The sequence below is a fragment of the Cnephaeus nilssonii genome (assembly GCF_951640355.1).
Source record: "Cnephaeus nilssonii genome assembly, chromosome: 9".
Taxonomy (NCBI): domain Eukaryota; kingdom Metazoa; phylum Chordata; class Mammalia; order Chiroptera; family Vespertilionidae; genus Cnephaeus; species Cnephaeus nilssonii.
In genome coordinates this window covers 9,728,568-9,847,661 of record NC_137080.1, presented here as the reverse complement: position 1 = coordinate 9,847,661, position 119,094 = coordinate 9,728,568, and the positions used below count along the sequence as shown (strand labels likewise).

General features: G+C 45.4%; 1 protein-coding gene across 2 annotated transcripts; it reads left to right on the top strand.

The window, feature by feature from the left end:
- Positions 1-45,321: 45,321 nt before the first annotated feature.
- PPP1R14C (protein phosphatase 1 regulatory inhibitor subunit 14C) lies at positions 45,322-117,391 on the top strand. 2 transcript variants are annotated; one of them, XM_079781593.1, is made up of 5 exons: positions 45,322-46,672; positions 99,028-99,111; positions 100,594-100,626; positions 101,501-101,602; positions 116,875-117,391. In XM_079781593.1, exons 1-5 carry the CDS (start codon positions 46,340-46,342, stop codon positions 116,947-116,949), a joined length of 627 nt encoding a protein of 208 aa, XP_079637719.1. In that variant the 5' UTR covers positions 45,322-46,339; the 3' UTR covers positions 116,950-117,391. The 2 variants fall into 2 exon arrangements, with proteins under 2 accessions (XP_079637719.1, XP_079637720.1); XM_079781594.1 differs by lacking the exon at positions 101,501-101,602.
- Positions 117,392-119,094: the final 1,703 nt, after the last annotated feature.

The window sequence follows — 119,094 nt, the reverse complement described above, 5'->3', positions numbered from 1 at the left end:
AGCTTCTCTCTTTTATTCTCCATTGATTTTTGATGTTCCTTGTAGTTTTGAGTTGCTGCTTTTGCACAGGAAGTGTTAGACACGTCCTGAAATCTTTGCTAGTTACCTTCAGATGGGGTGTTCTGTTAGATGGTGGTGCTATTATTGGAGGTTTTCTGTGTTTCTATATGGTACACTGCTTCATTCTTCTTGTTCTTTTAATGGCAGAATTCGTAAGCATTTTTTTTTTTTTTTACATCTCATCAGCCTGGCTAATAGAAACTCCTCTTTAGTTTTCCAGAAGATGGTGCTGTAATTCCAGTTTGTGGTTTCTCCCTTGCTCTTGCACCAAGGCATGCTTTCAGAGTGATTTCCTGATTCCTAGAGTTCTCACACACACAGAAGCTCACACAAGGAGCCAGCTGAAGAGTTGGGGAAGGTGTGGCTTTAGCACTTGCAGTGTTGGGGTGCTCACAGACCTGGAAGGGATCCTGGGGTGTGGCACTTCCTGTTTGTGGTGAAGTACAGTCACCAGGAATTACCTTCTTGACCTCTTTCCCAGTCTCCTCCTGCTCCTCATTCATGCAGGTACCGCCTCTGAAGTCTGGTGTTGCTAGAGAGAAAGGGGTGTTCTCCGGCCACATCTCTCACAACTGAGGTAGCCAGGACACTAACTTACACCACTATCCCCCGTCCCCCCAACTCTCCCAACCCACAATTATATCAGAAGTCCCAACTCACAATTATATCAGCCTTGGCAGTGATTCCTTTGGTGGGAGGGGGCAGCTGTGTGACCAAAGTCGTATATTTTCCCTCCAACGGCGTGCTGGAATCTGCCCTAGAGAATCCTGGGCTTCTGCACCTTCTCTCATCTGTGGGCATCTGCTCAAATTCAGCACTCTCTAGGTTTCCCCCTGACTGCGAGAGAGAGGCCTTGGCGGGTTCCTCAGCCTGAGCTGTGGTCTGTCTCCCTATTACCAGGTGCTCAGCTGGATGAGGCTTCTTGGTCCCTTAGCATATGGTGCTAGATCCAACAACACCCACGAAGGTGCTTTTGTCACAGATAAACATCTAGTCCATTGTTAACAAAGAGGGATACAAAGGAAGAATGTCTTACGCCACCATGATATCACTCTTTGTAAATGACTCAATTTTTTAATTTCCCAGTACACTGCGTCTTAATCAAACTGTTTTACTGAGTCTCAAGAGATGTGGGGTGGAGAGGATGGTTGTGTTAGTGGGAATAGGATGTGCCAATCTCACAGAATAGATTTCTAGAGATTTCCAGCCCTCAATGTCGTCCTTGATTTTTACGAGCAGAGTTCTTGCTGACCCACACTGGACATACGACATGAGGAAGATATTAATGGCTGGTGAAAAAATAATGTAAAGATGTAAATTGTGATCAAAATACATAAAATGTATCATCTTAACCATTTTTTGGTGTACAATCTAAAAAGTGTACAATCTAAAAACTACCTTGTTTAAGTGTTGCTGGGAAGGGCTTTGCAGACATAATTAAAGTTACTAATCATTGGCTTAAAAATAAAGAGATTATTTTAAAAAATAAAAATAAAAATAAAGAGATTACCTGGGGTTTTCTGTGTGGGCCCAGTGTAATCACACAAACCCTCAAAAGAAAAGCACTTTATCAGCCCAGAAGCAAGACAGATGCTGTAGAAGAAGTCAGAGAGAGTTCACGCCCCGTTGCTGGCTCTGAGATATAGGAGACTATGTGCAAAGACAGGAGAGAGGCCCCTAGGAGACAAGGAGGGCCTCCAGCTGGCAGCCAGCAAGTCAGCGGGGACTTCATTCCTGAAACCCCCAAGGAACTGTATTCTACCTGCACCTTGCATGAGCTTGCTAATAGATTTCTCTCAGGGACTCTGGCTAAGAGCCAGGCTGGTCTACACCTTGATTTTGGCCTTGTGAGACCCAAAGCAGAGAAACCAACTGAGCCAACTCAGACTTCTGACCTTCAGAACCATGAGGTCATAAGTAAGTGTTGATTCTGTGGGTGAAAGGGGCCACATGCTGACCTGACAAGCTCAGGGGAGGCCTGCATGGCGGTCTTGCAAACTCAGAGACCTAAAGTAACCAAATTTATTACAGGTGTGACAAGTTCCTTGTTTTTCTTTTGTTCAGCACTACTGGTCTTCTCTCTCTCCACCTTGTGTAAAAATCAAGTGTATTGAGATATCATTTACATTCAATATTCTTTTTGAATCCAAGCACTTACAGTCCTCATCTTGGGGAGTCCATGAGAAACCCAGAAGCGTTTGGCCAAATCCTAAGGCATGTTTCAGGCTGTGGAAGCCGATGAACGATATTACCTCAGCTAAGAATCATCTTACCAACCTGTAGATTCTACAGGGAATCGTATTTCCAAGCAGTGCTATCTTCAGGTTTGCAGAGGGAAACAAAAGAATGGTATTTTCACCGAACATGCTTTAGTTTTGAGACAAAGTCAATGCTGGGACTAGAAGAAGTCACTTTTGCTTACTCTCATTTTTGAATTTTATAAATTTCATAAAATCAGTCCACATAATCCTAGACTTGTTGTGAGTAGGATAGATACTTTAATAAAATACCCAACCCCTGTTAGTCATTGGAAGCACATGTTGATTCTAGACTTTTAACAATAAACAGCCGCCTTATAGAACCACGCACTCTTTAAAAACGGAACTCAGCTGAATTAATCAGATGTTCATAGATAGTTTTAGGACTCCAACAGAAGCTTAATAAATAATTTTAAAGAGTTTAAAATGCATTTTTAGAATATACCTAAACTGTGTGATTTATAGTAACACTGCGCCTTTGAAGAGAAACTATTAATTTTGGATTTAACAAACAGAGTGGCACTTTAGGGAAATATGTCAAGTCTGGAGACTTGTACCTTTAAGAGTACAAAGGAGTGACGAAAATACACATTACTAGAGTTACCGCATGGGATGCTTAGACATTTCCTTGCAATGTGAGCATTTTTCTGCCTAGAAACTGCATAATTGACTGTTCAGCTCTAGCTGGCAGACACCACATGGCATAGCAACAGCAAAGCAAGAAAACCAGGACATTTTCTGCTAGAAATTATTTGATTTCAGCTCTCCTTTTGAAAAGCATTTTGGCTAAGGTACCTCTTCTTCCCAACAAACTAACAAACAAGGAGCAACAGCAATGATATGAACAACAGTTAAGCTGTTCATTTCTGCAATAATGGTTTAAACTGTCAATAGAGGGAGTTAATATTTACCTTCGAAAAAAGATCTATGGATATAAAAAAAGCTAATAATACACATTTTTCATGAAAAATTTTGCTTTATTAGCAGCTATATACTAAACATTTAATTACACATGCATTTAACAAATCAGATAATTTTGTTTTCTAATTTTTCTGATTTTTTTGGTGTATTTCAAGACATTTCCTCTTCCTTTTTCTTCCACAATATTGAAAAATGTTGAAAATTTTGCTCTTGTCAGGAAATGCCACCCATTTTAATTACTGTCAAAATATGCCTTATGTCTTCATAAAAGTAAACCTTGCCTCAAAGGAGTGTGTTTTTCTGTTTGATTTTTGCTTGCAGTACATTCTTACCTGATGTTATTGGAAGTCTCTCTACCCCCCTCTCTCTCTTTTTTTTTTGTTTTTTAAAGGACTCTTCCTGGTCTCCATTCTGAGCCAAAAAGGTTCATCTTTGTGATTATTATGTTTAGTATCTCTGTTTTCCCACCTGGATAGCATTAAGTCAGTCACTGATACTGTACAGCTGAGTCTAAGTTTACTGCAAGCAATGTTCATTTTCTCACAAAGCCAGGTCTAATTGTTTGGTAGCCATTGGTGGGGAAGAGAATGGATTGGGCCTTAGGGTGAGCAGTCAAGGACATGCCCTGGGAAAGAAGGAGAAAGAGGAGAATGGGAAGAAACCCGAGACAGAATTGTATGAATTCTGAACAGAGGGATTATGAAGTGTTTAGAACATTGCAGTTGTTCATGTGCTGAACATTTGCCCAGGAATTCTTTAAAAAAAAAAATGTATTAGAGTGACATTGGTTAATAAAATTATATAGGTTTCAAGTGTACAATTTTATGATACATCATGTGTATATTGCATTGTGTGCTGACCACCCAAAGTCAAATAATCTTCCGTCACCATATATTTAACCCCCTTTACCTGTTACTATCTGTCCCCCCACCCTCCCTTCCCTCTGGTAACCACCATGAATTTTTGTTTGTTTGCCTTGTTTGTTCATTTGTTACTTTCAGTTTCATATCCCATGTATGAGTGAAATATAGTTTTTTGACTTTTCCTGGCTTATTTCACTTAGCATGATATTCTGAAGATCCATCCATGCTGTCACCAATGGCAATATTTCATCTTTCCTTATAGCTGAGTAGTATTCTATTCTATGTATGTATCATGTCTTTACCCAATCAGCTATAGAAGAACACTTTGGTTGTTTTCATGTCTCGGCCACAGTGAAAATGCTGCAATGAACATAGGGGTACAACTCTTCAACTGATTTATCACTGTCTCCTTGGGCTCTCTAGTGTAGGGAAATCTTTTCTTGATGTTTCTTGAAAACACTATCTACATATTTCTCTCAGACCTTACAATTTTGGAAAAAAGAAAAAGACTTCTTTTTTCTCCCCCAGCCTCCCCCACCCCCACTCCCTGCCATGAATCTCCCCTGAGGGTACAGACCCAGAGAGCTGGTAGCTTACCTGGAGAGAAGGGGAGTTGGAAACACATGGAGAAACATCTAGTTATCCTTTATATTGCTACAATCAAGTCCACTCAGTTGGACTTTATTCTCTGAAAGTTAAGTTGGTTAAGGACATCTGAGAATCATTTACTGCTGTTCTTCCTGTGTGTTCTAACTGGTTAAGATTCAAGATGAATCTGTCTTTAACTGAGAAATATGACGTTTGAGGTGTAGAGTTTCAGCTCTCTGTCTCCAAAGTGAGAGGGACCTGTAACTCCCTTTTTAAAAACTCAGCTCAGTTTACATGAGAGGGAAATGTATATGGGCTGAAGGTGGAATAGGAGCAGGAAAGCAGAGTGGTGAACCAAGGGTGGACATTGTGGCTTTCCAGAGGTTGGTCGAAGGGCAGGGAAGGGAAGTGGAGGTTCTTGGCCTCAGTATGCTGGGGGTTTAGATTTCACTCCTATTCAGGGACCAGAGATTAGGTTATGGGTTTTATCCAGGTGGCCAATTGGACTGAGGCACCATATAAAGATGAGATATAGGGAAAGAGTGTATTAGAAAAAAGTCTGCTAGAGGGCACAGGGAGACAAGGCAAAAAGAGATGGAAGGCCTGCCTTGGCCTGGGTTCTGTGTATAAAAACAAAATAAGCCAACAAATAACTGCAGGTTGTCCTCTTTTTATGATATGGTGCAGAGGGTCACTGGTTATATCACCTTGGCAAGTCCCTTTCCTTCTCTGGGTCTTGGTTTCTTTGCCTTGCAGATGAGGGAGTTGTCTTTGCCGCTCTGTAGGCTGAGTCCTGAGCTAACAATCTCCAAGTTTCTTACTGTAGAAAGCGAGGCTCTGGAAGAAGTGACTTACTTAGCATTTTAGTAAGAAAGCAGTTGCAGATTGTGGCTTCTAAGCATTGACTTATTTATTTATTTTACAAAGTCATAATTCTAACTTATCTCCAGATGCTACTTAAAAGAAACAGATGACAAAATCACCACCGTGAAACACTTTGAAACAGGAGGCAAAGGCCATTGACTTCGGTTCCTTAAACCAAGAAAAATAGCAGAGGGCTCTTCAGTGAGAGTGAGGTAGGAGGAAGTACAAGCCGAATGTGGCCAATCTTTTCAGAGGGTGAGAAAAAGTGTGAGCAGAGGCCTGGTGGTGAACGTAGTAGGCCAGTAGTCTCCCATCGAGGACGAGTGAAAGCATGCCTGACTTTAGCCGCCAGCTCCCTGGGCGTGCATGCCTTGGAAGAGTGGTTGTGCATAGCTTTGTTACCCTCGTCTGGATTGCTGCTATGAAGACTTAAAGGTTGGCATTGATAAAGTGAAAACAAGTAACAAGAACAAAACACTTTATCTTGTGCTGCAGGTTCACATGCAGGGGAAGGGCTTCCAGGGTTCCAGTATTTGGTGATTGAGAAAACATTCTTGTTTACAGTGTCTGTCAACAAACAGGCTCCCGCGATACTTGGGGGAGAGGACCCCAGAAGTAAATGAACTTTGTGGCAGTTTACACACAGTGACTCCAGTCCTCAAGGAAACCAAATTTGAAGTGCTGTAAAAAGAGACGGAACCCGCTTTTCAACCAGGATACTGGGAAGCTGGATGTCCACATGCAAAATGAATGAAGCGGGACCCTTACCTAACACCATATACAAAATTTAACTCAAAGTGAGACAAGGACCTAAGTGTTAGGCCTAAACCAATAAAACTCCTAGAGGAAATCATAGGACAAAAGCTTCAAGTCATTGGATTTGCAATAATTTTTTGGATACGACACCAATGGTACAGATAACAAAACACAGACAGATTGAACTTCAGGAAAATAAAAAATTTTGTGCATCAAAAAACACTATCCACAGCCCAGCCTGTGTGGTTCAGTGGCTGAGCATTGACCTATGAGCCAGGAGGTCATGACTGGATTCCAGTTAGGGCACATGCCTGGGTTTCAGGCTTGATCTCTAGTAGGGGGCATGCAGGAAGGAGCTTATCAGTGATTCTTTCATCATTGATATTTCTCTCTCTCTCTCCCTTCCCCTTCCTCTCTGAAATCAATAAAAATATATTAAAAAAACACACACCACTATTCATAGAGTGAAAAGACAACCCACAGGATAGGAGAAAATATTTTCAAATTATGTGTGTAATATGAGATTAATATTCAGAATATAAAGAGAACTAGAATTCAACAAAAACACACATGCAACCTGATTCAAACATGGGCAAAGAACTTGAATAGACATTTTCTCCAAAGAAAGTATACAACTGTCCAATAAGCACATAAAAAGATGCTCAACATCACTAATCACTGAGGGAAATGCAAATCAAAACTGTGTGTGAGCCCTAACTGGTTTGGGTCAGTGGATAGAGCATCAGCCTGCAGACTGAAGCGTTTTAGGTTCGATTCCAGTCAAGGGCATGTACCTTGGTTGCAGGCACATCCCCAGTGGGGGAGTGTGCAGGAGGCAGCTGATTGATGTTTCTCTCTCATCGATGTTTATAACTCTCTATTCCTCTCCCTTCCTCTCTGTAAAAAATCAATAAAATATATTTAAAGAAAACCTGTGTGTGATACCACCTCACACCCATTAGAATGGCTACTATCAAAAAAATCAGAACACAGCAAACATTGGTGAGGATGTGGAGAAATGAGCACTTGTGCACTGTTGGTGGGAATGTACTAGCAAAACGGTGCAGTTGCTCTGGAAAATAGTATGATGGTTCTTAAAACAAACAAACAGGATTTACCATATGATCCAGTAATCTCCACTGCTCGGTATGTACCCCAAAGAACTTACAGCAGCGTCTCAAAGAGACACGTGCACCTCATACTTGGAGCAGCATTATTCACAGTAGATAAAATGAGGAAGCAACTCTGATGTTCATCAACAGATACATGGATAACGAAACGTGCTATATAAATACCATGGGATGTTATTCAGCCTGAAAAAGGAAAGGAAATTCTGCAATGTGCTTCAACATGGATGGGCCTTGAGGACATTATGCTCTGTGAAATAAGCCAGTCACAAAAAGTCAAATTCTGCATGGTTCCACTTAAATGAGGTACTTTTAAAGTAGTCAAAGCCTTGAAGACAGAAAATATAATGGTGGTTTCCAGGAGCTGGGGGCAGGGGAGAATGGGGAGTGATATTATTTAAAAGGCATAGAATTTCAGTTTTACAAGATAATAAAGAGAGTTATGGGGATGATGGGGGTGATGGTTGCACAGCAGTGTGAATGTATTCAATACCATCAAGCTACACACTTAAAAATAAACAAGATGGCAACTTTTATATTATGTGTATTTGAGAGAGAGAGAGAGATGGAGCACAAGGCTTTAACTCCAGCACTTGAAGGCACTTTGATAAGGGACAGAAGTGGGTTTACCGGGAACAATGCTAATTTCAAGCTACCGTACTTGATTGCTGCTCTGTCCGCACAGCTGTGGTCAGTGATTCATTCGTTGGCCTCTATTGCTAAGCTTTGCTTTATTGCTTGGCTCCAGGCTCTCCTAATTCTGGCCCGTGGATTCTAGAAACCACACCCAGGCCATCAGTGGTCAGGAAGGAATCTGCATCAATCCACCCCCTACTGTGGGGAAGCCAGGTCCACCAGGGTGTAAGCCCTAGAGTGCCGTGTGATTGTCAGGCACTGCGCTCACCCTGGCTCCAATCCTCCCAGGAATGTCCTTAGGTTGAGCCTAGGCCTTCCCTGATTTTAGAGACAAAGAAATGGAAGATTCCAGAGGTAAGTGCTTTACTCCTGTATCCTTCTATCTGCAATGCCTACCTACGCCCCTCCTGCCTGAGGAATGAACTCCTGGCCCCCATTTACCCCCCAACTCCTTGTCACCTCCCCCAGGAGCCCTCCGGGTGCTCCTGTGATGTGATACACGTAGTTTCCCCACTTTTCCCCTGAGAGGGATTGAGATTGCCTGGGCAGCAGGTGCTGTGCATACATGACTTCATGTCCCTGCCCCCTAGTGCAGCTGGCCTAGGGAAAGTTGTGAAATCCACGAATAAATGAGTGAATGGATGCACAAATGAATAAATAAACAATATTTTAAGGTAGTAAATCCCCAAATGAGGAATTCATCCTGGCTTATGATTTCTTTGCATTTCTTATCAAGTCTCCCTCTTCCAGCTATTAACAGCCCTGGCCTGATCCCAGCCGGTAGGGGTTCAACTATCACGGAGACAATATTTAGAAGTTTTGTAGATCCTGCTGGCTCCATCCCAGTCAATGCTTTTGAGCCTCATGCCAAAAAGTTCTTCAATGGCGCAGCGTCTTGAGTCGGAACAGGCCCGTTTAAAGCATCTCGCCTGTTGGCAATTGTTTTCAGCCCTTCCGTAATTAACTTCAGACTCATTAACTCTGTGTGCTCTTTAGGAAGACAGCAAATCCTCTGCAGGTTGTCCTGGTTTCAGAAAAGGTTTTCTTTTTCTTTCTTTCTTTTTTTTTTTAATAGTAAAAAAGGTTTTGATGGTCCCCAAGAGTTCTCTCCTTTTGTGGGTAAATAACTGGGGCTGGAAGGAGTGCCCTGTAGAAAGGCTGATAAAGACCTTGCACCTGGGGCTTGGTTTGCGAGGTTCACTAGACAGTAACTGACTTCCCACCCACTGTAGTCACTCCAGGGAGGAGCACAGCTATGCCTCTGAGACCTTAGCTGCTAGCCATGACCTGGAGGGGGACAGGCTGGGAGGAGAGTCACTTGAAAGCTTTTGAGCTGTAGCTCCTTCTCATCTCAAACTTGGCCCTTTCTACTTGAAGGTGTTATGTCACTACCCGTGTCACGGCTGCACCTATGTCAGGACAAGAGGCTGCTGACCCGACAGCTAAAGTAACTGGGATGCAAGTTCACTTTCGCTGCTGGAAGGCTTACAGAGCCATTTTAAAGGGCTCACCGTGGTGTTTCTTTAATTTGGCGCTGATGTTGTCCTTCCCAAGTGACCGTTGCCCACTCTATGGAGCAGGGCTGGGCCACAGAGCTGGTTCACTGGCTTCACTTGGGCATGGCCTGTGCCAGGCTCTGTGGCCAGTGTGCTATTGGCATGAGTCCCTGTCTCTGACACATGCAGGCAGATTGGGCTTCCGGTCCTAAATCTCTGTGATTATTGCTGGATCAGGCAAGGGCAGTACAGAGGGGAACAGGGCAAACAGCACTACTTTCCAGCTGCAGAAAGAATGAAATCCTGGTGCTGTGAGGTGTTTCGTTTTAAGTTAATGTCAGTGCTTTTTCTTCTGTAAACATGGTACTTCATTCCAGACTGGGGAGGGCATAAATTCACTCTTTCCACAAAGGTGATCCCTCTGTTGACGTGAGAATGGGTAAGTGGTTATCTGGGATGAAGAACAATTTCTCTTATAGTGTGTTAGCCACACCCACTGCTCCCCAGTGAGACCCTGTATGATATACCCTGAGCAAAAGAGAAATACCAGAAGAATAAGAAAATTTAAAGCTTATGCATTGGGACAAGTCTTGGAAAGCTACCTGGGGAGAGTGAACACAGTTTTAAGGAGGCAGGATTGAGAGAGAGGAAGGGAGAGAGACCTGCACAGTTAGACCAGCTGGGGCGTGTGGCTTTGGAAACCTGTATCAGACCTGCCACTGGGCTGAGCAGAGAAGGGCCAGTGGCAGCTTCCACGCCTCTGCCTTTCTGTCCACCCTTAGACAACCATCTCGCTCATTCTCAAAGCCGAACCCCTGTGTGGCCAGATCTTTCCATGGTACCCACTGGACTCACGTTGCAAATTGCTCAGGAAATGTTATTTACTCCATTTCGTAGGTGAGGAAACAGATGTGGCAAGGTGAACCAGCAGGCCCGAGGACACCCCCGTTAGTAAGGGTCGTTGAATTCAAACCCAAAGCACTTGATGTCAAATGGCACGCTTTCTCTGCATTCTGGTTCTGGGAGAGATTCTAGGAACTCTTCCTGCGCTGATCTGCTGCCTTGCCATTATCCAGCTTCCAGCAGAGAGTTAATACCATCCTCTGTGACCCAGCGGTTTGGAACTATTCACGACTCTATGAACATCGTACATCCCATGGCCATGGGAAAGCCAGCTGCCACTCTCCCAAAGAGCGGGGAGGTGTCAAGATGGGATGGCTGTGTTGGGCCGGCTTGTGCTTCTCCGGGGCTGGCCTGTGGCCGGGTAGTTGCAGGAGTCTGGTAGTCTTAGCTCTGTTTACTGGTGGTGGTAGTGGTGGTGGTGGGGAGCTAGGGGATGTGAGTTGACAGGTATGGGGGATCTGCCACATTCACGCATGGCACTCCCTTATGCTGCATGGTGGGAGGATCTAGGAGGGCATATTCTCTCTTCCAGCTCCTGGCAGCCAAGCAGCAAGCCTGTGGCCTAAGTGTGCTGACTGGATGCTTCTGCCTGGGATTCTGACGTGACTGGAGTGGCCCATGGTGCAGAGGGGGCCGGGGGTGACACAGCAGCAGCATGGAGCCAGTGCCTGGTGGGGCAAGCGTGGTGGCCAAGCAGAATGCCCCTGTGGGTGATCCTGGCTGGGCTGGCCTGGCTCCTGTGGTTTGCAAGCCCGGATCCCCAGCCCTCCCTGAGAGGCTCTCTTTCAATAGACCCTTTCTTCAGTGATGGCCTCTGCCGTTTGCATCTGAAAACCCAACTCTGCAGCCAGAAAGGTAGAATCAGGGTTCAAATTGGGTTTCTCCAGATACTATAAGCCCATTATGTATTCTTCTATACCCCCCAAGAAACCTATGAGAACCTCAGTGACTGCCAGATCCTGTCCAGTTTAAGCCTTCATGGGAAATAGATTTATGAGCAGATCAATGATTAAATAGATCAATGGTGATCATATGCATACATATGTATATTCACACACACACACACACACACACACGCACACACACGTTTAAATTGATTGGAAAGTTTCCATGAAAGAAATGAGTTAAGCTTTATGTTGCTGGCATTTCCAAAAGAGGGAAGTGGACAGAACATTTTCTGAGTGGCTGTGGGCACAAGAGGCATGGGTAGGCGATAGAAGTGATGTGCTGATTAAGAACAGATTGGGGCGTCAGGCAGATTGACTTCCATTCTAGGTCTACTATTTATTATTCCCTGTGGCCTTGGATCAATTATTCATCTTCTTTGGGCCTCAGTTTTCTTATCTGCGGCATGGGGATAGTAATACCTATTTTGTAGAGATTCAAAGCAGCATACAGTGCTGGCCCATGGTAAGTGCTTAGTAAATGGGAGCTATTATTTTTATTTAAGGGTATTGCCTAGTTCTCACAGCAGTGCTAGTAGTAGATGTTTATCCTTTCCTGAATAAGTTTAGGAATCTTAACTTGTTGGCATGGCCTCTTACCTCCTTCTAGAACGGGAATGTGGGAGTGGGCGAGGAGCAGAAGAGATGGGGGAAAAAGATCAAACACACTTTATATAGTTCTGTTTGAGCCTAAAGTGTCTTCTGTTTATCTGTTTTCGGGTTCATTATTGAACTGTTAGTCCATAATGAACTTAACCTATTTATTTTACTTGCCATTATACCCGAGACAAACTTAGATTTAAAAGAGGCTGCTATAAAGGAGGGGTCCTCAGCATTTTATGATAAATCATGATACAATTCCCCTGACTGGGGTTCGCCATGTTATCCCTGGCCTCCTGACAGTCAGATGCGGATGCACCAGGCAAGGCCCACAGCTCTGAGCATCCCTACAGAGCTAGCTCCTCATCCTGGGGATGCTGCTCACCCCGTGTCCCAGGCACCACGGGCAGGTTCTGAGTGGCACCAGTCCCCAAGCAGCCCCTTTACCAAGGAAGTGACGATGGTTTGGAGGAAGCAACTGAATCCACTTAGAAAACAAGTCAGTCGACACATATTCGTTAATGAATATTTAGTAGTAACTCATGTTGTATTCTGTCACACGAAGTAACAAATACAAAGTCTTCGCCAGGATGCTTCGCAAATAGCAGGCACTACGGGAATTTTCAGATCCTTTCTCCCTTTCCCATGCAAACTCTGTTTGTAGCTTGTAAAAAATTTTCATCGGAATTAACATGTAACTCTCACAATGATTTTATGAGATGTGTATTGTTTTTCATCTCTGCTTAACAGAGGTGGAAATCTAGAATTTGGAAACAGAATTTTTATAGGATTGTGCTGTCTGAAATGGTAGAATAGGGGCTTAACCCCAAATCTTTTGACACCAGTTCTATATTCATTCCTTCTCCGTTTGTGGATCAGCTGCCTTGTGCTGGGCTGGGCCCTGCCTGAAAGGAACTCACACTGGTTAGGAGAGTCTTTCCCTTTTGCCATCCTGTCTGAGACAGCACCATTTTTGTTTCTGGCCCTAATTAATGATCCATTCATACCCCCAAGGCCAGAGGATGAATAGCTATATTCAGGTTTCCAATTTATGGTAATTTGCTTTGGAAACCAACCAGTTTCAGGTCTCTGTTTCAATCTGCCCACACAATTCCTAGCTCAACTGTCAAAAATGATATGGAATGTGTAAATATTTTTACAAGGCCCCAAAGAGGGCCATTTCAGGGGTTCATGAAATGAACTCTCTTTAGTTTGGGAAAAGAGGGAGGAAGCTGCCCCAGAGTCAATGCGCGCTCAACGGTTGTGTTTTTGTTTTTAGTTTGTTAGTGTTTGTTTTACAAGACACAGCGGGAGTTTATTGCTTACCCTGGTAAGGGAGACAGCTACTTCAACAGAGGCTTGCTAACATCTCAGAGGTGTGAGGGTAAAGTTGGGTTATTTATTGAGACTTTGAAGTCTGCTCTAATGCAAGTCTTTCAATGTGGTGCTCTATTTTGATTGTGTTATTGTTTTAAAGCTTGAGAATTATCATCTGGAGAAGAAAGGCTTAAAAAGCCCTTCTAAAGTTTGGGGCTATTATCCAGGTCTTCCTTTGGTCGCATTGTAACATAATTAGTCCCAAGACACCGGTGACATATACGTGAGCACATGTGGCCACTTTGATGTTTCTTAGTTCACTATGACTTCCCAATTTAATCCCAGGACAAATCCTCCTTTCCTCTCCATACCTCCAAAGATGGAACTTTCTGGGAGCACCATTTATATATGACACAATAATAATCATAACAATCAAAATAACACTCATGGCCAACATTTATTCGAGCATCATATACATGACAATGGAGTAATCATACCAATCACAGCAATGCGTATTGCTAACATATGCTGCCTCCCACTTTGTTCAGAGAACTGGGCTAAGTGCTTTACATGATTCTTCCTATTAAGCTATTAGGCCCCTCACAATGCTGGGAGGTGGGTATGATTTCTTCTTATTGATAAGTTGGGATAAGGAGACTTACCAAGGTTAAATAACTGGGACAAGGTGTTAAACAGTGCCGGGGCCAGAGGTCAAGCCAAGGCTACCTGAGCCCAAACCCACTTGCTCCTATTATGCTATAGAAGCCCTCTCTCCTTTTAAAATGATGGTTTCTACAACTACCTTCCCTAAAGCAATGTCCAGATGTTTGCTCACCAGGGGAAAGCCTGACTCTCTCACCTCAGAACTCTCTTCTTTCAACCCAGAAGGAACTTTGGCCTTTTATCCGCGGGTAAGTGACCAGGTGGAGGCTGCCTCACTTGGTGCTGTTCCAACCGGTTTCCTGATTTCCCAGGGAAGCTCTCCAGGTAGAAAACGATTTCCTCAGTGACTGATGGCCTGCCTCCTGGCCCCTTCACCAGAGTGAGTCCATAGCTTTGTGACTCTTGGTTTAATTTTTTAAAAATATATTTTTATTGATTTTAGAGAGAGCGGAAGGGAGAGGGAGAGAGAGAGATAGAAACACCAATGAGAGAGAAACATGAATTAGCTGCCTCCTGCATGCCCTGTACTGGGGATTTAGCTGAAACCTGAGCATGTGTACTGATTGGAATCAAACCAATCAAACTTCGTGGTGTCAACCACTGAGCCACACCAGCTGGGCGTGACTCTTGGTTTCTTAAAGGCGTTTCTGTTGGTTCCCAATTGCTTGACTCATGTTATGACAAATTAGTGATGAAGACACTTCCTTGGGCTAGAAGGAGTGAATATTCAAATAAACAAGGTAAAACTGTCAACATAAGAGGTGGCTGCTGTAGAGAGGGAGGACTTTGAGCAACTGGTTCATTTATTTCCCTGGCTTTCGGCAGACATATCTGATTGTTCCTGGCAGATGAAAGTCTACCATTTCCAAAGCTCCATAGAGAAGGAGATTTCACTGTTCCCTGTAACTGTGCAGAACAGTTGGGTAAATATTTTCACAGCTAATCGAATACCTCCACCTGGCAATCTTGATTTTATTTCTAATTGTTTTTCCTAGGGAACAATGAGCAAAGGATTGCCCACCTAATAGAAGGGGTCACACTTGTTCTGCTTTCGTGTCTTAGGAACTGGGCCTGCAGTGGAGGAAAGGATTCGCTGGCCTTCGTGGAAGTATGGAGGGCGAAGGGAGAAGTGAGCCCCAAACTCAAGCTCAAACGTGGAGGCCAAGTCCTGGAGACCAGGAACCATGGCCTTAGGACTTCTGGAGTTTCTGTACGTTCTGTTTGCTTAGCTAGTGCCTGTCTTCCCATTGTGAAAACACTTTATAAAGAAAGGCTTTGTGTACTTGCTTCCAGGGTAGCCAAGAGGAGGATGAGGAGGCAGCAGGGTGCTGGTTGAATGACTTAGGAAATTGGGGGAGAGAATGGCTTTGAGGGGCTTCTCTTTCAGGAGAGGATGCAGGCTGTCTCCGCCACCTGAAGGACAAAGAGATAAGAAGCCTGGGGAGTGACCTGGGGTCTCAGAAAGGATCCTGACAGTGAGCAGTGGAACCCATCAGAGTTGATATGAGTCCTACCATGGTCTTTAACACACTCCGTAAACTGTGAGTAAAGTTCACGGCAGCCTGACAGAGCTCTGGGAAAATCACACCTCCTCCCGAGTTGTGGCTTCTGCACACTTTGTATTTTTATCTGTTCCAGGCAAAGAGTATAATTTTATTTTTATATTTCAATTACAGTTTACATTTAATTTTATTTTGTATTAGTTTTAGGTGTACAGCATAGTGGTTAGACAATAATATACTTTGCAAAGTGATCCCCCTGATATTGCAAGTACCCTCCTGGCACCACACTAGTTATTACAATATTATTGAGTATATTCCTTGTGCTGTACTTTACATCCCCATGACTATTTTGTAATTACTGATTTGTACTTCTTAATCCCTTCACTTTTTTCACCCAGTCCCCTAACCCTACTCCCCTCTAGCTACCATCAGTCTGTTCTCTGTATCTGTGAGTCTGTTTCAAAAAGCTATGGTACATATACACAATAGAATATTTACTTGACCATTAAAAAGAATGAAATATTATTTGTAACAGCATGGATGGATCTAGAAGGTATTCTGCTAAGTGAAATAAGCCAGTCAGAGAAAGACAAATACCAGATGATTTCACTCATATGTAGAATCTAAAGGACAGAATAAATGGAGAAACAAAATTGAATGAAAAATGAGTTATTTTATATAAAGAAAAAATGGAGGAAGAAAAGAAAACATTTCTTGAAACAGGTGGACCTTTGGAAACACAGATTTTCAATTTAGAAGGCAGGTACCAACAAATAAATAAGCAAAACAAAATATTAAATGAGGAAAAAGAAGACAATAAAGAGAGAACACAAATGCGTTATTCCAATATCATGTGTCTTATCACATGCAATGACTTTCCAGTCTTCCATTTATTCCATAAGTGTTTATTAAATACTCTCCCATGTCTAGGAATGGCACTGTTTGCCCTGGACGAAGGCCCTGACGTAAAGGAGGTAGATGGTGATAAGTGAAAGATGGAGGTCCAGACAGTGCCGTGGGGCTCAGCAAAGGCCAGACCCATCTCAGCTGTGACCACACAGGAAAAGCTGGGGAGAAGGAAGCCTGAGAACTAGGACATGAGGAATGGCAGGTGGGATTTGGTCACGTCAGTCTGGTGGGAGGATGTCCTCGGTGGGGAGAATAGCAAGGACCCAGGCACAGAATGAGACAGTGCAGGGCTCAGTACGAGGAGAAAGCTGGGACTAAAGGAGGCCTGAATGGGCTGGAAGGAAATAGTGTTGGAAGGAAATTCAGAACCAAGATGTGGAGGTTCTTGAATTCCTTCATTTGGTGGTCGGTGGGGAGACATTGGAAGCTTTTGGCTTGTCAATGAGTGGCTGGAAGAAGTGGGGTACAGACCGTGGGTAATGCTCTGGTTCTAGGGTGACTGTGAAAGCCCATCTCCTCCTGCCCACTGAAAATGATGAAGTTATCTGGGTAATTACCAGCGAAAGCAGGAACCAATACCCTGCTTCAGGGTACAGGGATGGTGCTTCTGGGAAAAGAACTGTGAGTGAGAAAAATGTTATGAAAGTTGCTAGGCAACTCTGGGTGATGTAAATGATGACTTCTGACCCCATCAACTCCTCTCAGCTACGATTTGCTCTGAATCCTGCTAGTACCAGCTCATGCTTCACTCTCTGATCATTGGGAAGCTGAACAACACCCCCTTTTTTGGAGAGTTTACATATTACGCATTAAGGAATTGCCTGGTAGAGGATATACTGTAAACATACACAAATAGTTACTGGTCATGGGACGGCGGCTTTGTGTTCCCCAATCACACTGACCTTCCACGCTGTGGAATTCTGAAGAACTGAGTGAAGTTATATGAAAAATCCAACCCCAGATAATCATGACCAAATCACTTGTGTTCCTAAGTGTCATTCCTCCCTGCTAAGTTGAACAATCCTGTAGCCACAAGGAAGTATTATCTGGAAGTTGAACACTTGTGTACCTTAATGGCGGTACAACATGCCATCATCACATACTCATTTTGAGGCCAGGTGGGCAACACATGTATTTAAAACTCCATCTGTCTCACTGTTGTGCTCATGTCTGGAACAGCGGGGAACATCCATTTCCCTTCCTTCCACTTGCATGGCCCTCCTTGGGGTCTGACCTCCAGATGTGAACACTCTTCATCAGCGACCCCCCCCAACCGCCCCCCCTCCCCCAGCCCTTCCTCTTACGTTAAGCATTAATTACTGTAGAAGCTAGAAGTAGGGCTTGCTCAAATAGGTGCTCATTAAACTTTGTGGTCGTAGGGAACAGCACCTGCCGTTCACTGACACCCTTCACATCGGTTTATAATATAGAAATCTAACTCTTTAAAGAAGGATCCACGGGTTTATATTGAAATACGTTTCATCTTGTTTTCTGTGTTTATGATACTTCCTCATGACACGGAATGGGAAGGCGGGAAGGCAGGAAGCCGATGACATCACTCTTCAGCCTGAGACCACCAAGGCGCTCAGCTGTGGTTGAGCAGATTGGGTTTGTTACTCATTGTAGTGGGGAGGACACACAGCAAGGGGGTTTTGGGGCGTGTCAGCAAGCGGGTGTGAGACAGGAATTACAGGATTTGGGCTGCATTAGGTGCTTTGGGGGAGGGTTTGAGGAAGGGTTGCTTTGATCTGCATTGGATGCTGTCAGGAAGTAGGGAAAAATCCCATGGCTGGGGATCTTAATAATTCTTATGTAGAAGGCAAAAAGGACAGAGGAGGCTAGAGCTGTGACTGGGAGAGAGCAGCAGCCAAATGATCCTATTTGCCAGGGCAGGGAGATGTTGGTCATTTGTTTCAGCAATGTTCTAATCTTTGCGTTCAGACGGATGGTCTTGTTTTTGTCTTGATCCATCCTGGTCAGAGAATGGCTGTGTGGTGTCGATGTTCTGTGAAAGTGTTTATGTTCCACAGAGGAACGCCAGGGCCTGGCTGTGAGTGTCAGGCCAGCTTCCGTGATGAGAGCTTGTGTCTTTGTCACCGACATAGCAGAGAGAGCTTGGAGCCTCAGCCTTGATTGCATGTAAGTGCCACAGGAAGCAGGTAAACGATAACTGGGCTGCAAACAGAAAAGGCCCACCTTGAAACTCTCAGTCCAAAGCAGGTTCCATTCCTAACACATACACATTCTTTATGAAGGGGAAATTTGCATTTAACATTTTAGTTGGTACTGCCTGTTTGGGAACATGGAAAAGTTTTCTCTAAGTTAAATAAATATGTCTAAGTTTATTTCAATGTGGACAAGAGCCTTGTCTTTTTAAGTTCTCTGTTCCTCCCAACGCTGTCGGCATCTTCACGGGGCACCGTGAGGGGTTTCTTTTCTTGGGATCCAAATACCACAGATATACAGGGTGACCCTTAGGTACACAAGCTGAGGAGCAAGCAGGTTTGAAATGGGATGTGGTTACATGCTCTTCAGAAAGACTGCTTTCTGTTAAAACTTGGTGGGGGACATAGGAGTGTCCTAAGAGAGGCAGAAGGGTTATTGCTTAACCCAGTAGACTGTGTATTCAGGCAGACCTGGGTTTGAGTGATCCCATACCTCCCATTTACCTGCTGTTTTTGTCTTGACCAAGTTACTGAACCTCAGTTACTTCCATTGTAAAGTGGGGATAAATACACCTACCCATAAGTGTGTTGAGAGGAGTACACCCACTGTGACAAAGGGAAGCACATTGCTTGCATATGTGTGTCAAACATGGCGCTTTATTTGTAGTTACCAGGTAATTGCTGCCCACCATTCAGTCCTCTAAGTCCAGGGGGATTGAAGGGCGATGACAGTGAAGGTCTCCTGAGGGTCTTCCTTTCATTCTTGAATGCTGCGGTGATGGCTGACTGTTGTGAAAGGATTATTTATTTGATTTGGAGTCAGGTGACCTGAGTTCTAACTGTCTTGGTCATCAATCAATTGTAAAACTTTGAACAAGTCTCTTAATCTTTTGATCCTCAATTTGTTTATTTATAAAAAAGAAGTAATAATGCCTGATCCTTTGCACTACCCAGAGGTATTGTGAGAATGAAATGAAAACTAGTAACTATCAATAAATACTTATGTGATGGCACCACATGCAAACAAAGCGTGTCTCAGAAGCACACGGCATTATGAGATGTAAGACTCTGTTAAAGAAACTTAGGAATTGGTCATAAATTTGTTCTAAAAAGTTGAGTTTAAAGTATATGTCTATAGAGCATGTTCTTTTTTCTTTCTTTTTTCTCTTTGAGATATAACATACAAAAGTACAAATTTTGACACATTGACCTCCATGTAACTGCCACCCAGATTAAAGTCAATGTTTCTAGAAGTCTTCCAGAAATCTTCATTGTGTCCCTTCCTGGCCAACACCTCTCCCCTCCAGAGGTCACCACTTGTATCACCTTAGATTCGTTTTTGCCTGTTCGTTACCATCATATAAATAGAATCATACAGTAGGTTCTGGCTCTTTTGTTCTCATAATGATTGTGAAAGTCATTTCAGTTGTTTGGACCAGTCGTTTGTTATTTTTGGAAATGATGAGTGGTGTTCCTTTATATGATCACACACACTTCCTCTGTCTACACCAACTATTCTACTGTTGATGGATATTTGGGCTGTTTCTGACTTCTACCTGTTATAAGTAAAGCTGCTAGGAACTTTCTTATCTTGTAATATTGGCTTCCATTCTAAAATTTTAGAAGTGTTTCCCAGAAAACATTTGGACTATCATGAGTAATACGAAGCATCAAACATTTAAACGAAGGCCTCCACACCTCTAGGACAGTGAGAATTTTGAATGCAACTTTCTTGTAAGTAAATGACAGCCTCGTAGAGCAGAGTCTCTGGCATTACTTCTCTCTTTGGCACAGAAGCATAAGCGGCCACAGCGGTGGTTTTCATGCTGAGACTGGTTGTAAAGTGAAAAACAAATTTTTTTTTTTTAAAGAGTAGAAAATAAGAGAAAAACGCAAACTCTTTAGGCCTGGGAAGGGAAGAATTGTTTATCAGGACTTTTGTTTAAGTGATACATGCAAGTATTTTCTGAGTTGCAACTCTAAAGGGAAAATTGTCCCAAACCCCATCTGGGACAGAAGCCTGAGAGTGATGAAATTCATAACCTCCTTCTGGGAAGAAATTAGCATTCCAGGTAAAACACCAAAGTGATTTTCTGATGAACTTTCAAGGTATAAGACTTACCTACCTACCCTTTTGACTGTTAATGAGTATCAGTCACGAATCTAGCAACCTTTAGGCAAACATTTATTTTCTTTAGTTGTTAGTCTAACAATGAACCATCTTCTTCTTTTTATTTTCTTTTTTTAAATAAAGTGTCCCCACCACAAATAGATCTTTGGATGGCCTACCAGAGGCCTTTTCCTTTGCAGCAAGATTGCAGAAATAACCTTAAAATGTAATTCATAAATTAGACTGATGAAAAGTCTCCTTAACACTATGTAAAATGTATTTCTATTATATTTTACTAGTGTTCCCATTGCAGGAAAAATCCTGCAATAGGGTTTCCTGCTGCACTCTACCCCGCCCTGCCTGCTCTCCTCCCTTGTCCTCTGCCCCGCATTCTCCGCCAGTCCCCCTGCTTTTCTCCCCCGGCCTGCCAGCCTGCTTTCCTTCCTTCTCCCCTGGCCCCGCCTCCGCTCCTCCCTTCTCCCCCGCCTCGCCTTCTCCACCAGCCCGCTCTCCTTCCTTCTCCCCCAGCCCCGCCTCCGCTCCTCCCTTCTCCTCCCCCTGACTTGCTTGCTTCTCTGCAGCTTTGCTCCCTTCTGCAGCTCTTGGCTTCTTTCTACGCTGTCTTGATATGCAAATTAGCCACCATCTTTGTTGAGTAATTTGCATATTCATCCTGATTGGTTGGTGGGCGTGATTTGGCTGGTGGGCGTGGTTTGGGCATAGCGAAGGTGCGGTCAATTTGCATATTTGTCTATTATTAGATAGGATGGGGCAGAACATGTGGAATTAAAGAATTTCCTGGATTCAAACACCAGATCTCTGCAGTGGTCAGAAGCAGGGCTCTAGGACTGCTCATCCCCAGATGACACCTTCAAGAGAGGAGACCAGGTGAAGGGCTTGCCAAGGGCACAGAGGCTGCACAACAAGTGAGGCAAACAGGGTTCATGCCAGGACACTGCCTGTGGGCTGAGCCAGGCCCTGGGAGGGAGGGCTCAGTGGCCTCGGAGAGCTGACTAGTGTGGCCAACAGATGGAGGGCAGGGTCTGAGGACCGAGAGCGAGAAGCTGGAGTCTGCAGTCAGCCATAGGGACAATCAGCCCTGGGTCTTGCGTCTTCTTAGAGGTCCTGGCCCTGGCAAGCAGCATCTTCTGGCCTCACTGCATGGTAAGATTCATGAAGGCAGCATGTTGCCTGTCTTGCCCTGTGATATGTACCCTAGCACATAGTGGGTACGGAATAAACATCTGTTGAAAGATTGAACGTGCTCCTTCTGCCACTAGGGTCCTGACGTCTCTCTCCCTGCCCAGAGGTCCTCCCTGTGTTTCTTCAGACAGATCAGGGCCCAGCTCAGGACTGGTTGGCGATTAATCTCCCTGGATCCTGGGTTTCTACATTACCCGCTTCTCTCCCAAAGGGTCAGGGGCTGGAGCCTGACAGGTGGGCTTTGACCGGGGCCCCCCAAATATGTGGTTACCTGGAACCTATTTCCAGGGACTCAGTGGAAGCTGGATCAGAGTATGACCAGTCAGAGAAAGGAGGAAATTAACAGAGGAAGAAAAATAAAGCATAGATGATTACTGTGGACAGCACAGAAGATGAAGGGCAAAGAGAGTGTATTTATGTACCAATAAACAGTGAATGAATATTAAATGAGCAAATTCCTGAAAATGACTCGAGATACCTTACAATTCCATACAGGTTACTATGCATGCAACTGGTGACCTGATATTCTACATCTTGAAATGACAAATTTTAGGATATAAAACCTAAGACAAACCGTGTTGCATATCTCTTCGTTTATTGACTCTGCTGGAAGCAATTGAACCTGAGTTATAAAAAGCAACTTTCAGAATGAGCTGGTACTACATATTCCAGAAAATATGTCATCTACTTTCCTTCCCCCACATAGCTGAGTATTTAAAAGCAGGTTGATGGATTCTTTCTTTACTTGCTTGTTTCCATTGTGTGTTAGCCTGGGTTCTGCAGAAAGCAGAGGCTGAACAAAAGGCTTATGGATGAGGATTTTACTGGGGAGTGTGATCCCAGGGAACGGAGTCACTTAGCTCTTAGCCTGGCCTTGATTTTCTGTCCTTGATTTTCTGTCCCACTTGCTGGTTAAAGGGGAAAAATGATTTTCATCAAAGTCCCTGAGGAGAGGAGGGAAAATTCAATTGAGTGACTGTTGGAAAGCATTGTTGAAATCAGCGGAATAGCCCTGCACTTTATAACATGTAAACTATCTCCTAATATTATAGTAATAAGGATTTTCCATGGGCAAATGATGTGGGAGGCATTGTGAGAGACATAAAACATGTAAGACATACTCCCCTCACAATACAGGGGGAACTTATACACATGCTTCATTAATATGAAGTCAGAGAACCACGTGCTGAGCGGTGTGGAGCAGAGATGGAGGCTGTCAGAGGGGATTTTACTGCATCCAGAGAGCCACCGTGGGAAAATCTAAGAAGGAAGCACCTTAGGCTTAGATTGTACTTCACAACATGGTCAATGTTTTTGTTTGTCTGGTTTTCATAAAGTAGAATGGAGAGAAAATATTTTATCTAATTTGAGTTTCACTGAAAGTTCTTAAGGTACCTTTTCTAGTAATTCTAGTTTCTGGCCATTTTTCTGTGATGCTGAAACATGTGGATGAAGAGAGAAACATTCAATCATCTGTCTGGTTTCTTTTGTTCCTTTGCTTGATTGAATTTTAAACTGTTCTTCCAAATGTTGGCAGCATGCAAGCTGAGACAGGGCAAATGACAGAGATCTAATCCTGGGTTAATGAGAGCTGTAAGGGAATAATCACGGACATGTTGCCTTGCGTCAGTGTTTACTGCATGAGCCTGAGATTAATTTTATTTTAATTAGGATCATCACTGTGCCTTCGATTTCTTTAATAAATGCCAGGTCAAACCCATTACTTACTTCACAGCTGTGAATGAGTTCCATTCTTGGTTAACATTTGCATATTCCGGAGGTCCTTTTTTCTTTATGCAAGAGGAAATCCTCTTTCTGTTTCATGTTTAGGATATTTAACTGGTTGGTTCTGTCAAATACTAACAGAAATAACATTCATGATCACTGCTCCTTAGGTCGAATGGACTCATTTGACTTTGGGTAAAACTTGCCAACATCTAACAAAAATTATCTATTCTTAAGACAAACCTTAGATGACTCTTTCAGTTAGGTCAGCCTCAACACATCCACCATGTACTGAATTGTGTCCTCCTTTCCCCCATTCATATTTTGAAGCCCCAATTCCCAATACCCAAGAGTAAGACTGTATATGGAGATAGGGCTTTGAAAGAGGTGATTAAGTTAAAAATAAGGCTATTAGGGTGGGCCCTAATCCAATCTGACTGATTCCTTGTAAGAAGAGGGAATTTGGACACAGGATGAGACACCAGGGATGGGCACAAATGGCCATCTGTAAGCCCAGGAGAAAGGCCTCAGGAGAAACCAAACCTGCCGATACCTTGATCTTGGACTTCCTACCCCCATAACTATGAGAAAATATATTTCTGTTGTTTAAGCTACCCTATCTATGGTATTTTTTTATGGTAGCCCTAGAAAACTAATACAACATCCCATACCAAATTTATTTCTTTCCCTACCTAAACTCATTCATTCTGCAACAGAGGCATTTACTGAATAGCCATGAAATACCCTTAGAAGCCCTGCCCACCGCTAGTTGGGTGGGGCCATGAACTAGTGCTGGTCTTGGGCAACAACAATCTTATCCCCTGTCACAAGAGGAAGCTACTGTTCCAGAGGCATAGCTACAAGATGGTGGGGTTTCCATCCGGCCCCTGGGAGTCTGAGTGGAGCAAAACCTCCACAGGGTGTGTCTCCCAGAAGAGAAATAATTCATTACTTTGTTAAGCCTGGGATTTGGGAGATTCATTTGTTTCTTCAGCTAACTGTACTTATTATTCCAACCAGTACAATCTCCATCCTCTTCATTCTCCTGGGACTGTAAAGTTAGCCATGTATCTGGACTCCTCTCACTTCATAGTTTCACATATGACTGGTCATTAGTCCTTTCTATTCTACCTTTGCAACATTCCACAGATCTGCCCCTATTTTCCATTCACAGAGCTGCCTTTGTTATCTCCCTGAACAAATGGTGATGACAATGATGATGATGGGACACTGTTCCAGGCACTGTTCTTCGTTCTTATAGAAAGTCTTTTAATCTCATACATAATCTGTGAAGTAAGTACTATTACCTTCTCCTTTTCAAAAAATATATTTTTACTCATTGTAGAGAGGAAGGGAGAGGGAGAGGGAGAGAGATATACAAACTTCAATGATGAGGGAGAATCATTGATTGGCTGTCTCCTGCATACCCCACACTGGGGATGGAGCCTGCAAACTGGTCATGTGCCCTGACTAGGAATTGAATAATGATCTCCTGGTTCATAGGTCGATGCTCAACCACTGAGCCATTCCAGCCAGGCTTACCTTCTCCTTTTTCAGGTGAAGAATTGAGGTGCAGAGGGTTTAAGTAACTTGTTCAAGCTCATGCAGCTGTTAAGTGGCAGAGCTGAGATTTGAACCTTGTCAACATGGTTTCCATTGCTTTCAAATAAACTCATGGCATTAATGACCCTGCATGTCCTAGTCTCAGTGCACCCTTTTAGTCTCTTCTCCCATCAAGGACAACCCTCTACCATTGATCACTTCCAAGCTCTCACTCTAGCTACAGTCTAAATTGTTTCTGTTCTCCAGACAAATCCTGCATTTGCCAACCTCTGTTGCACTGTCTAAGCTCTTCTATTAGAATTGCTCGGCCCCCGCCCCCCTCCCTTGGTCCTATGTATCAGCATCCTGTGCATCCTGCAAAGCCCCACTCAATAGCCACCTCTCTGGGAAGGCTTCCTTGGGTCATCTCCATTCAGTACTCTCATAATCCCTTGCCTGTATTTCCCTGTGGTCACTCATAGTTGACATATCTGTGTGTGTGCCTCTCTTCCCATAAAGTATAAGCTCCCTGAGCAATGGGACCATGTTTTCTTTGTTTTTAAATGTCCCCTCTAAGTAAGGAGCACACTGCACTGCACACAATTTTTGGGTGATAAATGTTGATTGCCATTAATTGAAAGGGAAGTTTCCTTGAATGCCTTGATATTTGACAGAAGATAATAATTGTTATCCCCTCTCACTTTGGCCACCATGGCTTAGATTTCCCAATCTGTGTGAAAGTGACTTTGTTAACATCAGAACATTTCTTTTCTTCACTCCTCTATCGGCTGTCATTTCTCTGAGTTTGATGCTATCACATCTCATCTGTGTCATGTTAGCAAATTGCTTCTTTGGTCTTTATATTAGAACTGATTTTCACTGGATTTCAATTATTGCTTTGCTTTGATTTGTTGATTAAGAGCAGTCTTTTATCTTGGTGCACTTTTCAAGCAAGTGGTAATATACGTTCCAGTGACTTGAAAGACAAGAGGATGGTGTTTCTGCCTCTCTTTTTCCCTGGGAGTCTCACCTTTGAGCATTTCATGAAACCTTAGTCCTTTTCTTTGAAGGGTAAGAAGGTTGATGAAAGGAAAGTGGAGTTTGGTATTTCTGGTAAGAATGCAGGAGGGGTTTGAAACTTGGACACCATTGGATTTCTGAGGATTTCAGTTGATCATTTCTCCTAAGAATGCATTGGTGTTAAATGTGTTCTAACACATGCATTTTCCATGGTATGGCAGCCATCTTCCAGCATGGCCTCCAATGATCCTCTCACCTCCTGGTATTCATGCTTTTGAATTGTCCCTCCCACACTAAGTAGGGTAGCAATCTTGTGTAAACAGTAGGATACTGCAGAAGTGACAGGGTGTGACTTCCAAGACTGGGTTACTAAAGACATTGTGGGGTCCACTTTGCCCTATTGAATCACTTGCTCTGGGGGAAGCCAGCCTCGGGGTTGTGAGGACCTGGAGCAATCCTACAGAGACATGCATGTGATAATGAACTGAGCCCTCCTGCCAACAGCCGGCACCAGCTGGACAACCACGTAAGTGCACCATCTTGAAAGTAGATCCTCCGGCCGCAGCCAAGCCCTCAGATGATTGTAGCCCCAACTTTAATTCATGAGAGACTGAAGCTAGATCAGCCCAGCAAAGCTGCCCCCAAATCCTGACCCTTAGAATCTGTGTGATGATATACGTTTATATTTGTTTTAAGCAGCTAAGTTTTGAGGTAATTTGCTATGCAAGCAATACAGAACTAGTGTACGTGGCACATGAAGTTTAATTTTACTGGTTGATTCTCTATGAATCCATAGTCTAGCATTTTCAGTCCTAACAATATTTTGGGCAGTATATATAGAGATGGCTCTTTGTGTGGTACAAGTACAAATCAATGGTATACAAACAAGATGGTCCAATGCTCAGTATAGAGAGATTGCCTCAGTTTCCTGCTTCTAATTGGGCCTGAATCCCCAGAACAGTTCCAAGTCATGCTCCCCTTACCTGCTCCACCCACCCCCAGACTCCCTTTGCTCTCTCCTCTCAGCCACCCTCATCCTCTCCCATGTGCTCTGCTACCCCTCTCTCAGGACTCAGAGGCACCCCCCTGGGCCACCACGCTCCTTACATCTACCACCATGCCTGGCTGCTCTGATAGGGGTGCCATGACTCTGAGGAATGTTAAATATTTTCTTCATCAGTCCCACAAGGAGAGACAACACACTGAGAAACTGCCACAGCCTCTTTTTTTTGCAACTAAAAGAAAGAACTGAAAGCTGTGACTTCTGTATTTCGCTGGGTGAAATACAGAAGTCGCGAGTGATTCAGCACTTCAGTCGAACAAACAAGCTCCAGACACAGAAGATCCTACGTGAGGGACCTCCTTGACACCCATTATCTGCAGGAGCAGGTGAAGCCACCAGAGCTGACTTACACAAGACGGGGCCCCAGATTCTGACATGGCAGCATCTCCTCCACGAGTACCCCTGGGACACCACTCATCAGGTATGAGCTGCTCCCCTCTGCCTGGGAAAAGGTGGCCTCGCCCACTCCTGTCTGTTTCAGAAGGTGCTGCTGGCTACCTGGGGAGGTTTGCAACACCTTTCCCTCTCCTCCGCCTTTCCTCCCTCTCCCCTCCTCCTTCTTTACACTCCTACACACTGGCACGATTATACTTAGTAAAATCAGTCCTTACATTTCAGCCCAGCTGGTGTGGCTCAATGGTTGAGCATCAACCTATGAAACAGGAGGTTGAGGGCTCGATCCCCTGTGGTGGGGGGGCATCCAGGGGGTAGCCAATCAATGATTCTCTCTCATCATTGATGTTTCTCTCTCTTCCTCTCCCTTCCTCTCTGAAATCAATAAAAATATATAAAAAAAGAAATAATACATTTAAGGCACTTAGTTAATTAGTTGAAAGTTTGCATTGCTTTATAAGCAAGGAGTATGGAGAAAGTTTGTGTAAAATTACTTAAGGATTAATTTTATTACTTTAGGAATTTAAAATTGAAGCAAATATATTAAGTGTATAAGTGTTTCCTGTAAAAATTTTAAAATATAAGTCACTTCTAACTTAAATATTTGCCATGTATTTGCACAATTTAGAGAGAAGTAGAAGTTAAAAATCTGCATGGTTAATGTAGTCAGTGTTCAAAACCATATTGGGTAATTTAGTAAAAAAAAATATACCTCATCTCCTTTGATTAAATCTGTAAGATACAGTAGCTGCCAAATTTGTACTCAGCCCATATTGCACCGATAGATTAGAAAGCTATTGTCAATAGTTCCGGCTATCAGGATACATTCAACACCTGCCACTGCCCACCTCAGATCACTTTGGGTTTTAATCTACTGATGCTCACACCTGTGAATGGGTCAAGCTTGGCTAAGTGTCCATGACAGTGGCCTTAGGTGGTCTGAAGCCATCCTGGTCATTTATCTGAGCCCCACAGTCTCTGGGATGACAGAGGATTCTGGTCCTTTCAGGCCTCCTAGAGCTGTGGTCAATAAACGGCGGCTCGCGAGCCACATGCGGCTCTTTGGCCCCTTGAGTGTGGCTCTTCCACAAAATACCACGGCCTGGGCGAGTCTATTTTGAAGAAGTGGCGTTAGAAGAAGTTTAAGTTTAAAAAGTTTGGCTCTCAAAAGAAATTTCAATCGTTGTACTGTTGATATTTGACTCTGTTGACTAATGAGTTTGACGACCGCTGGCCTAGAGCAGGCATCCTCAAACTACGGCCCGCGGGCCACATGCAGGTGTTTTTGCCATTTTGGTTTTTTACTTCAAAATAAGATATGTGTAGTGTGCATAGGAATTTGTTCATAGTTTTTTAAAAACTATAGTCCGGCCCTCCAACGGTCTGAGGGACAGTGAACTGGCCCCCTGTTTAAAAAGTTTGAGGACCCCTGGCCTAGAGGCTCTGTCTGCCCTGAGGATCATGGTCAAGTCCAGGCCTGCCTATGGGGCAGGGTCAGCTGTTTGCCCCTCAGCTCCTGCCCTGCCTTCCCTGGTCCCCCAGGGCCGGTCCACATAGCCTGGCTCCAGGTAACACTGCTCAGTTCTGGGAAGGAATGGTATCTGGCTGCCTTTTCCTTTTCATGGTGTCAATCAGGTGCTTTACAAAGTTGTCCCTCTCTACCACCACCACCACCACCCCAACAAGAGCTATTGTGTTATTGAAACTGCTGTAGGCACTTCCTGTAATTCATCAAACAGAAACACACAATGAGAAGTATGAGCAAATTCTACAAGTGTTTGTTCCTCTCTGAGCTGCCAGGGGAGGAGAGTACTTTGTGCTTCTTGCCCTTGAAGGGATCTTGAGGGTGCCCAGCTAGCCGACTCTCACTCAGTCACAAGTCATGTTCATGCTGCTCTGAGGGGAAGGTCTGGAAGGGAGCACTGTTCTCCAGGAGTGGACTCCACCACCCAGGGCCAAAGGCCACTTCTGTGGCCAGTTCTCTGATGAGGCCTGGACTCCAAGGGACAGCCTTGGGCAAAACTCTGAAGTGCGTGGGCTTGTCTGATGGGTCTCTCCTTTGAGGCCTCTCTCCTCCAGGACATCCTTTCTGGTTTTCTCATCCTCTATTCTCATCACTCCCAGTCCATGGTCATTTCCTTCTCTGACTCCTAACTATCCAGGCCAACAAGCTCCATCCAAGGCCAACTTCCCCTCTGTCTAGGACACCCCAAGCTTCACCTTCTCATCGTCTCCCCTGGCTTATAATTGAGAAGGTCCTCCCCACTCATGGGATAAACAAAGAGGCCCCAGCACCCTGCTCTGCTTTTGAGGGAGCTCGGGGCGTCCCAAGATGCTCTGTATGTACATGTAAAATCACTCCTTTCTGTAACCAAGCCTCTGGGGGAGAAGGTGCAGCCTTTAGGTGGGGACATCATTGTGGGCAGGCTGTGGGGGCCACCTCCAGGGGCAGTGTAGGTCCTGCAGAGGTAACCTCCAACTGGGATAAAATTAGTTAACTGTTAGTTCACAACTAAATAATGTTCATGGGCATCTTTTGTTTTGCTTGCAGTTTTCTTAAATTTTTATTTAGTTGACATTTTAAAATGAGGAGATTTCACATGAAAAATCCATCTTTCTGGATTCTCTTGAAAATCTGAAGAGGTGGCTCTGTGGGCACTGACTAGATCATGAAGAATGTACCTGTATTTGTGTGCAAATAGGTCTGTTGTACTCCCTTTGGGGGCTCAGGGCTGCAGGCTGGGGAAGGCCTTGCCGGTGGAGATGAGGTACCACCGGGCCCCCGGGGAACTAGTGCCTGGTGCTGTTTTGGTGGAAGTTAGAGTCGAGATTCTTTGCTCAGAACCCCATGTCTGGAATCAAAAGAAAGTGACAAAAGTGATCCACTTGCACCGAAATAAACATGGTTTCACAATGAAGCAGATGTCAGCACTTCTAACCAACTCAGTGGCTGTATTAACTCAGGAAGTTCCTCAGAGTCAAGGAAAGTCAGTTCCGGGGCCGCGGGGGGTGGAGCTTACGGCGAAGACCTGTGCAGTCCCACAGGGCCTCATGCTTGGTTTCATGCTCTGCTGATGTTGTCTTGAAATTACTGATAATCTTGGAATAGTTTAATTTTACACTATGCAGCCTCCCCAAATTATGTAACCAGTCCCAGCAGAGCTCAACCAAAGCAGGACCCCCTACATCACCAAGGAGATCTTTTTGAGAGTGGTTTTAAAAAGATATAAAACGTTGAAGGATGCCCTGCTGCTCTGGGGTTTTGAGCAGAGAGTAATTTTGTGTAATACTGTGCTAATCGGTGAAATTAGGGGACCTGCTCAGTGAATGATCGAGTTCCTAGGAGAATGTGGGGACAACTTAACACGTTAAATGACCAGAAAGCTATTTCTCTCTCCAGGAGGGTAAAGTTAACCTCTCTGCTTTAAGAACTGTATCAGCCTAGCCAGTGTGGCTCACTGGTTGAGCGTCACCTATGAACCATGAGGTCACAGTTGGATGGATGGGCCAGGCTGGCTAGGACCATATGTGGAGTAATCGTGCCTAAAGCTGAAATTCTTCATGGGCTTTCAGGCTTTGGAAGCTTCTGGAAGGTGATCTACTCTGTGTTGCGACTTTCCTTCCAAAGGAATAGTGTGTAAATGCAGGGCTCCCACAGCATTAGCTCAACCAAATCAGTGCGGGGCAGGCCCTCTTCCGAAGGCCTGCCTCCAGGGGCACTGGACCTGGGCGGTTACAGAGGGCCCATGCTTGATTTAATGCAACCACCTCTTCTTGCTCTGCTGCCCCGGCAGCCAGACAGCCAGGCTCAAGTAAGTTCCCCAGGCCCGAGTCAGGCACTGGCTCACCGTGTTCCCAAGAGCTATTGCTGAAGCCCGCCCCTCAGGATCTGAACTCAGGGGCCAAGCCCTTCAAACTGCCCCCTTGTGCGTGGGTGACCGTGACTCCCAGCAACAGCTCCTCTCCTGCCCCCACCCCACAACTCCTCTCTGTGAATAGCCTCAATGTGAGAGAGGGGTGTGCGAGTTGCATGACCCCTTCTCCCCACTTCCTTTTGGCAGTCCTAGGCGGTGGTCTCACACTTAATTTGTTTGGGGGTCTCAGTGAAATGTGATTTGACTCCTTTTACAAGGGTTTACTCGGGCCCCATGTTAATCACTCTACACTAGAGTCTAAGTGCGTGATCTTATTTCATCCTCGTGACACCGTTATGAGGTAGGTACTGTTCTTGTACCCATTTTCCTGAAGCTAGGAAAATTTACCTCTGGCCAAGATCAACCAGCTACTCAGGGACAGAGCCCAGATTCGAAGCTAGGTCTAGCTGGCTCCAGGGCCTACTATGGATTACTGCAGTAGTTAAGATTTTATCAGTTTTTAGTTGTCCAGAAAAGCCCCAGAAACAGAACTTTAAAATATTAACTAAAAGTCTCCCTATACCTTACATTGTTCAGACAGAACATCTTTGCTGGAAGTAGGAAATGAGGTTCAGGGCTTACCCATAATCTCACAACTCATTATGAGGCAGAGGTTGCTGTGGGCTCATCAAAATCTTGTTCCCCTTTCTGTCTGGGCACATAGCTAAACTCTATTTCCCAGGTTCCCTTGCAATTAGGGGTGGCCCACGTGACCGAGTCCTACCCAATCGCATGTGATGTGTGCTGGTTCCTGGCCTGGCCTCTGAAAAGCTACCCTATGCCCTCTTCTAGGCTTTCCCTCCTCGCCTAGGACTGTCAGGAGCGGAAGGTGGCAGTTTTTATGAGTCTGGCTGTCTTTCTAAGTGACTGCATGGAGGAGGGCTGCTATGGGGGAGGGCTGTGCATCTCCTTAGAATTAAAATATACATGAGCACAGAAGACACTGGGTAGTAGTGCAGCCATTACATAGTTTGGGTCTTTGCCATAGCAGTTAGCTATTCTAATGAGCACACACTGTGTTACTAAGACACGAGCAGGTGCACAAGCAGAGTGTGCGGCTCACGGGCCAGATGGAGATAAGCGCTGCATAAACTCCATGCGTGGTACTACTTCCCAGAAAAATAAGTGTAAGGATTAAAGTTTATTCTGAATAGTTTCAAAATATCATTTCATGCCAATATAGGGTCAGCTAACTAGCTACAGCCGGGGAAGTGTCCTGGGGCAGTTTGAGGAGTTCATAAATAAACATGATCCAGCCTGGCCAGGTGTGGCTCAGGCATTGAGCATCGACCCAGGAACCAAGAGGTCACTGGTTCAATTTCCAGTCAGGGCACATGCCCGGGTTGTGGGCTTAATCCCCAGTAGGGGACGTGCAGGAGGCAGCCAATCAATGATTCTCTCTCATCATTGATGTTTCTATCTCTCTCTCCCTCTCCCTCCCTCTCTGAAATCAATACAAATATATTAAATAAATAAATATGATCCACATATTATCTTGACCACATCAGGTAAATGATCCCCATTAACAAAACTCCCGCAGTCCCATTCTAATTTCTCATGCGCACTCAGAAAACTTACTAGAACCTTCAGGAGGTTTGAGGAAAAGAAGTCATCAATCTCGACCCTGTGAATAGAATGATCACTACCGACCTCTTGTTTGTCTGTTTAAAAATGTCACTTTTAATTCTGGCCTACCTAACCATGTCCAGGGGGCATGTGACATCTGGGGAGACAGCTATTTAAGCAAACAAAGAGTTCAGCTTTTAAGTAAGCAAAGTGAGTTTATTTGCAAACACTAACTTTCCTCCTCAGGAAGACAAGCCACAACTCTAGGTCCTTCCAGTTACAAAGTGATGTGTACCTTGCTCTTGGGGTGTTACATGAGAAAGGACTCCTTGGACCTGCCTGATGGAGGTGGCCGGGGAGAGAATGGAGTGAGAGCCCGCTGAGTCTGGACATGAGCTTTCTGAAGGAGGCTGTGGGGTGTCAGACTCTGGGGTTTGGAGGAATGTGAGCGGGCGGTGCCCAGGAAGAGCTTGCCCCTCAGAGACTCAGAGTGATGGCATGCAGTGGGCACTTCATAAACATCTGATGGAGATGTTTATGATGAGAGGGGGAAGGGGCTGCATTGGCTGGCTCTGCCCTTACCAGCTGTGTGATTTGGGCAAGTTACTTAACCTCTCTGTGTTTCTGTTGCCTCATCTGCAAAATGATGAGTGAGGATTAAATAGTTAGCAAATGTACAAGAAGCAAGTGTGACAGTCACTGGCATTTTGTAGAGGTATATAAGTATTGCTGTTGTTATAGTAGTAGTATTAATATTCTCCTGAATATTGACTTTCAGAACAGTTGAGTAATTCTTAATGTTTCTTTCACAATAAGCCAAGTAGAAGAGTATAGAAGAGTTACAGATTACCAACATGACATTTTATGTCCAAATAGCATTTGGTATTTAAATATCTTTTATATTTAAAAAATTAACATATTTAGTCATGTATTTATTCATTAAATCTTCTGCTTGCCAAATACCATGCTAAGCACAAGGTAACAGAGTAAGCCAAATCATTTGTTTTTTTTCTGAAATTTTATAATCTAAACCCTGTTGGTTAAAATTAATTTTTTCCAGCCTCACAAATTTCCTAAAACCACTTTTATTTTATATCTTACAATGTTTAAACTTTTATAAGCTGGTCTTTTCTTGCAGGATTCTTTTCTAACATTTTGGCCTACTAACGAGGTACTGGGTCCAGTTTCTGTTAATTAAAAACATCAACTGACACCCAGTGCATTTGAACAAAAATTAATAATTCCAGCCTTTTAAAAACATTTCAAAAAAGACATTTGTAAGAGATTACTTCTAATTCTAAGTGTGGTATTTTGTATTTATTTCCATTTTCCCCCTGTAAGGTGAAAAACAAAATATCTCAACAGGTAGGACAGTGGGTGAGAGTGGGAACCGCTGACTGGAACCTGGGTGCCGAGCTCTGAGCCCTGGGAAGTGCCCCCAGCTGGACTGGCAGGAGGTGGCATGAGCTGCCACTCTCTCTTTGGGTTGATGGCTGACAATACTAGTGCTCGATGGCATTCTTCCTTGCAGAGCCTGGACGCTGCCTCGCAGCCCTCCACCAGGCAGAGAGCGTAGTGGCCCCTGTGAAGCCACACGAGCCGTCATTTGAGAGAAAACATATTTTCCACCCAAATCTGCAGGAGACTGTGGTTAGCAGCAAGGAGCACACTCGCCTTTAAAGGCTCTGCATCCGTTCTTAGTGCTGGAGTAACAAAGTGCTACAAACTGGGAGGCTAGAACAGCAGACATTTATTCTCTCCCAGTTCTGGAGAGAGGACCCTTCCTCCCCTCTTCTAGCTGCTAGTGTTTCTGGCTTGTAGATGCTTCGCGTGGCCTGGCATTCCTTGGCTTGTAGACACATCACTCCAACCTCTGCCTCCGTGATGACAAGCATTGTCTCTTTTCCTCCTATAAGGACACCAGTCTTCCTGGACTAAAGGCCCACCCTACCTTAGTATGACCATATCCTCACTAATTTCCTAATAAAGTCACATTCTGAGTGTCCGGGAAGGACATAAATTTTGGGGGGTGAAGACACTACTCAACCCAGTACAGGATCTTTGCCGACTATCATCACACAGCTGGTGTACCCCAGTCAATGGCTGCTTCCTTGGTCCTGGAGGATGAGAGGGAGGGCTGGCCTTGGGGAGAGAGAGGGGTAGGGGACAAGTGGGAGGGGAAAGGCTTGTGCGAAGCTCTGCCAGCGAAGGGTTGTGATGAGGGACAGAGCGCTTGGAATCTGCACCCGAGGGAGGACAGGGCCTGGGAATTAGGAAGAGAGACACAAATCACCCGCTCACAGCTTGGCTCCAGCCTGGAACCCAACCAGAACTGCATTCCAGGATTAGCAACCACAGATGGCCCAGCTCACCCACTGCGTGCGTGTGGAGTCTGGCTTGCTCCTTCCCCGCCTGGCTGATTTCGCAGCACAATAGGTAAATTAGATCCTTCCTGTTTCCCAGGAACACTGCACGTTTCTTGGTTCTCCAGAAGCATGCATTCACTAGCACTTTTATTTCCTGAAAGGATGGCTCCGATGACAATCGCAGTTCTGAGATACAGACAGTGACAGTTCGGGAAGGACCTCGAGGCTTATCTTCCTTCATTATGCACTCCGCATTCCTGGGCTGTTCTGTATAGAAACTCTTTCTAGGGGGTCAGACAGCCTGAGGGCATCTGTGGGATTTTTAATAATTTCCTCTCTGTGTGGGTTGGGCAGTTGGGGCCGAGGAGGTTAACGTTAGTTATTACTTATTCTATAGCGTGTGGCTCTGCTGTCTACACTGAGGGCATTATCTACACTGACTGCTTGGGTCCTTTACTGGGCTGTAGCATTATTGCTCTACCATGACATACAGGGTTATAATTTGGTCTATATTTCAAACATTATGTATGCAACACAGGGCAATAGATCTTTCTGTTATTTTAACTATGAAAGCTGGGGGAAAAAATGCCATTCTCTACTTAAGGTGTTTTGTTTGTATGCTTGTTTTTTCTACTTAGGTCATTAGCTTTCTTGGTGGTGTGATAGATGTACACAACTATATAATTCCATCTGATTCCTCTATTATTCTATAAATGAGGTGTTTTTGTTCCTAAAGGCACACTCTTTTTATATTTCAAATTGCTTCACCAGTTTCAAATTGTACAATGAAATTCCCACTGTGGCTGACTCGGGCATTTCTATAGAAATCGACCTGTTTGATTACGCACTTACAGAGGAGCTGATGATGATGATTCCGCGTTTTTGTGTGGAGCAAAGCCGCAGAGGAGAGAGCAGTTAAGAGTGGGAAAGAATGGGAGATGGCCGAGGAGAGGGCAGGGTGTGGGGGGTCCAGGTATTGCATGTGAGACAGTCCCTGAGAGGTGGGGGCAGTGGTCCTCAACCCAGGCCGCACAGAGGGATCACCCAGGCATTTTAAGCAGCTTCAATGCCCAGGCTTGGCCTCCAGGGACTTGGACTGAGTTGGTGTGGGGTGGCCCAGCATGGGATTTGCATCCGATTTGTAACTGATGATGGACTCCAGAGGCTCTCAGTTCTCAAAGCAGAGAAAGGGAAAGGAAAGACTGCCTTTATCAACAAAACAAAACTGGACCACTCCCAATTTGCAACTAGACTAGCAGTCTGTGAGGAGTGGATGCCAACTGTCCCTGAGGCTCCCTCACAATGACCCCAGGTTCCCCCACAATGGCCTCAGGTTCCCCCACCATGACCCCAGGCTCTCTCACAATGACCCCAGGCTCCACCAAGCCAAGATAGAAGGAAGGAAAGGGGATGCTTCAGGTCTATAACCCCATCACCTGCCCTAAACACATAGCCCTGCCCTAAAGACCCTGCACAGGACTGAGAGAAGGCTGGGACATTCGAGTAAGATTTTACTAAGGACTAGGCCAGCAGCTAAGAAATAAGATCCCAAATCCATTGCACTTTTAATTTTAATTTTATGTGCCTCAGGCATGAAACAGCTCTGGCCACTGACACAGGCCTCAAGCGAGGATGAACTAAGGACTGTACATCTGCTTTGCCCTGATGGATATAAGAGCACCACCACCACCATTGCACTTTAAACTCAGGGGGGAAGTAGGGCTCACTTAGCTTCTCGGAGCTTGGTTTCTTTATCTTTCCAACATGATCTACCTTGCATGCAGGGTTGTGGGGAAATTTAATGTGGTAACGTTTATGTTAAAGCGCCTGACACATAACGGGTGTCAGTGATGGGTAGCTTTTGGTAGTATTAGACCCAAACTGTTATAAACCTGAGTCATCTGCTCCAGACAAGACTAGCTCAGAACCTGCTGGCCATGGCTGTGGGTCCACTTCCCTGTGGAGGACATCTCAGAATCTAATCATGAGGCTGGAGAAAAATTGCTTCTTTTACCTTCCTCAGTGGTGCCTAAGGAGTTTGGCTTCTAGAAGGACCTTCTAAATTTCCAGATAATTGACACTGGAATGTTAGACCCTTCTTTGTTACCCAACGCCTTGTCCACTGGGATGGAGCCCATTGCAACACAATGTAACACACAATGCTACACAACGCAACACACAACACAGTGCAACTATCCCAGCATCCTGAGAGACACATATAGAAACAGACAAAGGGAGGATTCTCATTCCACCCTCTCTAGCACACGGTGTGCAGACAGAGCGATGGCCACGTGGCCTTGGCAGAGGTGGCCATCTTTCTGGGTCACTGGATTCAGCCCTACTTTTTAAAATTTATTTTATATTTTATTAATTTTTTTACAGAGAGGAAGGGAGAGGGAGAGAGAGTTAGAAACATCAATGAGAGAGAAACATTAATCAGCTGCCTCCTGCACACCCCCTGCTGGGGATGTGCCCACAACCAAGGTACATGCCCTTGACCGGAATCGAACCTGGGACCCTTCAGTCCGCAGGCCAACGCTCTATCCACTGAGCCAAACCGGCTAGGGCTCAGCCTTACTTTTAACAAAGCTTTCCCGACTGTGTTCCCGACTTGGTGCAGCTGTGAGCTGCTCGCTTCTGGTCCGTGGTGATGTAAGTGCAGAACTCGAGAGTAGATGCTTGGAAAGTTTTACATTTACATTTTTTTTCGGTTGCAGTTGACATATTATATTACTTTCAGGTGTACGACATAATGATTAGACGTTTATGTAACTAATGGAGTGATTGCCCCAATAAGTCTAGTACCCAGCTGGCACCATACATAGTTATTAGAGTATTATTGATATATTCCCTATTCTGTACTTTATATCCCCATGACTAATTTGTAACTACTAATTTATACTTCTAAATCTCTTCACCTTTCGCCAGGTGGGGTGGGGGTTGCGGGAGGTAGAGGCTAACCAAGTTTCAGAGACATTTGGTATTGTCATGGACCCAGTGGTATGGACTGATGTCAGAGGACAGGCTGTAGGCCATTGGTCCAACCGGTAGTTCATGGACCACTTGGTGGTCTGTGAGGTCTGAAAGGCTGGCGACTGCTGCTTTAGACCACTCCTTGTGTCGTCAGATGTCCTTGGTGAGTCGAAGGTGATACATGCTGCAGATGAATTGTGCACTGTAGGGCCACACCTTGGTCCAATGACCTGGGATAAAACAAAGCTGGTCCTTCTCCACAGATGGCCTTAGGTAGTTAGTTGCCTTTGGAATCATTCCCACTTTTGCAGATGCAAAGCAACCGCTGGGCAATGGCCTAGTCGGATAAGAGGAAGGTCGGAGTCATAATCTGATTTTACACCTGATTTCTCAGTCACTGTCTCATAACGGCCTCAAACCAACAAGGTGTTGAAAAGCTGGAACTGAACACTGGAGGAAAAGATGATTGTGTAGGACCCTGGGACAATTGGGTGACAGTTGTTCCCTTTGTTACTGTGGAAACAGTAAAAACCCAGGGATCTGTAGAGGGGAGAATTGTGACTTGCTATGATTTAAAGGAATAGACACACCAGACTGGGCCTTATTGAGGGGAGATGAGACAGACCTGCATTTTTGCATATTTGCATTGGAGAACCAAGAAAAAAAATGTGGCATGGCTGGTGTGGCTCAGTGGTTGAGCATTGACCTTCGATTCTCAGTTGGGGCACATGCCCTGGTTGCTGGCTTGATCCCCCAGTAAGGGCTGCTCAGGGGGCAGCCGATCAATGATTCTCTCTCATCATTGATGTTTCTATCTCTCTCTCCCTCTCTGAATTCAATAAAAAAATATATTTTAAAAGATGTGTACAGCCAGAAATGGAGATAGTTTCACTTGTTCCCTATTTGGGGCCCCTGCCATGTGGTAAGCGCTGCTCTTGGTTCTAAGAACACAAATTCCAGTTAAGCACGTCCTCATCTTCAAGAGTTTACCATGTGGTGGGAGGGACAGATGACCTAACAGGCTCCTCTGTCACAGGGAGGTGCCTCGTGCGACTAACAGTCTCACACTGGTTCAGGAAGTGGAGATACCAAGGTGAACGATAGTCCTGCCCGAATGAAGTTTCCATTCTGGTGGGAGAGCGAGGCAGTCAACAAATACATACACATTTTCAAGTCGTCATAAGAATGAGGATGAGACAGAGAGGGTGAGGGGGTGGGGTGGTGGTGCAAAAAGAAGGCCCGTGTGAGGAGGTGACACATGGGCAGAGACCTGATCACTGAAAGGTGTGATGGGTGATATGTGATGGGTGAGATGATAGAGAGACAGATGGTGGGCAAACATGAGAGTGACACCTCGCTAAGGAAATCGAGAAGAGCTTAGTTGGGAGTTTGTGGGCACAGGCAGAAGTAGAGAGGGTTTGGGAACTCCAAGGTGAGTGACATATTGGGCAGCATGGCCTGTGTGTGTGATGGGGTGGGGTGGAGAACGTCTGCACAGATGCTGGAGCAGAAAGCAAGGGCCAGAGCAAGAAAAGGCTCCTGTGCAACGCTACGTTGTTTGGACCTTACCTGAAGAGAATGGGGAGGGAAGTGATATGATCTCATTTGCTTAGTAATACAGAGAGTGGGTGGGAGGCCGGGCAGGGGAGCAAGCTAAGAAAGCACAGGGGAAATCTGGGAGGGAGCGTGGGGACAGACAGGAGGGAACAGACCTGAGATCCAGATAAATGTGGGATCGCTGGGATTTGCTTATTAATTGGGTACAGTGGATAACGTTTCTAGGTTGGACAAAGAAGGGGATGGCGTTAACAGTCCCAGCAATAGGAAGATAGGCAGTGGAGCAGATTCACCCGGAGAAGGCGGTGACTTCAGTTTGAATTTGTAACTTGCAGTGACTGCAAGGCATCCAGGGGCAGGTGTCAACCGGGTAAGCAGTTGGATGTTGGCGTTCACCTCCACTTATTGGGACTTGTCAGTGGGAACAATAACTGGACCGTGTTGTGTGGCGAGTGGGAGCAGGATCGCGATGGAGATGCTTTCTCACTGTTCTCACATCCCTGAAGCCAGGATATGGTGTGGCCACAGACTCTTGGGGACATTGCTGGAACAATGGTGAGTCAATCCTCTCTGCTATGGTCATGATTCCTTCACACGTAACATAGCAGCAGGCACCGTTCTAGGTGCTTTATTCCCAGGAACTCATTTTCCCTCTGGATAGCCTGTGACACAAGCATTCCTGATCATTTTACAGATGGAGAAATGGAGGCACAGAGAGGTTAAGTAACTTACAAAGGTCACACGGTGCCCAAGTGGCAGAGGCCAGACTCCATCCACGCAGTTGGGATCTCAGGTTTGTGCTGGAACCCATCACTGTATACCTGTCCTCAAGCTGGAGGCTCTACCAACCGCTAATGGCCTTCTGATCTTATCCTCAGGCACTTGGCCATTTCCCGAGGGAGCGTGGAGGTCAGTGGAGGTGCGTCTTAATGTCCAACATTCTTCTTCGTTAGTTTTTTTGTGGCACCTGCAGGAGGGTCACATGAGTGCCCTATGCCAGCCATTTTGGGTCAACATTGTTTACATGAACACTTAGTAACTTAGTAATGACATAAAGAGGGTGCCAGGCAAGTAAATAACCAGGCTGGAGTGTGCCATTAAGACTGAGGAGAGCCAGGGCTGGCACCTGAGGGCACGGTTCTGGCTGACAGCAGCAGTTTTCAAGTTCTGGGCTGCAACCCTTTAGTGGGCTGAAAACCAATTTAGTAGATTGTGAGCAGCATTCCTTAAAAATAATGAAACACAACAGAATAGAATAGCATGTGTCAGAGAGTATCACATGTAATTTGGGTAAGCTATGTGTGTGAATATATATATTTGGGTCATGACATAAAATATATTTCTTACTGTGGTTTGGGGTAAAAAATATTTAAGATACTAAGCTAGAGCATCCTTTACTGTACTGACCGTCCATGGCCAAAAATATATTCACTCTACTATTTTGTTCTCTATTGAGTTGATAAAGTTGTATATTAGTGTACTTCCAATAGAAATGTATTTACATAGTGCATTGGCACTAAATGCAGTCTACCTGTGGACGTAAAGCTCAGACCAGAAATCCGCTTTGATTTGGGGAGTTTGTGGCAGGTAGATGGTGGTAGGGGGTCAAAGCGGGCGCTTCAGCAGGAGACAAAATCACCTGGGGAGAGCCTGTGCATGAGCAAAGGAGGAACCGAGGGAACCACCTAGCTATTATAAAAATATATATTTTTTGATTCTTAGATAGAGAGGAAGGGAGAGGGAATAGAGAGATAGAAACATCAATGATGAAACAGGACCATTGATCAGCTGACTCCTGCATCCCCATCCCCTCTACTACTGGGGATTGAGCCTGCAACCTGGGCATGTGCCCTGACTGGGGAATCAAACCAGCGATGTCTCAGTTCCTGGGTCCACGCTCAATTGCTGAGCCACACTATCTGAGTGGGAACCACCTACCTTTAAGGCAGGGATGTAGGAAAGGAGAACATGGAAGAAACAAAGAGGTGGGTGTTGGCATGGGAGCCAAGAGAGGAGAGAGTCTGAAGAGGAGGGAGAGGTTCAAGATGGTCAAAGGTGGCAGGAGGTCAAGTTAGACAAGAGCTGGAAAGCACCTGCGGATTGCGCAACATGAAGTTTGATGGTGACCTTGGTTGTAGTGGTGGTAGTTGGATGCAGAAGGTCGAGTGTTAAGAGGGAAAGACAGAGACATGGGCCAATGAGCAACTCTTCCCAAACGTTTGGCAGTGCAGGGGGAAGGCAAGAGGCTACTTGCTAGAGAGGGATAACTGTCCTCTCGAAACAAATTTGACCCTAGTTTACAGAAAGAGACAATATTCCACAAGCTGGGTTTACAGGCAGGCCCAGGAATATTTAATCTTTCTTAGGAGAAATTACATGAAGCTACATTTCTACCCCCCTTCCTTTTCCTCATCTCTGAACAGTCAGGGGAGAATTTTTTCCTTCCTCCCTCCCTCCCTCCCTCCCTCCCTCCCTCCCTCCCTCCCTCCCTCCCTCCCTCCCTCCCTCCCTCCCTTCCTTCCTTCCTTCCTTCCTTCCTTCCTTCCTTCCTTCCTTTTTTAAAAATATATTTTTATTGATTTCAGAGAGGAAGGGAGAGGGAGTGAGAGAGAGATAGAAAAATCAATGATGAGAGAGAATCATTGATTGGGGCTGCCTCCTGCAAGCCCCCCACTGGGGAATGAGCCTGCAACCCAGGCCTGTGCCCTTGACCAGAATCAAACTGGGACCCTTCAGTCCACAGGCGGGCACTCTATCCACTGAGCCAAACCAGCCAGGGTGGGAAGAATTTCTTTTAATTGCTGAGACAAAATTTTACAAGTGTGACAATGACGGCGGTTGTTCTGGTTGTTTATACAAGTAATGGCTAAATTGATTTTGGAACTAGGATTCCAAATTGTAGCACATAATACAATCAAAGGTCCAGAATTAGGAGGAGGAAGAGAAAGACAGGATGAAACAGGAAAACCACCATTGCGGCTATCACTCCATAAAGAATATTGAAATAATGGACCATATTCTGAAAACTCAAAGTACTCTGAGTAACTGATCAATTCCAAAGGACAGATTAAATTTCTTCTACTTTTAGGAGGAACACCTTTGATTTTTCCTTTTGCTCTATTGAATCTTTGAGAGAATTTGGGTGTAGGCACCATATCACCTACACTGTTACTCAAGGTAAGAATTCCATGCTGAGGTTTGTGGGCCTTGGGGCTGTGGTTATCACAGTCTCAAAGTAGTTTATCAGGTGTTGCATAATTATTGCAACACCTAGTGTGCAAGGAAATTTGCATCTGAGTATAAACATTTGCAGTTAATCCTTGTTTCCCTGGGGAGAGGAGAAAGCCCTGGGACCCCTGGTTAAGTCACCTTGCCTAACAAGCTTTGGGCATAAAGATGGTTTCCAGAGGTGAAGGGCCTGTATAATTCCTAAAATAAACTTTCCCCAAATGAGAGAGCAAGTAAAAATATTCAGTTAAGAAAACACAAAGCTATGCAGAAAGGATATCGACAAAGGAACTTTCCTTAGGTTGCTCTCACATCGGCGGGTAATTGCCTTAAGGTAAAAGCTCATCCCCTGTGTTCTAGAATATTCTCAGACCATTCAATTCTCTAAAAACGATTCACTGCTTTTGATGAATCAGCATTTTGAAAAACTTGTCTATATAGGTTAGAAATAAAAAAGCTTGCCTTGAACAAATATCTACATATCTATATCTGTCTTGTAGATGAGAAATATTGCTGTTTTTCCTGAATTTAAACAGCCATCCATGGGGGTCTCTAGCCTGAGAATAATTCCCTATTCCCAAATATTTTGAAACCTCAAATTAAAAGTGTGTGTGTGTGTGTGTGTGTGTGTGTGTGTGTGTATGGTAGGGGTGCAGACTATAGAGTTCACTCCAGGTGTAAATTGTGTCCAGGATGGAGCAAATGGACTTATAGGAAGAGGAACTCTCATGTTAGTTCGACTCCTAGTTGCCAGTCAAGGTGACTCATTTGGGCATCTGAAGATCAATGTACCTGTGCGGAGACTGAATCTTCACTGGCTATTTTCCTATAAGATGCCCCAAACCCCAAATTTCTTCTTACTGTCTCTTAGTACCTGTCATTTTTGAAGTCATACGTGAGAGCTGAGTTCTAAGCACAAAGGAGGAAGTATGCTACGTAGTGAGAGAAAATTAACACAAGAATTTCTCAGGGAGAACTTAGTGAATTGTGACAAGTTCCTTGAAGTTTCTCTGGAATATATGTAGTTTCTTCTTCATTAACTAAAATGATGGTTGCTTTTGTTTCAATGGACCTTCTCCTGCTTGGTTCAGCTGGTGAAAGCTGGTTCCAGCGAACTTGGATACTTGCCACATGTCCAGAGAGAGACAAGCTTATTCTGTGTGGGGAGATTTCATCTCGGGGGCCTTCCCACCTCCTCCTCCTGCCCCACAGAGTCCCCTTTTTGTTGAGGTGCTCACCCTCTTGGCTGTGTGTTCAGGCTTTAAAATGATCTAGATGCCTCCGGCAGGTGAGGGCGGAGGTGATGTGGAGATTGGTAATCTACCTTTAGGGCCCAATCACAGTAGTTCCGTCTCCCCTGTCCCTGAAAGGATGAGTGGGAAAGCCACCTTCTGTGGGTGGGACAGCTGGCCTCTTCCATGGGGCGGAGATCTTTTAGCCTTGACCCCCTCTATTATGACAGGGGTCCAAGACCCACACCCGCCACCCTATTCCACACCGTTCTCACTAGATCCGTTCCTTTCACTGTTCGAGGCCAGTCCTGTCCTGTCCTGTCCTGATGGCAAGCTTCAGGCATGAAACAATTTGGGAAATTCCCTACTCAGGCTCTTGCTGGAAAACCCCAAACGGAAGACTCAGAGCCGATCATAAATCTGGGAGGAGCAGACCTGGGCGCTGCTGATGGAAAGCCGGAAGAGCCCAGAGAAAGTTGCTGGGAGCTTCTTTTGTTCTCTGGGCCTTTACAGCTGTTGGTCTGATCACACAGAATCTTCACCATAGGGAGTGTCCACAGTAAAACGACAGGCTTACCTGTTTTATCTCTGAGAAACGTCTTTGTGTAGCTGCCAGCAACCTTTACCAGCTTAAAAAAAAATCATAAAAGCTCCTTACTGCGTCTGAGCATCTTTGTGACTTCTTTCAGTTGCCTGAACAGAAATGTAATGTTATGTACAACAGAAATATATTTAGTGTCTCCCTATAATTTTACACACACACACACACACACACACACACACACACACACGCACACACACAGTTTTCTGTTTATAACTCCCATCCCCATCTCTTTGCCCCAAACCTTACAATAATAAGCTCATTCATTCCCAACGCCACTTGGCTGCAGGATGTTTTTAAAGTGGTTCGTCCTGCAGTGCTTTCCAGGGTGAAAAGAGGTTGTTTGGAAATGGTATTGGGAAAGAAGCAAGCTGGCTGTGCAGGGAACACTCTACCAGTGAGACGTGTAGGACCAGTAAACCGGCCCTGACTCCTGTCTGGACGCCCCCAGCCCCTTAGCCCATGGACAGCACGCCCGCCGCCCTTTAGATGCGGAGATGGTCCAATGCTCTGCCTGTGAGCAAGCAGGCAGTTAGTCAGGAGCGAAAACTGGTCCGAAGAGTTCTCAGGCGTGGCGATCGCCCGATTGCACAAACATTGCCTCCTGGATTTTTCTCATCGTCTGAGAGAGGAAGAGGCATGAACAGGAATGTGTGTGTGTGGAGCGGCGGGGTGGGGCTGGGAGCGGAGGAGACACCTCCCCGCCCTCGGAGGAGACGGTAGAAAGAAGAAAACCCTCGTGGGAACCGGCGGCGCGGTTCCTTTCCCTGTCCCCTTCCCGGCGACCCCCGGCCCAGGGCCCAGGCCGCGGGAGGCGGAGGGTCCGTGCGCTCTGGAACGGCACGGGGACGCGCGATTCTCGTCTCCGGGAGAAGAGGACACGGGCGCCCGCGCAGAGGACCGTCCCTGGCACCAGCCCCGGTGTCTACACAGCGGCTGCGGCGCGTCTCCGCGCTCCCATCCCCGCTTCTGCGCGCAGCGCCCACGCCCGGGCCCCCTGCCCGCCAGGCGCCAGATCCGCCCCCCGCGCTGGCCCGAGAGGGTCCTCGGCGGCGTCTTTAAGGCTGCGGTCCCCGCCCTCCCTCCTCCCCGCCCTCGCGGTGTAGCCGCGGCTCCTCCGACCTCCCCGGGAGCCCGGCGGCCAGGCGTGCGCGGCGCGCGGAGCAGGTGCGGGCGGGCCCCTCGCATGCCGCTGCCCGGCCCGCGGTGGTAGCGGCGCCGCGCGCTCCGCCCGCCCCTCCTCCCGGCCGCACTCGGCTCCGGCGCGCGGGGACATGTCGGTGGCGACGGGCAGCAGCGAGGCTGCCGGTGGGGCTGGCGGCGGCGGCGGCGGCGCGCGGGTGTTCTTCCAGAGCCCCCGGGGCGGCAGCCCGGGCTCCGGCAGCGGCAGCGGCGCGGGCTCCTCCCGGGAGGACTCGGCGCCCGTGGCCCCCGCGGCCGCGGCCGGGCAGGTTCAGCAGCAGCAGCAACAGCAGCAGCAGCAGCAGCAGCAGCGGCGCCACCAGCAGGGAAAAGTGACGGTGAAATACGATCGCAAGGAGCTTCGGAAGCGGCTGGTGCTGGAGGAGTGGATCGTGGAGCAGCTGGGACGGCTGTACGGCTGCGAGGTACCTGGACGCGGGGCCTGGAGGGTGGGGGCCTCCCTCTCCCCATGTGCCCACCCGGGAATTCGCCAGGGCCGGGCGCGCACCGTCCTGGCTCCCCGGGACCCAGCGCCGGGGCCGGGCGCGGCGCGTTCTCCATCCAGGGTGCCCTCTGGCCCCGGGGAGCCGCGAGTGGGACGCCTCTGACTGGGTTCAGCGGCCGGGTGCCCCGGAGAGCTGCAGGCCCCCTTGCTGGCTGTGGGGGACGGTGTGGGGTTAGGTCTTGTTAAGCATATTGCATTTCTGGGTCCCCAGGGGCTCACCCCAGCTGCGCTTAACCCCCCTGGAGAACAGCCCTCGCTCCTGGGATCCTGGTAGTCCCGATTTTTGTGGAGAGGGAACCGAAAAGAGAGAGGTTCTGGGGATCTCAGAGGGGGCCCCTGCTCCTGAAATTCTACATCCATCCAAATCCGGAGAGGAACGCGTTCCCTCCCCCCGACCCCCCACAAGCGTGTCCCCATAATTAATCCTTTCATTGCCCAAAGCTGCACACGTTGAGCTTTGTGGAAGCGGCTTTCTTGCTTCCTGGCCAAGCTCAGCTGCTCCTGTGGATGGTGCAGAGTGAAAGCGGCGCCCGGGTGCCAGGAAGGTAGCTCAGCGGCGGTCAGGACGCTGTGACCTCCCGCCGTTCAGGGGCGCAGGCCATGCGCCACTCCGCCTGACTTGTTTACATGTGATGCTGGGAGGCATGTTTAGAATAAGCGGTGACAAAGGTAGGCTAGAAAAAGGGCCAAAGCCAGTATGCTCTCTCCCCAGAGTCTTTAATAACAGTGATTTAAAACGAAGCACTCTACTTCTCTTGCGGGAGTGGGATTTGGAAAGGGTGGAGGAGTGAGGAGGATTAGTGATTTAGGACAAGGCGTCTAAGTTGAAGCTAGGTCTGTGTCCATACAGCTGTTAACGCTCTTCAGTGACAATGGAAGCCAGATGGACTCACTGGCTTCCCCATTGGTTTGGGGAAAACGGGATTTTCACACCTTTTGTGGCCAATTGTGAATACACATCTTCCTTAACATTCTCATCACACAAGGAAACAGCATTCTCAATTATGGACTACCGCTGAAGGGTTATGATATAATGAAGCTTGACTATATGACTCATGGGCTTGTAAAATATATTGGTTTTCCAGCCCAGCTCTTCTAAAAAGCCATTTTAATGTCACGCATAAAAACTGGCCAACGTCGGAAGTGTTCATGTTTCTCTTAAATAGGAAGTTGGCAAAACTCTCCAAAGGAACGATATATTTGATTTGGATGGGATTACTGTACACTCTATCTTGCTTCTGTAGAATCCAATTAATTTTCATTTATTGGTTTCATTTATTTCATAGAGGCCTTTATACTCCATTTTGAAATTGAAAGATTTGGGTTCATAGAAAAACTGTTGTTGAAATTAACAATGCTTTGGCAACGCTCCTTTCATGGGAGACTGAATAGATGGAGCTTGCGCAACTTGAGAGCGTTCCAGACTCTCAGTAGATTGGCAATTCATATGTTTTAAAAACTCTTCACAATTGGGAAAAAAACAGAGGATTGATTGTTCACTGTATTGAACATGTAGGTATATATTTTTACAGGGTAAATATGACCTTGAATCTTTTATTTGTATTTCTTCTCTCACTTTAGAACTCCAACGGCTTTGATTTGGAAGATAGGTTTTGTGGTGAAATGATACAAGGTGCTATGTTCTGCCCTCCTGTCATTAAAATGTGGCAAGCACTTCTCTTCCAGTTGTTTGTTCTGTCGTTTTGGAGGGAAGGAAGATAAATCACTGAGAAGGTTGTTGGCCATTTGTAATTACTATGTTGATGGCACGCCTCATTTAATAATCGAAAGCACGTGGACAAATAATTAGCCATTGTCTTCTTCCATCTAGTTCTCCACTGGTAGGGTTCTCTTTTAGCCTCGTTTCTCTGGCCTGGTAGCCTTTCCTTGCTGACAGCTTCAAGGACCTTCCCTGGCTTAAAGCTCTGAATCTCATGAATATGAAGGTTAGGAAATGCCCTTTTTTAACACTTAAAGTTGGTAATTTTTTCAAATATTTATCACATGAAATTGACACAGAAAGCCAATATGCCGGAGCTAACAGCCAAGTTGGGGGTGGGGTGTGGGGAGAGGGACTTGAACACGTATTTAATTTCAGAAGAACTTTTACCAGGCAGGTCAGCAGTTAGATGACTTGTCCTTCCCAGAGTAGAAAATAATGATCTTTTGGAGCAGCATAAAGCACGAGATTTAAAATTAGAACAGAGTGGGAAGGAAGAAATACGCTTCCTGGCTGTGGTCTTATCTAGAAGTTCGCACTGCAGTCAGTTTTGTATGGAGAATAATGTAAAGACGGGATGTGAGGAGAGCTTCCTAGGTACCAGGTGCTGTTCTGGGCACTTGGTAGGCACTCATTCACTCAGTCTTTACCACAGCCCTGTGAAGAGGGTGCTGCTAGTGTCTCTGTCTTACAGACGAGGAAATGGAGACAGAAAGGTTAAGAGGCTTTCCCAGCTCACATCGCTGGTGGATGGCAGGGTGGGGGTGGGAGTTGTACCCAGGCCTGCCTGAAACTTGGCAGCATCTCATGCAAGAGAACAGATGGAGGCCCTCACAGCACACCTCTAAATATTTCAAAGTTATACGTTAAGTCAACAAACGAGCATTTATCTACCTACCTTGACACCAATAGCTTCAGAATGGCCTGGGAGGTCAGGTTTGAGATTTGGAATTCTCAGGCTTCCCAGAGCTCCGAGCTGCAATGCGGTTGGGGAGAATCTTCCCTGGGCCTGGGGTCCGCCTCCCTTTGCCTCCCACCCCTGCTGCAGTCCCACCTGGCGAAGGGTATAGTGCCCAGGTGCATGTCCAGTCTTTGTCCACACCCTCTGTCACCCCTAAGCCGTGTCTCTGGCTCGGTGCCCCATAGGGAAGACAGATCCGGGAGGAGTCCTGCAAGTGGCTTGGTGTTTGATCAGGGGATGGTGAGGACCTGGAACATAGCCTAAAGCCAGTTTTGGCTGGGTCCACTGGGTTCCAGGAACTCTTCAGGAAAGTGAGTGTGACAGGAGCGGGCCCAGCCTCCTCACCCAGTTGAAGGCATATGATTTCACACCATGTCTTAGAGCTTTCTGGATACATAGATAAGTGCTTTTTTTTTTAGATTCTAAAATGCGTAGTTACTGTGTTTACATTTATTTTCCATTTCATCTCCTTGTCCAGTTTCCACCTAGGAATTGGTTATAATGGGACTGTTAGGTTAAGTCTGTATCCACATTTAAGGCTTTCTGGTTTAAGGCATTTTCCTATCTCTTCCAAACCCTGTCTGGTTTTAAGAGCATTTGAAATCTGGCATAGCATCTACATGGGCAAGTATTGCAAGATGACCTACTGGACAAGTCCTATCAGTTTCTCCCATCTTTCCCAACATCTAGATAACATCTGTACTCCCAGTTGTGCAATTCCATTTGCTTTGGAAATAAAAGCCTGTTGTTAATCTCAAAATGCCGGGGAAGCCTCACCCTAGACAGGTCTGTGCATCGAGGGTTTTCCTGAGTTGTTATGCGGACTGTCCATGTAGGAGGCCTTTCTCTTTGCTGCAGCTGGCTGCATTTTAAAAAGTAGTTTCTGGCATATTACACCTTTTCTTCCTCCCTGACTCCCTACCATCCTCTGGCTGTAAATCAGTTTTTTGTTGTTGGTGACTCATAGAAAGAAATACCCTTTGGATTGCTGCCTGATACACACACAGGCACGTGGATGTATGAGCAGAGCCACAAGTACCCCCTAATGTTACTATGTACGCTAGAGAAAAAATTACAAAGGAAATGTAAGATATGACTTCATTCATGCTTAAGTCTGATGTTTTGTTCTATTTCATTTCCCAAAGTTGCTGGCTGTGACCCTCTAGATTGATCTCAGGACACATTTCTGGACCGTGTTCTGTAGTTTAAAAAATACTGTAAGGGACAGCATAGGGAATATAGTCAGTAATATTCTAATAACTAGGCATGGTGCTGGATGGGTACAGGATTTATTGGGTGATCCCTTGTTAATTTATGTCTGGCCACTGAAACGAACATAATGATGTATGTCAACTGTAATTGAAAGTAAAAAATGATAAAAAATACTACTTCAAAAAGGGAAAAGTCTAAACATATGTCATAAAATTAGCTGACATTTATTGAGTGCTTTCTATGTAACAGGTATGATTTGTGTAATCCAACCTCTGATATTCCATTTCATGGATGTGGAAATTGAGGCACAGTCTGGAAGTTGCTCCAGGGCCCTCGGGTGGGACTTGGCCGAGCAGGGACGTGCCTAGGAAGTCGGGTGGCACCTTAACCACTGCACTATTCTGCTTCCGGAGGGAGGACAGTGGGTCCCTTCTGGGAACCCCGTCTTTCACCCCCTCTCCAGGTGTGATGGTTGGAACGTCTCAGCTGACTGACAGTGCCTGGGTGGGGATTCCACCGTCAGCGGGTGGTTCCTGTGCCTGCATCGGGCCTCTTGTTTGGAGTTCAGGTCCTGCTGTGTTCGTAGACCCATTGCTACAACATCACATGAGCCTGCCGTGCCGCTCGGTGAGGCCCGCGGCTGGCGGTGCAAACTGCTGCTTAGCGTTTGGCCTGTGGATTATTTGGTGAAACACCATTTGTGTATTTGAGAATGAATAGCATTTTAAACAAAACTGCTTTAAGAAATCTCCATAAAGTCAATCTGTAAAATAGTAAGGAATAAATTAAACATGTTGAAAGTCTATGAATAAAAGAATTCTAAGTTGCCAAAGGAAGAAAGGAAAACTGTACTTAGCACATTTCCGTTTACAATGGTTACAGGAACTTGATGTGGAGGCTGTGGTTGAAAGAACAAATGCTTTGAAGCTAGATGAACCTGAAGTTACCTCAGGCCCCAGCATTCATTCATTCATTATTTTAAAATATATTCTTATTGATTTCAGAGAGGAAGGAAGAGGGAGAGAGAGATGAAAACATCAATGATGAGAGAGAATCATTGATCGGCTGCCTCCTGCACACCTCACACTGGGGATTGAGCCCACAACCCGGGCATGTGCTCCAACTGGGAATTGAACTGAGACCTCCTGGTTCCTAAGTTGACGCTCAACCACTGAGCCACACAGGCTGGGCAGGCCCCAGCCTTTAGTGGTAGTTAGAGATTAGGCAATTCTTTAACCTCTCTGAGCCTCGCTTTCTCCCTGTATTTAAGGGAATCATCCTGGCCTCTCTGTAGGGTTGTCATGAGGACTGAATGTGTAAGACACAGAACCTGGTAGCTGGAACCTAGTAGGTGCCCAGTCATTGTAATTTGAACCATACCCAGCCACTAACTGTTGGTTATTCTCTACGATGCGGGGAGAGGGCAGGAGGAGGAAGAAAACAGGTATTCACATCTACCTGGTGGTAGAATTTGGAGAAGGAAGTGTGGGTACTTTGGGATCAGAGATGGTGTGTCTATGGATTTGAACATTCTCTAGGTCAGCGGTCGTCAACCTGTGGTCGGTGGACCATTGATGGTCCGTGAGGTCCAAAAGGTTGGCGACTGCTGCTCTATATTATTTCCCTTTTTCCTTGAGCCTTCCTCATTCTGGAAGTTCCTGTGGTTTTCGAGGTATATATATGTAGAGAAATTAGACTTCAACAATTTGAAGGCGGGCTCTGTCTTAATTTTCTTTGTCTACGGCCCTAGTAGAGCACAGTTCTTCAACCATGAAGTATTTGTTTGAATGAATGAAAAAGGGTCAGTCCTCAGAAAATCTTTGAAAAGCCACCGGTGTTTTAATATTGAATTAGTTGGTGGTGTTTCTTTGTCATAGTCATGGCTAAGAAATGAAACCGATCCATGATTTTGTTACAATAATCCGTATCATACTCTTGCATCACTACTGTTTCATGTCAGCATTGTTGGAAAATATACCTTCCTTCATTGACTTATTTGCTCCAAGCAGGAATTTAAAAATGGCAGTGGCAGCTAATTGATTTTTAAGCTTAGATTGCGAGCATTCTTTTGAAAATTTGACCTTCCCTGAGTCCCCTGTCCACTCTCTTTCTCTTCGCTTCTACTGGGTCCCCTGCCACACTAGTGCTGCCTGCTGCTCTCACCTCTGTGTGTTCGCATCCAGTGTTTTCTGTTTTTCTCCCAGCTTCGAAACAACCTGGCTGCCTGTGGCTCACCTGGCCTCGCTCGTAGTGCTCCTCAAAGAAGCCATCTCTTTCCGGATGGAGGGGAGGAGGAAGGCTGAATTGTTCTGTTCTCCATGGGCTGTGCGCATGATTTCATTCTGTAGTTCACTCTGTTCAGTCGCCTTTCCTTGCACGTGGCTATTTCAAACCTTCACCTGTCTTCAAGGCGCCTTTGCTCCATCTCTCTTCCCTTCAGAGGTGTCCTTACAGCCCCCTGTTGAAGCCAGTCCAGCACCCTCCCAGCTCTTCCTCCCCTTATGACCCTCCCCTCTTGGCTGCATTTCAACCTCCCCCTGGCTCCCAGCACATACACAAGTTGAAGTCTTTCACTTGGGTTAACAACTACCCCCCCCCCCCCCCATCACAAAAAAACACTTCCCTTTCTCAATCCTGTATCTCCTCTGGTTGGCACCCTATCTTTCTCTCTCCCTTACCATCTATTTTTCCAGATCTTTCTCCACCCACAGTCTGATGTCAGCTCTCACTACGGCTTCCCTGAGCACCTTGTGGTTTCCCAATCCAGTGGGTTTGCCTGGGTCTGATTTTACTTGGCCTCTGTGCCATTGGGTGCTCATTCCATTTCCTCTAGAAGGCCTTCCATCCTGTTGCTCCCCAGCTCCTCTCGCAAACTCTTTCCTGGCCTTTCTGTGCCCGCCTCCTCAGTGCTGATGTCACCCAGGGTCTGCCTCTGGGCCCCCGCTCTGTCTTCTCTGTTTTTTTCACCCCGGCATGCTCTTTCTGGGTGTTAGGAATATTCCCCTGACTGCAGTGGCTGTCCATATGCCGACAACTCTTCGATCTACATTTTTAGCCCCGGTCTGTTTTCTGAGCACCAGACATATTCAGAGAGTTTCGAAATGGACAACTCCACTCAGATGCTCCACAGCAACCTCATATTCAACTCGTCTGAAAATGCGTTTATCACCTTCCTCTGCAGGCCTGCTCCTCTTCCTCAGTTCTCTCCCGTGTTGCCATCCACAGACGTCCCAGCCAAAGACTGCGCTGGCGTCCTCCTCTCCCGCCTCTCCCTGGCCCGCCACACCCAGTGGCCACGAAGTCTTGTTCATGCTTGTTCCTTATGGCTCTGGAGACTAATTCCTTTGTCTCCCAGCCACCGCTTTGGCCCAGCAGCTTATAATTTCTGCCCTGTATTACAGCAATAGACACTTCGGTCTCGTTTCCCTCAAATTACGGCTAGTACTATAGTACTGCTGCTATTACCAGTCCTCTGTGCTTGCTGTTATTATTACTATTTCTGCCGCTGGTGCCGCTCTGTGAGGGCCAGGTGATTTATCCGTCGTGTCTCCTACAGTCAAACCTCCCATGCCTCGGTGAGGTGGCTGGTACCATCTTCATTGCTCATGGTTTAGGGGAAGACACTGAGATCAGAGAAGTTGTTACCTGCCCTTGTGTAAGATCATGCTGATTCAGAGTCACCTAGCCACGATGCTACCATTGATCCCTGCAGCTACATTTATTAAGTTCCTACTGCATACCCCGTCTTTCATAAGCTCTCACTGAATCCTTGCAAGGGTTCGTGAACTCTTCAAGGTAGGTGAAGAAACTCAGTGTCTGCTGAGGAGGCCACATCCCCGAAGTGGCCGAGTCAGGATGGCCCCCTGTCCTTCTCTGACTCCCGGGCTGGGCCTCTTCCTCCGAGCCCTCACCTCCATCTCTGTGATGCTTCAGAGCCCCCTCCGCACTGCCAGGGCGTCTCTGAAATCCAGACTGGAGCTTGCTATGCCCCGTGGCCTTCAGGATAAGGTGTGAGCACCTCAGCACCTCTCTAGTCTCATCTCTGGCACCGTCCCCGCCCCACTCCTTCAGTTATGAACTGAGATCTGACCAGGGAAGGCAGGAGCCCCTTCACATTTGCTTCTCCCTCTGCCAGACTCACCCGTCCCTCCCCCACACCTTACCTGTCTACTTGTTACCTGTTCTTCTGGCTCACCCTGTGCTGCCTCCTCCAGGCAGCCTCTCTGATAGGTCTCCTCACTGGCAGGCTTACAGGCCTATGCTGGCTTCTTCTTACCCCTTCCTCAGCACTCTTTCTATAATCCTGTCCCCACCCAGGGCCCCCCACTCCCGTCCCCCCAGCAGCAGCTTCGAGGGGGCAGAACCATGTGGTCTTTGCATCCCCACTGCCTCGTGCACACCTGGCTGCCCCCGTCCCTGGCTGTTCAGTGAGTGAGACAAACGGGGCCTCAAGGGCAGTTGGCAAATTTTCTGGTGCTTCGCCTTTCAGAAATACAGGCTGCATTCACATAATTTGGCTCTGCCGGTGTTAAAAACCCGCTCTTTCATTGTGACTGGAAGTTTCGGCCCTTTTTCATGGTTATGGGTTATGTCCGTGAGTCCTTTGAACCTGTGAACTAAAAGGAAGTTGTTATGGAGTACAGCACAGATGCATGGGCAGTAAAAGTCTCCCGAGGAAGTAATCGCAGGTTCCTGCCATTCTCTTCTGTCATTTTCAGTTTCCGGGATGTGCAGGAATACTGCTTTATTTGCCCAGTGATCGTTCATTTCTTTGGGAGTGGACATGCTCGCTGTGCTGGGGAGGGGTGAGCGCTGCTCCACCAGCAGAGAAGACCCGAGCGACAGGCTCACTCAAGTCTTCCGAGAACAGGAGTGAAAGCCAGGATTCCTGCCTCTGCCCCAAAGTTCCCGCAATGACTTCTCCCCCAGACCCTCTTAGTCAGCACCGGCATTTTGGAAATCTGTTCCACTGCGTGAAAGCTTAGAAAATAGAGGAGACCAGAGTGCGGATTAGGCTCTCTAAAGCATCACTTTGTGGTCGAGGAAAAGTGACCAAAGAAGGGCTTTTCCTCTTTGAAAGAATCCAGAGGGCTGGTTGTGACAGGAGCTATGGAGGGCAGAGGTATTCATTCATTCGTCCGTTCAGCACATATTTACATAGAGGAGGAAAGGGGAACAAGAAGGCTTCATCCTTGAAACTGTAGTTTATTTCCTAAAGCTGTTTATTTCCTAAACAGCTTTAGGAAATAAAATTTAGTAGCTAAAGTTAGAAGTTGGAAAGTCCAGGGACCTTCCCATAGGAGAGGAATGTGGACGTCCCTGTGAGGGCAGTCCTTGGTGTTAGCGCACCCAGTGAATGATTCCTTGCGTAGTGCGTGTGTGCTTCCTTTACTCAAAGCCTGCTTTCAGGAAAGGGTAGGCTGAGCTCATTGTCACTGTAATGTCAACAACTGAAAACACTTTATCTTTCATTTCAATGGAAAGTAAGGGCCAAGTAAGAGAAGGTAATCTCTTACCAGCTGAACTTTGGGGATTAATAAACCTGGGCAGGCTTATAAATAACTAACATTATTTGTGGGCTGTGGGGCCTTGTTGGAATCGATGAGATCTGTAAAATCCAAACACGTCCGTTGTTCCCAGCATGAGATGCAGGCAGGGCTCTGGTCCTGGGACTCTGTTATAGCTCAGTGACCTTGGCAAGTAATGGCTCCTGATAGACTTTCATTCCTAGGTTTTTTTTCTCCTTCTGAAAAACGTGAGGGGGTCTAGGTCTTCCAAGCTCCAGACTCTGCAGTGATGGCGAACCTATGACATGCGTGTCAGCACTGACACGCGTAGCCTTTTCTGATGACACGCAGCTGCATGCCGAGGATGAAACATTTGCTACTAGAGTCTTGGAGTTAGTTTTTTCCTCAAAGTGACACACTACCCGAGTTATGCTCAGTTTTTTGGTGAAGTTTGACACACCAAGCTCAAAAGGTTGCCCATCACTGCTCTAGAGATTCTTTAATAAAGCTGGCCCACATTAAAAAAAGATGAGATTTATTCAAGAGAAGGTTATATTTAAAGCAGTGATAGAGCCCAGCCGGTGTGGCTCAGTGGTTGAGTGTCAATCTATGAACCAGGAGGTCACGGTTTGATTACAGGTCAGGACACATGCCTGGGTTGTGGGCTGGATCCCCAATAGGGGGTGTGCACGAGGCAGCTGATCAATGATTCTCTCTAATCATTGATGCTTCTATCTCTCTCTCCCTCCCTCTCTCTTCATCTCTGAAATGAATAAAAATATATATATTTTAAAATAAATAAGGCAATAATAGAAAGGTCTTCCACTTGCAAACCTAGATGAGAGCTAGACTAGTTCACCAAAGGATCACCCAATTTACATAGTTAATTTTAGTAGCTAAAGTGAGCATGTCTTTATCCATCCTTTCCTTGGCATGATCTGTGGTGTGATGAGACTTAGGAAGGATCAGATCAAGAAGCATTAAAAAAAAATAAATCCTTCTAACCCCCTCCAGCACTTCCTCCCACTGTAAACTCCCAACTTAAATTTGAAATCTGGCGAGTACAGTTATTCAGAGCTAACCTATCTGCTTTTCTGCTTTAATTGGGTTAACCTTTGAGAAGAGCTGGCGTATTTGACTTACACACTCGCAGCATATAATTTATAATATTGGCTGTCGGAGGGCCTTTCCTGTTCTTATTGTTTGTCCTTTAGCTTGGCAGCTCATAATTAACCAATAGTGGTATTTATTTTAACTTGAGGAACATTTGTGTTGAGGTATAAAATGAGCATCTGAGAAGTAGAATCACAGCAGCTTTAGGAAATAAAATTTAAAAACCGTGAAAGCTACAAATTAGCCTAAATAAGAAGCCAAATAAATCTGCACTAAACAAATTAATGTTCACTGGGGAATTTATTTCTGGAACATCCCTTTATAGTTGGTTTCAGAACTAACATGATAGGATAGAAAAAAAAATGTAGATTTCTCATGGACAGTGTTGGTAGGAAGTGAAAAGCAGAATTTATCCCTCTTTGTAATATTTATTTATTTTGTGTGTTGATCGAATCCATAAAGCACCACCAGATAATCCCATTCAACCCACACAAAAACTCTTTGATGTGAGTAGTTTTCTCATGTCTTAAATGAGAAAACTGAGGCTCAGAGGGACTTAGCACCTGCCCAAGTTAGATTGCCAGGAGGAAGAGGGGAAAGACTCAGACTTGGAAACATCAGTTTCCCCTTCACCACCTGACCATTTCTGTGAAGTCTAGAATGTTTGACCTCTACACCGGGCAAGGCTTTTCCGCTTCATTTATGTAATACATTTTCAAATATGCTTCATCTTTAACAATTTACAGGCTGCCTTAGAGAAGCCATTAATAGGGTTAAGCTATTTCTTTAGAAAAATTCAAATCCATTAGTTCTCAAGTATATATTCCCGTGAGCATGTTACTTATTTCATTGATGGCCAGGTTTACACGAGCCCTTAGTATCAGAGCCTTAGGCTCTCCATCTATCCACTCTTGAGGTGAAAAGTTAGACACTCACCTGAAATAAGCCCGAGGATACAGAGTGGGTATTTTATTCTACATGTTTGAAAGGACCAGCTGTTATTACCTTTGGCATGGTAGAAGTAAAGAAATAGAGTTTCTTCTAAATAAAATGTGAAAAATCCTTAACAACTTGGTCGGCTTATGTTAAAGGCTGCATTTGTTCTGTCCACTGTGGTCAGTCATCGGTTGATGTCTTTTATATTTTATATGTCAGTAGTGTGGCTGACGTCGCTGTTTCATTTCTGCTAATATTAAATCAAATTTGATTCAAGTGATGTAGCTAGGGTGTTGAGTTTTCAGATTGGCAAAGATGTCTTTTCTGCCTAGTTCTTGTGAGCTAATACTCTATGTAACAACTCTAATTAGTTAACTGGTTTTTCTCCTGTTTGTCTTAGGGTGTGGAAGCTCTGACAGGTCACAAGAAGATGAGTCATGGATTTGATGCTAAGACATGATTATGCTTGCTATAATGAAAACACCCTACAAATATTACAACTACAAAATAACGTACTATCTCTGGTAGACAAGTGCCTTTTGTTCAGCTAAAATATTCCATTTAAAAAAAATATATATTTTTATTGATTTCAGAGAGGGAGAGAGAGACACATCAGTGATGAGAGGGAATCATTGATCGGCTGCCTCTTGCATGCCCCCTACTGGGGATTGAGCCTGAAACCAGAGCATGGGCCCTTGACGGGAATTGAACCCAGGACCTGTCAGTCTGCAGGCCGATGCTCTATCCACTGAGCCAAACCAGCTAGGGCAGTGGTCGGCAAACTCATTAGTCAACAGAGCCAAATATCACCAGTACAACGATTGAAATTTCTTTTGAGAGCCAACATTTTTAAACTTAAACTTCTTCTAACGCCACTTCTTCAAAATAGACTCGCCCAGGCCGTGGTATTTTGTGGAAGAGCCACACTGAAGAGGCCAAAGAGCCGCATGTGGCTCACGAGCCGCAGTTTGACGACCATGGAGCTAGGGCAATATTCCATTTCTTCATCAAAGCCCAGATGGTTCAGTATTAAGTAATCTCATGCCAGAGCAGTGTTTAAATGTGGCTAATGAGAACATTGTGTATCTAGGTAAACCGACTCTCACCTGACCTAGCCTGAGACTCACAGCATTGAGCTGTCGGGCTGCCTCAAACCTCTGGGGTATGCCCATTATAAACTTTGGGGAGGGCTAGAGGGCTGTGTTTAATAAGAGCCCAAGCTTGCGTTAACTTATTACTCCAGAGGAGGAAAAAGGAGGAACTAGTTTACTGATCATTGACACCTTACATAAATTGCCTCGCAGAAAACAATTTAAAACAGGGAAGGAAGGCAAAGAATGAGATTTAGAGCCCATATAAAACATTGAGCAAAATGAAATTCAAGTTCTCAAGCCAGCCACTGAGACTAAGACGCTGACCTACTCCTTCCTGGGGTGCGAGGTGCTGAGTGGGCCCGGGGTGTGGGTGTGGACCTGCCTTCCTCTCAGGAACTCAGCTCCTCTCTTTCTCCCTCCTGGCCCCACTTCACAAAATAAAAATAAACGGAAAAGTCCCTAGATATGGCTTTTTACCGGTTGTGGGAACTAGTTTGTCCCATCGCAGAGATCCCTATTGGTTGTGATCAGAGTTGTTTTTTTTTTTCTTTTCATTTTTATGATGTATATTTTAATCATATATTATATATTAGGGGTTCTTTTTGCATCTTTATGTCCGAATGCAAGGAGTCACATTCTGAGATAGACCCTTCCTTCTCCCAGGTGTGGGCTTGGTCCCCCCAGGAGGATGGAGAGCTCTCCTGACCCGCCTTCATTCACAGCATGGCTATGAGTCTTCATCCTGGGCTTCCTTTAACCCCCCTTAAAATGATAGAGCCCTTTCAGGGGTGTTTTCAGCATCAATAATGTTAAAAATCATAATAATCACCCCAAGAAAAGCCCAGGATATTTATGAAAGCTTCATTAGCAACATCTCTGACCTTTTTGCCATAATTAATTCTGCCTCATTAATACATATATTCAAATTAAAGACATGTTCTTTGGCCAAAAAGAGAGCAGACATTTTTATCATTTGTTAATTTGAGGGGTTTCTTTGGTGGGGTATAGGGCTTGACTGAAAATTTTGGTCACACATCAGGTTTTACGAATATAGAATAATCTAGTCAATATCTCAGAACAAAATATCTTGCTGAGAATTACCTTTTTAATTCAACAGAATTATGACATTTGAATTAAGTGATAATTGATAATAATCTTTTCATAAGATACCTTTTATAATTGCCTAAAATAGATTGCAAAGATTGCAAAGATATGTAATAAATATTAATTAGTGTCATTATGGGCAATGTTTATTTAATTTATGTTTTGTATAATGAACGTGTATTCATTTTATTAGAGAAGGAATAATCTAAATTCACAATGTTAAGACCATCTTTCTTAAACAAGAAAAGAAAAGAAAAAGACCACCTTTCGTGCTGTTTTGCCTTCTCTTCTTTATGAGGCAGCCAGGGTTTAAAAAATTGTAAATTGTACTAATAAATAAGGAAAAAATAAGACAACAATTGTGTTCATATTCAGCTCTTTACACTTTCAGAATAAGCACTGATAACCCTTTCAGAAATTAGGGTGTCATTATTATCTTTTTGGGTAAAAAGACCATCTCCAGTGAGGATGGTCGCCCACCATAGGTCAGAGGAAAGTTAGAAGGAAGATTGCGTCACCTCGACCTTCTCTCAGGAGCCCATCCCTTCCATCTGCTCAGGGACTTTCCTCTTCTTTACCTGCAGCCTCTCCTCCATTTCGGGAGCCCTCGAGCTGCACACTTAAGATCTGTGCATCTCATGATGTGGACGTTATACCTCAATACAGCAGTAGGACACGCCCACAAAACTCTCCTTCCTCTCTCCTCAGTTTGTCTGTGCTCTTCGTCCCTACTTTGTCCCCTTCTGCTCTCCTGTCAGCCCCCTGCTGTGTCTCTTATTTCTATGGAAAGGATCATGCCCTCCATGTTGCTAAGTGCCAGGTGCCCATCCCAGTTCTCATCTTCATGCTCTCAGAATGTTTGACTGCCCTGCTTCCCAGAGCCACTCCATCTGTTATCCATCCACCAGCCATCCCAACCTCTGTCCATCCTCCATCAGCCACTGTGCTGTCCATCTGCTCCTCCCTCCAATACCCATCCACCTTCTGCCAGGCCCACTTAAAAAAAACAAACAAACTTAACTTTTTAAAGATGGTTAGAGTTACGAAAAAATTTTAAGATAGTTCCCATATACTCTGCAACCATTTTCACTAATTAGTAACATTTTAAATTAGGATGGTACATCTGTCACAATTAATGAGCCATTATTGGTACATTATTATTAGTAACTAAAATCCACACTACTCAGATTCCTTAGTTTTTACCTGGAGTCCTTTATCTGTTCCCAGATTCCATCCTGGGTACCACATTACATGTAGTTGTCATGTTTCTCAGATCATCTAGGCCAGGGGTCCTCAAACTTTTTAAACAGGGGGCCAGTTTACTGTCCCTCAGACCGTTGGAGGGCCGGACTATAGTTTAAAAAAAACTATGAACAAATTCCTATGCACACTGCACATAATCTTATTTTGAAGTAAAAAAACAAAACGGCAAAAACACCCGCATGTGGCCCGCGGGCCGTAGTTTGAGGACGCCTGATCTAGGCTATGACAGTTTCTCAGACTCTCCTTGTTTTTAATGACCTTGACAGTTGTGTGGAGGACTGTTTAGGTATTTTGTAGAATGCCCCTCAAATGGGATTTTTCTGATGTTTTTTTCTCATGATTAAACTGGGTAGATTGGGGTTATGAGTTATACCAGGGGTGGGGGAGCATCCGGCCCACGGGCTATACAAGGCCCGAGAAATCATTTGGTCTGGCCCTGCCAAGGCATTAGGGATGAGTTAATTAAATGTTTGACCAACTACAGCAGATTAACTTTTAAGTTGATAATTTTCTATGGCCCGTGAATGATGTTATCAATATCAAATGGCCCTTGGCAGGAAAAAAGGTTCCCCACCCCTGAGTTATACAAATAGTGGTGAGATGACTGGTCTGTAAGGTCTGTTCAGCTTCCCTGGATATTCCCAGGCAATTTCCTTAAGTAATTTACTGACTTGCATTCCCACGGAAGTAATGAAAGTCCGGTTGTTTTGCATCTTCACCAACACTTGGTATTTTATCTTTTCCATGTTACCATCTGTTAGGTATATAGTGGTATGGCATTGTGGTTGTAATTTGCGCTTACTGGGACTAATGAGATCTAGACCCTTTTCGTATGTTTATTGGTCTCTTGGGTGTCCCTTTTGTGAAGTGCCTGTTCAACTCTTTTCCCATTAAGGGGAAAAAAAAACCCCACTTTGGATTGAACTGTCTTATTCTTACTGATTGTTATATAGATCCTAGATACTAATCTTTATACATACATCCCAGATATCAGTCTGTTGTCAGAATGTATGTGGTATTTTCTCTCACTTTGTGAGTTGCCTTTTTCACTTTTGTTAATGTTTAGTGTCTTTTGATGAACAGGTGCTCTTAATCTTGTCTAGTTTATCAGTTTTTTTTCCTTTGTAGTTAGTGTACTTTGCATCCTGTTTAAGAAATTTTTGTCTGCTCAAAGGTCAAGATGTTCTCCTATATTGTCTTTTGGATGCTTCATTGTTTTGTCATTTATATTTAGATCTGAAATCTATCTAAAATTGATTTTTATGTATGGTACCATGTAGGCAACAAGTCCCGGTCAGGGCACATGCCCAGGTTGCAGGCTCGATCCCCAGTGTGGGGTGTGCAGGAGACAGCTGATTAATGATCCTCTCTTATCATTGATGTTTCTCTCTCTCTCTCTATCTATCTCCCTTCCTCTCTGAAATCAATAAAAATTATATTTAAAAGAAAAGATTCTTTACTTTCCCACCAGGATATCCAGTTGACCCAGCACCATTCATTGAAAAGATCACCCCCTCCCCACTGCACTGTAGTCACAAACCAGGGACCTTGTATATATGGGTCTGTTAGAGATTCTGGTGAGTGTGTTGGGTGGGGCCTTCCCATCTTGCTCCCTCTCTATTTCCTGGCACAATGGCCCATGAGCTGTAAATGATCAGTAATTATTAGCTAGTTGGTAGACTGGTCTGGACTTGCCTTTACACATGAGTATTGAAAATACCTACGCTAGCCCTAACCGGTTTGGCTCAGTGGATAGAGCGTTGGCCTGTGGACTGAAGGGTCCCAGGTTCGATTCTGGTCAAGGGCATGTACCTTGGTTCCAGGCACATCCCCAGTAGGAGATCAGGAGGCAGGAGGCAGCTGATCGATGTTTCTCTCTCATCGATGTTTCTAACTCTCTATTATCCCTCTCCCTTCCTCTCTGTAAAAAAAAAAAAAAATCATCAAATACACACACACACACACACACACACACACACACACACATGTATATATAATACCTAGGCTCAGGCTCAAAGTAAAAATACTCATATTTCATTTCAGAGAAGACTTTACTTGATTAGTCATATTGTTTCAACAGGCCCAAATATGGGTTGGGCAGATTCTGCTGGCTGAAGTCCTAAGGAAGGCCCGTCAACTTCAGACTACCCTGTCATTAGTAGTGCATCTATCCAGCCAGCCAGCCACACTAACATATTCGTTATGGGCCTACTTTGTGCGAGGCCTGAAGTATAACTATGAAATAATGGGATTCTTTTTAGAGTTTCTATTTTTAATATTAGAACATTTGTGTTTCTTTACAAATTAAATGCTCAGTGCAAGGAGGATAATTTTTAGAATTTTCCTCTATTTCTCGTGTAGTTTGTTGTTCTGTTATAGTTATTTAAAAATTTTTAGGTGACAGTCTGGGTAACAGGCAACAGGCCTAAGAATTAGAGCCTCTATGTTGTTGTCAGACTGTTTTAAAACAAACAAAACCTTATAAGAGAAAGGAGATTTTTTATTTTGGCAAAGTACATGATTTTATCTGGTAAATTCAAGGAGCAGTTCAGTACTTTTCTTGTTTGCAGAATTTAGTGCCGGCCCTGAGTCCACCTTCAGAGAAAGAGACATGTATTCTCCCAAGGCTGGCGCTGTGCTCAGGCAGGGCCAGTGTTATGTCAGATGCAGTGTAAGTGGGTCCCGAGCTGAGTGCTGGGCTGGTCCTGGCACCTGTCAATCAGGGAACCTGTCCATCAGGGCACTTGTCCATAGGTGGCTTCTCCCCAGCGGCCATCTGGCCTGGTTATACCAGGGCCCTGGCTCCTGTCACAGGCCGCTCTGCTCCTTGCCTCTCCTGGGCATGTGCAAGAGGAGGGGCAGTGAGGGCAGATAGCCTAGGCTGGGGCCAGCCCCAGCATTCCCTAGGCCGTGGGGCTGTCCCTCCCAGCTTCCTCGTCCACTGCTGCCCCTGCTGGTGGCCGCCAGTTCCAGCTGCTCAGAGGGCTTTGCGGCCTTGGGGAGAGGCAGCCGGGGAGCTGGGCCGTGGGGCCCCACCCCTGCCTCAGGGGAAGGAAAGAGCCTGGCAACAGAATAGGGTGTCTGCTCAGCGATGATCACTCACACAACAGGACTTTCTTAGTGAGTTAAGTTGGCTCCATTTGCTTTATTTTTCAGTTTGTCTCAATGGAATGTTTTCCTTATTTAATGAAACCTCACCTGTCCGGAGGTCACCAACCTCAATCATTTGGAACACAGTTAAAAACCTAGAAGATAGCGGAGTGGGTACCTTTGAGGACGTAAGGAGTTGTTCTTTATCAGAGAGATCCATAGGCTTTGCGTTGGTCTTTCCTTTTTCACATGCAAATTTTTAAAATTTTCAATTACAGTTGACATACAATATTGTATTAGTTTCAGGTTACTCTTAGTTTGTAGTATTAGTTTGTTGGCTCTTCCTTTAGCCACAGTTCTCATGAGCTTTGTTTTCTTCTTAGTTCGCTATGATTTAGAAGCAACAGACCAGGCTGCTACATGTAAGTCCTGGGGGAACCTCTAGAAGTGGCAGCTGACAGTCTGACAGAAAGGTTGACAGCGAATCTATAAAAAGCTCAGAGGGCTGGAGCCATTTTGTATAAAAGAAAAAGAGCTCAGTGCATATCAGCGGCCTGGAGGGGGATGCAGCGCAGTAGGACGTCTCACCGCGCTGACCTGAGTCATTGACAAAACACTGAATTATATTGGTAGCCTCTGCCTCAGAAGGCAGGCACGTGAGTAATACATTTAGAGAGATGTTCACAGAATTTTAAGTGTTGGATATCTGAAAAAATTGCTCATATAGAGCCATTGTTTTCCTCAGGATACTAATAGGTACAGTAATTCTCCCTTTTAGTCTCTGTCGTCCCTTCTCAACTGCCTTCTCTTCCCCATTTCACTTTCTCTTCTCCCCCTTCCCTTCTCCAACACAATACACTTCCCCATCTTTCTCTGTCTTCGAAGGACACAAATGTCCATTGGTTGCTGGTAAATGTTTAACAATGGGCTCTCAGGAGAAAACCTCCCTGATTTACAGCATTTGCCCATTTCCTTGGTGTAAATACTCCCACCATGGTTGATTCCAGGCTACCATTGTGAAGTCGCCAAGCATGGAGCAGTAGCAGTGTTTCCTCCATATGGACACAATAGGCCTAATTAACCTCAAGAACACAGATAAGGGAAATATAATAAAATTGTTAGAAAGTGATGAGTTTTGAGTGTTTATTAACTTTATTTTAATTATAATTGGTTTATTTGTATGTTTACATTATTTAATTTTTAATAACGACTTTATTGAACAGCTGGTTTGTAAAATTCCTGAAAATGTAACAGTCATCTCTCGTGAGCTGCTACAAGCCAGCTCCAGTGCACTATGGCACATAACCAATACCATATAGCTAAGAGATGCCTTGTTATCTTATTCGAGCAAAACAACGTAAGTTCTATAAGAGTCCCAGAGCTCACAGTTAAAAGAGGCCCTAGCGACGATCTCTTCTGATCTCTCCACCTGACACATTAATTCCATCTACAGCCTGGTGACAGGATATTCCAGAGCTTCTGCTGCTCAGATTTCTCATGTCCCCACACAGAGCCCATGATTGGCGCACACATTTCAGAGTTAAGGGAAGTTCTTCAGGCTCCAAACCAGGACCGGAATTTAATCTCTTTCTCCTGTTGCTCTTTAATTTCATTTTCATGAAAACAACAATCCAATTCCTGATTGCATAATTTAGCACAAGGTATTTTATTTGTAGAGATTGATATAAAAACTACCAAACCATGTCATTAAATAAAAGGAACACATGCTTATTGCCACTTATAATGTGATAGATGTTAAGAAATCTGTCCTTTTCTTTTGTCAAATAATTTACTTTACGGATTCATCAACCATCTATCAAGGACATTCATTATATAGGCCTTATATAATTTTATTACATTTCCCTCTTATCTATGCTCTTCAGGTTACGTAATTTATTACATGATATATTCATTCATAAGTATATATAAAACATATATGTATATATATATTCATTATATGATACTTTTGACATTTATAACTAGCAAGAGTCCTGGTGCACGAAATCGTGCACTCGGGCGGTGGGGGGGTGTCCCTCAGCCAGGATTGGGAGAGGGCACAGGCCAGGCCAAGGGACCCCACCAGTGCATGATCGGGGTCGGGGAGGGACACGAGAGGTTGGCCAGCTTGGGAGAAAATGCAAGAGGGCTCCAGGGCATGTCCAGCTCCTCTCGCTCAGTCCTGATCGGCCGGACCCCAGCAGCAAGCTAACCTACTGGTTGGAGCGTCTGTCCCCTGGTGGTCAGTGAATGTCATAGTGAGCAGTTGAGCAGCCTTAGTATATCATTAGCAATCATTAGCATGATTGGTTGAATGGACAGTCGGACACTTAGCATATTAGGCTTTTGGATGTAGGATGAGTCAGGTTACTATAGGTAGGAAATAAGCGATTCCCTCAGGCCAGTGCAATGACACCTTTTTAGAAGATCTCTCTAACTCCAGGCATTGGTGCTTTTATGACAAGGTGACCTCTTTTGTAAAGCTGCAATTCTGTGTGTGTTTGTGAAAGCAGCAGCCCATACCTGGCCTACTGCGTGAGGCCCCTGGTATAGTGGGAAGAAGATAGCCTTCAGAGCAAGCCAGTCCTCAGTCTGAGATCCAGCTCCTACGTCCTTCATCTTATTCAGTCTTCAGGAAAATACCTATGAGGAACAATTCGGAAACTGAGGCACAAAGAGGGTTAAATAACTGGCCATGGATGGTCCCACACAGCTAGTACGTGTTTGAAGGAGGATTTGAGCTGACAGTCTTAAGACCTCAGGTTCTTAAGCACCCCAGTTTCTCATCTCAAATTCAAGATGGCCCCGTGGGTTTTGCTCATTTCATTCCTAGTACTTTCCCCCAAATCCTCCCTCTCTCAGTGAGGAGCTCTCCAGCCTCCAAAGCCCAGCTCGGATCCCATTTCCATGATATTTATCATTTTGGGCTGAAACCAATCTGCTCACCCAGCACTTCTTATTATTTACTTGAGGCCCAGAGCGTGATTGAAATTGTGCGAGCATGCGCCCCGCCTTCCACTGTGAGAGGAGGCACCCTGAGGGGGGCTGGGATCCATGTCTGACTCATGTAGCGCCGGCTGCCTCGGGAGTCAGGCTGGACCGGCACCACGGGGGACCGGGACCCACACCTGACTTGCATCCCCTGGCCCCCTGCCTGTGTCTGTCCTGGGGCCACCAGAGCCACTGCGCCAGCTCAAGCAGGCTCCCCTGTCTCTGTCTCCGTCTCCGCTTCAGGCCTCCGCTCCACCTGCGCATGCAATCTCCTCATGTCTGGTTGTGACCCATTACAGTGTCCCGGCCTAATTTTTATATTACCTTTTTATATATACTAGAGGCCCGGTGCATGAAATTTGTGATAGGGAGGATGTGTATCTCAGCCCAGCCTGCACCATCTCCAATCCAGGACTGCTGGCTCCCAACCGCTCGCCTGCCTGCCTTCCTGATTGCCCCTAACCACTTCTGCCTGCCAGCCTTATCATCCCCTAACCACTCCCTGCCAACCTGATCGACGCCTAACTACTCCCCTGCTGACCTGATTGCCCCTAACTGCCCTCCCCTGCAGGCCTGGCCACCCCTAACTGCCCTCCCTTGCCAGCCTGGTTGCCTCTAACTGCCCGCCCATAACTGCCCTCCCCTGCTGGCCTGATTGCCCCCAACTGCCCTCCTCTGCCAGCCAGGTCACCCCTAACTGCCCTCCCCTGCAGGCCATCTTGTGGCGGCCATCTTGTGTCCACATGGGGGTGGCCATCTTTGACCACATGGGGGCGGCCATCTTGTGTGTTGGAGTGATGGTCAATTTGCATATTACCTGTTTATTGTATAGGATAGATAAATCAATTAAAAACGAACACTATAGGCTCACTCAGCTGGCACTTATTCTATGCTGCTTGTGGTTTCTTATGGGTATGTACCTTTCCAATTCGACTGGAAGCTCCCAGAGGGTAGGGACTTTGCTTTATAATATGTTGTGTCCTTCAAAAGCCCAGCAGATAGTCTCTATTGAATAAATGTGTTTTAAATAAATGTGATTTCTTGGAATTTTATTTGATACACACTGAAGAGAGTGTTTCCTTTTGGTCTGATTCTATTTGAAAGAGAATCAAAGGCTTGAATGTGGCTTATGGTGCTGCTATGGTATTTAATCCCCGTTGACTAAATAAGAAGACCATAACCAACCACAAGAACAGTGATTCACATGGTGCTCACTGTGTGCTGGGCTCTATTTTAAAGGCCTTTTCCACATCAACTCTTCATTCCCTTAACAAACCTATGAGGTGGCTGCTATCACTAAGTCCCATTTTAAAAGGGTGGGAACCAGGCACAGACAGGTTCAATCACTCACTGAGAGCCCCCGAGGAGCTGGTGAAGCAGGAGGGATTGTCCCCGTGGGCCAGGTCTCCTGGATCTGCCCCCCCCTGTGGGGTCTTTGCAAGCACAGGCCACAGATGGACACAGACCCCACCTCCTTTTTGTGAAATCAGGGTGGTCATGGACTGAGGATACAGAACAGTGATATATTGAGTGCATCTTGGGGAAAGTGAGTTGGCGAATGTTGTGAGCCTTTATCCATATTTAACTTCTTGCCCTTCAGGACTGCCTAGTAACTTCCTTTGTAAAGTATTACTTCACCAGCAAACAGCACAAAGAAAGGCAGCCCCGGAGCATGGCACATGTGAGGGTGCCTTTAACTGCAAGGAAGTGGCTCTGACAGTTTCTGGGTGGTGGGGTTTGGGTTTCTCCAGGATGCAGGTACCCCCAGAACTCTTACTTTCTGTGCCTTCCCTGTCTTCATGTTTAGTCATTTTATAGCATCTAACCAACCACTTGCTATGGGTAACCATTGACTCTGCTGGATTAATGCTAGTGTTTTTCTCAGCGGAATTGGTTAAAGTAAAACTGGATGTCACACCCTGGTCTGGGAAATGCCATCTGAACCACAGGCACAGATTCCTGGGGTGGTCTTAACCGCCATCTTCATCTCTACAGGGTGCCATGGCCTCCTTGACTCATTAAGGCAGTCATTACTCTGAAATATCAAGCTTGAGGCAGGCTGCCCATGGTGCAAATTGTGTCTGGCTCCTTTGGCAACTGCCCCCTGTCTTGTTTTGTACTTCAAGGCAGTATCTTCCGGTTTAAACTGAACTTTGTCCTGATTGTATGTCTTAGAGCCGAAGGGATCACAGAAAAGCAACTTCCTGTTTCTATCTATGCTATCTTATTCAAAGTATCAAGTGCCTGGCCAGAGTGGCTCAGTTGGGCATTGTCCCACACACCAAAAGGTTGCTGGTTCTATTCCTAGTCAAGACACATACCTGGGTTGTGGGTTCTATCCCCAGTTGGGGCACGTATGGAAGGCAGCCATCAATGTTTCTCTCTCTCTCTCCACTTCCTTCCTCTCTCTAAGCATGTCCTCAGGTGAGGATGAAAAAACAAAAATAAACATGTGAGAACTTCCTTAGTTCATTTGAAGGAATTACTCTCTGTTCGAATCACAATCTGCTTCTTTCTACGGCTATTTTAGTGATCTAGTGGATTGGTGTCTCGGGGGCCATAGAGTTGTTATGATCATCTTCAACTAGTCCACATTCTAACAAATCCCTTTCAGGCCACAGAAGTGAGATCTTTCCTTTACTCTATTAATGAGAGTGAGGCCCATGTAAGGGCAGGTCCCTGCCCTTGCTACCAGTGTCTGGTTTGGCAGTGAACTTGAAGGAGTGGCTGAATCAGGAGAATCTGGTTCACCATGTGGGGGAACCTATGGGAGAGACAGTGGGTTTACACTGATTGACGAGACCACTCAGGAAAGTGAGAAGCAAGATTGCTAGGAATAGCCAATTAGTTAAGGCAAGTCCCACTGGGCAAGTGATCTGGCCTTACCCTGTGTACCAGCTGCCCCGTCTTTCTCCTCCTCTGGCTTCCTGTGTTCTTGATTCCGTGTCCTGTTTGACAGAAATCCTAATATCCATGTTTTCCAGCCTGCAAACTTCACCCAAACCTGACAGATGCCTTGCTGGGTGGGTTTGCTGTAAAGTTTTTGACGCTGCAATGCCCTCTGGACAGGATTTAGCCTGTGTTAACGCTCAGCAGGAGGGTGCAGGCCTTTCCCTGCACTGCCCGTCGGAGAGGGCATGGCACACATCTACCCCGTCCCAGGAGCACCTAGACGGTGCCTTGAAGCAGAAAACAAGACAACCTCTGCCTGTTATTGTCTCTGTGACGGGACCTGCAGAGAAGAGAGGGAAGGTGAAGTCAGAGTTTGGGCCCATATATGGGTCTCACTTAATGGTGCTTTTGAGCCAGGGTTTATACTGGGAAGGGAACTATCTTGGTTGATAAGAAGTGAAAAGTCTTGCCCATGTGACCGAGGCCTGGACCCTGTCTGTTGACAGCAAAGAGGGTAAAGACAGGGTCCGGTGTGGAGTGGCCAAGGGGCTGTGACTTTTTGAACATGCAGTGGTTTTCCACGAAGCCGCCACTTCCTTCCTTCTTTCCAGACTGCTTTGCTGTCCTTTTGTCCGTGGGGCAGGGAGGCAGAGGGCAGGTGGGGTGAGTTACTTTAACTGGGCCAAGTGGACCTGTGTCAGAACCCCGGGGGCTGCTTCTGCCCAGTGAGTAGACGGGGACACACTTCATCCCTGGGCATGGGAGATGGGCTTCTCTCTGCTGCCAGTGTCTTTCCCCTTTGCTCTACTGTTGGCCTGGGTCGTGGTATAAATACTGTCTACTCATCAGCTTAATGTTTTACCTCACTCATGAGTAGGCTGCATACTGTGACCGTAATCTCCCAGAGGGCTTTGTGTGGGTCTCTCCTGGCCCCCCAGGGGGCCCTGCACCCCCACCTGCAGACACCTGGGGCTTTTGTGGAGGCTCTGTGCCCTCCCAGTCCACCTGTGCCCTGTGATCAGGGCCTGGCACCACACTGGAAAGGTTTATGCTGACCTATCTCTGGGCCACGTGGGAGCTGTGATGGGAGATCTGGGCTAAGGGTCCAGCTGGTCTGTCTGCTAGCCCAGCCCAGGTGGGAGGCGGAGGAATCCCTCAAGTGTAGGCAGAGAAATGGGGTCCCAGGGATGCTGGAAGCCCTATGTAGGTTGACAGAGGGGCAAGACCAGCACGAGAATCGCAGGAGGCTCCAGCTGCAATCGGAGGGGAACGGGGTTACGGGATAATATCTGTTGTTCTTTCAACACGCAGGACCAGCCCTTGAGGTTGAGTTCTTCAATCTAAGTAAAGTGAACACAATTGATTTATAGACTTACTGGACGTATCTCAGCCAAGAGATGACTGTGTCTAACCTAAACATAGTAACAGCTGTGTTATCTTGACTGCTGCTTCCTCTTTCTTTTTTTTTTTTAATCATTAAAGATAAAATATGCCTGGCTTTCAAAATTACCATTGTTTTACAAAAGAGCGTATCAGAAATACGACAGAGGATCTTTTTTCGCTCTTGGCGATCATGTTCCTGTGAGTGGAAGTGATCATCTAAGATGAAGAAAGAGCTAGCTTCGCTTTGTCTCCCATACCCTGACCCAGCTAAGGAGATATGGAGGCAGCTAGGTGTGCTCTCTGATAGGCCGGTTTCCAGTCTCACAGGTGACTGACTGCTTCAGCCACAGAGAAGGAGAGAAAATGAGACCTGGGTGCCTCCTGGATGACTGGCCCCAAACGGGCATGCGCAGGCAAAGCCAGCTCTCCGGAGAAGCCAGCCAGCTGCACTTGCCACTTTCTAGACGCTCTCTGTTCCTGTGAGGAGAGAAGGCCTACTCAAAGCTCTGTTCAACTTCCGCACATCCCCTCCGAATCACTGCCTCCTGGTGGAAGGCAGGCCTGTGGGTCTGCCTGTCCAGAGACTAGGCCATCATGGGGAGGCATGCTGGGGGACCCAGTGAGGAAAGGCTGGGGGAGGGGACCACCCAGGTGAGGAGAATCCCAGTCAGCGTCTAGATTTGGGGGTCTGGACACACAGGCCTGTCTTTTATATGGAAACTAACTACCAATTTGCCCTTTATTAGACTTGGAATCCCCCAATACACAGGTCATGTTAAATCTTTGACATTGGTTCATGGACTAATAAAAATAGTTGATAACATCCATGATGAGGCTTTCATATTTGTGAAACAAAACAACCTTATTATTATTATTATTTAGTATAGTTGTGATGTGAGTAAATAACGTCATGCATAGAATGAGTGAGAAAGACAAGAGTCTGAGTCAGTCTGACACTACACTGACTGACGGGGGAAATGACTCAGCCTTTTTGTTCTTTGGTTTCTGCCAGATTTTACCCAAACAATTGGGGTAACAGGAGGGATGTGCGGTGTAACTGAGGTGATCCGCGTAATACATAGCATTTAGCACACCGTCTGGTAGAGAGTAAGCACTCAGTCAATGTTAGCTGTCACTATGTGGGAGACAGAGTAGAGGCTGGGACAAGTCTTGGCTTCCCCTCTGAGGCAAATAACTGAACGTCCCTCTCTGAGCCTCAGCTTCCTCATCTGTAAAATGGGGATATTGGTTCCACCTACATAAAAGGGTTGTTGTGAAAGCTATACATCGTGGGATTTGGGGAAAGTGCTTTAATGAAATAGAAACACTTTGGACTGTCTGACGTGTGAGTTTTAGATTTCATCCAGCATCGCATAAGGAGTGCTACCCGTGTAGATAAAACACGCGAGCTCCTCCGTGTGCCTGTTTTCTCTGACGTCAATGTGGCCACAGCCGTGCAGGCCCTTCTTGGAAGGGCTATTTGAAGCCCGTGTCTTGAAGACCTCCCTGCAGTCACTTCAGTAGGTGACACACGGGTTGCGGTCTGTGTCAGCAGCTTGAGAACATGTAACGTGGAGATAAGAGTGAACCCAGCGTGGTTTTGAAGACAGGGCTGTGGCCACACAGGGCCGCTGGGGGTTGGGTTGAGTGAATGAAATCGCAGGTTTGAGTGTGGAGGAAGCCCAGCGTGTTTGCAACCAGCAGTGTGGTTTTGCTGCTCCAGGATGACTCACTGCCTATGCCATGATCACCGAATGGTCGCTGTGGGGTTCTCCTCCCAGCACAGGCTGAGATGGGTGGGAGGAAGGTAGAGAAACTCTAGCTTCTCCCTTAGGAACCAACGGTCGGATTTAAATGTAGTAACGAGTGATTATGTTTTGGAAAAGTGAACTCAAGTAGCGCTGTCTTCAGAAGTACAGCTTTCATCCCCTCTGCTGTGTCTGCTGATGAGTAAGTGGCTGACCACTTCCAGGGAGGCTGGCATCTTAGGAGAGGTTCTTGAAAGGGTTTCCTGGCCTGGCCTGGCACCAGGTTCCTCTGTGGGAGGGAGTATTTGGGGTGCATTTCAGGGAGGGCAGTGGACCTTTCTATTCCTTTCCACTTGAGGATTCAGGGTGTCCTAAGAGGAGAAGATCTAACAGTATGGTAGAACATTTTAAAAAATCTCATCTTGAATTTTCAACTGTTAATAGCATTGTCCTTGGCTGTTACCCCAGCTCTTCACTGTTGTGCTATTTCTTGTTTTCCCAAGTACCCCACTTCTCAAATCAAAAAATGTTTTTTGTTTATTTTATTTTGTTCTGCTTATACCTTAATTAGGAGAAATGTCACATGAGCATAGTTTTCTTGTTTCTACTCTAGTGAGATGCTTTGACCTTTGCCCTAATTGCAGCATGCTGGAGAGCCAGGCCACCGAGGTTTGGGTGGAGACTGTGAGTCACCTTTCTGAAAAACAGCACACTTTGTGTGTATCTTTAATGTTTTTCATTAATGTGGTGATGTCTTTTTGATGTGGGTTGTGACAGATTTTTTTTTTCATTGCTTCTCTAACTAGAAATACAACTGTGTTGTGCAGTAAACACTTTTCGGTATGTTTATCCCTTTGTCTCCTTCCATAGCAATTGCTTGATGAAGTGAGAAGTTCGAGGCGGGGTAGGATAAGAATTTGTTTTTCTGAAAATGCTGAGTTTGACAGCTGTTATAAATGCTGTTATATACAGACTATATAACTAACTAGCATAGGTGTAAATGATATTAAAGACATCAAGACTAAACCTTGTCATTTGACTAAATTCAGCCTCTTTGTCCATAATAGGAACCTGGTGATCATTTATAATTCCAATAAATAGTCAGTGACAATAATCAGCTCAGTGTATCAATCAAGACAGACTAGGTTAGACTACAGTCAAGAAAGTCCCACAATCTCAGTGGCTTAAAACAACAAAGTTGTATTTCTCACCCATGCTATGTACACAGTGTTGGCTGACATGGGTGTTCTGTTCCTCATTGTCACCCAGGGACCCAGGCCAATGAGGCTTCATCAGAACTCTTACTTTCTGTGCCTTCCCTGTCTTCATGTTTAGTCATTTTATAGCATCTAACCAACCACTTGCTATGGGTAACCATTGACTCTGCTGGATTAATGCCAGTGTTTTTCTCAGCAGAATTGGTTAAAGTAAAACTGGATGTCACACCCTGGTCTGGGAAATGCCATCTGAACCACAGGCACAGATTACTGGGGTGTTCTTAACCGCCATCTCCATCTCTACAGGGTGCCATGGCCTCCTTGAGTCATTAAGGCAGTCATTACTCTGAAATATCAAGCTTGAGGCAGGCTGCCCATGGTGCAAATTGTGTCTGGCTCCTTTGGAAACTGCCCCCATCTTGTTTTGTGCTTCAAGGCATTATCTTCTGGTTTAAACTGAACTTTGTCCTGATTGTATGTCTTAGAGCCGAAGGGATCACAGAAAAGCGACTTCCTGTTTCTATCTATGCTATCTTATTCAAAGTATCAAGTGCCTGGCCAGAGTGGTTCAGTTGGGCATTGTCCCATACACCAAAAGGTTGCTGGTTCTATTCCTAGTCAAGGCACATACCTGGGTTGTGGGTTCTTTCCCCAGTTGGGGCACGTATGGAAGGCAGCCATCAATGCTTCTCTCTCTCTCTCCACTTCCTTCCTCTCTCTAAGCATGTCCTCGGGTGAGGATGAAAAAATAAAAATAAACATGTGAGAACTTCCTTAGTTCATTTGAAGGAATTATTCTCTGTTCGAATCACAATCTGCTTCTTTCTACGGCTATTTTAGTGATCTAGTGGATTGGTGTCTCGGGGGCCATAGAGTTGTTATGATCATTTTCAACTAGTCCACATTCTAACAAATCCCTTTCAGGCCACAGAAGTGAGATCTTTCCTTTACTCTATTAATGGGAGTGAGGCCCATGTAAGGGCAGGTCCCTGCCCTTGCTACCAGTGTCTGGTTTGGCAGTGAACTTGAAGGAGTGGCTGAATCAGGAGAATCTGGTTCACCGTGTGGGGGAACCTGTGGGAGAGACAGTGGGTTTACACTGATTGACGAGACCACTCAGGAAAGTGAGAAGCAAGATTGCTAGGAATAGCCAGTTAGTTAAGGCAAGTCCCACTGGGCAAGTGATCTGGCCTTACCCTGTGTACCAGCTAGCCCGTCATTCTCCTCCTCTGGCTTCCTGTGTTCTTGATTCTGTGTCCCGTTTGACAGAAATCCTAATATCCGTGTTTTCCAGCCTGCAAACTTCACCCAAACCTGACAGATGCCTTGCTGGGTGGGTTTGCTGTAAAGTTTTTGACGCTGCAATGCCCTCTGGACAGGATTTAGCCTGTGTTAACGCTCAGCAGGAGGGTGCAGGCCTTTCCCTGCACTGCCCATCGGAGAGGGCATGGCACACATCTACCCAGTCCCAGGAGCACCTAGACGGTGCCTTGAAGCAGAAAATAAGACAACGGTCTTGTTGCAGAACCCTCTGCCTGATGTTGTCTCTGTGACGTCCTGCAGAGAAGAGAGGGAAGGTGAAGTCAGAGTTTGGGCCCATATATGGGTCTCACTTAATGGTGCTTTCGGGCACTATATTGGGACGGGAACTATCATGGTTGATAAGAAGTGAAAAGTCTTGCCCATGTGACCGAGGCCTGGACCCTGTCTGTTGACAGCAAAGAGGGTAAAGACAGGGTCCGGTGTGGAGTGGCCAAGGGGCTGTGACTTTTTGAACATGCAGTGGTTTTCCACGAAGCCGCCACTTCCTTCCTTCTTTCCAGACTGCTTTGCTGTCCTTTTGTCCGTGGGGCAGGGAGGCAGAGGGCAGGTGGGGTGAGTTACTTTAACTGGGCCAAGTGGACCTGTGTCAGAACCCCGGGGGCTGCTTCTGCCCAGTGACTCCCAGTGAGTAGACGGGGACACACTTCATCCCTGGGCATGGGAGATGGGCTTCTCTCTGCTGCCAGTGTCTTTCCCCTTTGCTCTACTGTTGGCCTGGGTCGTGGTATAAATACTGTCTACTCATCAGCTTAATGTTTTACCTCACTCATGAGTAGGCTGCATACTGTGACCATAATCTCCCAGAGGTCTTTGTGTGTGTCTCTCCTGGCCCCCCAGGGGGCCCTGCACCCCCACCTGCAGACACCTGGGGCTTTTGTGGAAGCTCTGTGCCCTCCCAGTCCACCTGTGCCCTGTGATCAGGGCCTGGCACCATACTGGAAAGGTTTATGCTGACCTGTCTCTGGGCCACGTGGGAGCTGTGATGGGAGATCTGGGCTAAGGGTCCAGCTGGTCTGTCTGCTAGCCCAGCCCAGGTGGGAGGCGGAGGAATCCCTCAAGTGTGGCAGAGGAATGGGGTCCCAGGGATGCTGGAAGCCCTATGTAGGCTGACAGAGGGGCAAGACCAGCACGAGAATCGCAGGAGGCTCCAGCTGCAATCGGAGGGGAACGGGGTTATGCGATAATATCTGTTGTTCTTTCAACACGCAGGACCAGCCCTTGAAGTTGAGTTCTTCAATCTAAGTAAAGTGAACACAATTGATTTATAGACTTACTGGACGTATCTCAGCCAAGAGATGACTGTGTCTAACCTAAACATAGTAACAGCTGTGTTATCTTGACTGCTGCTTCCTCTTTCTTTTTTTTTTTCCAATCATTAAAGATAAAATATGCCTGGCTTTCAAAATTACCATTGTTTTACAAAAGAGCGTATCAGAAATACGACAGAGGATCTTTTTTCGCTCTTGGCGATCGTGTTCCTGTGAGTGGAAGTGATCATCTAAGATGAAGAAAGAGCTAGCTTCGCTTTGTCTCCCATACCCTGACCCAGCTAAGGAGATATGGAGGCAGCTAGGTGTGCTCTCTGATAGGCCGGTTTCCAGTCTCACAGGTGACTGACTGCTTCAGCCACAGAGAAGGAGAGAAAATGAGACCTGGGTGCCTCCTGGATGACTGGCCCCAAACGGGCATGCGCAGGCAAAGCCAGCTCTCCGGGGACGCCAGCCAGCTGCACTTACCACTTTCTAGACGCTCTCTGTTCCTGTGAGGAGAGAAGGCCTACTCAAAGCTCTGTTCAACTTCCACACATCCCCTCCAAATCACTGCCTCCTGGTGGAAGGCAGGCCTGTGGGTCTGCCCCTCCCGAGACTAGGCCATCATGGGGAGGCATGCTGGGGGACCCAGTGAGGAAAGGGTGGGGGAGGGGACCACCCAGGTGAGGAGAATCCCAGTCAGTGTCTAGATTTGGGGGTCTGGACACACAGGCCTGTCTTTTATATGGAAACTAACTACCAATTTGCCCTTTATTAGACTTGGAATCCCCCAATACACAGGTCATGTTAAATCTTTGACATTGGTTCATGGACTGTTAAAAATAGTTGATAACATCCATGATGAGGCTTTCATATTTGTGAAACAAAACAACCTTATAATTATTATTTAGTATAGTTGTGATGTGAGTAAATAACGTCATGCATAGAATGAGTGAGAAAGACAAGAGTCTGAGTCAGTCTGACACTACACTGACTGACGGGGGAAATGACTCAGCCTTTTTGTTCTTTGGTTTCTGCCAGATTTTACCCAAACAATTGGGGTAACAGGAGGGATGTGCGGTGTAACTGAGGTGATCCGCGTAATACATAGCATTTAGCACACCGTCTGGTAGAGAGTAAGCACTCAGTCAATGTTAGCTGTCACTATGTGGGAGACAGAGTAGAGGCTGGGACAAGTCTTGGCTTCCCCTCTGAGGCAAATAACTGAACGTCCCTCTCTGAGCCTCAGCTTCCTCATCTGTAAAATGGGGATATTGGTTCCACCTACATAAAAGGGTTGTTAGGAAAGCTATACATCGTGGGATTTGGGGAAAGTGCTTTAATGAAATAGAAACACTTCGGACCGTCGGACGTGTGAGTTTTAGATTTCATCCAGCATCGCATAAGGAGCGCTACCCATGTAGATAAAACACGCAAGCTCCTCCGTGTGCCTGTTTTCTCTGACGTCAATGTGGCCACAGCCGTGCAGGCCCTTCTTGGAAGGGCTATTTGAAGCCCGTGTCTTGAAGACCTCCCTGCAGTCACTTCAGTAGGTGACACACGGGTTGCGGTCTGTGTCAGCAGCTTGAGAACATGTAACGTGGAGATAAGAGTGAACCCAGTGTGGTTTTGAAGACAGGGCTGTGGCCACACAGGGCCGCTGGGGGTTGGGTTGAGTGAATGAAATCGCAGGTTTGAGTGTGGAGGAAGCCCAGCGTGTTTGCAACCAGCAGTGTGGTTTTGCTGCTCCAGGATGACTCACTGCCTATGCCATGATCACCGAATGGTCGCTGTGGGGTTCTCCTCCCAGCGCAGGCTGAGATGGGTGGGAGGAAGGTAGAGAAACTCTAGCTTCTCCCTTAGGAACCAACGGTCGGATTTAAATGTAGTAACGAGTGATTATGTTTTGGAAAAGTGAACTCAAGTAGCGCTGTCTTCAGAAGTACAGCTTTCATCCCCTCTGCTGTGTCTGCTGATGAGTAAGTGGCTGACCACTTCCAGGGAGGCTGGCATCTTAGGAGAGGTTCTTGAAAGGGTTTCCTGGCCTGGCCTGGCACCAGGTTCCTCTGTGGGAGGGAGTATTTGGGGTGCATTTCAGGGAGGGCAGTGGACCTTTCTATTCCTTTCCACTTGAGGATTCAGGGTGTCCTAAGAGGAGAAGATCTAACAGTATGGTAGAACATTTTAAAAAATCTCATCTTGAATTTTCAACTGTTAATAGCATTGTCCTTGGCTGTTACCCCAGCTCTTCACTGTTGTGCTATTTCTTGTTTTCCCAAGTACCCCACTTCTCAAATCAAAAAATGTTTTTTGTTTATTTTATTTTGTTCTGCTTATACCTTAATTAGGAGAAATGTCACATGAGCATAGTTTTCTTGTTTCTACTCTAGTGAGATGCTTTGACCTTTGCCCTAATTGCAGCATGCTGGAGAGCCAGGCCACCGAGGTTTGGGTGGAGACTGTGAGTCACCTTTCTGAAAAACAGCACACTTTGTGTGTATCTTTAATGTTTTTCATTAATGTGGTGATGTCTTTTTGATGTGGGTTGTGACAGATTTTTTTTTCATTGCTTCTCTATCTTGAGACCTGAAATACAACTGTGTTGCGCAGTAAACACTTTTCGGTATGTTTATCCCTTTGTCTCCTTCCATAGCAATTGCTTGATGAAGTGAGAAGTTCGAGGCGGGGTAGGATAAGAATTTGTTTTTCTGAAAATGCTGAGTTTGACAGCTGTTATAAATGCTGTTATATACAGACTATATAACTAACTAGCATAGGTGTAAATGATATTAAAGACATCAAGACTAAACCTTGACTAAATTCAGCCTCTTTGTCCATAATAGGAACCTGGTGATCATTTATAATTCCAATAAATAGTCAGTGACAATAATCAGCTCAGTGTATCAATCAAGACAGACTAGGTTAGACTACAGTCAAGAAAGTCCCCAAATCTCAGTGGCTTAAAACAACGAAGTTGTATTTCTCACCCATGCTATGTACACAGTATTGGCTGACATGGGTGTTCTGTTCCTCATTGTCACCCAGGGACCCAGGCCAATGAGGCTTCATCAGGACACATGATTACATGTTTATGAAAGCAGGTCACGGGCTATGGGAGGCACACATTGTCTCTGAAAGCTTCCAGCAGGAAGGGTATAATCACTTCTACCTCCAGGTTATTCCAAAGCAAGTCACACGTCCATGTCTGTCTTCAGAGGGAGCTCAGACCTACCCATGTTCCAGGAAGGACCACCAGAATATTGTGCTGATGAGTGTTACCATCACTCCCCAAAAGGATTACTCTTTGCCACGTCTCTATCCTCGTTTGAAATAATCAGTTTATTTAGTCAGGGACAAAGGACATCATTCCCTGGAAGTTTAGCAAATGGGGTTTTCTCTTGTGATGGTCTTGCAAAGCCCCAGGAACAATGTTCCTATCCACTTTGAAGGAAAGTCCACTGTCTAAAGAGCAAATGTGCTACATGATCTAGAGCCAGACCTCGAGGGGGAGTGTTTCACATGAAAGGCGCCTCAGTGAACTTATTTATTTAAAATATATTTTTATTGATTTCAGAGAGGAAGGGAGAGGAAGAGAGAGAGAGAAACATCAATGATGAGAGAGAATCATTGATTAGCTGCCTCCTGCACACCCCACACTGGGGATCGAGCCTGCAACCTGGGCATGTGCCCTGACTGGGAATTGAACCGTGACCTCCTGGTTCATAGGTCAATGCTCAACCACTGAGCCACCCCAGCCAGGCCGAACTCACTTATTTTATTGGGCTTTTGCTGAGCCTCTCCATGGCCTTTGGTTCAGAGGCATATGTGACTTGTCATCATATGAATTGGCTGCATGTCCAGTAAACCAGCTTTGGTAATCCATGCAGGAAGCTAAGCCAGCCTCTGGGGAGTCACCCCTCTGTGCTCAGCACTGAGCTGGGAGCTGGGGTCCCTGGTTATGTGGTAAAGTGGTTAATAGACAAAACGACAGCTGCTTGAAAGAAGGAGAAGGAAAGGGAAGTGTTGTGTTAGAACAAGGGAAGGTCAGGCCACCTGAGAGCAGGTAGGGGAGGGCCTCTCTTAGGTGAGGACTGGAGGCTGAGAAGTCAGCTAGCTGAAGGGAAAAGGCGGGGTATGGTTAGAGCATGAGAACCTTGGGGGCCAAGTCGGGGAGTCATAATTTTACGTTTTGTTAGAAGCCATTGAAGCAGGGGAGAGAGGTGGTCAGATTTGAATTATTTTTATGACTATTACAAAAGCTTGTCTAACAACCAAGTTCACTAGGGAAATGTACACAACCTGATTTTCATGTCATAGTAAAGCAGGTGCTCTGGAGATCAGAGCCATTGTGTGTGCTGGTCCCACGGCTTCCAACATGATGGTACTATTACCTTGTATTACCTCCATTGCAATATCGTTCTGTTGCCCACTAGCTGCCATCTCCACACATTCATCTATCGCAAGATTCATAAAGGGATCAGAGCTCCACAGTATTCCTTGGACTTGTATGCCATCATTTCATTTCAATGATAACTTCTTGTCCACAATTTTTTTTTTTCATCTTGGGAGAATGAGCTTTGCTCATGGTGTCTACTTGGTGAGCTCAAAGATACCTCCCTCAAAACAAATTCCTTGATTTTTTTGGTTTAAATTATATTTGATTTATTCATTATTGTCTACTTGCTTTTTGGGGTTTAATTTATATCTCCACAACTAATTTCTCTATGCAATATTTCCATTTTAAACCTAAAATTATATTTTACACTGAATGACCACATTTAAGTCTGATCCTTTCCAGTATTTTTCATTCACACAGAAAATTCAACAATGTGAAAAAAATCAAAGTAGAATATTATACTCTAACATAGATTCAGTCACTGTGGAGAGAGAGATTTATCATTGGGATTTATTTATTTCATTAGGCGATGACTACAACTTGTCAAAATTTAACTTCGTATGTATTACTTGTCTTAAAGCATTAAGGGCTTCTAATTCAGAACACATTCATCTACTTCTGGTTTTGCTGTTTTTGTGGTGAGATAATCTACTTATTTGAATCTTTCTTCTTTTGGTAATAGCTTAATTGGATGGCCAGACAAGTCTTTACACAACACATTAAAAAACTATTAATTTTGTTCCTAAGTGGTTGAAGGCAGGTTAGAGTTTTGAAAAGACAGTGTGGCTGCTCTGTGGAGAATGGCCAAATGGGCAGTGTGGAAGGTCAGGTGACAGTTAGGAAGCCAGAGAAGGCTGTATGGCCCAGACCAAGGTGTTGAAGGTGGGAATGGGGAAGGGTGGACAGATGTGGGTGTTCTTTAAAGGTAGGATCAACAGAATTTGCCAGTGAATGAGTGTGACATTTGGCAGGAAGGTGACAGTAATCATTTGCTCAGGACACATTGTCCTGGTGGGTGGGTGCCATTGGGAAATGAGACAGGAAATCAGAAGCTTGATTGGTGAACAGAACAAAGGGCACCGGCCTTCTTCAGAGGTATTTTAATTTACCCTTTGTTCACTCATTAATTCTCTTCTTGGCGTTAGTTTTGTGGATATCACCCTTGAGGATCTGTGTGATCTTTTTCCTCCAAAGTGCCAGATGAAGAGTGTTGCATTTTAACTGTTTGAGTTTACTCCCCATCTCCCACGTCTTATATTTCTTTCTGTTGACACAGTGTCAGCTCAGACAGAGGCCTTAACGCAATAGAGCAGATTGCAATGTTCTTTGGTGACTTAATTGACACCCTCATCCCATTTTTCATGGTCACAGTTATTGGATTTGAAGAAGACTCAGGTCTCTCGATTGGATAAGGAAGCCCTCCGGGTATCCCTGATTGAATTCAGCCAACATTCCAGCCTTGTTGTGGAGTCTCATTTGTAATATATCATCAAAGCATCTTTTACGTTGGAGGGATATCTGGTGATGGCTAAGCTCCTCATGTTGCTGTTGATTGTTTTAGCTTTTCTTTCAGTGGAAACATTTCCTGACCTCGAATTCTAGGGCTGCTCCCATTTGGAACCCTTATAACCTTTCTCCAGACCAGTATGGAATGTTTTATTATCAAGTGAGCCTCTGAATAGAGTTTGAAAGCTGTGGACAACTTAACACCAACAACCACAGTTTGGAATCTTAACCTGGGCTAGTTCTACACTGAATCCAGCCCCTCCTCTTAATTCTTATGAATCCCCCAGCCCTATCTCTACCCCCTAAAACAGAACACCTCTAGGAAGCTACAGGAAGGCCAAGGCCAAGGCCATCACTGTTCAGCAAGGCCCTCCAAGCTCTTAGTCTGGCTTTGATTCCTCATCTCACTTTAGGTCAAAGTGCCTGACCCAGGACAAATCACATAAGTTCCCAAAGTCTTCATTTTCTCACTTGTAATGAGAGCACCTGCTACTAGGGTTGAGATGAGAAGTAATTAAACTCTTGATTTTAAAAGTTATTCACACAGTGCCTGGTTCAATGATCCTGATAAATATTAGCTATTATTGTTTTTATTTTTAAAAGATTTTAAAAATATCTTTATTGATTTCAGAGAGGAAGAGAGAGGGAAAGAGAGATAGAAACATCAATGATGAGAAAGAATCATTGATTGGCTGCCTCCTGCACGTCCCCCAATGGGAATCAATCCTGAAACCCAGGCATGTGCCCTTGACCGGAATCGAACCTGGGACCCCTCAGCCCACAGGCTCACGCTCTATCCACTGAGCCAAACCAGCTAGGGCGCTATTATTGTTTTTATAAAAGAGGACTGTCTTACTCATATTTGCACTTCTTGACCAAGCCTAGGAATGTACTTTGTGATAATTTGTGTTTTACATAGATATTTTATTTTATTTTTTATGTGCCTCAGGCATGAAACAGCTCTGGCAATTGACACAGGCATCAAGCTAGTGAAAGGTTTGCGACGCAGGAAACAAGACACAGAGTCCAGGCGATGAAAAAGGGGGGGAGGTTTTAATCTTGCGCTCCCAGGCGAAACTCACCGGTCCGAGAGTGGGCCAGGGAAGTTCACGCCAAAACGGGGGCTTAGGTACTTCCTTTATACAGCTGTTTAGTGAGGGGAGCGTGGAGGGCATGAGAGGTGTGGAATTCCTGCCTTGGGCAGGGGTCTGGGAAGGCAGGCAAGGGTCTAGGAAGGCAGGCAAGGGTCTAGGAAGGCGCCAGTTATCTTTGTCACCATCTACCTTGCGGATGCTTGTATGGCTGTGGACTTCCCCCCTGCCTCGACCTAACACTAGGATGAACTAAGAACTGTACGTCTGCTTTGCCCCTGATTGATATAAGAGCAACACCACCAATTAGGTGTCTCCTTACTCATTGCTATGGGGTTACACAGATATTTTAAAGCAAACAAACACGTGGGCTCCAACTCACTGATTCATAGCTGATTTATGGTTCAGAACTTTGCCTTTTTATATTAACCAAAGTCCCTACTCAGGGACTTACTGATTCTTAGAGGGTGTAGATCAGGTGAGTTGCTAATCAGTCTTCTGGACAGAGGCCCACAATCCTTAAAAGATGCATAATAAAACTGACATTTTGAGCTCTGTAAACAAAGGCATCACCCTGATCTGATAAAAATTTGAGTCAAGACTAATCTTTTTCCTGGCCCGGGTCCACTCTTGATTTCCTCAGACTTACAGTAACTCTCATTGGTGAAACACTTACTATAAGGCAGGAACTGTGTTAGGCAAAGACATACTATCTAATCCTTGAGGTCCAGTGAGGTGAGTTCTATTTTTATTTATTCCCATTTTATGCATGAGGAAATTGAGGTGCACAGAGGTTATGTCACACAAATAGTGATTGGTAGAGGTGGGACCAGAACCTCAGTCTGCTTGGCTTAAAATCTGTTCTGAAATACTATTAGGTCAAGCTGATGTCGGGTTTCAGAAATATTTTTTTAAGAGCAAATATTTAATGGAGTGTCAACAATGTGTAAGGTGATGCTTGAGGTCCACTAAGAAGGAACCTGCTTTAAGTGTCCAATTACACACTGTCCCCCGTGTTGTTGTTACTTGTTCTGGAGGGGAAAAAAGAGAGCTAGCCAAACTTTCTTTGTCCAGATTGTGGTTTGTTGATCTCTTCTGAAATATTTGTGAATCCACTCATTCATTCTCTGCCTGGGTTCACTATGAATTTATGATGGGTAACTACAAGCTGGCCCTCATACTTACACTATGTTTGTCTAGACCACCAGTTTTCCCATTTTCCTAGGTGACATACGCATACCATTCCTCTTTCTCCATTCTCCAACACCTCATCTCAGCCATCAGCCTTGTTTCCTGTTTCATTGAGAAAATAAAGACAGTCAGAGGGAACTTCTACAAGTCCCCACATGTCCCCACTGGCACGTGTCCACAAACACTGTGAGTCTTTTCACAATGGATGAACTGTCCACATCCCAAACTAGGGACTGTAACTTCTTGCCCACCCAGCAATGGTGCTCTGATAATTTCACCTCACTGTCCTGTGTCATAATTATTTCCTTCTCTGCTGGATAGTTCCCATCAGAGTATAAACATGCTATTATTTCTTCACTTTTAAAATCTAAAATTCTTTCTTGACCTTCTTCTTCCTCCTCTAGTTAGTAAACCCTTTCCTTTTCTTCAAAACAAAACTTGAAAAACCTCTCTATATTCTTGAACACCAAACCCAGTCCCAACTGTCCTTTGTCTTGTGAAATGACTCAGGGTTTCCCCACCAACACTGCACCAAAGCTGTCTTGTTAGGTAACCGTGACTGTGTTGCTCAGTCCAATGGCCCATTCTCATTCCTTATCTCATTTGTGGGTTTGACACAATTGATTAGCCCCTCCTCCCTTAAGACACTTCATTTTCATCTGGCTTTCCAGGCAGCAAACTCTTCCCATTTTCTTTGTTGATTCTTCCACATTTTTCTAATTTTTACACATTTGGATAAGCCCTCAGACCTCTTCTCTGAGCTTCTTACGTTCCATCTCTTGGGGTTCTTTTTTTAGTCTCATGGTTTAAGTTGTCATCTATATACTGATGAATCCCCAATTTATTTATCTCTAGTCTCTACCTCTCCACCAGACTTCATTCTTATGTATTCAACTATCTCCTTGACATCTCCACTTGATACCTAGTAGGCAGCTCAGCTTTAACATTCAAATACAAGCTCTCAGCCCTGTCCTTCTCCCAACTGCTCTTTCTTCCTGCCTTGTTCTTCTTAGTAATGGCAACCTCATCCTAACAGTTATTCAACTCAGAAACCTTGGCATCATCCTATCCTTGTATCCTATATTCAGTGGGCCAGTAAATCCCATTGGTTCAACTTTCAAAATATACCCAGAGTCTGACCTCCTCTTCCTTGGTTCGTAACACCAATTTCTCTTGCTTGGATTATTTTAGTAAGTTCCACCTGCTCTCCCTTCTTCCCCTTCATCCCCTACCACTTTATTCTCAGCATAGAAGCTAGAGTGATACTGTCATATAAATCAAATTATATATATACCAGAAGCCCGGTGCACAAATTCATGCACAGGTGGGGTCTGGCCGGCCCCACCCCCTGGTTGAACTCCTGGTCGAGGGGACAATTTGCATATTAGGCTTTTATTATACACCGAGTGGCCAGATTATTATAATCTCTGAACGCATAATAATCTGGCCACTCAGTGTATATCCTATATAATAAAAGGCTAATATTCAAATTGTCCCCTTGACCAGGAGTTTGACCAGCAGACAGGCCAGCCAACTGCCCATGTCCCCTCCCCCTGGCCAGACTGGCCGGACCCCACCCATGCACAAATTCATGCACTGGTCCTCTACACATACACACACATACACACACACATACACACATATACATACACACACACACATACACACACACACTGAGTGGCCAGATTATTATGCATTCAGAGATCATAATAATCTGGCCACTCAGTGTATAGCATGTAGCATGTGTCTTTACACTGATGTACAAGGTCCCCCACCTCATTACCTCTCTGATCTTCCACTTCTTTCCCCTTTACTCTGCTCCCCCTACTCCCCACTGGCTTCCTCATTCCTTAAACATGCCACAAGTGTTTCCTCCTCAGGGCTTTGCAACTTGCTGTTCTCTCTGCCCCTAGATATCTGAGTGGCTCACCACTCACCTCCTTCAGAGCTTTACCCACAGTGAATCTTTCAGGATCACCTTTTCTTGTTTGTTTGTTTGTTTGTTTGGAATCGCAACACACTCAACACTTTCTATTTCCCTTTCCTGCTTTAATTGTTTTTTCAGCTCTTATCTCCATCTAACACTACTTTGCTCATCTAAGTTCCAGGAGGGCCAGGATTTTGTCTGTTTTGTTTCCTACTCTATCCCCAGTACCTAGAATAATGCTTAGCATATAGTAAGCACTCAAAAACTATCTGTGGGATGAATTTATCCACAAAGTGTTTATTTATTATAACTATGCACAAAGAAGAGTGCTTAGGGTTGGGAGGGGCACAAAAATAAGTCGACATGTATAATATTCTTCGAGTGTCCCCACAGTATGACACAAGCCGTGCACACGGCCCCTCCTTTTTATTATCATGAAGTGCCCGGGTGATATGAGACCAAAAGACAGAGAGAGAGAGACCTGACACTGCCAGCTGTTCTGGAAGGAATGGTCTGAGGCATGGGAGTGGTCTGCAGCTGGGAGGGGAGGTGTGGGTGGGGGCGGGAGAGCATTCCAGGTGGGGATGCCCATGTGCCCGAGCGAGGCAGGAGCACTCAGTGTGGGGAATGAGTCCTTGGTTTGGTAATTTCATCTGGGTGCTGACTCAGTGTGGGGAATGAGTCACTTGGTTTAGCAATTTTCATTGGCCTCTAAGTTTTCTGTTTGTGAAGTGCAGCGTCCCCCCTGGAGGGGTGCTGAATGCTTCCCTAGGGTCCTCACAATGTAGAAATTCAAGGCGGGAGATTTGATTGGCAGCAGGAGTAGGCTGATCCATTTTGACTTTTCTCACCCATTTTGTGGACTTGACTTGGACATAGTTATTTAACTGTCTCTAAGATGTGGCCCACATTATTCACATCGTGCTTGAGCGTGCTATAGGATGACATGGGCACAGTACATACGGTTGACCTTTTAGTGGGATGGAGATAGACCCTATAGTAGACTGAGGGCTGGCTCAGTTCCCTTTTCTGCAGTCTCTTTTCTTGATCTGTCATTTAACTACAAAGTAAAAATCATTTATATAGGCTGCCACTAGCAGATGTGGGCCAGGCTTTGATTCATGCAGAGAAGGAAGCTTAGAGGTTACCAAGTCCTGTGTTTCGAGAACTTGTTGCTTATCAGAGTCATCTGGGAGCTTTTAGAAACCACTCCAGGCTTCCTTAGTCAGCATCTCCAGAGAACACGCCCAGTAAGACACACTTGACATATATAAAGAAGTTGTCTGTGATCTGGAGGAGGGAGGGAGCTCTCCATCGGCCTCTCTGGGTCACTTGGATCTGTCCTTCCGAGGCAGCCATTCGTGATAACAGCTCAGGCCCCATTCCCTTCAACTGTCATTTCTGTGATGTGGCTCCTGCCCTGGTGCCCCAAACCGCCTCACCCTGGCTCTCCTCCAATTCCTCAGCAGATGTTTACTGAATGCCTATGTGGGCATGGCTTTCTTATCTCCTTTCTTTCTCCAAATCCCTCTTCTATTTTGGTTACCTTTTCCTTAACCCTACTCCCACCTCCAAATGGTTACTCAGCCACTTCATAACCCTTCTGAGGGTTTGGACACAGCTCAAGCCAAGATTTATCTTTGAATTGCACACCCCTGTTTATTTTGTGGTTAAAGAATGTGTACGGAATAATGCAGGACTTTAAATGGTGTGTGTAACTTAGCGAAGAGAACCAAATAATGTTCCACCGCCACTTGTATGTCAAGTACCAATCATTCTTTTATCATCAATTAAAGGAAGAATTCTTCAACCATCTACCAAGCAGTGGTTTATTATCCCAGGATGGTTTTTTGAACGTTAAAAATGATGAAATATCTTTCCATATAAGATATTTTACGTTTTATTAAAGTACGCTGGCTTCTCCTCACTCTGAAATGACTCTCCCTTTTGCACAGAAAGACGGCTCCTCTGGTCTCATGTCACCTTCAGCACAAATAGTCCTGTCGTTTGTGAACCTGATGAAACGCCTGGCGCGGGTGGCTGGAAAGTGTACAAGTTGCTCTTACAATTTGTTCCATAATTTAAGACCCTGTGCATTTATTTAAATTGCTTGGCAGTAGACAGTTGCTGTTTTTTTAGCAGCTCAACGAATAAACGGGAAGTCTGCTCAAGTACTTATGCATGTTGACTACTAGTATTGACATGGAATTTAAAGGTGAGATTGAGCCAATTCATAAATATAACAATTGATCCAAGAGGCTCTCTGTCTGGGATGAACCGATCAATGAAGGCAAGAGTTAGAAAAAGAATATAACTCCACGGTCCCTTTGGACTGTCTTTGCTCACACACCTAGGGCAGTTGCTGTTTATAGCTATTCTAAAAAACCTGCGTGACCATCTCATCTCCAGTCCTCAGTCAATTTCAAGGGGAAATGAAGCACCCATGCAATTATGTGGGTTCCTCTTATTCTGAACTCAAATAGTCTAGGAAATAGGTTGAGTGATAGTTTTAGGCTTAAACATTGTATCTGGGAGAGCGCTTCCTTTTACTCAGTAGAAAAAAATTCACTTGTAAGTATGTGGGTTGGATATCATGCTATGTATGGGGGTTACAAAAAGAAATGAGACACCGTCCCTGTCCTCAGGGAGCTTTTAGTGTGCCGGTGGAGACAACACATGTACATCTCGATGGGCTTTAATGTGTTAGTGACTATGATGAGATTTAACGTGTGAATGACCACCGAGCTGTGGGAGGTCAGAGGACAGGTACTCCAGGAGTGGACACTGTCACGTCGTGGGCAGTGGTCGGCCTGCATGACCTTCACCCCACCTCCAGATGCACACTGGATACGGAGGGTAGAAGGCCTGAGACCCGTCAGCCTGCTCATCATCTGGGCTGAAGGACCCGCCTCAGTGAGTGGGGCAATGGGATTCCCCGGGCCCGTGTCATAGGGACTGAAGCTGTGGTCCTAGGAGACTCGCTCTTTTTAAGCAAGAGCACCCCCAGGGTCTTCTGAAGGGAGTGCTCACAATATACAGTTGTTCTGTCCTCAGGGCCCCTTGGAACAGCTAGAGGCTGCCAAGGATTTATGGTCATGGGGGGAGGGGGGAGGGCAGAGGGGGACACCTGGGCAATCATAAATCTTCAGCCCTGCCTGCCAGTGCAGAGAGCCATTGGAACTCAAAACAAATCATTCTGTCGGTCACTCCACAGATAATTATGGGGTGTCCACTGGGGTGAGGCACTGTTTTCTCTCCATTTATGCCATTACTCAGCAAAGTGGGAGGAGCAAGGCATCAGGTTCTTGAATCTAACTTCTGTTCCAAGGCCTCTCTTTGTTTTAATTCCAAGGTTGTTTTGAGTATGTCATTTTCAATCCAAAGTGTTTTCTGCTCAGGAGAAAAATCAATAAAACTTTGGGGAAAGATTTGACCATTCAGCACCTCTTTCTGGGAATAAAAACATAGAACAGTGTAAGGCAGTGATTTGTGTGTGCCACAGTGTTTTTAAAACATGCAAATACCTAGCTATTTAGGCAGGGCACTGACCTCTTTTCCCTTAGGTTGTCAAATAATAATAAAGAAAAAAAGACAACAGCCAACACAACAATAGCTATCCAGTGTGAATGAATCCAAATTATACTTATTTTTTTTGGTCAGATTGGCAAAAAATAGAAATATTGTTTGTTGTGCCACAGAATTTTAGTAGTTTATGTGTGCCATGCGATGAAAAAGGTGGAAATCACTGGTGTAAGGAATTTTCTCCCTTGTTATTGGCCATCAGTTTTTTTCCTGTGAAAAATACATGTGTCGTTCAGTTGATTCATTTGTTGAAATTAAAGATAAGGCCTGGCATCCCCCTTCCCATCCATCTGTTGTCACTTGTCATCTAAGACGGTGTCTATTCCCGGAGCAGAATCACAGATGTCGGTGAGACACCAGCGCTGCTTTCCACTGGAAGCTTAACTTCGTGACTGAGGCAGAGTAGCTCAACCGGAGCTCTGGGAGTTATTGGGGTTGGGTTATATGCTGCTTGTCTGGATCTAAGCTACCAAGCTGTTATTTTATTTTATTTTTAAAAAAATATATAATATTGATTTTTTACAGAGAGGAAGGGAGAGGGAAAGAGAGTTAGAAACATCGATGAGAGAGAAACATCGATCAGCTGCCTCCTGCACACCCCCTACTGGGGATGTGCCCGCAACCAACGTACATGCCCTTGACCGGAATGGAACCTGGGACCCTTGAGTCCGAAGGCCGACACTCTATCCACTGAGCCAAACCGGTTAGAGCTACCAAGCTGTTATTTTAAAGGTGAAACTTGTCACAATCAGGGTGACGTTTGTGGAAGACAGATGAGGGTTTCCGGGGCCGAGGAAGGACACGAGGATGCTCTTTCCTGCCCTCCCTGCCCTTCACACAAGCCTAGCCTCTCACCCCACCCCCGACGAAGGCTTGAACTGCTACTTGCTTCACCCATGTGGTTTCCAGACACCTAACCTTGGGCAATGACTCAAATCTCAATCCTCGAAGGCCCGCAGAGGGTTATAAGGATTATCAGCCACGCGTGCCTTCCTTAGGCCTTGGAGAGGTTCTGATGGGGAGTGTTTTGAGGGAGAGGAGAAAGCTGGGAGGGGAGCCCAGTGTAAGAGGCACAGTCACATCCCTCGGGGCGGGGCCCTGACTTTCTAGTTTCTGCTGTTTGTCTAGGCAGTGACACTGTGGGCCTCCCACCACCAGCGGACGGAGGGAGAGGCGGGCTCAGTGGGCGAGGCACCCCAGGCCGGTAGTCACATGGCCTGCACAGAGCGGGCCCTCACTCAGTGGACATTCTTACGGTAATTGTTAACAAAGCTGCAGAAATGCAGAGCCACGCGTTCCTGTTTCCAGGAAGCTCTGCATCTGGGGGCTTTTGCTCGCCTTTTCTTTTCATCCTTATGGTTTGGAACAAGTTGGGAAGGTGTTAGGTCTTTACTTGAAATATTCAGGCACCGGGAGTGAAAGGCTCCTGGGAAGAGACACTTGCATTGAACTTGTTTGTGAAAAGAGGAACGGATGCTTTGCACTGAGCTCTTGGAGTTAGATAGTCGCCCCCGTTTTACATGCGTGGGGCAAGGGTTGGGAGGGTGAGCTCTCTTGCCCCAGCTCACACTGAGGGGCTGAGATGGAAGTTAAACCTGGGCCGGTCTCTCTCTCTAAACTCTGTGCACTTGGCCACTCACCCCCAGGGTCTCATTTGTGCTGAGAGGCAGGTCAGCGGGACCTGGGAGGGAAGATGGAGGATTTGTTCCCTGGGTTCCTGTTCTGTGCCCTGTTGACCCAGACCCTCCCCACCCCCAGGTCCTTTTATCTCAGAAAAGAGTGGCCTCATGACCCACTGAGACCGAGGGTGGGACATGTAACACCATTTCTGCCCGAGTCTGAGTCCTTTTCTAAAAACCGTGTCTGGAGAGTACAATGATCTCTCCAGAATATTCATTTGTTCAACAAGTCACTGTATGTTGTTGTTTTTTTAATTTTTATTTATTTAAAAAATACATTTTATTGATTGTTTACAGAGAGGAAGGGAGAGGGAGAGAGAGTTAGAAACATCGATGAGAGAGAAACATCGATGAGCTGCCTCCTGCATACTCCCTACTGGGGATTTGCCCGCAACCAAGGTACATGCCCTTGACCGGAATCGAACCTGGGACCCTTCAGTCCGCAGGCCGACGCTCTACCCACTGAGCCAAACCAGTTAGGGCTCTATGTTGGTTTTAAGAAGAGCAGAGATTGGGGTGGAGGAGGAGCGCCCTGCATGGAGGGTGGGGAAGGGAAATGGGGTTCAGACTTGGGAGAGCACCTCCTCAGATTGGCTCCAGGTCACCCCGCCACTTCCCCCCAGCTTCTCCCTCCTGCGGTCAGCACCCAGCGCTCCCCTAACTCCTCGGACTGAGCGCCTTCTCACCAAGTGCCCCTCACCGCGGAGACCACAGCGCTCACACCACCACTGCGCCCACTGCCGCCCTGCTCCCTGGGTGGCCTTGCTTCCTCGGCTTCCCGCGGGCAGCGGTGCTGCTGGGAGGCCGGAGGGCCCCGGCCCCCTGTCCTTCCGTGGCCTGTCTTCCTTCTGAAAGCTTCCCCGTCTCCCTTCAGCCGATGTTCCGATGCCCCTCCAGCGATGCGGCCACGCTGGGCTCCTTGTTCGGTGAAGAAATGCCTTGCAGATCCCAGGGCTGATTTAAACGTTTAATAATATAATATGTAAACATGTACCACTTAAAACCGAGCATAAACTCCTTCTGCGTATGGTTCTTCCAATTATAAAATCAAATCAAAATTGCAAATCAAACGTAAATAGCCAGCCAACGGCACTCAGCTGTACAGCGCGAGTCCCCTGGGAGGGCTGGTGCCACGTGTGTGGGTTGGGAATTAGGAGCAGACCGCTGCCGCTCAGCCTGCTCGGATCGACATCTCTGGCTTCGCTTGGTGTAAATAAGTCATTTAAGTATTAAATCTACCCTTTGGCCCTTTGCTCAGTCGCCCATGACAACGTCATTCTGCTCGATGCCAATGTGTACGCACAGAGCCAACTTGGCTAGCGGACGGCCATCCAGACGATGCTTAGCATAAACAGGCTTGCTTATAGAACGTGGCTTGGATTGTCATTAAAGTGAAACCACGGTGTGTAAATATTTTCACAGGGCACTCACACAGCCCCCAGGCTGCAGGCGTCTTCCTGTGTGGGTTCCCCCTGCAGGCCTAGCGCAAGGGGCGCGCAGGGGTGGTGGCTGTCATAACAGGCTGTCTCCACCCCCGGCCCCGCTGCCCATGTGTCTCCCGCAGCTGCCGTGTTCGCAGGGCTGCCATCCCAGGGCACTTCACACCCCCATTTCGAGGCGGAGACTGTGCTGTGAGCCACTGTCACCTTCGGCGAGCTGTTAAGCTGGTTGTCATGGAGCTTGAAAACCATAATCCATTTTCAAGCTGCTTTAGCTTGAGCAGGCCTGCCCCCTTCACTGTGGAGAGAGGTGAGCGTGTGTATTTTTTAAAAGCTGGCACCCCACTAGACAGGCTTCATGGTGTAAAATTTCTGGCTAGTTAGAAGTGTGTGTGCATGTGGTGTGCGTTGAGTGTATGTGTGGTGTGTGCATGTGAATGTATGAATGTGGTATGTGCACGTGAATGTGTGTATATGAGTGTATGTGCGTGTGTGGTGTGTGCATGCGAATGTGTGTATGTGTGTGTGTGTGTGGTGTGTGTATGTGAATGTGTGTGTAGCATGTGCATGTGTGCATGTGAGTGTGCATATGTGTGTGTGTGTGTGGTGTATGGCGTGGGCTGTGACCCAGGCTGACTGTTTCGGGGACCTGCCTCAGTTGCATTGCTGCAGCCTGGCGCCTGAGCCAGTGGGGAGCTCCTGGCTGTTGCAGGCCTGGTGGCAGGCCGAGGGTTCTGCCTGCCGGGCTGTGCCTCTGTCACTCAGCACGGCAGCGTGCCCCTGGGTGTGCCAGGAGGGCGGCTGGCCCTGCGGCAGGGCCTGGGCAAAGGGAGGAGGTGAGGAGGCTGCTGAGAGGCACTTTGCTCATCGATCATGGGGCGGGCACTGGAAATGGCTTAACTCGAAACTGCTTGTTGGTTTGTGAAATGTCCTCAGGGCCCCAGCATGGTCTTATTATGGCGTCTTTCTCCAAAACCTCTCCGCTCAAAACCTGGCTCTTCTCTGCTTTGTCCTTCTCCCTCGCCCACCATCCAAGTCATCTCCAGATTTCCCTGGTTTGCCCTCCCTGTTGATCAGTGTTTGAAACCTCCCGGCCGGGCCCAGGTGGAAGTCTCCCTCTCCTTAACTGCCAGGGCACTTGGGCGGCCTCTCTCTTTTGGTGCCATTGTACATTGTTTGGTCCTGAGCTTAGACGGCCTGTCCCTCTAAGACAGACCCTCACCGCGTCGGACACATGGTGCCTCGTACACAGTGGATTCCCGGCAGGAAAGAGGCACCAAATAATCAGGTGCCTTGTTCCATGGGTCCCTACAGGAGGGCCTGTGGCTAATGGCTTACCACAGCGGCTCTGAAAAGATTGTTTGATCTGTTTTTAATGAACTCTGGTACACCAGAGTGGCCGTGAGGATGGCATGTCACTCGTTTATAGGTTACCTGATTTGTCACCACGGTTACACTCAGTGATACTGCTTTATACAGAAGGTAGAGACACAGAAAACTTCAATAGAATATAGACTGTTACCACACTCCTCATTAAAAATATTAAATGCCAATAGACACAGGGTTCCATACCCGATACTAGATCAGCCTTTGCTTCCCAGGCCTCTCCCACATGTGCCTCTGTGGCCCGTGTCTCCATGTCCTTCTCATCGGGCTTTTGGTTTGGCATCATGGACGGTGGGAACCCCCCTGGGCTCAGGCTCCTCCTACCCTCTGATGGATGAGGGTGGGTAGCAACATAGGTTGGCAGCCAGTGCCGATGCCTCATGATCATTGTAATGACTCAGGGACTAGTTTGCATCAGCTTTCCCGCCGGGATAGCCACGACCAGGGTTTCCCAGCCGCCTGCCCTGGGTAATGGCGGTGGCCTTACGATGCATTTTCTTTACTCCTGTCGAGGGTCTCTGAGAAGGGAGGGAGCTTTGCTTCCCACCTCTAGTCCAGGGTGGGTGGGCTCCAGGGCGGTGCTGTCCAGAGGAATGAGAGCCTCTATGGGGACCGTCCAGGGCAGCAGCCACTCAGCACAGGCGGTAATTGAGCACTGAAATGTGGCTCATGTGACTGAGGAACTGAATTCTCTGTCCATTTCATTTCAGTGAATTTAAATTTAAACACCACAGAGAATCATCGATCAGACCATCAAACCTCAGAGGGAAGGTAGGGGAGGGTGGGGGTAAGGGGGAGAGATCAACCAAAGGACTTGTATGCATGCATATGAGCCTAACCAATGGACACAGACACCGGGGGGTGAGGGCATGAGTGGGGGAGAGGTGCAATGGGAGAATAAAGACACATATGTAATACCTTACTCAATAGAGAAAAAAAAAACCACACCACCTGTGGCTGCCATGCTGGGTGGCCTGGATCTCGAGGACTGGGGAAAATGGGTCATGTGGGGCCTGAGGGAGAGCTGGGCGGAGGGCACCTAATTGCTGGGGCCTCCTACGTGGGCGGGCCTCGATCTTGCGACACAAGTAAAAGCCCCTTTGACCAAATCGGGCGGGTCATCAAAGCTGAAAAACAGCTGCAGGAAAACCCTTCTGCGCTGTCCTGGACAAGCTATTATTTATTTATCTCCTTTAAGAAGAGCGGACACAGAGGTCCCTGTACCTGTGACTCCTGGAGCAGGCCCTACACCGTCTCCTCTGCTTGATTTCATGAACCGTCACATAAATATAACCTGCTGCTCCAACCACATATAAATGCTGCACCCAAATGACTGGCTTGGGGAGGGGAGGGGAATAGACTGTGACTGAGACAGGCCGTGGCCGGGGAGGCCCCGGGGCTGATCTGTGCTCACCGTGCCTTCCCAGCATCACTCCGAGTTCAGGGGCTGCCAGTGGTGTTGTCATCGAGGGGATTTCTTGGATGGTGTCTCAGGTCTCACCAGTCCTTTCATTCTGAGAAGTCTGGCACCCTTGACAGCTCTACAACTGTCATCTGAAATTCTCCCTAAACAAGTCTTCCTTTCAGCAGGGTTTCACGTAGACACAAAAAGAGGCAGTCGGGCAGGCACAGGCAGGCGATGGAGGGGAAGGTTAGGGCTGGGTAGGGGGCAAGGAGACTGGCACCCAGGGAGGGGGGGAGCAGCACACATGTCCAGTGTGGTCTTTCCCGGTGTCCTGACAACGGAGAGGAGCCTTGGGGTTCTCCCATCATCCTCTGCCCAAAAAGAGGCCACATCTGTACCCACCTCCCTGCTCTGCCCCAGGAGAGCTTAAAGTGGCCCCGAACACTCAGAGAGACAGAGGGACTGGATGCAAGTGGGCCCGGTGCGTTCCAGTTCAGGGCAGCAGCCCCTGTGGTTTCACAGCAGTGTATCAGAGTCCTCAGTGTCCTCCAAACACGTGGGTCTGCTTTTGTGTTGGAACAGGGAAGTAAATGTTCTTAGTAAATGCAATTTACCAGAGAGACTCAGGAAGTCAGCCTTGCTCTGAAGACCAGCTGATGCAGCTGACACAGAGCGGCTAAGCCAGGTGTCCCCCCACAGGTTTCTCAATCGCTTCTCGCCCATCCCTGTGGCTGGGGGGGGGGGGGGGGGGGGAGGGAGGGGTTGGAGTGCAGGTGACTCCTAGTGGGAAGGTGCAATGCAAAATGACAGCGTTTCTCAGATGTGATTTGATGTCAGCATTCTCAGAGGTATGGGGGAAGAGCAGGTGACAGAAGAAATGAGAAGCAGCAAAGACCTACTTTGGATTGGAAGTACGGGTTCCAGATCAGTGAGGCCTTTCCCACATTCCAGCTGGACTTCCTTACCCTCCTTTCCGGATTGGATGTCTTTAGTTTTGGGACTGTTAAACTCCGGTCATTCTGGCTGAGATGATAACAGGGATTTACCTGTGAAGGTGCCGGTTGTAGAGGAGGTTTGACTCGGTGACTGAGTGACGTTCTCCAGAGCCTCCTTTCCCTGTTTCTCTGACCCCGCCCTTGTGGAGTCAGCCCCACTCCTTCCCGGTTCCATGAGGACTGCTGGCAATGTTCAGGCACAGAGCTTCCCCAGCCCCCGTCAGGTCAGATCAGAGGGATGCGTCTGTTGGAAGAGCTTCTATTCCCAGAGTCCCTCACTGGTCTCAGTTGGGTCCGAGTCCTCTCTTGAGTCAGTAACTGGGGCTGGGCTCAGGCGAGGCTCATCCAAGTGCCCCACCTCAGAAACCTGTGATAAAATCAGGTTTGCCTCAGACCCAGAATCATAAAAGAAGTTATTCAACCCCCCAGAAAGAATCAAAGATCCGGTAGTCACTGAGAGAAGGGTAGTCATTGCGTAGCAAACCACAACTCTCACTACTCTTTCTATAATTTACCAGTCCTTATTGTGTACTTATCATTGCCGTTTTCTGCCTGCAAGCAGAACGTTGTTTTTGAAAATTTACCTTTTACTGCTTTGTGACTCTTAAACTTCCTTTGTTCCCCCTCCTCCATCCCCCCTCCTCCCTCCCTCCTCTTTTTTCTCCCTCCTTCTCCCTACTTTTTCTTTTTTTCCCCTTCCCCCCTTTTCCTCTCTCCCATCTCCCCTTCCTTCCCCTCCTTTCCTTCCTCTTCCTCCTAGTCTCTTCTTCCCCCTTTATTGTCAACTGGTGATCTAGTCATTTATTTAACTCAACTAAGTTGGTTCAGCACGATGTAGTTTCTCACTCAATAGAATGCCTTTCCATTTGTCCTCCAGGAAGAAGAAATGCCAGATGTAGAAATTGACATTGATGATCTTCTTGATGCAGACAGTGAAGAAGAGAGAGCTTTAAAATTACGGGTAAGTAGCTTTCAAAATCTAGAACCTTCTGGTCGTAGCTGCTTGGGCTCCTGAGCTTGCAGAGGGGAAAGCGGTGGGATGCTAAGTATTCACCCTCATGAAGCTCACCTCTGATTCTCTGACGGTAAAGCAGTTCTTGACAACAGTCAATTCTCGAGGCACCTTATGGATGTGAGTTTCGCCAGCCTCCTCTTCTTAGGAGGGAGAGCTGGTTCTGCCTCCTGAGATCCATTTGCCAGAGAAGGAAGAGATGCCCCACATCTGTATGAAAAGGGCTGAGCCAGAACTGGGTGCCTAAACCCAGGACTCCGGTCTTGCAGTTGTGGATTATATCGTTCATGACATTCATTTCTACATAAGATTATGTACAACATAATTCCGTTGAATAAAGTTTCTTTTATTAGACTATGCTCACCTGATAGCATCCTGGTACATGCTGAGATGTCTCATGTTTCCTTGGTCCACAGTAATACAATATTTATGTCCCTCCCCAGAGGAGGTCAAATCTATCATTTAAATATCTGTATTTGGGAGTTTCTAAAACCAGTCAACCTTTGACCTGCCAATGTTTTTTAATGTACACAGATAATTACTGTTAATGGCAGTTGGTTATTACCAGCGGCAAATGATCGCTGAAGGCAATTAAAGGGCACATTTTAATATAATAATGTGTTAATCATTACTAACATCCCTTGAGTGGTGAACAGTCTCAGTTTAATGATTATTTCTTGTTGGTAAATTTAAGCGGGAGATGAAAGTTAAAAAAAAGTGAAGCAGGCATCAGTTTTATACAGCATGGAATGGCATCAAGTTCTCTTAACACTCAGAACTTGAACTTGGGTTCCCAGGTGAGGACACTGAAGCCTGCAGAGGTGTGACAAGGTGGTTTGTGGTTGAATCACAGCCAGGCCCCTGACTCTCCAGTGCGATTATCCAGTGTGATTGTCACCGCCTTTCATAGGCGTCTCAATTTAAGTATATTCCGTTTATTATTAACCAAGTTGGCAGCCCAAAGGAAACATGTGTGTGTATGCCCGTGCGTGCATGTGTTCTGGAAAATGTAAGGCATTCCTGCATATGAAGGACACAACTCTTTATATCTTTTTAAAAATATGTTTATATTGATTTTTAGAGAGAGGAAGGGAGATATAGAACCATCAATAAGAGAGAAATGTTATCTATTGGCTGTCTCCTGCACGCCCCCTACTGGGGATCGAGCCCGAAATCCCGGCTCATGCCCTGACCAAGAATCAAACCCATGACCTCTTGGTTCCTGGGTCAAAGCTCAACCACCGAACCACACCGGCCCCGCACAACTCTTTATATCTCTAGGTGGTCAGTGGGTATTGAAATAAAGTGTAATTCTAGATAGTCAATATGAAAGGTTGATTCACCATGTTTAGAATAATACTATAATTTCACCTTTAAAATGATACTGATTTTTAAAATAATAAAACTTACCTTTTGTGTATTTCATTTTAGGAAGCTCTCGTAGACTGCTACAAACCAACAGAGGTAAACAAATCATGTTTCCTAAATGCCATGTTTGAATTGGTTTTTATTAAATCAATTTGTCTATTTTTAAAGCCAAACCACAATGAGTGGGTTTGATTAAGTATACACTAAGTAGCAATTATTCCCCATAATTATTTATAAGCCTGAATATGCCTGGTTTAGGTAGACTTAAAATGAATTGATTTTCATATGTTGATTGCTTTTATATAAAAGCCAAACTCCAAAGGTAATTGTGAGAGGTTTTGGAATCATTTTAGTAGGGGTTTTAGGTTGTAACTGGAGAATACATTCTATTAGTGTCTAGGTGTGTATTCTTAAAAAGCTTACAGACAATTCTGTTGTTCAAAATTGAACAGTTGCCTTTCTTGGAAGGAGCAATTTTATGACTTGTTTGCATACTTACCAAGTGTACAAGTACTGCTGTGAGAAACAACGGGTATTAGTTTGGTTAGACCGAATCATTTAATGTATACACAAAAGACCAAAAGAACAATGTAGGAATTGAGGGTTTGATCAGTTAAGAAAATATTGGTAAAAGAAGTACTTTCACTGTATCTCTGTGATAAATCAGAGAAATAGGAAGATTTATCAGATGCTTTGGAGTCCATTTGGTGGTAGGACTTCTGCTTTTTGAAGTGACATAATTACAAAGTGAGGGGAAAGCATGCTTTTATAAGAATGTGTAAGATTTAAATGACTGGGGTGTTTTATGATCATTTGGTTTGTGGCCAGTTACTAACTTGAGCTTTATTCTTACAATCTCCAGTTCTTCTTTATATTGATTTTATCTTTCAATCACAGAGATTTTTAAGTTTAGTTATTAAAAATATTTTTTAAAAATATATTTTATTGATTTTTTTTTCTTTTTTTACAGAGAGGAAGGGAGAGGGAGAAAGAGTTAGAAACATCGATGAGAGAGAAACACCGACCAGCTGCCTCCTGCACACCCCCCACTGTGGATGTGCCCGCAATCAAGGTACATGCTCTTGACTGGAATCGAACCTGGGACCCTTGGGTCCGCAGGCCAACGCTCTATCCACTGAGCCAAACCGGTTAGGGCTAAAAATATTTTTTAATCAATATAATACATAGTCATAATTTCAAAAGCCAGATATAAGATTATGCTTCTAAAAAAAAAAATAGCTGTGTCTTATTCAATCAATTTGTCACCGCCCCAGGTTTGGACATCCATTTTTTTTTTTTTTTCTGGAGAGGCATTAAAATAGAGCTGATTGAAATGTAGAAAAAGGTTATCTTTATGTAATGCAAGAAGAAAAGGAGTATTTTTGTTTGGTTATTACTTGGATTTGGAGGATCCGTAGTTAACAGCGTAGTGGACATTGTAGCAATCAGCGGTGGGGGTACTAGGAGTAGCTTGCTTTTCTATTTCTCACTCTAACTTTGCATGATTTTCAGATCTTAAGATCACATAGGAGCACCCCCATTGTATTGGGGTGTGGACAGAAAATACATTTAATATGGGCTTGAGGGCACCTGTCTTAGCATCTGTTAAGGTAATTGCCAATCCAATCAATGGGCTTTTAGAAATCTCTCCTTATAGCTGAAGGTGGCTGTGCCGTTGTTGGATAAACATCGAATTTCTCTTTTTTTGCATCAACTTGTCTTCTGTTTCATTTCTGTGAAACAGAGGTTGTGGTATTTCCTATCGCTTTGGCAATCAAAGCCTGTAAGTGGATATGATCAGGGGTTTATGCAGATGACTAAGTCTAAGAGTAGGTGGTGAAAGCATCTCTGGGCCTCAGTAACCTGCCGGGTCACGGAAATGTCACGGCCACATGAGGTGCAGGAAAGGAGTGTCTGGCCATGGTTGTAAATAGAAGTAGACCAGTGTCTTTGGGGAGCAGGCCCCACAGTGCACTATGGGGAGAATTTTAATCCGCTCATCTGCTGATGGGCACTTAGGCTGTTTCCAAATCTTAGCTATGGTGAATTGTGCTGCTATGAACATAGGGGTGCATATATCCTTTCTGATTGATTAAATATGTTCTCCCATACAGTGGGCTTTCTTGTTGTTTTGTTGATAGTTTCTTTTGCTGTGCAAAAGCTTTTTATTTTGATGTAGTCCCATTTGTTTATTTTCTCTTTAGCTCCCATTGCCCTAGGAGCGGTATCGGTGAAGAAATTGCTTCAGCATATGTCTGAGATTGCTCTGCCTGTGGATTCCTCTAGTATTTTTATGGTTTCTCGTCTTATGTTTAAGTCCTGTATCCATTTTGAGTTAATTTTCGTGTATGGTGTAAGTTGGTGGTCTAGTTTCATTTTTGTTGGCATGTATCTGTCCAATTTTCCCAACACCATTTGTTGAAGAGACTATCTTGACTCCATTTTATGTTCATGCCTCCATTTTATGTTCAACCCTTTCTGTGTTGGCAGCAGGAAGGCAGAATCCCCAGCTTTTGCCTTGGTCTCACTTTTCTGACATGCTTTGGTGGTGGCCATTGCCAACTCATTCTGATCACATCAGCTCTTACCCATGTAGCATTTTAACCTGCCATTTGAAATATTTTTGAGTTTATGGAATATTATCAGTCCCTGTTCACTGAGCCGATTGCAGGGGAGAGAAACTATAAACTGGATATTTACAACACAGAGAGGCTGTGTGGGTGATCCGAGGAGATGCGGCTTGGCATTTTGCTATATTTTCTTTATTCATTTGCTCAACAAATGTTTATCCAACATCTATGTGTCTGTAACTAATCTAGGGACTCAGATAAAGCAGTGAATCTGTATGTTCATTTTAAAAACAATCTCTTATAAGGCCACAGTGCACTATGGGGAGAATTTAAATGCTGAAAGAATATTAAAGAAGGCATAACAGGACAGAAATGCCAGGGTGTCAGCTTATCCCATGGTTCTCTAAGTTAGGAACCAAATTGCTTAATAGAATACGATTTTATGGGAATCTGTACTTGCTGGAGAAACTGAGGAAGGGGGCACTTCACTCCACTTGAACGGGTGTGAGTGTCTAGACTCAGGGGAACCTTTCCCTGTGGCTTCTCATGGGGTTTCCTCAAAAAAAGACTGCAGTTTTGGGCTGGGTGAGGAATAGAGCTTGAATGCTAGATTAAGTTGAAATACAACCTTTGAAAGCTGCCACCTTCAGAACAATGTTTCTGAATAGTGAGAGAACTGGGAGCTTCCAAGGAAAGACTGTGATCAGATGAAAAGGACATTCTAGTGGTTGTAGCCATCGGCTAGGAGAGCCTTATGTTTTACTGCAATTAGGCAGGCAAGTAATAAAGGGATGGGACTTATTAACCAGAAACATGAGTAACCTTACCTAGTAGCCAAAAAACATTTGGTCCCAGTATGTCAGTTGCTCACACACTTAGAATAGGGCTTTTTATACACCAGGACTCTTCGGCCCAGGAAAAGAGCCGGGACGTGCTGGAGCTGGCGTTTGGACCCACATTGGAGTTGACATCCTGTGCTCTGTCTACTTCTCACCGCCTTTCTCTGAATTCTTACTGGGTGAGCACACGCTCCACTCCGGAATATTTATTTATAAACCTGATTAAGATGATCTTCATTGAGGAAAATCAAGCCAGAAACATTTCTAGTAGGTGAGCTTGCCAAAGACACGGAGTCATGAAGCAAAACTCTGCATTTATTTCCTCGTCTTCATTCCACATCCTCTGCCAAATTAGGGAACCATCCACAACACCGTTCTCACTTCTGACACCAATGGCAAGTGCAAGTCCATACTCATGTTTGCTATTTTGCTAGAAGGACCCACAGAACTCACTGAAAGTTGTCACGCTCACAGTTAGGGTTCATCACAGTGAAAGGCTACAGATGAAAGTCAGCCAAGGGAAGAGATGCTTGGGACAGAGTCCCGGGAAGTTCCAAATGCAGAGCCTCCAGCCGTCCTCTCCCAGGGGAGTCACAGACAATGCTGACTCTCAACTACGATGTATGGCAGTGTGGAGAGTATTGCCCACCAGGGAAGCTCATCTGAGCCAAATATTTTTTATTGGGACTTGGTCACATAGTCATGGTTGACTGCCCACAGTGACCTCAAGTCACCAGCCCCTCTGGACATTGAGCTGGTACCATGTGACCCAAAGCCCCCACCCTACATCACATTGTGAGACTGTCTTTCATGTCCCAAGGCCCCAGGTGAACAAAGACACTCTCATCAGGCAGAACATTCCAAGGGCTTAGAGCTTGCCTCCCAGGAGCTGAGGGCAAGGACCAGACATCTTTTTGGGCAAGGTTAAATTCTTTACTACACACTCTTAGAAGCAGTTTGACCACGAGAATAGTGATAATGATGATGATAACAATAATTGTGTTGTAACATAAGGAAAGGAAAAAGAGATGCCTTGATAGGAAGAACCACACATATTTTGCTTTTGGATACTTTTCTTCCAGCAATTAATGATTGCTTTGTTGTTGTTGTTTTAAAGTGAGATGGAGGATGGGGAGGGTACAGGTTTTAAAGGGCAGTGGACCTTTAAAATGGTTGGCATTTTTGAGTGATTGTGATTTTGTGGCCTTTCCTTTATTCATTAAACTCAAAATGAACGATCAAGTTTTAAAAGCTGGTCAACTCTATCTTAAAAACAGCTCCACATTCTCTTCTTGTGTTTAGATTTATCTAGACAGAAGAAGGAATATGTGTGAAGAGCAATTTAATACATGACATTTGGATTGCTATATTTTTTAGCAAAGGGAGTTGCTATCAAAACCAAATTTCAAAGTTTAGAAATGGGTTTCTTTCATTTAGATGAGATTGAGGTTCTTGTAGGAAATACTATTGTCCCTTATTGGTAATGGGATCCTTGATGAAATTATTTTTGTGGTGATTATAAAATGGGAGATTATAATTTTGCTGAATTAACTCCATTGGTATTTGCATTGGTTGGATTATTTACGTGGATTTTATGTGATGTCTGAATTCCAAGTGTGTGGAATTTGACAAAATTATTAGTAAGTGAAGGAAGACCTAAATGCTGGTAAGGTTGAATATGGTAAGAGCAAAGGAACTGTTGTTCTGCATACAAATAAGGGCTATAATTTGGGTACAAAATAAATTTGCCTAAGAGCAGTGGTCTGAATCTCTAAAGTAGATTAAGAGGACTGCTCTTATCAGCAGAACAAATTAATCTTTAAAGGCATATAGTCAAGAAAATAAATGCACAAAATAGTGTCAGTGGTTTTTAAGTTAAAGGAGATGGGGTGTGTGTGTGTGTGTGGGGGGGGGGGGGTCATCCAGGATGCCTAAGACCTTCAGGAATTTCTGTTGGCAGAAGTGATTATAACAACAGCAGGCACAAACCTTTACTCATAACAGATTCATGAGCCTCTTTTCAGATAATGAAAAATAGGATCAGTTCTGGTGTGCCCCGCTAGCAAATGAACCTCTCCAATGATAAACAGCCACTATCCACCCTCTCCTCTGAGAGGAAAGAAATTAAATATCTCAGTGGGTAGTGATGACGGTGCTGAAAGCCTGTGACTGCAGGGAGCAAATCCCTGTGTCACATGGGGCTGGGGACACTGAAGCGGTGTTCTCAGTGCTGAATCGCTGCCTGTCCCTTTGGCCTCCTGTGTGATATGAATATTTAAGCCAATAAAAATTTACAGTGTGATGTTTAAATGCTTCGCTGGTTCCTTGGATGAGGATATATTGCCATTTGGAACCATTTTCAGGGTTGCCATCATGTTTTAAAAGAGATACCTATTATCCTTCCATTGTCCTCACTTACCTAAACTTTGTTAAATCTAGAAATTCATCTTGCAGAGTATGGTAACTAGAGTTAATACCGTATTGTATATTTGAAAGTTGCTAAGAGAGTAGATCTTAAAAGTTCTCATCACAGAAAAAAATAGGATAGCTATGTAGTAGTGAATGTTAACTAGACTTATTATGGTGAGTATGCCATGATATTGCTGGTGGGAATGAGGTCCTTCCACTGAGTTGCAAGAAAAGCATTTTGGGGATCCACGTATGGGAGGATGAGATATAGTGGTAAGATTTATTGGAATAGAAATAAAAGACTGTTCCCAGGTTCCTGATGTCCCATCTCCGTCTGTCCCACTGTGGAAGAAGTCCAGCTTTGTCTTCATCAAGCCCAGAAGTAGGGCCAGAGTCTAGAAATTCTGTGCCATTGCTTTGGAGCCTGCCTGGCTGCCATGGAGGCTGAGCTTGGGGCCTGCGCAGCTGCTAGGCCCGCATGGCTGCTATGGAGAGAGAATGCACAAGTGAACGGTGGAAGGCCCTTGCCATTGTTGAGCTTCGATTATATTATCTCAGGCTTTCCAACTTACCAGTCTCTTTCCCAGTCCTTCATGGTTTGTACTGGGTCCACCCCCTAACTAATCCCTTTTCTGGATCTTCCAGGGTTTTGTGTCCTTTATCCAATCCTACCCTTTTCCAAGGCTAGGCACCTCCCTTTTATGGTCACCATCTTGGCTCCTGCTACACATGCACCCAGCAAAGAAATGATCCCCTTTTGATGTTATTTCTCCCTCAGTCATCCTGGCTAGTGACCAGCAATGATCCTTCCACCCATTTGGGGAATTAGGTGCTGATGGCAGAGGATGCAGCCGTCCTGTGGGGAGCCTGTGAATGCTGCAGCTTCCTAGTAGAGCAGGCTTAGTGTTCAATTCAGCTCCCTAGTTTATTATGCTTAATGTCTGATTCCCTTTGCTCCCTTCCTTTATTAACATTTTTTAATCATTTCTTATTATTTTTCAATTACAGTTGACACACAACATTACATTAGTTTTAGGTGTACACTCCAATGATTAGACATTATAAAATTTACTAAGTGATCATCCCCCAAAATCTCATGCCCATCTCATATCATACCTAGTTATTAGAATATTATTGACTTGTATTCCCTATGCTGTACTTTACACCCCATGACTACACTGTAACTACTAATTTGTGTTTCTAAATCCCTTCACCCAATCCCCCAACCCCCTCCCATCTGGCAACTGTCAAAATGTTCTGTGTCTACAAGTCTGTTTCTGTTCTGCTTGTTCATTTATTTTGGTTTTTAGATTCAATTGTTGACAGATATCTATTTATTGCATTTTATTGTTTCTTCTTCTTCTTCTTCTTCTTCTTCTTCTTCTTCTTCTTCTTCTTCTTCTTCTTCTAGAAAATCCTTTAACAGTTCATGTAATATTGGTTTGGAGGTGATGAACTCCTTTAGCTTTTTCTTGTATGTGAAGCTCTTTATCTGACCTTCAATTCTAAATGATAATTTTGCTGGGTAGAATAATCTTGATTGTAGGTCCTTATTTTTCATTACTTTTAATATTTCTTGGCACTGTCTTCTGGCCTGCAAAGTTTCTGTTAAGAAACCAGCTGACTGTCATATGGGTGCTCCCTTGTAGGTAATTAGCTGCTTTCTCTTGCTGCTTTTACGACTCTCTCTTTGTCTTTAACCTTTAGCATTTTAATTATGTATCTTAAGGTGGGCCTCTTTGGATTCATCTTGTTTGGGACTCTCTACCCTTCCTGGACTTGTATGTCTATTTCTTTCACCAGGTAAGGGACATTTCCTGTCATTATTTTTTTCAAATAGGTTTTCAATTTCTTGTTCTTTCTCTTCTCCTTTTGGCACCCTCATGATGAATGTTGGTATGCTTGAAGTTTTTCCAGAGGCTCCTTATACTATCTTCATTTTTTTTTTTAATTATTTTTTTCTTTTTGCTGTTCTGATTGCGTGTTTTGCTTCCTCATATTCCAAATCACTGACTTGATTCTCAGCATCCTCTACTGTTGTTTTCCTATAAATTATTCTTTATTTCAGTTAGTGTATCCTTCATTTCTGACTGATCCTTTTAAAAAAAATATTTTTATTGATTTCAGAGAGGAAGGAAGAGGGAGGGAGGGAGGGAGGGAGGGAGGAAGAGAGAGAGAGAGAAACATCAATGATGAGAGAGAATCATTGTTTGGCTGCCTCCTGCATGCCCCCTACGGGGGATTGAGCCCACAACCCAGGCATGTGCCCTTGACCAGAATTGAACCTGGGACTCTTCAGTCCGCAGGCTGATGCTCTATCCCCTGACCCAAACCGGCTAGGGCTCTGACTGATCCTTTTTTATGTTGTTGATGTTCTCATTAAGTTCCTTGAAGTTCTAAGTTCCTTGAGTATCCTTATAACCTTATAATGATGTTAGTTTGCTTGCTTCCATTTCATTTAGTTCTTTTTCTGGGGATTTCTTCTGTTTTTTTTCATTTGCCACATGTTTCTTTGTCCCTGCATTTTGACTATGTCCTTGAAATAGAGTTGTCCCTGTGTCTGTTTCTATGGGTTAGGTAGAGTTGCTAAGTCTTCCAGACTTGGTAGAATGGCCTTGTGTAGTAGGTATTCTGTAGGGCCCAGGAGTTTAGCCTCCCCAGTTACCTGAGCTGGGCAGTCCAGATGTGGCCCTGTGTAGGCCCTGTGTACTGTCCTATTGTAGTTCAGCCTTGATTGCTGTTGAAGGCACTGGGAGGGATTGACCCTTAGGCCAATTGGCTGAGAGGACCAACTGTGACTACAATGGAAGAGCTGCTGTGCAGGAGCTGACCCAGTCTTGATGTGGCTTCTTCTTTAATTCCCTAGTTGTAGGACTTCCGTTCAGCCAGATTTCAGATGGTTCTGAATGATGGTTGTTTGTAGTTGAGTTGTCATTTTGATGTGCTTGTGAGAGGAAGCGAGTACTGTGTTTACCTATGCCGCCATCTTGACCTTCCTTTATTAGTATTAACTAGCTACCTACATTAACAATAGTGTGTGTGTGTGTGTGTGTGTGTTAGTAGCCCGTTTGCACGAAGATTCGTGCAATAGACCTTCATTCACCTGGCTGCCTGCACCAGTTTTCTGCCGGCACCAGGGACCCAGGCCTTGGCTGTGGCCACCGCCTTCTGCCTTTTTCAGGGTCGGGGCTTGGCCCCGGGCGGTGGCCTTGGGCTCCACGGCACCCAACACCCTTGCTAAGGATCGCAGGAGCCGACCCCCAGTGGTTTCCTGCGATCCGTGCAGGCTGCCCACTGGTGCCCAAGGCTGGGAAAGCCTCCGCCCCAGGCTTTCCTGGCCTTGGGCTCGCCGCACCCAGCGTCCCTGCTACCGATCACAGGAGCCGACCCCCAGTGGTTTCCTGCGATCAGTGCAGGCTCCCCGCTGGTGCCCAAGGCCCGGAAAGCCTCGGCCCCTGGGACCCCCAGGAGGGGCAGGAGGGGCGGGAGGGGCCGGCCACGCCCCCCCGGGGTGCCGATGGCCCCAGGCACCCCCGGGAGCGGCGGCATGGGCCCGGCCACGCCCCCCCGTGGTGCCCATCGCCCGGCCACGCCCCCCGGGGTGCCGATGGCCCCAGGCACCCCCAGGAGCCGCGGCATGGGCCCGGCCACGCCCCCCCGGGGTGCCGATCGCCCCAGGCACCCCCCGGGAGCTGCGGCATGGGCCCGGCCACTGGGCACCGCCATCTTGATCTTCTCAAAGGCGGATATGCCACCCGGAGTCCCGCCCCCAGCCTCCTGCCGGCCCAATCGTGGGCATAGCGGAGGTGCGGTCAATTTGCATGTTTCTCTATTATAAGGTAAGATATATATATATATATATATATATATATATATATATATATATATATATATAATCATTATGTTGTACTCCTGAGACTAATATAACATATATCATTTATGTCTCAAATTAAAAAAATAATTCTTCTCTTTCTCCACCTGATCACAACTTGCCTCACTCTCATGTCATCTATTCAATGTCATGCTTTTTGGAAGAAATGTCAGGTAGATGTGCGAGCTGAGGGCTGGGTGAAAAAAGGTGAAGGGATTGAGAAGTACAAATTGGTAGTTGCAAAATAGTCATGGGGATGTAAAGTATAACATAGGAAATATGTCAATAATATAGTAATAACTATGTATGGGGCAGGTGAGTACTGGAAATATCACAGGGATTGCTTTGTAAAAGTATATAATTTCTAACCACTATGCTGTACACCTGAAACTAATACAAATTATATTGGGGCGGGGGAGGGGAGGAGCGCAAGCTGACTTGATTTGCTGTCATCCAGCAGAGAGTCTCAGACCTGGAGCAGATGGTCCCTGTGACTGTGCATTTTTAAGGAAATGACTGGTGCATCGACTTAGGGTGACAAAGAGAAGACAGAACACAGGGAAGTTGCTGACCCACGTGAATCTCAGCCTTCAGAATCCTCACCTGCTCTTTCTCCTCAATCCACCCTGTACTCTGTGTAAGGGGTGGATACTTTTTTGGAAAAGCAGGTCCAGCATCCAGAGTTCTGCTATGCACGCTTTATTGGAGCTGGCATGATCTATATAATTAACGTGCTTGGTGACACCATTCACCAAGCGGTTTAAGCATTTCTTTCTAAATTTCTTTTCTTCAGAAAATACTTCTAATCAAAGGGCTACCACATAATATCCATTTACTTTATCTTTTTAAATGACTTGAAATGCTGCAAGAATGACATAAGGGCAGTTTATGCACAAAGCAGTGATTTGCAACGGTGCTGTGGTTTCTGCTTTTCCTACTTTCTGATGGAGCCATCTTCGCGTAAGCATTGCAGTATCCTCAATGAGAGTAACAGATGAATCACTCAGTGTCTAGGTAGGTTCCCAGACGCCTGGCTCTGGTGATAATTACAAAACTGGTGTCCATCTGCCACTTCCTGCGCAGGATGGAGCTGGCGGGAGGAGGTCGAAGCTGAGAGCCACAGGGCCCAGGCGGGACCGAGGCAGGAGAGCTCAGAGTGCAGTGTGGCCACTGTGATTTCATGCCCTCTGACAGTGCCACATGGCTGAAACTCCAGAGTGAGGGGGGACCTTCTGTGTTCACAGTGGCTGCCAGGTCCCCTCGGAAACCTGCTTTGGCTTGTTTCTTAGAAGTCTCTTGTAAATCGGGTGGCTGCATGTTACATAAAGCTAGGTTTCCAAGGTTACTGGAGATGTTTATTTTCTTCCTATTGCTTTTTTGATCTCTCAGGTAGGGCTTCGTGTGCGCGCTTGTACACACACACACACACACACACACACACACACACGCACGCACACACGCACGCACACACATGCATCCTAGACTCTGCCCTTTCCTAAATGCTTCCCATCTTCCCTAACTTCCCCCAGGCTGGCTAGTGTTTCAGGGCTTAAAGGAAAATCTCTAGAACCTTCCTCCAGAGTAGCTGCTGCCAGTTGATAACTGTATATAATTCCACACACCCCACTTGATACACAAGGGCCCCTTTCTTGCCAATTGAATAGCTTTGTTTGTCTTGGACTTTCTCAACCTTTATCAGCTCTTGACTTCATTGAGCACCTCTTCCTTCTAGAAACACTAGAAAACCCTCTAGCCAACACTTACCTTGTCTTCTTAATAGCACACTCTAGCAAGCATGTCAAACTCGCGGCCCATGGGCCGCATGCCTTGTTTAAATAAATGAGGATGTGGACCACAGGCCTCGAGTTTGACATGCTTGCTAATGGGTTTCCCCCATCTCTCTCTCTTTTTTTTTTTCAGTTTCCTTTTCTGACTCTAACTCCTCTACCAGATCTCACTTGTTAGAGGCCTCTGGCCTTGGTCTCCAGCCTTCTTTTTCTCCCTACTTATGCTTTTCTCTAATGTTACTGCATCTAGTCCTGTGACTCAAAGCATTGTCATCTGCTGTGTCCAGTAGAATTTTCTGAGATGATGGAAATAGTCTGTATCTGCAGTGTCCATTATAGTAGCCACTAGTCATATGTGGCTATTGAGTACTTGAAATGTAGCTAGTATGACTAAGGAACTAAATTTTAAATTTTATTTATTTTCATTAATCTGAATTTAAATAGACACATGTTAAGGGCTACTGTATTGAATAGCCTCAGTCTAGATCATTGTGTTTATAAACTATGGGTAATAGCCCATTAGCTGGTTATGGCCTGTGTTTTTTCAAAATAAAATAGAATGAAAATATCAAGATGTATTACATATAGTAAGCATTATCTTTTATTCACAAAACTTTGGTTTTAGTCTTTTATCTCTGTCTACTAGGTTGCTATAACAATGTGTGGGTCACACATAGTATTTTAGTTTTTCAGTTTGTTTTTTAGTTGAAAGCCACTGATCTAGTGCTGGTGGTGCCCATATTTATGCATTCAACCATGAACTGAAACCCAAAGTCATATTTATCTATTCTCTTGATGTCTCCCCCCAGATGTCTAGTAGACATCTCATATCTGTAAATCTCCCCCCCCCCCTTCAGTTATCCCCTGTCTCCGCAAATGCCACTGCCTTTCTTCTAGTGACTTCTGAGGAGGTCCTTCATTCCCTTTTCTCCTGTCCCTGCTCCCCACTGCACCCTACCCCCATTCAGCCCACCAGCAAGGTCTTTTGGCTCTGCCTCGGAAATGGATCCCAAATCTATCCACTGATTTCCATTTCAGTTTCCATCAACTTAACTCCAAGACACTGGCATCCCTTGCTTGGACCACTGCAACAGCTCCACACTGATCTCTCTTTCCCTCTTGTCTTCACAAAACCCATTCTCCACACAGCAGCCAAAGGGATCTTTTAAAAACCCAAACCCGATCATGCTCTTGTCCTTGAAAGTGGCTGGTGACTTTGCATTGCACTGAGAATGATCTCTCATCATCTAACTGTGGCCAACAAGGCCCCAGCATCTCAACCAGGGCTCCCACCATGCTGACCTTGGCTTTCCTTTGCCAGGAATGCCCACTTTCTCTCTTGTTTCTCTGCAAGGCCTCTGCATGTGTTCAGTGATCAAGACCCCATGCTGGCTTCATTTTGTTAATTCAGGGCTTAACTCAGATGTCATTTCCTCAAAGGGTTAACCCTTCAGTGACCAAATGAGTGTCCTTAACCCAAGTCTAAGTGATCTGTTTAGGAAGTAAATGAGATATGTCATTACTTATATAGAAGATACTTGAGTAATAGAAACCAAGAGCTATCAATCAGTATTTTTGATTAGAGATCTTTGAATCTTCTTTGTGAATTGTCTTTAATCAACAAAATCTTTGTTGCGAGTGGTGTTGTCAAGCTTCTATCTGGAGAATAAATATTGATCTTGATATTTTTTAACTTAGTGAGTTGAGCATCTCATTATGCAAATTTAATGAACAGTTTAAAACATGCACAATAGGCTATATTAAGTTATAGACATAACTTATGTTAATATAAAATTTAAAATGAGGCTTTTATTAATGTTAATATATCATAAATACAAGATGAGTTATGTATTTTAACTTTTTAATCACTCAGATTTTTACACATCATAACCAATGTTTTAAGGAAATTTGAATTTGATTTAAATGACCAAATTACTCTTGTCTTGAAGAAGAAAGGTCTGTAGTTTAGGTTACATCACTCCTTATATGATTTTAATCTTTATTTTATAATGATCTTTATGAAAAATATTATTAAAATAGTGAAGGAAAGTTACCAGACTTATTAACAAGGTAAATGATAGGGTTTGTAATTCTGACTTTTGCTTTAAAAAAAGAGAGAGAAAGGAAATCTTCACTTAAATGCTGGAACTTTTCACAGCCGTCAGCTGAGTAACAGATTAAAAACACCACAAAATTGAAATTGTATGTGCAGCATACTCTGCATCGTTTAAATCACACAGTAAAAGCGGAATTGGAAATGCATTTAACTTTTCAAAATGGAAACTGACTATAAGTGGGAAAGTTCAGCATCATTTTATCCTAGAGAATTCTTTAAGTTAGAAGAAATAGTGTCCAGAGACTGAAAATAGGGCCTCATTTTATCCACATGGATTTCATTCTGTCCAAGTTCAGAAATGGTGGCGATAAAAATGATTTTGCCCTTCGACCCACTTTGGGATTGCTGTCCAAAGGGAATAATCCAAATTGCAGGCGGAGACTGATGCACAAAGATGTTAACTGTGGCCTTGTTGATCATTTTGAAAAGCCAGGAACCAACCAAATCTCCATCGGTGGGGGAATTAAGCAGATTGTAAAAATTAATTTTAATGGCTATACAATCTTTTCTTTTTAGAAAGACAATTTAATGTTGTGGGGGAAAGTTCTGACATAATGCTAAATGGAAAAAAGGATATATTTATACAGTCTGATCTTAATTAGGTAAAAAAATACTTTCCATAGAAGAAAATACGTTAATAGTGGTACATTCTGAGGAGTAATTATTGCTGGTTTGTATTTTCTACTTTTTCTAGGCCAAGCTCATACTGCTTTTACAATAGCAAAAAGATTATTAAAAAAGGAAATAGGGTGTCTAATAGAATATGAAATATTCAAGCTTATTGTGTGGTAGAGCCAGAGAATGGTTGCAGGCATCATTAGCCTGGGAGCTGGTGACGAAGGGCTGTAATTGGGGAAGGAGGTAGTCTGAGAGCTTAAACAGTGCAGAGGCGGAATGCAGAGGAAGGATCCTTCGTGTTTTCGCTCAGTCCTGCATTGCTGGCTGTCACTTCCTGATCAGAGAAAGTCTGACTGCTGTCCGCCTTGTCTTTGACAAACACAAATAGGAAGGCAAAGTCATTATCTAATCAATGTTATCTATTTAGTAGCCAAATATTTTTGTGTGAACACAGACTTTGAGTTTTATTTCATTGCACGCGAGGCAACCTATGTGCACGTTCTTTTTCTCATTCGAGTTCTTTAACTGCTGAAATTGCCCTTAAAGAGACCACAAACATTGTAAAATGTGTTTAATTACTAATTCATTAAATTTTCCTGTCAATTGATACCAAATATTTTAAAACACGAAGCAACAGTGAAAGATTCCTGATGCTGTAAATTGGAAACCATTCTAGATTGTTCTTCAGTGTTTGGGTTCTCAGCCATGAATCATGAAATCACTTCAGTGGGTCTCCCAGCATTACAGTGTAAGTGAAATTAGCATACATAGAAAATATAGGGTCCATTGTGTATAGTAAGTATGAGTTCTTTACATTTTTATTTTAGGGGTGTGTTTATATGTCCTGGATTGTAAATGAAAAACATGTGTGTTCTTAAAATGATGATTTGCAGAAAAAAAAAGGCAAAAGTCTTCTTGTGACATAGCAGTGCTTTTCAGTAAGATCCCAGGACCATCAGCATAGGTGTCACTTGGGAGCCTGTTACAGATGTGGATTCTCGGGCCCCACCCAGACCTACTGAATCGACACTCCGGGGGTAGGCCCAGCACTCTGTGGGTTAACAAGGCCCCCTGGCCATTCTGGTGCACACTCAAATTCAGAACCACTGGTCTCACCCTGCCTTCCTGGGTGTGGTCTGGAATCTAACACTGGCATCACCTGGCAGCTAGCTGAAATGCAAAATCCCAAGCCCCAAACTGGACCTACTAAATCAGAATCTACAGGCTTCAGGGGTGATTTGTATGCTCATATTAGAGGTTTGTTAAAAGTTTGGAAGCACTGATCTAAACCACATATGCCTTCGGGGGCCAAGTGGACAATGTCAGTGAATGAAGGCAGCCTGGACTTCTCCGTAAAGAGCACAGCCCGTCCCTGACTAATGATGGTTCAACTTATGATTTTTCTACTTCACGATGGTGCAAAAGTGATAGTTTAGTAGAAAATATACTTGGAATTTTGATATTCTCCTGACTAGCAATACACAGTTCGATATTCTCTCACGATGCTGGACAGCGGCATTGAGATGACTTTGCCCAATTGTGCCTACTGTTAGTGTTCTGAGCCTGTGTAAGGGATGCTAGGCTAAGCTATGATCTTCCATAGGTTAGGTGTATTCAATGCATTTCCAACTTATAGTATTTTCCCCCAAAATATATTTTTATAATTTCAGATAGGAAGGGAGGGGAGAGAGAGAGAGATTGAGAGAGAGAGAGAAAGAGAAACATGAATGATGAGAGAATCATGGATCGGCTGCCTCCAACATGCCCCCCACTGGAGATCAAGCCCACAACCCAGGCATGTGCCCTGACCAGAATTGAACCGTGACCTCTTGGTTCATAGGTTGACACTCAACCACCGAGCCACACCAGCCAGGCTCAACGTACAGTATTTTCAACCTAAATCCCTTGAACATTGAGGAGCATCTGTATAGCAATTAGAAGGCATTATTGTGTGAAATTTAAGCACTCTTCATTTGTTTAAAAATGCCCTGCCTTATATCAGTTGGGGTTAATACATCCAAACAAACGCATCAACTGAGGTAACTTCAATTGACATCAGTTACTTCAAGCAGATTTTCAACCCACATTTTAATAGAGTGACCCCCTCACATTAACTTCTTCTGATCTCTTTTAGGAATTCATCAAGGAGCTGCTCTCTCGGATAAGAGGCATGAGGAAACTGAGCCCCCCGCAGAAGAAGGCTGTGTAATTCTGCACAGGACGGAGCTGCCGGGAGACCAAGACAGGGTCTCGGGAACTGGACTTCACTCAGACTATTCTTTAACTTTTTTGGGGGAGGGGGGATCTGTTAGACATTTATTCAAGAGCGTTCCGTTTTTGGTTTCTAAAGGTTTTGTTAGTGTACTATTTTAATAGCAAAGATATCATGACTCTGGTTTCAGCCCAACCAGGGATTGTCAAACCAGACAGACATCCAAGGATGGGCTGGGCTAGGCAGTATTTTCTTCGAGAAATCCGATGTTGATGACCTAACTATACAGGGATGATGGTTTTTTGTTGTTGTTTTTTTACAACTAGTTGGGTAATCCTTTTTTCTTAAGTTCTGCATTTGACTCAGATGTCGAATTTCTCATACTTGTATATATCTACATACAACAGAGTTACAACATAGATGTGCGCTTTATTTCACATTGATGAAATGAACGTGTGGTCGTCCTTTATCTGGAGGTCACAGCACGTGTGTTGGCCAGAGGCCACTAGGTATTCTTCATGTGAGTGCTGCTGACCGCCAACATCCGCTTTATGCACCAAAGTGAAAGAATCCAGTGTATCCGTTGTTTGAATGAGCTACACTACAGAAGTGTTGAGTTGGTCAAGGGCTTAATTTATGGACTTTGTATTATTTCATTCATTGGGATGCTTTGCCAGGTCGTGTACTTATTGCCTCGTTTGTGGTATTTTAAAGTTTTACGAATCCTTCGTTGGAAGAACTACTGGGGTGTCTAGAGAGGAGCCCACGCTCTCTGAGCAGTGTTTTCCGTGGAAAATGGGAGCACTGGGTAGCAATGAATACTCTGCTTTAAACCAAGTACTGTGTAATATTCTCTCCATGAAAGCAGGTCAAAAGGAAGCCAGCAGATTATGCATCTCCCTTCTTAGAAGTAGGTTCTGGTCACTTCTGTGCCTGGGCAGCAGCAGACCAGAGGGGGTGCGCTCAGTGGTGAGCAGAGGGAGAGGTGGGGAAGCCTCTCCCACTCTCAAGAAAGTTGGTAGAGGAGCATTGGCTGGTTGAGAAGCTCGGTGGAGAGTGCATTTCTGGTTTCTCTGAGCGGCATAAGGTGAGGACTCTGGCTCTAGGCACCCCGATTCCCTTGCCTGGAGCTAGGCCAGGGGCGCCTGCCCTGCCCCTCTTAGTTACATACCAGCTCCTTGGGGGAGGCTCAACATTCAGATGGACTCTGGTGGAGTAAAAGGTCCGAGTAGAAACTCTTGCTTCCCTCCAGGAGGTCCCGCTGCCTCCCCACAGAGACCCCACCTACAGTGAGCTGTGTCTGGGGGGACCCTGTTGGAGCACAGGGGTCAGGCATTTTCTATCAAGGGTGCTTTGAACATATTTTATTTTTTAAAAGAACTATGTTTGTGAATTTTATGTATACTGGCAAGCTTTTGAAAATGTATTTAATTTTGTAATGTTTACCAATGATTTCTTTACAAGCTATTTACTCAAATAAATGGAGCTGCTTACAACTCTGCTCACCGTTTGCCTTGTAAAAAAATGGCCATGTGCTGACTTGACTCAGTCTGGCGCTCTGCAGAGGAGGGGCCAGGCCGCTGTGTCTAGCTGTCCCTTCTCAGGCAGTGGGTCCCAATGAGAGCAGCAGAGCTAGAGGACTTTCCAGGGTTGAGAAGGAAACAGAGGGTGAGTTCCGGGCACTTGGTCCCGCCTGCCTTCTGTTCCAACCCTCTCCTCGGCCGTGCACCTTCATCTCATTAAAGCTCCCCTTTACCCATCTGATATAAATCCTCAAGAAGATTTCAAATCAATCAGGTATTCCAATTACCATGAGAATGCCATGCACCCTGTAAATACAGAAAAATGCAGGATTTGTACGATTTTCCTTAGGCTTGACCAGCCCAAGTTATGGTCTTCAGATGAAGCAAGAATGAGCTTTTCCTCCGAAGGCCTCTGATCCTGCCACAGAACACACTCCCGCCTTCCCTCCCTTCCTTCACTCAGGGCCTGGCATCACCTGATGTCCCCTGAGCACTCAAGCCACAAGCATGGGCCATCTCTGCCCCCAACACCCCCCCCCCCCCAGTCACTATGCTCGTCTTCCCCTAATATCTCTCAGATCCGTCCCTTGTGAACGCTAGCCTTCATGGCTGGAACCGT

Excerpts from the sequence above, each read along its gene's own strand:
- PPP1R14C (XM_079781593.1), top strand. The coding sequence starts at position 46,340 with ATGTCGGTGGCGACGGGCAGCAGCGAGGCTGCCGGTGGGGCTGGCGGC. Across the intron at positions 46,673-99,027 it reads GACGGCTGTACGGCTGCGAG|GAAGAAGAAATGCCAGATGT; the intron begins GTACCTGGACGC and ends TTTGTCCTCCAG. Across the intron at positions 100,627-101,500 it reads ACTGCTACAAACCAACAGAG|AGAGGAAGGGAGAGGGAGAA; the intron begins GTAAACAAATCA and ends CTTTTTTTACAG.